Here is a 144179-nt window from a genome sequence, read left to right as displayed (position 1 = left end):
TAGGAAATTACTGAGACCTGAAAATATTCTCATTGTGCTAAGAAAGCAAAAGCTAAGAAGAAGTGATCAAAATGCAAAGTGATGACCAGAAGTTGGGGGGGAAACAGCAATAATAAAGCCTTGTGTTAAGATATTTTGATTAACATGATCTAACTCTGGTGGGCAGGTTAAAATACAGCTCCCCTTTCAGACTACCAGCCAGCATTGCAGAACATATACACACTTCTCTAGAACAAAAGGCACTATTAGCGTTTAAAAATAAAAGAATGAGGAAGAATCTCCCAAACCACCACCTACAGCAGACCACCACTACAGAATTACCACCACCTACAGCAAACCCACTGAGTAAACGTCAAGTTTCTTTGCAGTTTGTTCTTAGCATATGAGTCACTAGGGGTGTAATCAGAGTACTCTGTTCAAATCATTTGAATTTACTCTTTAGGAATTCTTATTTAAGGCACAAATTACTTTTCCATAAAAAGAGAATCCTAATTATGTAACTGAGTAATTGCCTAAGGACACTGAATAGAAAGCACTCCTCTCAAAGGAGATGGCTCCTGTTTCTAATGGACCCCATTAAATGATAACAAGAGCACATTCTAAGAATACACTGACAGTATGACTGATTTGTGTGTCTTCTTGTTCAAATACTGTATTTTACCTTCAATTTTTCCTTGCAGTGTATCTTCTGGAAAGTCTGAAGCTAATGCAGCCAATTTACTCAAGCCAAGAAGGGTTTTTTTCTTTGCAAAGTAACGAGTTTCCATATTTGCCAAACCCAGAAGTGTTGCATGAGCCTACAATAAACAAAATATGAAAACTATGATAAAATCTTGGATACTAATTCAAGTTGCAATAAAGATTAAGTAAAACCCAAACCTGGTTTCCCCCCAAGCTGTATCAATGAAAGATCAAGTCACTGCTAGCAAGCCTAAAAACAGATGAGTACCATACTCTGAGAGTAATTACACATAAAGTATCAGCCACCCACACTAATTACTGGGAAAAGAGACATGTATAAAACATTTGCTCTCAGAAGCAAGAAGGACTACAACTCTGCAGCTTGCAGAATGAAAACCTCAGTCTCAGAAAGACAGACAAAATGAAAAGACAGAAGACTATGTCCCAGATGAAGCAACAAGATAAAACCCCAGAAAAACAACTAAATGAAGTGGAGATAGGCAACCTTCCAGAAAAAGAATTCAGAATAATGATAGTGAAGATGATCCAGGACCTTGGAAAAAGAATGGAGGCAAGGATCAAGAAGATGCGAGAAATGTTTAACAAAGACCTAGAAGAATTAAAGAACAAACAAACAGAGATGAACAATACAATAACTGAAATGAAAACTACACGAGAAGGAATCAATACAGAGTAACTGAGGCAGAAGAACGGATAAGTGACCTGGAAGACAGAACGGTGGGAATCATTGCCATGGAACAGAATAAAGAAAAAAGAATGAAAAGAAATGAAGACAGCCTAACAGACCTCTGGGACAACATTAAACACATCAACATTCGCATTATAGGGGTCTCAGAAGAAGAGAGAGAGAAAGGACCAGAGAAAATATTTGAAGAGATTATAGTCAAAAACTTCCCTAACAGGGGAAAAGAAATAGCCACCCAAGTCCAAGAAGTGCAGAGAGTCCCAGGCAGGATAAATCCAAGGAGAAACACACCAAGACACAGTAATCAAACTGACAAAAACTAAAGACAAAGAAAAATTATTAAAAGCAACAATGGAAAAATGACAAATAACATATAAGGGAACTCCCATAAGGCTAACAGCTAACTACTCAGCAGAAACTCTACAAGCCAGAAGGGAGTGGTATGATATATTTAAAGTGGTGAAAGGGAAGAGCCTACAACCAAGAATACTCTACCCAGCAAGGACCTCATTCAGATTCGATGGAGAAATCACAAGCTTTACGGACAAGCAAAAGGTAAGAGAATTCAGCACCACCAGACCAGCACTACAACAAATGCTAAAGGAACTTCTCTAAGCAGAAAACACAAGAGAAGAAAAGGACCTACACAAACAAACCCAAAACAATTAAGAAAATGGTAATAGGAACATACATATTGATAATTACCTTAAACGTGAATGGACTAAATGCTCCAACCAAAAGACACAGGCTCGCTGAATGGATACAAAAACAAGACCCATATATATGCTGTCTACAAAAGACCCACTTCAGACCTAGGGACACATACAGACTGAAAGTGAGGGGATGGAAAAAGATATTCCATGCAAATGGAAATCAAAAGAAAGCTGGAGTAGCTATACTCGTATCAGATAAAATAGACTTTAAAATAAAGAATGTTACAAGAGACAAGGAAGGACACTACATAATGATCAAGGGATCAATCCAAGAAGAAGGTGTAACAATTATAAATATATATGCACCTAACATAGGAGCACCTCAATACATAAGGCAACTGCTAATAGCTATAAAAAGGAAATCGACAGTAACACAATAATATTGGGGGACGTTAACACCTCACTTACACCAATGGACAGATCACCCAAAATGAAAAAAAATAAGGAAACAGAAGCTTTAAAAGACACAATAGATTTAATTGATATTTACAGGACATTCCATCCAAACACAGCAGATTACACTTTCTTTTCAAGTGCACACGGAACATTCTCCAAGACAGATCACATCTTGGGTCACAAATCAAGCCTTGGTAAATTTAAGGAAATTGAAATCATATCAAACATCTGTCCCAACCACAATGCTATGAGATTAGAAATCGATTACAGGGAAAAAAACGTAAAACACACAAACACATGGAGGCTAAACAATACATTACTAAATAACCAAGAGATTACTGCAGAAATCAAAGAGGAAATCGAGAAATACCTAGAGACAAGTGACTATGAAAACATGACAACCCAAAACCGATGGGATGCAGCAAAAACAGTTCTAAGAGGGAAGTTTATAGCTATACAAGCCTACCTCAAGAAACAAGAAAAATCTCAAATGAACAATCTAACCTTACACCTAAAGGAACTAGAGAAAGAAGAAGAAAAAGAAAAGTTAGTAGAAAGAAAGAAATCATAAAGATCAGAGCAGAAACAAATGAAATAGAAACAAAGAAAACAATACCAAAGTTTAATAAAACTAAAAGCTGGTTCTTTGAGAAGATAAACAAAATTGATAAACCATTTGCTAGACTCATCAAGAAAAAGAGGGAGAGGACTCAAATCAATAAAATTAGAAATGAAAAAGGAGAAGTTAAAACAGACACTGCAGAAATATAAAGCATCCTAAGAGACTACTACAAGCAATGCTATGCCAATAAAAACGACAACCTGGAAGAAATGGACAAATGTTTAGAAAGGTATAAGCTTCCATTCTATTTCTTTCAGGAAGAAATAGAAGATAGGAACAGACCAATCACAAGTAATGAAATTGAAAGTATGATTAAAAATCTTCCAACAAACAAAAGTCCAGGACCAGATGGCTTCACAGGTGAATTCTATCAAACATTTAGAGATGAGCTAACACTCATCCCTCTCAAACTCTTCCCAAAAATTGCAGAGGAAGGAACACTCCCAAACTCATTCTGTAAGGCCACCATCACCCTGATACCAAAACCAGACAAAGATACTACAAAACAAGAAAATTACAGGCCAATATCACTGATGAATATAGATGCAAAAATCCTCAACCAAATACTAGCAAACAGAATCCAACAACACATTAAGAGGATCATATACCATGACCAAGTGGCATTTATCCCAGGGATTCAAGGATTCTTCAATATATGCAAATCAGTGTGATACACCATATTAACAAATTGAAGAATAAAGATCATCTCAGTAGATGCAGAAAAAGCTTTTGACAAAATTCAACACCCATTTATGATAAAAAAAACTCTCCAGAAAGTGGGCATAGAGGGAATCTACCTCAACATAATAAAGGCCATATATGACACACCCACAGCAAACATCATTCTCAATGTGAAAAACTGAAAGCATTTCCTCTAAGATTCAGGAACAAGACAAGGATGTCCACTCTCGCCACTACTATTCAACATAGTTTTGAAAGTCCTAGCCACGGAAGTCAGAGAAAAAAAGAAATAAAAGGAATACAAATTGGAAGAGAAGAAGTAAAACTGTCACTGTTTGCAGATGTCATGATATTATAAATAGAAAATCCTAAAGATGCCACCAGAAAACTACTAGAGCTCATCAATGAATTTGGTAAAGTTTCAGGATACAAAATTAACGCACAGAAATCTCCTGCATTCCTATACGCTAAGTGTGAAAGATCAGAAAGAGAAATTAAGGAAACAATCCCACTGCAGCAAAAAGAATAAAACACCTAGGAATAAACCTACCTAGAGGGTAAAAGATCTATACTCAGAAAACTGTAAGACACTGATGAAAGAAATCAAAGATGACACAAAGAGATGGAGAGATATACATGTTCTTGGATTGGAAGAATCAACATTGTGAAAATGACTATACTACCCAAAGCAATCTACAGATTCAATGCAATCCCTATCAAATTACTAATGGCATTTTTGACAGAACTAGAACTAAAAATCTTAAAATTTGTACGGAGACACAGAAGAGCCCGAATAGCTAAAGCATTCTTGAGGAAAAAAAACAGAGTTGGAGGAATCAGACTCCCTGACTTCAGACTATACTACAAAGCTACAGTAATCAAGACAATACGGTACTGGCACAAAAACAGTAATATAGGTTAATGGAACAGGATAGAAAGCCCAGAGATAAACCCATGCTCCTGTGGTCAACTAATCTATGACAAAGGTGGCAAGGATATACAATGGAGAAAAGACAGTCTCTTCAGTAAGTGGTGCTGGGAAAACTGGATAGCTACATGCAAAGGAATGAAATTAGAACACTCCCTAACACCATACACAAAAATAAACTCAAAATGGACTGAAGGGCTTCCCTGGTGGCGCAGTGGTTGAGAGTCCACCTGCCAATGCAGGAGACATGGGTTCGTGCCCCGGTCCGGGAGGATCCCACATGCCACAGAGCAGCTAGGCCCGTGAGCCATGGCCACTGAGCCTGCGCGTCCGGAGCCTGTGCTCCGCAACGGGAGAGTCCACAACAGTGAGAGGCCCGCGTACCGCAAAAAAAAAAAAAAAATGGATTGAAGACCTAAATGTAATACCAGACACTATAAAAATCTTAGAGGAAAACATAGCAAGAACACTTTTTGACATAAATCACAGCAAGATCTTTTTTGACCCACCTCCTAGAGTCATGGAAATAAAAACAAAAATAAACAAATGGGACCTAGTGAAACTTCAAAGCTTTTGCACAACAAAGGAAACTATAAACAAGACGAAAAGACAAATGTCAGAATGGGAGAAAATATTTGCAAATGAATCAACGGACAAAGGATTAACCTCCAAAATATATAAACAGCTCAATATCAAAAAAACAAACAACCTAATAAAAAAATGGGCAGAAGACCTAAATAGACATTTCTCCGAAGGAGACATACAGATGGCCAAGAGCACATGAAAAGCTGCTCAACATCGTTAACTAGAGAAATGCAAAACTACAATGAGGTATCACCTTACACCGGTTAGAATGGGCATCATCAGAAAATCTAAACAATAAATGCTGGAGAGGGTGTGGAAGAAAAGGCAACCCTCTTGCACTGTTGGTGGGAATGTAAATTGATACAGCCACTATGGAGAACAGTATGGAGGTTCCTTAAAAAACTAAAAATAGAACTACTATATGACCCAGCAATCCCACTACTGCAATCCCACTACTGGGCATATACCCAGAGAAAACCGTAATTCAAAAAGACACATGCACCCCATTGTTCACTGCAGCACTATTTACAATAGCCAGGTCATGGAAGCAACCTAAATGTCCCATCAACAGACGAATGGAAAAAAAAGATAGGGTACATATATACAATGGAATATTACTCAGCCATAAAAAGGAATGAAATTAGGTCTTTTGTAGAGATGTGGATGGACCTAGATATGGTCGTACAGAGTGAAATCAGAAAGAGAAAAACAAATATCATATATTAATGCATATATGTGGAATCTAGAAAAATGGTACAGATGAACCCGTGTGCAAGGCAGAGACAGAGACACAGATGTAGAGAAGAAACGTATGGACACCAAGTGGGGAAAGTGGGGGGTAGGAAGTGGGGGGTGGGATGAACTGGGAGATTAGGATTGACGTATATACACTAACATGTATAAAATAGATAACTAGTAAGAACCTGCTGTATAGCACAGGGAACTCCACTTTGCTGTAAAGTAGAAACTAACACAACGTTGTAAAACAACTATACCCCAATTAAAGAAAAAAAAGGGCTGTAACAGGAGCCTAGCCACAAAAACCCCCAAAAAACCCAACATTTGCTCTCACGTCAATACCCTGTCAAGGACAAACTTTAATTCATGTACTCTTTTTACTGATAATTTGAACATTTTTATTACAAGAAAATACTCATTACAAAAAAAGGCCAATAACTGCTAATTATGTGTTAAAGTTTTTGCGCTTCATTTTACTGTAATAACAGTCAAATCACAATGGTCTTCATTTTTTTTAACTGAGATATAACAAGTAATGGCAGTACCATCATAAATGAAAAATACTTTTATCAAATTATGTGAGAGAATAGGAGATATACATTTTTAAAAAATCCATAAGTAGTATTTAACTACAAAAAACTAAACTAGTTAAAACTAAACAAAAAATTGCCTAAATCTGCTCCATATAACTGAATCCTTCTTACCTTTTCTAATTCTTGGCTGTTAATTTCATGTAACCAGCTGAGATGTTCATGAGCTTGCAAAAAATTGGCCAACTGTCCGTGCTGAGAAATAGGCTGAGATAATAATTTGCCTCGCTTTCCTTTCTCCAGATACCAACGGAAGAGAAAGTCTGAAAAATTCTATAAAGAACAAAGCCAAGAATTCAAGAATATATAGTAATACAGTTTTTAAAACTACATTTCTGGGGCTTCCCTGGTGGCGTAGTGGTTGAGAGTCCGCCTGCCGATGCAGGGGACGCGGGTTCGTGCCCCGGTCCGGGAAGATCCCAAATGCCGCGGAGCGGCTGGGCCCGTGAGCCATGGCCGCTGAGTCTGTGCGTCTGGAGCCTGTGCTCCGCAACGGGAGAGGCCACAACAGTGAGAGGTCCGCGTAGCGCCCAAAAAAAAAAAAAAAAAAAAAAAAAAATTTCTGATAATAAAGTATTAAATTTCTCCCAAAGGTCTTAAGACTCCAGAATAGAAATCCAGTTTTAAACACTCATTTCCTGCACTGTAGGGTCCTCAAATCACCTCATTTAACAAATGAGGCCATTCAGATCCAGAAAGGGGATCTTGCTCAGGGTCACACAGATGTGCGCTGTCCAATAATATGGCAGTCACCGGTCACATGTAGTTGCTTAAACTTAATCTAAAATGTGAAATTCAGTCCCTCAGAGACACCAGTCACATTTCAAGTACTTGAAGGCCATCTGTGGTCAGAGACTCCATTTGGGACAGCACATATGGGCAAGATCTCCATTACCACAGAAAGTTCCACTGGACGGTACTGAGACGCTATCCTTCCAGAATGAAAGATTCTCAGGGGCAGAACTGGGTGCCACGTGTCCATGTGGGCTGGCACAATAAATCAGAATCTAGAGAGGCATATCCAGTTTCCCCACAGGACGTTTGCTGGATGCTGGGGTGGTGTGAGGCTGGGCTGGAAAGGAAGACAAAAGTGTCCTGCAGTCTCACAGTACTTAAGAGATATCTCCACTAAAGGGGGAATTCTGCAAGGAACACACCAGCCCCATAAGACATCTGAAACCAGAAATGAATGAATTTAACGGAAGCTGCAGTCAAGCCCTGACCCACCTCTATTCTTGATGTATTGAGTGATCTGCCTCTCATCTTACCTGTCTCCCAGGGGAAAGAACAGCATTGATTTCCGTCTTTACGGTTCTTTTATACACAATGTCCAAAATACAATTTAAAATATTGCAAGGGACTTCCCTTGTGGTCCAGTGGGTAAGACTCCATGCTCCCAATGCAGGGGGCCCAGGTTCAATCCCTGGTCGGGGAACCAGATCCCACATGCAGGCCACAACTAAGAGTCCGCATGCCGCAACTAAAAAAAGAAAAAAGATCCTGCACACCGCAACGAAGATCCCATGTGCCTCAACTAAGACCCGGCACAGCCAAAATAAAAATAAATAAATATATATTTTTTAAGTTGTAAGACATAAGAAGCAGAAAAATATGAATATGCAGGCAGCAGAAGCAGACCTAAGAATGATCATTTTGGAATCAGCACAAAAGGACTTAAAATAACTAGTAAACATATTAAAGAAAATAAAAGGAACAAAGCACAAAAGGATGGAAAATATCAACGGAGAATAAGAATCCTTGTAAGGAATAAAAGTTATGATGGGCACAAAGTACTTACTTCAGCACTACTGTGAAATACGAGATAAGCCATGTCCAGCAATCAAGTTCTGATCAAATAAGTTACATCCAGTCCATGAATACCGTAACAACATTAAAAATGTGGTTGTGTAATATTTAATGATATGGACAAACGTCTGTTATGTATTAAGTGAAATAAGCAGTTAACGAAACATGTTTGGTAGAGTAAAAAGACTAGAAGAATAAAACCAAATGTTAAGAAGGGTTCTCTCTGGGTGGTAGAATTATGAACGATTTTTTAATCTTCTTCTTTGTTTATAGTGGTTTCCTGAATTTTATACAATGTTACCTTTATAGTAAGAAAAAAAATCAGTTTTTACATAAAGATCAACTGACTGAATAGACTGGCTTTAAGGAACAACTTAAATGTACCTAAATAGTGTCACAATGCGAACTTTAAAAAAAATAGTAAGCGTAAAAAAACAAAAACAGGAAGCATGTCAAAGAAGGAAAACAAGAATCTTAGGTGTATGGAAATCTGAGCTCTCTAAAAGTAGCATCCCATGCTCCCAAGATCTTCTACTCAAACTTTAGAACTCTAGCAATATCCGTATCCCTAAGTACTTTTAATTATAACTGAAAATATAAGAATAGAAATAAAAGTCTTAACATATTTTTCAGAGGTCAAAGAATCCGTCAGTAATATTTATATATAAAGAATTGTCTACCTATTTACAAAGAAACATAATGTACAAATTAGTATCTGGTAATCTGCAAAAAGACTGTATCATCTTCCAAAAACCCCAAGTAAGATTTGAAATGGTAAAGTCTTCTTACAGGGTCCACTGCCTACACCCCCAGGGTTCGTTACCTGGTCAGCAAACTGTGTCATGTAGCGCTGCAGTCTGGCCTGGTTGTCAGTCTGCTCACACATTTGTACTAAGATATCAAAGTCACAGTATTTTTCTGCTAATGAAGCAGCCCATGGGTACTGGCCTAGTGTGACTATGGAAATGAGAACAGATGGAAAAAAACCCTGTTAGCGAAAACTTAATATGCAATAAAAAAAATATTCCTTGAAATTTTACCTTTATTCATATTATATACTAAAGTTAATTAATAGGAACCTTTCCAGTTACTGGCATTTAGTTTCATAATCCATATAAACTCATTAAAGATGTAAATTCAGTCCCTTGCTTCATCACTGCCCACCTAAGATGCTATCCCCTTCCTTCATGTAGCAAGACAAGCTTCTTCTCTGAATCCTGGCTGTGACCGTCTCGTGTCCTCCTCCGAAGAGCCGTAGCACCTCTCCACACCGTGGAACGACCCTTGTCTGCTCTACCCTGCAGTCTAGCTGTTCCTGTGAAGGTCTGAGATGGTAGGCAGTCTCCACATGCTGTTAATTTATTTATTTCTAAATCATCTTTAACACCATCTAGGACACTTGTTACCTGGTAAGTAATGACAACGAGGCTGAGTAAGCGAACACAGAAAGCTGCACACAGGAAAGCTCTGCTTTAGGCTCTGAGCTACAGCGGGGTTAACGGCATTACACTGCATAACACATTGCGTGAATGATTTGGCTCCTGCATCTGTTCTGCAGACTCGAGACCCACAGCCCTCACTAAATATCAGGCACTTACGAAGCGGAGATAAGAGATCTGATCTTTTCTGCAGGTATTCCATTTCCAGATTGTTATATCTTTCTTGATCACTGGATCTGTCCACAGACTTGAGCTGAGAAACATAACCATCCAGGAAGCAATCAATCAGTGCTACCAGCTGCTCTGTCAGAATGTTTCGGAGGTTGCTATCCGCCTGAGGATAAACCATTTTCAGGACAATCCCGTGCTGGCGCACTATTGCTGTTCGAATGCCGGCAGGACCACTCGTTGCTGTAAAATCACACAAAATAATATGACAAGTAAGGATTCCATAATGGCTACGGGAAAGACCAACTGCCTAAAAATTATATCCCGTCAGCCTTGATGGATGGAAAAAGAAATCAAATAGGAGGTCAGCTGATACTTTTCTATGTCCTGCTCAAACCCATCTTCTCCATGAGGACGGCCTCAGCAGAGCCAGGTAAACATGATTCTTCTTCCTTCTAAATTCCTTTAATGCTACTCCACTTATTTTCTTGTATTAAATCAACAAAAAATACAGTCAGTACATCCAGGGCCTGCTGCTATGAATAGCTATACGTACTAAAACCTAGTAGATGCGTGAGTACCAGTTTAAAACATGAGTTACAGAGAGATCTACAAATTATTCCAAGGCAATAAAGTGATTTCCGTAAGAACTACTCATCTTGGAGATGGCACTTATGTTATTTTTCATTTCACTCACAAACTCGCACTAGGAGAACAATACGGCTTCTGAAAGTGACAGACCAGTAGAAATATATTTTCATCAACTGCTAATGAATCAGTATATTTGGGTGCAGTGCTTGCAATCTCACCTGTCCACGGAATATACTCAGGTTCTTTTTCTACTGGCTCTTCTCTTCTATACAAGGAGTTTCTATTTTGTCGATAATGACTAGCAGCTTGCAGCATGTCCTGGAAAATGAAATGTGTTATCACATGCAGGAAGCAAGGGATCCCAGGATCTCTAAGATTATCTGAAACATCAAGTCTATTATTACAAAAAATTACTCGGCACAGACCTGTTGGACTACTTTTTGATTCTTTCTGCATTTGAAATTTGTTTTACTCTAGAGTTTAACTTCAGTTTTAGAGAACTATGGTAACCGAACTAGGAAGACAATTACTATGAAGTCCATGAGCTAAAATTAAATGAAACATTTTAATCAATAATATAAGTAGTGTGCTTTTGTGTAATTAAAAAGCAGACAGTTACAGTAACATTAATACCTTTGCAATGATATACATGTCTTCTCCAAATAAAAGGTTTATTCTACCAAATAGAAACTTCTAACATGCACAAGGCAAACACTCAGATGTGTATTAACTGACTGATAAAATGACTGAGGTTTTCCTAACTTTTTGGAATGAACGAATACCTAAACCATTATGGATCACTGGTGATGCAAAGTAGGAACATGGAGGCCACTTCCTCCTCCATCCACAACCTGGGCTTTGAGTTGCTGGTATCTTCAGCATGCGTGCGTACCTTGAGAATACTGTTCACACTGATCGCCGCCTCCGCCCATTCAACTGGCTCCAAGGCCGTGTCCTTCAAGACTTGCTCCTCGTGCTCCAGTAAGCACTCCCAGACGCTATCTACCTGGGACACCTGAGGAAGGACAGAGACGGTACCTACTAGGAACAGAGGCCATGCCGATGCGCCACGCTTACAGCTGCCTGGAATCGACTCAGCAGGCTTTCCTCACTAAGTCACACCCTCTGCTCAGTAGTCAAAGGGACAGTCAGTGATGAAAACAAATTTAAAAGCCAAGAAAAGTTAGAATCTTCTAACTTTTAAAAGGTGGAGAGCCCAAATAACTGATAAATAAGTCTGATAAACAAGCAATCTGGATTGGTAGCCGGTAGGTTTTTAATTTAAATATCAAGTAACTGAAATATTTGTTTATTATAGCTATGAGGGCTCAATGCCACCTTTAAATAGTACTAGGCTACAAATGATGTCACATAACAATGCGAGACTCCAAAGTAATGAATTAAACGAATGAACTAATGGATTAAAATAGTTATCCAGGGCTTCCCTGGTGGCGCAGTGGTTGGGAGTCCGCCTGCCGATGCGGGGGACGCGGGTTCGTGCCCCGGTCTGGGAGGATCCCGCGTGCCGCGGAGTGGCTGGGCCCGTGAGCCATGGCCGCTGGGCCTGCGCGTCCGGAGCCTGTCCTCCGCAACGGGAGAGGCCACAACAGTGAGAGGCCCGCGTAACGCATAAAAAAAAAAAAAAAAAAAAAAAAAAAAAATAGTTATCCAACCAATGAGGTTGCTAATTTCTTTCTTTGAAGAATTTCTTTTCTTTAGACATAATAGAAATGTTTGTAGAACAGCAGTAGCTACATAGAAACTAACTAAATACGTAACTTGTAACTGTTCTATTTTTTGTCATTAATTAACACATGAAGGTAACTGTGCAAAAATGTCAAGCACTGAAACACTTGTTTCCAGTTTCAGCCCCCAGTTAAGCTTTTCCCCCTTTATTTATCAAGTGGATATTTACTTGGCATTCAGAGTTTGCATAGCATCGGGCGCTCAGAGATAAGGAGAAATGGAAATGAGATTCGCTGCCCTCAAGGACTTACAAACTAGGTGAACGAACGGTTCATAAACACATGCACAACGGAGCCCAAACAAAATCACTCTTCTTCCTTTAGTATTTCTGATGTCAGTCAAAGGCATCCTAACAGCCCTAGCAGGAAACCTCTGGCACGTTGAATTTCTAAGAATTTTTTACACTGTTAATGTGAAAAAGATAATGAAAGCATATGTGATATAAAAGGCACGAAATAATGTAAAAGCAAATAAAATCCCAAGACACTTGCTAGACAGCCTTACCACATGAGTTACATGTTCAGTGGTTTCAGACATTGCTCATAAGCTGTACCAACACCGTTGAGGGCCTGTTCTGAAGCAGTTAACTCATTTTATAGAGCCCCAGGAGGTACGGGGGCTCCTTCCAGACTGGCTACAGGTGGAGGGTCAACCCTCAAGCAGAGTCTGTATTATTTTACCTTCTATCCAGGGTTGTGAGATCACATCTCCCCTACACAGCCCACCAATCAGAGCCTGACTTGGGTTATCCAGCTCTTCTCTTAAAATGCATACCTGTTTGTAATGTAATTTACCACTCCCAAGTAGATGGACAGGTAAAAAGAAAAAAAAAATTGATACATATTTTTTCACTAAACACATGCATACCTCTTCAGCTCTCTCTTTTTATTATGGTTATGCCATGGGGAGGACCTTTAGAACTTCACCCAAAGGAAGCTTAAGACCAGTAAATGTAAAGAGAAATTAAAATAAATGGTGATGTAAACAGTCTTAAACATTACTATCTTCCATATGGAGCATTCTTTTGAGGAACCAATCACATTTTTAGTTTTTTTTTTCCTGTCATATTCCTACGGGGCTACTCATGAATTATGTATTCATCCAATTGATAACTTCCAGACCCTATTTTTTTTCCAGTTAATTGGAAAAATGTACTTATACATAATTAACTAGTATGCTTTGCACTTTGATCCCAAAGCAGAAAAAGCAACCAGGCTCTTGCTCAACTCAATTTGTCATTAATAATTAAATAAGAAAACCAAAAACTTTATCATGTAAAATTATGTACGAACAGACAAAAAAGGACACAAAAATGACAACAGTTTGGTTAGATCATGAAATTTGAGGTGAACTGTCTTTCTTTTTTTTCATTCAGATTTCAGGTATACTTGATTAAAAAACAAAATAAAACAGAAAAGTGCTTTGCCTTACATTCCCTAGAAAAAAAAGCCCAAATGTATAAAAATGAGGCCTTCTTCAAACTAAATACATTTATGGAGTCAACAGAACTGAACATAGTTCAGTGTCTTATTTTTGGTTGCAGTACATCAAATATTCAGAGTAGAAGAGACCCTTGGCACAGGCTGTTAGATGCTAGATGACAGCCGGACTGCACGAGGAAGGAGATAAAATTAGAGGCACCAAACAGAAAAACTTCCCAAATGCAAAAAACAATTCCAAATTCCACAGAGCTGGGGGAAGAGCTAGCACTGTTTCTAAACTCAGATAACGCCACAAAGGGAGAAGGAACAGCCCTAGTGAAGGACTACAAACTCCTGAAGCAACTGACTAGCACACCCAAAACAGCCTGCTGAATGGTGGCTCAGAGCCAGGGTCTGTGGTCTCAGCTGAGTCAACCGGCCCCTGGGTCTTGGCGTCAACACCTGTAAAGGGAGACGGGAAAGTCAGCCCTGCCTTTCATGAGGTTGCGAGGTATCACTCAGGTACCAGAGCTGTGTGCTCTGACCAGTGCCCAGCTGCCACCAGCTGGCCAGCACCTTCATCTTTTCTCCCTCCCAAGTTTACAGCAGGTTTTTCTTTTCCCCTAAATCTGACTTTAAAAGTGAGGTGTAGAGCAGGATCCCAGCAGGCAGCTGAGGAGAGTTTAGTGAAGGGACTGTTTACAAAGATGTGGGCAGGAGTCAGGGGACCAAGGCGGGATGGTGCAGCCCCGGGCTAGCAAGATGGGGAGCCACAGTTAGGTCCAGGCCTGAAGGGGAACTGCGACAGAGCAGTCGCTGGAGGGGCGGAGAGGGCGGCCTGAGAGGAGCCTGGTCTGACAGCAGGCACAGCAAACAGGTGGAAGCAGCAAGGAAGGAAGCTGGGGACGACAGCTCCAAGCTCTGACCTGATGGTGCTGCACCTTCATCAAAACAACAGAAGCCGGGGGACAGGGGAGCCCACCATGGAGACGCCCTCTGGGGCAGAGTCAAGACGTGGTGTGGAGAAACACGAGGAAAACATCCAGACGTGACAGGGAAGACTCTGTAGTCATCTTTACAAGCCCTAACTTACAGGGAAAGCGATAAATGAGTGATACTTTTGAGGGATAATTTACCCAGAAAACACGGAGTCCAATTTAAAACTTCAATGACATCTTTTGTTCTCAATCCTTTCCTCACCGGGGGCCCGTTCTGTAAATGGCACAGCGCTCCAGAGCCGCACTAAGGGGAGGACAGGTCTTGTCTCACCTCTCTGAAGAAGACGTCTGCGGGAGTCAGGTTGCACGGGATGTCGCAGTCCCTCTTGTTTAAGGCCATCAGTATTGCTGTGTTGACAAGGTCGGAAAGCCTTGAGTGGTGGTTCTTGAGGACGATGGCGGCGGCCAGCTTCTCAGCGTGTTCACAGAGCAGCAGCCGTGTGGCCATCGGCAGCCCTCTCACTGGAAAAGTGCCGAGACGTCCAAACAAGCCGACCTTGAGACAAGACGAACACATATTCTTACAAAGCATTCACAGTAACATACAGAACGCAGTCACATTTCCACCAGCAGCTCACTGGGTACAGAGATGCTGGCCCCATCCTCCCCCAGAAAGACCTCCGTCTATTGGTCTTTGGGGCTGTTCCTAACTCTAACTCTCTCTCTCTCTCTCTCTCTCTCTCTCTTCAGCCAGGGCCATTTACACCTGTAAGAAAGTACAGACATTCCTGTTCTAAGATTAGGGTCAACTACTGTTGTCTCTACCTACCTTATTCCTCAAATGATTGTTTATGGTTATCAAAATCATAAAATTGTTCTTTTCTAGCTACATTGATCAACTCCCCTAGACTCCAGACCTTCAGAACTAGAAACTCAGCAGCCTCCACCTTCCAGAACCCTAAAGCCATGGGGAGGGTATGGGGGGGGGGTGTCTCTGACCCTTTGCATCAGCTGCCTCTGATTTGCTTGATGCCCATTTCTGGCTTGAGGAGGAGAGTTTTATATTCAGAATTATTTTCTTAGATACAAGTATCCAGTTGTACATTTTTCCTGATTATTAATGTAAATCTTTCAATGAAATGAGCTCTAAATATTAAAGGAAATATAAAGGCACAGGCAGACTGGGATTTTTAGGTCTGGCTAGACATTCCCTTGCAACGGATGCCGCTGCCAACAGCTGTGTGACTCCACGAGGGTCTGAGGCCCAGGGAGGCTGTACCAAGAGATGCCACAACAGCTCCAGACCCATGGCTCTCCCCCTTCGCACCCCCCCCCAATAACTTAGCATCCCCGCAGTGTGGCTTGTGAGGGCCACGGACTCCTCCCACCCCAGCCTTCTGCAACGTGACCTTGCCACTCCTCCCATCAAGAGGCACAATCAAGTTCCCAATCCCTTTTATCTGGCCTGGCCTTGTGACTTGCTTCGACCAACGTCGCTTTGGTGGAAGTGATAATATGTGACGTCTGAAGCCTACAGCTTCTAAGTTCATCCCCTTGAAGCGCCGCCTGGAGACCACAGGAGGCCAGTCCAGCCTAGAGGAGGATAAGACTAAGTGGGGGGAGAACCAGGAGGCCCCAGCGGACGGTGGCACCGACTGCCAGTCTGACAAGAGACGCCTGGGGACCTGCCAGCTCAGCCCACCCCAAATGCAGTTCAAGGAGAGGGCCCAGGGGAAATCAGCAAAGAACCGCCCTGCTAACCCACAGTTGTTTTAACCCACCACATCCGGGGGTATTTGTTATGTATTAAGAGTTAACTGATAACACCTGACAATTACATCAGAAGAAAACATGTTTTTTCCCCATTGATCTGCAGCCCACCTAAAACACTAAGAAAAGACTCAATGAACAAATAAAGTTCTCTTGCCCAGACAGTAAGAGCAGACTGGAGCCAGACTGTGCATTAAAATTGAAGCAGAGGGCTTCCCTGGTGGCGCAGTGGTTGAGAGTCCGCCTGCCGATGCAGGGGACGCGGGTTCGTGCCCCGGTCCGGGAAGATCCCACATGCCGCGGAGCGGCTGGGCCCGTAAGCCATGGCCACTGAGCCTGCGCTTCCGGAGCCTGTGCTCCGCAACGGGAGAGGCCACAGCAGTGAGAGGCCCACGTACCGCAAAAAAATAAAAATAAAAAACTGAAGCAGAGTGAGGTATTAGAAACCAAGGTATTTCTGGAATCCTCTAGAACCACACTGTCCAATAAGGTAGCCACTACCCAGCAAAGTGGTGACTTTAAGTTAACTAAATTTAAGTTTAGAAAAGTTCAGCTCCTCAGCTGCAGCAGTAATGTCAAGTGTTCAGTAGGCACACAGGACTGAGGCTGCCATGCTGGGCGGCACAGCCACAGGGCGCTCCCGCCACCACAGAAGGTGCTATTAGGTGGCACTGACTTCAGTCTCCTTAACGGGGAGGCATACTGCTTCTGGGAGAAAGTGTGCAAAACTGGATTTAAATTAATTCTTTTGGATTATGCCTGGGAGCCACAACTGATCAACAAGGTAAGGATGGGTGATTTTGTGTAACAACTCTGTCTAGCAGCAAAAACATTTTCTATTATTAGGTTCAATATAAATGGGAATTCCCTTACCGCTTAAAAAAAAGAATACTTTATGTGAGTATTTGATGCTAACGGCACCTCGAAATTAAACATCCACATAGGAAAACATGTCACCGCCTTCAGATTCTTCACTGTCTTTCTAATAATACAAAATCAACTCGGGAAAACCTAAGTTTTATATAAAAGCACACAGGAAATCCGAATGAAAAGCAGGGTATCATAGGATGTAACAAGAAAAGCTGAAATAACATTTCTGCTGAAATACACTATTTTTCTTCTTTTTATCCTATTTTCAATGCAGCTTTGCTTCTTGTAGTAACAGGCCTCCACACAGCCCTGGAATGATTTACTTAAGTCAGCAAAGAAAATGGACAACACTAGTCATGTCCCACCCAATGAAACACCTCAGAATTAGTGAGAAAGGGTCTCCCACTGTCCTGGAGAGAGCCACAAAGGGCACAGTAAAGCCAGGTGTCCGGCCATCCCTGTTCACAGCGACTGGGTTGCCTACTTGGTGAATGAAGTCCATAAGGAAAGAATGGGCTTTCATCTTATCTTCGAGTTGGTGGAGAATAATCAAAGATGTATTGCTGAACCCAGGTGCTTCTGGTGAAACACAATAACAAGACAAAAACATAATACACTGGCTTGACAGAAAGTACCGCTATTAAAAGTTAAGAAAAATCTATACAAAAGGAAAGTACTAACCTTTCAATGCAATTATTAATTACATTACCCAAGAGGTTAAAAATTTAGACGAAACTTTGGGGGGTTTGATACAATTCATACCGTATTTATTCAAAACACAAATGTGTTATTATTAGTTTAATCACTTGTATCATTCTAAGCTTGACAGCTCAAAATAGTCAAAGAAAGAAGGTGAGCACTGATGTTTTCTTCCTAAGACTCTAATGAGAATTACTTGCTAGGCAGGAAATTAGGGATTGAAAGGATGTTTGTGACAGTTGCATGGTCCTTGGGGACCCGAGTGCCCCGATGCTGCATGGAGGGACAGTCACCCAGGCTGAACAAGAGGACATATGCCCACTTCTACAGGCTGAGATCTGACCACTGCTGCTCTTAGAGAAGCACATAATTTCCATTAGCCAAATTCAGTAGTTATGCTAAACTTATCATTTAATTTGGGGCAAGTGTCAAATGCCTACCTATGCCACCAATTTCCTTTTAGAAATAACATGCTGAGAAAGCTAAGTAGGGCTGATTAACCTGTTCAGACAGAACATGTAGGATTTGCTCCAATGTTTCCTCAGTTTCTATTCTACTATGTAGACCTGTTCTGAGCCCTTTATGTATGCATGCATGTATGTATGTAAAATAGATGAGGTGTTTTTTTCTTTTTTTATTATTTTGGCCATGACGCACAGCTTGCGGGATCTCTGTTCCCCGACCAGGGACTAAACCCGGGCCATGGCAGTGAAAGCTCCAAATCCTAACCACTAAGACCAACCAGGAGCTCCCTGTTCTGAGCCCTTTTAAAAATCTACTATGGGCTTCCCTGGTGGCGCAGTGGTTGAGAGTCCACCTGCTGATGCAGGGGACATGGGTTCGTGCCCCAGTCCAGGAAGATCCCACATGCCGCGGAGCAGCTGGGCCCGTGAGCCATGGCCACTGAGCCTGCGCGTCCGCAGCCTGTGCTCCGCAACAGGTGAGGCCACAACAGTGAGAGGCCCGCGTACCGCAAAAAAAAAAAAATCTACTATAAGGAAAGTTACAACTTTTATAAAATACTGAATTAATATTAAATTGTTTCAGAAGATAAAAAATATGCACTGAGAAACGCTTGAACAAAAGAACCAGAATGTTCTTCTCCATAACATTAACATTAGGATGCTCTTACCCTCGGGGACAGACTCAGCCCACCGTGGATCAGAAGCAGGGTAGTCGTCCACCAGGTCCACGCTGATTTGGGTAACAGCTCTGTCTAGTTCACAATTGGAATCCGAATCAGAGTGAGAGGAAAACAGCTCATCAACTATCATTTGAGCATGACCTAAATCTTTTCTGAAATAAAATCAGAAAACAAAAGTAAAAGTATTAGGAGATACGGGGATATATGTATATGTATAGCTGATTCACTTTGTTACAAAGCAGAAACGAACACACCATTGTAAAGCAATTATACCCCAATAAAAATTTTTTTTAAAAAAGTGAAAGTATTAAACTCATCATGAAAAAGTTAATTGTGAAATTAAAAGTCCCATATGTTAGCCCAAAGTTTATTACTTCTAATAACATTTATTTAAAAGGGAGACAATTATGCATTCATTAATTCAACAAATATGTGTTGAACACTGATAATATGCAGGCTCTGGAGACAGAACAATAAACAAGACATCAGAACACAGTCCTGAGACTTCACAAAGTATACAGTGGCGTGAGGAGTCAGATAATCAAAGAAGCAGTGACACACACACTAGACAGGGAAAGCACAGAGGCCACAGAGCACACAGAGGGAAAACCAAAACCCCCGACAGGCAGGGAACACTTCCTGGAGGAAGAGGTGCAGGGAGGTGGGGGCGAGTGTGGGAGGGGCACACAGCGGCAGAGAGAGCACAAGGCACACCTCTAAGAAGTACGCCTGCATCCCAGCAGAGAACGGAAGCCCTGGGGGAGAGAAGATCATCCAGTGAGGAGAGAGGGAAGAAGGGTCCAAGGCAGACCTCTTAGAAACAAAGGACAGAGCACAGAAGGTCTCGTAAAGCATGTGACGGAGTTTGAGCTTAGAAGGAAATGTTGCAATCTGTTCTATTTTTAAAAGATCATTCTAACTACGCTATGGAGATGAGGGATCAGACAGGAGGGAGAAAAATCCAGTGAGGAAGTTACTGCAGAAATCTATCCAGGCAAGAGAGGATGGGAGTTTCCACCAGCAGCAGCTGCAGCAGCTAGGAGACAGGCAGACAGCTTTGAGAAAGAGACACAGGAGGGAAATTCTGGCCATCGGCTGGCTCTGATGCACAAGGATGACTGAACAACTGACTGTGGCTGCTAGGACCTGCCACTGGAACAGGGGCTAGGAAAGAAAGAATAAGCTCTGGAGAAGACAAGCACAGTTTCACATGTGTTACAACTAGGTTCCTGTGGAACACACAACTGCTTCTGAACATTCTTCATTTGTATGTAATGGCCCAGAGCAAGGTAGGGCTGTGCTTCTTCAGCAAATGAAGCCAAGGAAGGAGGAAAGATGGCGCAGGGAGTAGAAAGAGAAAAATATGGAAGACGGTAACAACTGGAGACGACGTCTCAGGCAGTTTAGCTGTAAACAGGAACAAACAGAAGAGGTGCTAGCTCAAAGGGGGACAACAAATCAAAGACTGGTCTTTTTTTTTTTTTTTTTTTTGCGGTACGCAGGCCTCTCACTATTGGGGCCTCTCCCGTCGCGGAGTACAGGCTCTGGACGCGCAGGCTCAGCGGCCATGGCTCACGGGCCCAGCCGCTCCGCGGCATGTGGGACCTTCCCAGACCGGGGCACGAACCCGTGTCCCCTGCATCGGCAGGCGGACTCTCAACCACTGCCCCACCAGGGAAGCCCAGACTGGTCTTTTTTAAAAGTGGCAGATTAAATATGATTAACAGCTGATGAGAAGAGGCCAGCACAAGGTCAAAGATGTAGAAGGGGAGTAACTGAGAGAGTACAGCCTCAAGGGAAACAGGACACAATGGCACTCAGAACAGAGAGACTGGCCTTAGGAAGAAGAACACCTCTTCCTACTCCGCAGGGAGGGAAAGGGAAGAGGAGTCGGGATGCAGGTAAGTTTGTGGGCGCTAAGTACAGGGAGTTGTCCTCTGATGGCTTCTACTACCTCTGTGCAACAGGAGCCTGAGTCAGCTGCTTGGGGGGGAAAGGGGCAGAGAAATGGGAAGGTAGCGAGGCGAGGAAAGGGTTGAAATGCTCTCTGCAGAAGAGGAGACAGAGCTGACCAGAGAAACACAGAAAAACTGCCGCGAAGTGTTAAAGGCAAGGTTGAAGCCGGAAACCTAGTTATGCTAGAGGTCATGGGAATACAAAGTGGACCATAGCATGATCACTCAATAATGAACTATTTTAATCAAAAGACTAAGTTTCTTAAACCTCTCACAAACAAAAGATTTTATATTAAGTAAAATGAAAACCAAAATAATATAAAAATTAATTTCAAAGAAACCATGCTATAAAAATAGTAATATTACCTTAGCAAAAAACTGAATGGATAATAGTTTAGAGTTCTATCCACCAGCTTTGACCCCCTGAAAATAATTCTGGTTGTCACGGGTTGGGGGGAAGGATGCTACTGGCATCAAATGGGAAGAGGCCAGAGATGGTGCTAAACACCCTACAGTGCACAGGACGGCCCCACAACAAAGACCATCTGGCCTCAAATGTCAGTAGTGAGAAGGCTGAGAAATGCTGCTTTAAAGGTTCCATGATCCCATTTGTGAAGAGGCTAATTTTTTTAGACCATTGGCTGATACCACCCCAGAAATGACTTCTTGTTAACCTCATGGTACTTTATGCTGAACAGGATAACACAGTTGTGTCAGAAGTCCAATAACACCGGTCCTAAGGTTACTACGCTCTGAGCACTTGAGGTCAGGGACCCCTTTTCGTACTTAATCATCTTCCCCAGTAAAACATTTAGAAATGACTATACTGGGTTGAATAATGTCCCCCCAAATCCAAGTCCACCCAGAACCTCAGCACGTGATCTTATTTGGACATAAGGTTTTTGAAGATACGATCAGCTAAGTTCACGCTGAGGTCCTACTGGATTAGGGTGGGCCCTAAACCCAATGACTGGTGTCATCATCAGGACACGTGAAGACAGATGCACAGGGAAGAAGGCCATATGCCAATACAGACAGCTGGAGGGATGCGTATGTGGCCAAGGAAAGCCAACAACTGCCCGCAATCACCAGGAGCTAAGGGAGAGGCTAGCGAAGACCCTTTCCCAGAGCCTTCAGAGGGTACACGGCCCTGCTGCCACCGTTCTCTTGGACGTCTGGCCTCCAGAACTGTGACAGAATAAATTTCTATTGTTTTAAGCCACCCAGTTTGTGGCAATTCACTACAGCAGGCACAGGAAACTAGTACAGGGACTCCATTACCATTTAAATGTTGAGATGCCACGAGTCTGACAGAACTGTCAATTAAAGGATAAATTTATACAAGATAAAATCAGAGTATTAATCCAAATCTTGGCAGTCAGACTGGACACCATGCAACAGAACAAGACTTAAAAGAATACTATTTAAAAACAGAAACAAAACACTGGTGCCCTCTTCTGGACAGGAAATTAAGCTCAGTAGACCATCAGTACGATGGCACAGAATTTTCAAACTGTAAATGCACTGCAAAGTCTCAAGTATGTCCCTTCTGTGAGAGGGAGCCTCCACGCACCAGACGCCACTAGGAGTGGAATTACGGGACTGTGAGCTGAGAGCGGCAAAAATGGAGGCAGTAAAGTCTGACTATTTCTTCAAAACAAAGATCTGCTAAACTCCAGTTCCGGAGACATTAAGCAATGTGTCCAAAGTCTCACACAGTTAATCGGGACAGAGCAAGGGCTGGATCACAATTTTCCCGAGCATTCATTCCAATATAAATGGAAGGTACCAGATACAGAACACGCAGAACGTGTGTGCAGGACAAACTGAAACGACTGTATAGGGTCAGCAAGTGTGACAGAGCGAGTGCGGTTGTTTGCTCCACCCCGCACACACCCTCCTGCGAGCAGCCTTCCACGGGGCCTCACCCCGGGACTCGCTGGGGCCAACGGGATATTAGCAAATGTGACCAAGCAGGAACTCGAAGAGCACTTGTGCAGCGAGGCTTCCTCCCTTCCACTTCCAGAACCCTGAGGTTTGTGAGCAGGCCAGGGTAGCCTGCTAGAGGAAGAGATGCCGCATGAGGCAGACAGAGCTGACCAGCCAGGGTCCCCAGATGGGAGCAAGTGTAACCAGATAGCTGGCTGCTGACCACAGACCATGCGCGAGCCCAGGCAGGACGAGGAAAACTGCCACCCCAGCACAGCCCCGAACAGCCAGACGCAGGGCCAGAAGCTGTATTAAATAAGCCACTGAGTTCTATGGTGATTTCTACACAGCAGAACTCAACCAACAGGCCAAGACTAATTCCTTTACAACAGCGATGATAACCCTTTGTATGCAACTTCACTGCCTTCACATTATACATAAAGCATGCTTGCAAGCTGCCTTCATGACCACCATTTCTAGTGGGACATTGTTTCCATCGAGTGGAGAGGCTGTGTTACACCAGGTTTCTGCCAGCCTAGCTGGAACCCTCCCGCGGCTACCAAGTTCCGAACAAGAGTTTGTTAAAGTGCTAAAGCTCAGAAAAACATCTTCTCCTGGATGGCTTCACTCCTCCAACTCATTCCCACTAGTCAACAAATAAGCAGCATATGTCAGTAACATGTGTCCTCAAACATTAAAAGGGCAGTAATTTTAAAGACTTGTCATACCTGCAGTATTGCAGAAAAGCAGCTTTTAGCAATTTGGTTTTATCTTCCCGGGCAATAGTTTCATTCTTGGTAGAGGTGTCAAAAACCACACTCTGTAAAAAAACAAACTATAATTTAGAGGTGAAGGTATAAGAATATTCTTAGTTATTGGACTAAACACTGGACCCACCTATGAGAGCAACAGTACAGACACACAGCTGTTTGCCGTACTCTCCATACCAACGGTTTATATATTGATACTTAAGACATTTATTGAAACAAGATAAAACACACCAAATGATCAACTAAAGTCCTATAGAGAATGTATATATAATTCAGGAATTCTATTGTGAGTAAAATCATCTGCAGATTTCATCACAACACAACCTTCTTATAGGCGTACCCTTATACAACTCATCACAAAGTGTATTTCTAAGCATGATGGTTGATTTCAATCTTAACATACAGCAGTATTATGAAAACCACATGATTACAAAAGAAAAAACGTAAAAAAAAAAGTTACTTTCTGTTGAACCTGTATCAAATCATTTTCATTTTGAATTACACAGTCTATATATTTTACATACTATTCAAATGGAAATTACCCCAAAGAGTGTTAATTTTTAGCCTCCTGTAAAAGAATGATAAAAATCGTTTTTACGGATCAGGGTATTTCAGAATTCAAGATGACAGGAAAAAAAAATGATGTTTTTTTCCCCCACTCTCCCCTCAAAAATCATCCCAGAAGAAAAAGAAACACAACCACCACACATCTGTGGTTCCAACTGCAACAGACAAAGATGGAAACCAGAAGGGAGGAGCAGCAAGTGACAGAGCAGGGAGGAGGCCAGGCAAACCGGTGCAGTGCGGGGACAGGCCCTGAGGACAAGAAATAGGGAAGTTCCAGGCAGACAGCAGGTAAGGGGCTTCTCTAGAGACGTGACCCTGGGCAAAGCTTTACAGAAAGGCGCCTACGCAGCTGCTGGAGGGTGTGGGAAGATTAAGCCATATATCAAAGAAAAGTAAGCAAATATGAAATTAGTCCACTCCAAGAATCGCACAAAGTTGTACACTAAAGGAAATGGAATCAGCACACTGCTTCACTCTGGACTATAAACAACATTCACATAGCCCTTATAATGGAAAAAATGTACACTGGGGTGATAAAGGCAGAGAGGAATGTAGGTTACCCAAGTCCTCATCCTCCGACAGGAGATCTACAGATGACGAGAATTAGTGAATGAGAGACAGCAATACACGCATATTACTTAGAAATGTGGAGGCAAACGCCAAAAAAAACAGCTGAAGGACTTACAAGTAGTCGCTTCTGAATATGAGGACAAAAAAGATGAGAGAGATAAAAGAACTAATGTCTTCATCACAACTCTTTTAAAAGTGTCTGACTTTTAAACATTTGTGGGAAACACCCTGATAAAAATCGTTAAATCCTTCGCAAATCAGCTACACTTTAAATCAACTATACTTTAAAGAAAAAAAAAATCTTATGGAACCACGTTACTTCATTGCCTGGTCCAGCAACTGAAGATGCCAGGGAATCTTCAAGGTCTTCTGCCAATACGGACACATTTTCCCTTGAAGTAATCGACACCAATCCACTGTTTCTGGAAAAAAGGATAGGAACGCCCCCACAGGAACCAGCTCCTAAAATACTATCTCCTAAGAGAAAGAAAAATACACGATCAGATAGACATAACCAAAAAGTACTTTCCTAAATCCACCTCCCAGCAGAAAATCCTGGTGATATCCTTTGCCGCGTTACTCCTACTCTGTAATCCCGCGTCAAAAGTCAAGGCTCCCCACTATCTGGAGTGGTAGGCTGTGTCCTTCACTGTGCCTTGCAAGAGTAGTGGGTACAGAGCACCAAACGAGAAAATCATCCCTTCTGCAAGACTCAGAGTACAGCTTGCCAACCCTACCTTGACTTACTGAGAAAGCCAGTGCGGAAGGAAAAGGTTTAAGCTCTCTTGTAGTCTTAACAGCATCCCACTCACCCAGTCAAGGCTCTGGTGCTGGGACTAGAGAATTGAGGTTCCATCCTGCTGCCTCACATGGATTTTGCCCTTTGCCCCTTAAGATAAAGACCCTAATGAGACTGTCTGCTTGGTGTTTTTCACTCCTGGCTGGCTCCCCCCATCACCCACACCTCCCCCCCCAATTCCAGCACCCTTGCATGAGTCCAGCACCTGGGATTCTTCTTACCCAGGGGTCTGGACAAACATTTAAAGAACATCAGCTCAGAATAAGTCACTCTTACTGACCAGGAACAAGCAATTACTTCTGTTAGCATCAGTTCTTTTCTTCTTGGCCTCTTCTGGGAAAAACGTTACTAGTTTTTGCCCATAAATGTATCAGTTTGGGAACTCTACCACCCTTCCAGTTTTTCAGCTACTGTAGGCGTGGGATTGAATGTCACAGGCATCATGCTTGAAGCAAAGTTTATGGAAAGAGAACAAAAACTGCTCAGAATGACTAATGAGTTCCCTAATCCTGTTTTCTAAAACCACTACCCTACCTTGTGTATTGAAGACGATTTTCTCCCGAGGAAGAGAAAACTTCCCAGTTCCTGTGGAGCACACGTAGACAGCACTTTCAGTATACAGATAGGCAGTCTGGTTTGAAAAGTTTGGGACCATCAACTGACATATAATCAAGTCTTCAGACTGAAAATTAAATTTAAGATTACATTTAATCAGAATTGAAACAAAAATACTTGTTTGTATGATTTTGTAATTCACACTTTTGTATGCTCATAAAAATGATAAAATAATTTGTTGATTATCCTTGTGAAAACCTAAACACTATCCATCAGATGACTTACAAAACATGACAGAATAAGTTTGTAAACATCAATTAGAGACCATTTGCTGAGTTGCAAATAATTAGCAAAGTTTGAAAACGTTTCCATGGTGATAAGATTTTAACTAACCGCCTGTAACAAATGTGAGGAAGAAAATAAAAGGATTAGTTCATTACTTATTTTAGAATTGACAAATTTATTTATAAACGACCCCTGATAAATATTGTCTTTTTCTTCACTGTCCAGATATCAAGCACAAGAAAACTGAGTTAATTTGATCATATATGAAATTAAAAATAGAAATAAGACCTAATTAAATCATAAAATTAGCAAAAGCTAAAAAGGATATTCCGTTTATTAAAAGAATTTTACAAACATAACATAAACATGGAATTTTTTTATTCTCAAATTGTCTTCTTTATACCCTTTCCCACTGTCTGAAAAATTTTAACACTGAGCATATTTTTCTTGTATAATCAGAACACATAAGGTTTATTTCTGTTTGAAATAAAAGACCAAACTAAAAGATTTCCTTATAGCACTCAGCTACACAAATCATATTAAGAGTGAGAGTTCAACAGAATTAGATACTATACAAGATTAAATGAAATGAATTTACAGCAGTTAAGGCCTTTCCTCAAAAACATCATACTTATTCAACAATGTTCGATTGCTATTAAGAAGCTTAAAATTAGAGAGCTTGCCTTTTAATCGTTCACATGAAATTTGACAAGTATATAATGTGGTTACCTACAAATATAATCCTACTTTGAGGAAAAATGGGATTTTTCTGTAGTATATAGGGCTCAAAACCAAAGCCCAGCTCATGTCAGGTCTCTTCCTTATTTTTCACTCTGCAGTTCATCATCAATGTTTTCCTTCTCAGCGATACTGAAATGAAGACCCCTTCACAGAGCTATGGCAGGAGAGGCATGCCCCTCGCTGTGAGGGGCTCCCACTCTCACTCCTCTTTAGCTAAGGCTGAACAAAGGACTGAATATGAGATGGCAAACAATGCAATGCCTAAAAACTAGCTATTTAAAATGTATTTCCAGGAACTCCTTGGCAGTTCAGTGGTTAGGACTCTGCACTTTGTCTGCCAAGGGCCCAAGTTCAATCTCTGGTCAGGGAACTAAAATTCCGCAAGCTGCCAAAAATAATAACAATAAAGAGATTTTAAAAAAATAAAATAAAATGTACTTCCAAGCTCTGCAGATGAATTTCTCAAAGAATCTGACCCTGCAATGGTTAGGAAAAGAACTCCGCATGTTACTGTCACTTTGTACCTTACCTGAAAAGGTGGGTTATACTGAGTGACTTCCACAGTCACTTCATCTGACATTTGGTAGCCGTTATCTTCTACTGTTACCAGCGAGTAATAGACGAGACAGGGCTTGTCTGCCAGGTGCCATGCCGCTGACAAAATCAGGAGACCATCGCTAATTAGTGAGAAAGAAAGATCTATTGTATCTTGGGAAAACAGTCCAGCAATGTCTTGAAGAGTTAAACACACATTTCCCATATGACCTAGCAAGCCCAGTCCCAGAGACTGGGACCTTATAGTGGCTTTGCTCATGATTGCCTAAAACTGGAAACAACCCAACATCCTTCAACTGCTGAACAGATAAACAAATCCTGGTAAGTCTATACAATGAACTACTACTCAGCAGTAAAAAGGAAGAAACCACTGAATGAATATCAAATGCATTATGCTAAGTGAAAGAAGCCAGACTCAAAAGGCTTTATACCCTATGATTCCATTTATACTCTAAGGACAGAAAATACATCAATGGTTGCCAGGAGCTGCAGGTGGAGAGAGGGGTTGACAAAAGAGTACCAAGGAAATTTTGGAGTGATAGAACTGTTCTGTATCTTGATTGCGGTTCTAGTTAAATGACTATGCGTTTGTCAAAACTCACCAAATTATACATTGAAAAGGGTGCAAGGTATTTTCTATATGTAAAATATAACTCAATAAATCTGACTTAAAAAGACCAACAAATCACCAATTACAGGGATTGGCAAAGTGCAGCTCTCAGACTAAACTGAGTCCAGGTTGAGGTTTTGTAAATGAAGCTTTCCTGCCATGCAGCCACGCCACTTGTTATGTGTTGTCTATGGATGCTTTAATGCTACCACTGACAGAGTAAAAGAGCTGCAGTGAAGACCACATGGTCCCCAAAGCCTGAAAATATAAAACAGTTTTGGAACCTTCACAGGAAAGGTTGCCAACCCCTGATCTAATCTGTTCTTTAAAGCTTACTTTTGTACAGAGGAAAAAAAATTTGTTTTTAATTTTAATAACCAATCATAGAACTGCTGCTGTATATTCAAGCTGCTGTATATGTGAAAAACAAACCTTTTTCCATCTTAAAGTGTATATGGTCCTCTCAAGTCTATCAAAGTTGTTGCCCCCAACCAATTAAATGGTCTCTAATCTCAACCCTTCTAAAATATTTAGTAGCATTTTTAGCAACTCTCGGTTCAAGTCTCAGAAATATTAACAGGGTGGCAAGCACCCTCTACTGACAACTAAAAATAATAAACCGAGCTAGTGGCTGGACAACATGCACTTCAAACCAAGCAGTCCTAACGTGGCTCTCATTTCCCTTCTCCACTGTGTTCTCTTCCTCCAGCTCCCCAGCCCTTATCACTTCTACCTGAATTCCCGAGAAGAATTCAAGGACACTGGCCCACATCCAAACATACTGGCAGTGACCTAAAGAGCTACTGATGACACGTTAAGAAGGAAGCGAGTGAGGCCGCAGAGAATGCAGTCTCTTGCCCTCTGCACCAGGTAGGGAGGGAGAGACGGCCACGTCCAGATGAGGCTCGACACTGAAGTCACTCCAAAGACTGGACCGCTGTGGGGTAATGGGTGCCCCCTGAGGCCCAGAGACACAGCTAACATAGGATTCCTCAGGGAGTGGTGCTTGGACCAGTTTCATTTGACATCTTTATAAAAAAAAATCTTCCTGATTAAAAAAACATGAAGGTATTTTAGGTAGCAAAGATGATAGGAAGATAACCAATTCTGCAAATCAGTAAAAATTTGACAGGGACTTCGCTGGTGGTCCAGTGGTAAAGAATCCACCTTCCAATGCAGGAGACGCAGGTTCGATCCCTGGTTGGGGAACTAAGATCCCACACGCCGCGGGGCAGCTAAGCCCACGCGCCACAACTACTGAGCTCACATACCTCAGCTAGAGAGCCTGCATGCCACAAACTACAGAGCCCACACACTCTGGAGCCTGTGCGCCACAACTAGAGAAGAGAAAACCCGCGTGCTACAACTAGAGAGAAGCACATGTGCCGCAACAGAAGACCCACATGCCTCAATGAAGATCCCGTGTGCTGCAACCAAGACCCGGCGCAGCCTAAATAAATAAATAAATAAACAGAATTTTTTTTTTTAAATTGACAAATTTTTATGCAAGTATATACAGGGCAATACATTTATGATTTCAAAAAATCCAGAATGAAGCTACCTGAGCTTTGCGTCAGTAATCATCTGGTAAAAGAACTCATGAGGCTGTTCACTGCAAATAGGAGCCGAGGTTGCAGCTCTGGCCAAAAGGAGCAATCGACCGAGGAAGAGCAATAAGCATCAGGGAGACACACACGCTCCTTAAACAGAAGAGGCCCACCCAGATGCGGTGCACGGATCACCGGAACAAGAGTATTCAAAAGAGCGATGACCGCATCATTTGGAGCTATGGTGGGGAGGGGCCCAGAAGGAGGGTGAGAGCTGCATCTCACAGGCCCCATGAGAATCGAGCTGCGTTAGCATGACAGCACCGGGGGAGGTGCCCAGGGTCTGTCTTGGCACAGCCAGTCCTAAGCAGGTTTCTCTGTTCTCAACCTGTGTCTCCGTTCTGAAAACTACACATGAGGAAACGTCTGCATCCCCGCATCCTACACCCACAGTGGGCTGTGTCCTGGTAGCAGTTCTAAATTTATGAAGGTCTGGTAAAGCTAAATGAAAACAAGATACACTGTATCTAATGCAACTGTTTTGGGAAATTAAATATATACTATTATTTTTACTTCTTTGATAGTTTACATATGTGGTTTTCAGAAACTATAAAGGGTCCTGATAGTCCCAATAGCCCAAGAGAGAAGAATTAAACAGTACAACTTCAAGCCAAGAAACAAGTAGAATTTGTTCTACTAAACTAAATTACTCTAGAACACATAAAAATACTCCTTAACTTCTGGTAAGTTGCGTTTTGAAAAATTACAAGTCATGTATTTGCACTCATTATGAGCTCTGCCACAGAAGCCATATTACAAATGGTTTTTAAGTTCCATATGGCCTCTGGTATTAAAGCTAAACAATAACATGGGATTAAGTAGCTTTATCAGACTAACCTGGGATCTTAAGCACCATTTAGAGCACCATTTCTAAGGAAATTCACTCTGAGTATAAACCATGACTGAATTCTAACTTGTACCACCACGACAAAACCTCACCCCATCCTTCCTTTATTCAATACAGCGACAAACACAGGCTAAAGCTCCTTCAGCAACAGAAAAAGGGCTGGAGAAGAGCGCCTGGCATCTCCACTGAGTCAGGAAAAATGACAGCATGGAGCAGCCCCAGCAGCGGGGTAGGCAGCTCTTAGAGGCTCCGGCTGTGACAGCAGAACAGACGGATCCCTACTGAGGGCAGACAGCTAATGGAACACACAGTGGAAGGCTGACAACTGCCTGTATTTCTCAAATGAATTAGCATCGCCAGACAACACCAAACGATTTAGTTAAGACATCATAGTATAAGATTAGCATTAGAGGCATTCGAGAAACAGCAAGACTGCTCATCATTTTATAACAAACATCAGTTTGTTTTTCCAAACAACTCCTATGTTCTTCAGGACAAATTAATTACTTACCAGTTCTGCTTCAAATCCAAATACCGAATGTTGACCCCTTCTTTAACAGCTTCATAGTTACTTTCAGATCCCTACATGAAAATATCAATAACGTAAGCTCGAGTTTAGGAATCGTTTCTTTTCACCTTTATATCCCCAGCACCTACTAAAGTGCCTCATCCACAGTAAGTCAAACATTTATTGAATGAATGTATGCATTTAAAAAGTTAAGTAAATCAGTGCTTTCCAATACTTCTAAAGATTGACTACTCCATTTCAGCCTATCTGATGGCTGAAACTTTGTGTATTACACTGAAATGTGTTCTAATAAATACAACAACTAAAGGAACTAGCAGTCTCACATAAATGAAAATTACAGAGAGGAATGTTACTGTTCCTTACCCAGATAGCATCAATAATGTTTTCCTTCAGGACTCTATTTATATCCCAACTATGTGCTTGTTTTTCTGAAGAATCATCTAATTCCCATTTACTGATGTTTGCACTTGTCAAGCTATAAAAGCTTGATCGCTCTCTATCCCAAAGGACACTTGAAAGCTGTATGGAGAGGAGAAAAAAGTTTATAGATTATTACGTTCTAATGTTAATGAACTATTTTTCTGAAATTCAAAATTAGTACATTTTATAACTATTTGATTAGTAATCCTAGCAGAATTCTTCATTTAGGACTCGAAGGAAGGAGTGATCCTGAAACAGACCTTGAGTAAGGAGGGTTTCCACAGGCACAAATATAAAGGCAGAAGGCCCAGGAAGAGCAGAGTTGGGAGGTGGGAAAGTCACAGGATCTTCAGAGAACAAGACACAGTCCTGCTTAATTGGAATGCGGATTACAACCAGGAAAGAAGCAAAATTAAGGTTCACACACAGCACAGTCTTAAATGTGAGCTTGTAAACCTAGTAAGCAAGGGAGATAGTCTCAATGGCTTGTGAGCACAAGAGCTGTGTTACAGGAGAAGGAATCTGGTAGGGCTGTGTGTAGTTCCACGTGGGTATGTTAACGTCTTTCTTGCTTCTGAAGAACAGATGTGTTTTTTAAGTTGCGTATACAGAACTGTTGAGTGAAAACCCTAACTGTCTCCACTTCTCCTGTCACCATGACTCTAGTCACTAATGGGACCGGAGGAGCCAACAGTGAGTAAAGCGGACTGGCACCAAGAATTAGGGGAAATTAACCAAGAGTGCATATTAGGGCCTTACAATGGAAGCAGGAAGATGGGGATGGCAGTGAGACATGAAAGAAGCCAAACCTATAGAACCTGGTAAGGAGAGAGAGAGACACACACACACACACACACACACACACACACACACACACACACACCAGGGTTTTATACCTGGGTCTCTGAAAAAAGTGACAGTGCCATTAGAAATAGGTCAAAAGAGAAATGAGTTTTGTAAGTCAACAGGAGAGAAGAGAATATCAGCAATTTGCCTCCAGACATGTCACGTTTTAGGTTCAAAGACCAGTTATGGAAGCAGATAATAATAGCAACCTGAAATTAGAGGGAATAGCATAGTTTAAAAAAAAAGGTGTGCTCTCAATGCAAACAGACGTGGGTATGAATCTGCTGCCGAGTGATTCTGTAACCTTGGGCATTTAGCCTCACTGAGGCCAGTTCCTCATCTACAAATTGGAAATGAAGCTCTCTGCGTTACAGGTCATCTAATAATTACAGGAGGTAACAAACATGGAGCACCTAGCAAAGAGCAGATGCCCCCCACACATTAGTTCCCATCAGCCTCCCTTCACTATTCCAGAGACTGAGGCAGAAGCCCAGCGGACATAGATTTGAGTCATCCACACAGATAGCTGGAGTCATGGGGGTGGAGAACACACTTTTGGTTATGTCTAGAAAGCAAAATTAATCCTTAAACACGTTTATAATTTTACATCATAGTTTTAGTTCAAAGAATTTACTTATAAGATAATCTGTGTGACTTAAGAATATTAACGTTACAGGGCATGAACTCATTTGACCATCATAATAAAAATGCTTCACTGAAAGATCAAAGCTTTCAGCTCATGTTCATACAGAGGCAATACCAACTTCACAGGGAACTGCCAACTTATTGATTTCACTAAGAGAAGCTTGTAAAACAAAGTTATTTTATCAACTTACTATGAGATCACTGCTAGAAGATAAAATTCCCAAAAGAGAAGAAACCTTCCGACCAATTCCCGAAAGCACACCTTGCCCTTGAGGCAGGATATGCTGATGAATTTTTCCTACACTTTCAGGTATCAGGCGAATCAGCTGGCCTCCCGATGAGGATAAAATAAAACTTCCTCCCTGTGAACAAACATAGCAAAGTTAGTTAAGCAGTTAAGACTAAGAAAAGCAAATTAACACAAATCACTTTGATACAGAAGGAGATCATCTGTACCTTAAAACAAAGCTAAAAGAATAAAAAAGAACAGTGCTATTTTATTAAAGTCACTTATGAATCCATTCACTTAATATTAATTCTACACAGAATAACTGTTGCAATTTTTTTAACTGCATGTATTTTTTAATTCTGATTTTTAAGTGATAGGTTCACCATCATGCAGGTTCAACAAATCAAGTATCAGATTTCTTCAGTAAACCTGCAGAGTATATATTAGCAAACCATTCCTCCTACTGTCTAAGAGTTTCTACGTCATTTTATGAAGATCTTTCTGACAGAAATGAATAACATCGGCTACTATGCACTACTGATATTGCAGAGTCCTATGAGAAGGGTTTCCCTCTGTCTAAGTGTTCAAATCCTAGATCCTGACATTCTTTTCTTGCCTCTTTTTGATTCCCCCCACCCCCTGCCTGTATGATGTGCTCAAAACCCCAAATTTTTAGTCATTTAAATCCCACTTCCAAGCCAAATCACAGCTTTCCAATAAATATAAAAGAATATCATATACCTGCACTGTTGTTAGGAAACTGCAAGTCTTATCACCTCCCAGATCTACAGACGTCTCTGTGTAAGTGTCTTCACTTGCAAGGCTTGGCCAATAGCGGATGGATCCTTCTCTGGTGGCAACCATGACAGCAACAGCCTCAAAACAAGACCATAACACTCAGTAACCACAATAAAAGAAGGAGCCCAAGTTGGGAGTTTGTTGACACTGATATAAAGAAACCAGGGCAATGTACTATTGATTAAAAGAAATCAGAAATAAAAATTCCTTTTTTTCATATTAAAAAAATTATCATACAGTAAAACTGACATTTTCCCCCTTTTGTTTTACAGTTCTATGAATTTTTATACTCTGGTTTCTCTTCAGACCGCATAAAATCTTTTGCTTTTTACAGTTCTGTGAATTTTAAAACATGTGTAGACTCATGTAACTACCACCACGATAAGGATACAGTACAGTTCCATCTGCACCCAAAACTCCCTAACGCTTTCCCTTTACTGTCACACCCTTCCCTACCCTAACCCCTGGCAATCTAATTCCATCATTATAGCTCTGTCTTTCTGAGAATGCCAAACAAATGAAATCATATAGAATATAACCTTTTGACTCTGGTTATATTTGACACTGAATAGAACCTTTATCTCACTTAGAATGACGTCTTTGAGATTCATCCAGGTTGTTGTTGCATGTATCAGTAGCTCATACCTTTCTACTGCTGAGTAGTATTCCATCCTATGGATAAATCAGTTTAAAGGACATTCGTATTGTTTCTGCCGTTGGCTATCACAAATAAAGCTGCTATGACATTAGTGTACTGCTTTTTTGTGTGAACATAAGCATTACTTTCTCTAAAGTAAATAGGCAGGAATGAAATTGCTGGGTCATAGGGCAAGGGTACTTTAACTTTATGAGAAGTGAAAATCAAGTGGCTGTACCACCAGCAGGCCCACCAGCAATGTATGAGGTTCCGGTTGCTCCACATCCTCGTCAGCACTTGGTAGTGTCAGTGCTTTTCATTTCAGCCACTGTAATAGGGGTGTAGTGGTATCTCACTTATTTTATTTGCATTTTCCTAATGGCTAATGATGTGAACACCTCTTCATGTGCTTATTTGACATCCTTATATCCTCTTTGGTAAAGCATTCAAGTCCTATTCTAAATTGGGTTGTCTGTTTTCTTACTAAGCTTTGAGGGTTCATTTTATGTTCTACATACAAATCCTTTGTTGGATATATAAATCGTATATAATATTTATATAATATACTATTTCCTACCAGTCTGTAGTTCTCTCTTCATTTTCTTTTCAGTGCCTTTGGCAGAGCCAAGTTTTAAATTTTGATTAAGTCCAATTTATCTATTTTTTTTTTTTATGAATCATGTTTTTGGTAATTTCTAAGAACTCTTCACCTGATCCCAGGTCATGATGATTTTTTTTCCTGCTTTCTTCCAAAAGTTTTTAGTTTTACATTTAGATCTCTGATCCATTTTGGGTTCATCCTTACATAAAGAATGAGGTTTAGGAGGAATGCTTCTTTTTTCCATAAAGACAGCCAATGATTCCAACACCAGTTACTGAAAAGACCATCCTTGATCCACTGAATTTCTTTTGCGCCTTTGTCAAAGATCAAAGGGCCATCCTTGAGTGAGTCTATATCTCTACTCTCTATTCTGTTCCACTGCCCTGTGTGTCCATCTCTTTGCCATCACCTCTCCGTCTTGATTCCTGTAGCTTTATAGCTACGTTTCAGAACTGGGCTGGAGGATTCCTCCAACTTTAGAACTCCCTTATTTTAAAAAATGTACTTCAATAAGCATTTAAGTCACCTACCTGAGTAGAATGTGCTTCACCTGAGGTAGCAGAGTAAGACAGAGCCACCAAGTTGGCACTCCAGTGGAAATCAGTAGGTGGCAGCTGAAGTTCTTTGCAAACAGATAACTATAGAACAAATCCAAACAAAACATCTTTCATGTCAAATCCAAGTTTTTGAATATGCATCTGGCTTCACTATTTCCCTTCTCTGCATATTTTAGATTCTAATTCATTGCTGGAAATACCATTCTACAAATACTCTTTCTTCTCATATCTTTTTGATCAGGCTTTCATCATCATTTTCAGTAATTTTAAAACAAAATATTTTAAGAGATATAGAATCAGGAAAATGTAGCAGCTAGACCAGACCCTTAATATAAACTACTCCAATCTCTTCCCAGACCAAAAGGTCTATTGGTTGAAAGAAGTGTGTAGGCTTCCTATGGAATTTTCCCAGTCTAATCTTGATTTGTTTAGTTGACATTTAAAATCTGCATGACCACAGAGTTAGTATTCCGAGTCACCTAGAAAACATTTCTTAGACTCAGCCAAGTATCAGCGTTCCTCTGCTAACTCAGGATGCCCACCCCAGGCCCTCTCCCTCACCTATGCTCCTAAAACTACAAACACGGTTTTCTAGGTAGCAGCAGTACAGAGGCCAGTAGACGTGAAGAGTTTAGGTAAGTGGGAGCCCAAATCCCAGTGGAACAATGGCCCAGTGAACACAAGTGGTACAGGAGAGTATGCCTGATCTGGAGCGGAAAGAAGAAGAGGCTGCTGAGGGTACAGGAGTGGATGTACAAATGAAAACCCCCGTGTGAGAAGTTGACAATTGGAAGTTAAATTAGCGTTATAAAAACTGGTATCATTTTTTCCTATTTTATTATGCATCATCCAGTAGATTCAGTGAAATACATTCCTATCTTCTAAGAAACTCAGTTCAGAGTTACGGCAGAGAGCACGGTGAGAAGCGGATGGCGGCCTTCTAGCCCGAGGCCCTCCAGGCCCTCCAGGCCCTCCGGCCTCTGGTCGGCAGGTGAACTGGGGGGCCCCCGGGACAAGCTCAGGCTGTGTCTTACCGAGCCCCAGAGCCCTCGCCGCAGCCACCCACTGGCAGGGCCCGAGCCTGGAAGCAGCAACGAACTGCCCCCACACCCCGACCTCCGCGACCTAATGGCGGCGGCCCCTCGGAGCCCAGATCCCACCCACCGCCGGGTCTCTTGACCCCACGCTGCAGGGGTTAGGCGAAGCCTCCGGCAGCTCACCGAGAACGTGGCGCCTTTGAGCGCCGGGCGTGGCAGGGCGAGAAGAATGGCGGCCACTGGAACGCTGCGGAAGGCCGTTAGAGCCTCGAGGGCCCAGGAAGGGGGCTCTACGTGGACGCCAGCTCAGCCACCCTTAGGCCTTGGAGCCCGCACGTATCCGGGACCTGAGGTGACCTCTCCGCCCCAGTTGGACCAGACCTCACCTCGTCCGGACAACAACGGACAAAGGCCTTAACGGGCCCGGAAGGTGAGCGGAGCCCCGGTCGACGACGGGTGGAACGTTATCGGGTCATCGGGTGGTTGGTCGTCGTTCTACCAAGACCTCGATGTCGTTAAGATAGAAATGGTAGAATAACGCACCACATGCGGCCAATAGGAAGTGCCAGCCACCCTTTGGGAAGATTTACTGGCCGGTTATAGAAGGCCTGTGTATATAATATGAAAAAGCTGCTCTCAACTTTCCCCCCAACCTTTCGAAAGAAAACTTCGCTACATATAGGCCTTCTAGATGTGAAGACGTTGCCGACGTATGATAGAGTTAAAGTCACATGTCTTGTAAATGCCTATTTGTTTCTTAAAAAAAACCGTAGAAAAGAAATGTCTTCTAGAAATGACTTTTCGAAATGGAGTTGTTTGACCGCCTCTAGAGGCGACATCAGGAGCCACAGAGGTCCACGTTTGTTCCGTGGGTTAGAGGACATGGAATGGAAGACGTTGAGGAGGAAGAAAAGAAGGTTCTGTGCCAGACTGGTCACAGAAGACATTTGCATATTAGAACCATTGGTTTGTGTGTGCGTTTTACTCCTTACTACTGTATGTGTAGTTGACAATAAGTACTTTTTTGAAATATCTAGTCTTTCTAGATCTTCTAAAGTGCCTGATACATGTTCAAAGTAGAGGTAGTAAACAGACATTTTGTAAATATCTTTTTGTTAAAATTCGTATGAAATGTTGTTTTGGGGGGGGAGGGGTGGCCAAACCACCTTTTTGAACAGTACACAGTATGCACTGTTTGTCTGTGCACTGGTTCAAGGTCACGGGGAGGAGAAGGAAGTGCAAAGAGCTCTGTGCCAGTGTGTTTATAGTGAAGCAAGATTAACCATTGTCTTTTTTATGTTCCTGCATTTTGTTTCACTTTGCTGTGTATATAATGGACAAATGAGTCCTAATTTACAACATCTAGTCTTTCTAGATGTTAAAGAGGTTGCCAGTGTATGACAAAAATAGTTAGTAAATAATACATTTTGTACATTTTGTGTTAAAATTTATGGGAAAGATTGTCTTCTGAAAATCTGAGCATGATAGCCCTCTGGGTTGGTGGAGGGGGGAGAGAGAGAAGGGGGTTGGTCTTAGAATGGCTAGAATGCTGGTATTTTGAAGACAGTTTCAGATTACAACTGTAACATGTGTGCAGTTCCTTCAGCACTGCTCTGTATATAGTGGACAGATTAAGTCCTTATTTGAACCATCTAGTCCATCTAGATGTTTAGAAGTGCTCAACGTGTGTTAGATGTAGAGGTAGTAAACATCTTTTTGTTAAAATTCACAGGAAGTACTGTCTTTGGGAATGTTAAATGTTAAACCACCTCTCTGAGCAGTATACTATTGTCTATACTTGTTCAGTGGTTTGGAGGAGGGAGGGAAAGAATTGCAAAAGGTAATATGCTAGTGTGTTCATATGTGGACATTTTCAGACAAAACTATTTTTTGTATGTTTTGTTTTGCTGTGTATATCGTGTATATAATGGACAAATTGAGTCCTAGTTTTGCAACATCTAGTCTCTAGATGTTAAAGGGGTTGCCAGTGTATGACAAAGTAGTAAAATGAGCACGTTTTGCATACTTTATTGAAATTCATAGGAAAGCTTGTCTTCTGTAAATGACTTTTGGATATGAATTTGTTCAACCACCTCTGAGCATTACACATGCATGTACTTGTCCACGGGATTGGCGGTGGAGAGAAGGAAGTGAGGGAGGAAATGGTTCAGGCCAAAATGGTCATATTTAGAAGATACCTCAGATTATAACCATTGGTACGTGTGTGCAATTGCATTTAACAGTGCCGTGTACATAGTGGACAAGTAAGTTCTTATATGAAATATCTATTCTTTCTAGATGTTTAGAAGTGCTTGATGTATTTAAAAGTAGTTTTAGTAGAATAATGCTTCTTGTAAATAGCTTTTAAAAACGGATGGGAAATACTGTCTTTGGAAATGGAATTGTTAAACCTCCTCTCTGAACAGTATACTCTGTGCTTGTTCATTGGGTTTAGGGAGGTGGGAGGGAAGATTGCAAAAGATGTTTTGCTAGCAGGTACTAGAACATTTCAACTTATCCATTGCTCTATATGTTACACGCATTTTGTTTAACTTTACTGTATATATTTTGTATATACTGGACCAATGGGTCCCAATTTTATAATATCTAATCTCTAGATATTAAAGAGGTTGCCAATGTATGACAAAAGTAGAGTTAGTAAACTAACACATTTTGTACACTTTGTGTTAAAATTCATTGAAAGGCCGTCTTCTGAAAAGGGCCTTTGGAAGTGAAATTGTAAATCACATCTAAGTGACACCTGTGCCTGTACTTGCCCAATGTTGGATGGATGGCAGAAAGGAGGTACTGGGAGAAATGAAGTGTTCTAGATTAGAATGTTCCTATGTAGAAGACACTTTCAGATCTAACCATTGTTACATGTGTGTAGTTTATTCAACACTACTGTGTATATAGTGGACAAACTTTAGTCCTTATTTGAAACATCTAGTCTTTCTAGATGTTTAGAAGTGCACCAAGTATGTTAAAAGTAGAGGTAATGAAGTAACATATTTTGTAGATATATCCTTTTGTTAAAATTCATATGAAATACTGTCTTTTAGAAATGGAGTGATCAAAATGATCAAACCACCTCTCTGAGCAGTACACATTATTTTATTTGTGCTGGTTCAGGGAGAAAGAAGAAAGTGTAAAGGGCTTTATACCAAGACTAACCATTGTCTGGTGTGTCTCTGCGTTTTGTTTTACTTGGCTGTGTACATAGTGTACATAAAGGACAGAGGGTCCAAATTGACAACATCTAGTCTTCCTAGATGTTAAAGAGGTTGCCAGTGTATGACAAAAATAGCCGATAAATACATTGTGTACACTTTGTGTTAAAATTCATAGGAAAGACTTCTGAAAACAACTGGAGGAAGTAAAATTGTTAAAATCCCCTCTAAGCATTACAGATGCTTATTATTCTTATCCACTGGGTTGATAGAGATGAGAAGGGGAAGCTTCTAGGCCAGAGTGTTCCTGTTTAGGAGACACTTTGTGACTATAGCCTTTGTGTGCAGTTTCTTCAGTGCTACTACGTGTATACATAGTGGACAAACTTAAATCTGTATTTGAAACATCTAATCTTTCTAGATGTGTAAAAGTACACAACATATGTTGAAAATAGAGAGTTAAAAGTAACACCTTTTAAGTATTTTTTTTTCTGTTAATTAATAGGAATGGTTGTATTGGGGGAGTGGAAATTGTTAAACTTGAGTCTTGGAGAGTAAGCTGACTATTCACTGGGTGGTGGGGAGGCGGGGAGTGGACAGGGAAGGAAGTACAGAGAAGGGATCTGTGCCCATGAGTCTTTAGACAAGTTCAGATTGTCTAACCATTGTTCTATTTGTGTGTTTTAGTTAATATTGCTGTGTATTAAAGAATAAGCAAGTCCTAATGCCCAAAGTATATTAAAAGTAGAGGTAGTAAAATAACCCCTTAATAAATGCCCTTTTGTTGATTTTTAGGAAGGGCTGTGTCTTCTGGGAGCATCTACGTTAATCCACCTCTTGGAGCTAGATATAGTCCTGTACTTAGTCACTGATATGCTGGAGGAGGGGTAAGAGGAAGGGTGAAGGGAAGGGCTCTTAGCTAGTATCTCCACATCTAGAAGACAGTTTTAGGTTATAACCATAGGTCTAAATGTGCATTTTTGTAAAGTACCAATGCTTACTATGGACAAGGTTCATTCATTATTTTGCAACATCTAGGCTTTTTAGGAGTCCTAAAGTGACAATGTATGATTAAACAGTAGAGCTAGTGAATTAACCAATTTGTAAATATCTTTGTTATAACTGGTAAAAAAGTAGCATCTTGGACACGGAATTGTTAAACCATCTGAGAAATGTACACCAGGACTTGTTCATTAGGTTGGCAGCAGAGGGGCTGAAGGAAGTATAAAAGGGAGGGCAGTATGTGGATGTGTTCCTTTTTATACTTTGATGATAACCATTGATGTGTGTGCATCTCTTAGCTGTACTATAGGAATACACTGTTAAGTAACTCAGCGGAAACATACCTCCTTGCTAATACTTCAATAGTTTAGATCAGATAATGAATCCTCTTAAAAGCATTACACTTTGGGTACGCTGTTGCTTTATGTCTCATTTTTAATTGAACGTTAAGGGAATGTAGTATTTTAATCATAACTCTGCCAATATCTTTATCTAGAGGCCTGTTGCCATTTTTGTCTTTTCTGAAGTTTTTGTCGCCAAGAAAGGATTACATTATTTTCCCTTCCAGATTAAGTTGGTGTAGTGTATTTTTGGTTATCAAAATACTCATAGCTTTGGGATTTTGAAATGGTAAATATTAATGATGTGTGAAAAAGCATGATACATAACTGTATGATCTTAATTACATAAAAATGGATGCTTAGTTGTGTTTAAATACACAAACGAGACCTAGAAGGACACATCAAATGGTAAACTGCTTGTGATGATGGATGACTTTGTATTTCGCTTCTTGTGTTCTTTGGTGTCCTATTATGCACATGTTAACTTTTAAGAAATAAATGTTATTTTGAAAACCTTAAAAAAAAAAAAAAACTTAGTTCCTCAGCTTATGTGGATGGATTTTAGTCTTAGACTTCATTAGACAGAGTGACTAGCATGACATTCATTAAAAACGTCCATGTCTCTAATTTTATTAAATGTAAATAAGATGGATCTTGCTTAAACTCATGATAAGGGGAGAAACTTTTTTGAAATGATATGCTCAGTATTTCATATTGCTATGAAAATGCAAATCTATAATGCTTGAGTAGATTCAAATTATGGTCCTCCAACAACTCTAAAAATTTAGGGTAAAAATTCAGAGCCAATTAGGAATCCTCTCCTCTCTTTCCAGCTCTCTAAAGAACCATTACCTTGGTAATAGGTGACAGAGCAATCTTCCAAATAATGAGATTCTCTTTGCAGACCAGACAAGCCCATCCACCTTCATCTATGTGAACAGTCAGCTGATCGTCAACTGAAGAAAAAAAATGAGGTACGTAATTAATCTTAAAGTATGAATAAGTAAAACTTCCTCACACCAAGATCTTCTTCATTGGCACCATCTTCACCTAAAAAAGTAATCAGCACACACACGAGGTTAACTCACAACAAAACATACTCTTGAATAATTCAAGTTATTAATATCCGAAACAAGAGATCCATTTAACTTTGACAACTACTTTTAGAAATATATCTAAAGGCAAAAAGTATATTTTGGGCCTAGGTTTAATATTTCTTAAGTTTTGTTATAGACAGATATCTTACTTTTTATAATATTATATTTAGTAACATTCATAATTTTGATAAAGAACACAAATAATAAACCTCATTAAATATATAAAATATTTCAAGGAAAAATCACGTTCCTTCAAAAGAACAAGATTTTCAAATAAGAGCTCTCTGAAAGTATGATAAATTACTTAATTATATGGTGACCTAAAGGGTTACATTCCGTATTAAGTGACAAAACTAAATTAGTATACAGTAGTCACTCCTCATCCTCAGTTTCCGTGGTATCAGTTACCCGTGGTCAACTGCAGTCCAAAATATTAAATGGAAAATTCCAGAAATAACACTTCTTAAGTTTGTGATGAAATCTTACACTGTCCCGATGTCCTGATGGGGAGGTGAATCATTCCTTTGCCACCCGCCCATTAGCCACTTATAGTCATAGTGCAGGTTATCAGAGTCACTGTCGCGGTATCGCGGTCCCTGTGTTGAAGTAACCCTGTTTTACTTACACATGGCTGAAAGCACAGAGAAGTGACGCTGGCAGCTTGGACATTCTCTTACTGTGCCTAATTTATAAATTACACTTTACCACAGGTATGTACGTCCAGAAAAAAATACAGTACACACAGGGTCCGGTGCATCCCCTGGGGGTCTTGGAACATATGCCTGTGGATAAGGGTGACTGGTCTATTGCTGTTGTACATGTTGGTGGTAAACCTGAGTAAATGTATTAGCGGCCCTAGAAATTTGATTAATGTGAGCTTTGCTCTTCGTTTAGAGTCAGGGTAGGGCTTCCCTGGTGGCGCAGTGGTTGAGTCCGCCTGCCGATGCAGGGGACATGGGTTCGTGCCCCGGTCCGGGAAGATCCCACATGCCGCGGAGCAACTGGGCCCGTGAGCCATGGCCGCTGGGCCTGTGCGTCCAGAGCCTGTGCTCCGCAACAGGAGAGGCCACAACGGTGAGAGGCCCGCGTACCGCAAAAAAAATAAATAAATAAAACTAAAGTCAGGGTAGAGGGGCAAAATAAAAGGCATCAATAATGTACAAGCTAAAATATCACATCATACCTAGGTTAAGGGTGGGCTTTTTGCTAAACTGGAGTATCTGCTCCGTATTTTCTTTTCCTGAAAGCACTACAGCAGCTCCAAATCCTCCACTGGTGAACCCTCGAGGACGCTAACACAGCACACCAACTGACTAGTACTTGGAAGTTTCTACGTGAGGACGAGTTCCTCTCAAGTTTATACACTCTTCAATTTACACATCCTGATTTCTAGAGACTCTCTCCTCTGAGGCTGTGTACTATTTGTTATTAACATGATCTGGTGGCAGGAACCAGGAATGTGTCAAAAGGTTTAAATGCAATTTAAGCTGAAATTTTTAGACGGGAAAAGAAAATATATATTTAAAATAGGAACAATTAATGACAGAGGTTCATGGAAGTTTAGCTGCCTGAAAATAATTGGACCTGAAGCTCCCATGGACTTACTGGCAAGATGTGCCGGTTCAAGTTGATGAGAAATATTCCTTCTTGTTGAACGGAGTACTTTAAACTTTTGTGACTGTCATTCACAGTATGAAATCCATTTTACATCATGATGCATTCATACACAATTTTAATAAAACGAAATGAGAAGCACTCTGATATTTTGCAATCTGTTTTACTTCATTTTTAAAAAAAATGCTGGTCATGAACCACTAAACTGATTTCAGTCACTACCTGCAGTCTCAAAAACACTGTTCCAGGAAATCACAGGGTGCTCTGAACTTTGCTCTTCTAGTCACCCCAACTCATCCTTAACAGTGTCTTTCTAAAGCTTGTGTTGGCTGCACCGTCCACACTTCCACTCTAATTGTCTGCCAGGAGAATCTTCTAATGGTGCACCAAATTGATAACATAAATTAGTGCATACAGCCTCTAGGGTACTACATAGGATCCAGAAAAGGAGGTAAGACTTGATTCTACTGAATTATTAAACCCAGTAATGTGAGGCAGTAGTTTTTTGGATTTTGTTTAAAAAGCATATACTCAATCAACTTTTGAAATTGGACTAACTTTTGCATATAGAGTATGTACAACCATAAACACTTATTTTGATTGTGCTAAAAAGAACTCATTCTGCTTCCCAAATTTATATTTCTCAATTACAATGAAAAACCAAATAAGCCACCTATTTCTCTCCACTGAAGTGAAGGTATACCAGAGAAAGCACAAATTTCAATCTCCATGCCAGACCTAGGCTTCATTTTGCATTGCTAACAGAAGCAAATGAAAATGATACCCACCGTCAGCCAATGTTAAGGCTTCCATGACTTTAACAGGGAGAGAAGATCCAAATGTTTTCACATCATAGTTCACAGACTCAGTTATGGAGTGGTGCGGGAATATTCGTGTCGGTGTTCCTCTAAAGAAACGAGACCATATTATTTCACTCATAACTTAAAAATTTCCATTATTCATTATAATTTTTATGTATATATTTTCACAATAAAGAGAAAATCTCTGATAAACAAGAAGAAAGATGAAGTATAACAGTGAAAAAACTCTGGCTCATATATACTGTGTTATTAAATTTATTTTTCATTTAAAAAAAAAAAGACTGACAGGATTTAGGAAAACTTGGCTTCAGACTTTCATGCTCTTAGATGCATGATCTATTCACTTAAACTCTTTATAACTCTGCCTCCTTAGCTGTGAAATAAGCAGGCTGGACTAGATCAGTGTTTTTCAAATTATGGGTCTCAATCAACATTTTTAAAAAACGAAATAGAATATAGAGTTTATCATACTCTGTGGTCAAAAAAGTTTTACAAACATTGGGTTAGATTATCTTTAAGCTCTCATCAGATACAGAATTATAAGAATCTACCAGATTTATACAATCAAAATCAAGAAATTAAATAGGGTTGTGAGTATCTGCTGCTACCTGGTCTTCGATAACAGATACAGCAGTAGAAATTATATTTCCTTCTCCCCTTCTTCTTAACATTCAGAAAACCAGTGTAAATTTATTAGTATAAAAGTTATTCTACCTCTTATCACAGGATTAACTGAGGAGATGCAGAGTGACTGAGAGCATTGTTTCTGACAAAGTATTATAACAAAGGTTTTTCCTTTCAATGATTACCGAAAGGTAAGAAGAAATTAAAAAAAAAAAAGAAAACCAAGTATGACTTTTATTCACTGACTTTTCTCAAAAGGAGTAGAAAACAATCACAAGATTACCATTTGAAGAGCACATTACAAAACGCAAAAGGATACAAGGTATTCTTTAAAAATCATTTCTCCTTTAAAGTACTGCAAACTTCTGTAGATAAATTTTAACTAAAAGTTCAAGATCCAGTATCACCGTCTTTTTGCAGGGGAAAATTCATTTTTGATAGACGAATTCAAAAGAAACCACTCAAGACACGTTAGCTTCTTCTTAAATTCTAGTTTAATTATGAAAGGGGAGATGCAGACCACGGTTTCACGAGTGACGTGAACTGGTGTGCCACGCTTTTATTTGGTAACAAAACTACTAGTCTTATCTCATTGCTTATGGAAAGCCTTTTCCCTATTAATTTGGCTACAAAGCTAACTTCTGTAGCTAAAATCCCTTTAATTATCCTCCAGCGGATATTAAGGGCAGTTAGTATGTTAAGCACATATAATGATTTTCCAGGGTTTGAGGTCCTCACTCTCCACTTTATATCTGCATCGTGGCATTTCATACTGACTCCTCGCAGGCTCTGGTCAGGTATCATTATCGCCATTTCGCAGACGAAGAGATCATGAGTGACCTACACCAGATCACAGGGGTACTAAGAGTGAGGCGGGTAACCACTGATTCTAATCCAATGTGTTCTTCACCTCTACACAAAGGTAATTCCATGCAAAGTGCATGATGCGAAGACTCAATTGATGAATTAAAGCGAGACTGAAATAACAACACACAAGGATGCAAGGGTGACAGAGGTCTCTTCTCCCAATACTCTGGCGTCCCGCGCCTCCCCGGTTCCGGTGGCTTCTGGTGGCCCGTGAGCCTGTGACTCGCCAAACCCAACCCGGGACGATCACTCACCGCGAGCTCAGCGAGCTACGACGGCCGGCCGGCGAGAAGAGCACCGGAGAGCTGACCGAAGACCCCAGGGCCAGACCCTTCCTGCCGGTCGCCCGGGGCGTGGAGCCCGGCCCGACTCCGCCCAGCGGGCCCCTTCGGGTCCCGGGCCCCGGTGTCCGCGGAGAGGAGACGGCCGGGAACATGACGCAAGGCTACAGAGAGCGCACGTTCAACCGTGGAGCTGAGGCTCGGCCAGCGCGCGAAGGTTGAACACCTGAGGGGAAGGAGAGAGCGCGATGAAGACGTCAAACCGCAGCGCCAGGCCACACGGGCGCGCTGTGATGACGTCAAAGCGCCTTGCCGAGGCGTGGGGCGTGGTCAGGAAGTCAGGAAAAACCGGAAAGGAGGGGGTGGGGTGGTGACGTACCGGGTAGCGTTGAGCCACGGGGCGTGGTCAAGGCGGCGGCCCCTAGAGGAGGCGAGGGACTGTGTGCTCGTGGCCCCGTCCTGGAGCGGCGAGAATCCGGAGTTTCCAGGGATGTGAAGCAGCAAAAGCAGGTGCCCTTCTCCAGTCCGGCGGGTGGAGGTGGCCCTCCAGCAACTGGAACGCAAAGCCTCTGCACGCTGGTCCTTCCTGAGCCTCTTGGGAAATGAGTTCTTCCCTGGTCCAAGCTGAGAAGGGAGGGAAAGTGTTAAACCTGACACTGGTTTCACACTCAGTGTTTTAGATGTTATTCTTTAGGTTTGTCATTTCCCATTCACGTTGGTGACGCCACAAGTCCGTATCGCTAACCAGATCCTGCTCAAAAACCACAGGCTTCTGACAGCCTCCTAGTGGACGCTTTCACCTGGAAGTCCTGCAGACCCCTCACAATTCAATCGTTAAAAGCTGGTTTCACGCTTTCATTAGGACCCCTATCTTACTACCACCTCTGCCCCATTTGGTAAAACTGGGCAGTTGGCCAAGGCAAAAGGAAGAGCTCTGGGCTTCCCTGGTGGCGCAGTGGTTGAGTCCGCCTGCCGATGCAGGGGACACGGGTTCGTGTCCCGGTCCGGGAAGATCCCACATGCTATGGAGCGGCTGGGCCCGTGAGCCATGGCCGCTGAGCCTGCGCGTCTGGAGCCTGTGCTCTGCAACGGGCGAGGCCACAACAGTGAGAGGCCCGCGTACCGCAAAAAAAAAAGAAAATAGCTCATGTTGAAAAGGCTGTGGAGAAAGACGTCCTACTGTATAGCCTCCCCGGTGGGATGATGAATTAGTAGTCTTTTATTAGGACAGTCTATCAAAAAGCCTTATAATTTGTATATGCTCTTTAAACTTGGCCATTTCACTTTTAGAAATTTGTCTGAAAAAATCAAAGGAATCAAAACAAAGATATATAGGTAATGTTGTTTATGACAGCAAACAATACAGCAAGTAAGATAAACGTCCAACAATAGATTTCTAGTATATTCACATTATAGAATGATATATGGTTAAAAAATACATGTGGATGTGTGTAATGAATACTTGCAGATGCAGGAAGATATTATCAAATAAAAAAAGCAGTTTGGCTGGTGGCGCGGTGGTTGAGAGTCCGCCTGCCGATGGAGGGGACACGGGTTCGTACCCCGGTCCGGGAGGATCCCACATGCCGCGGAGCGGCTGGGTCCGTGAGCCATGGCCGCTGAGCTTGTGCGTCCGGAGCCTGTGCTCTGCAACGGGAGAGGCCACAACAGTGAGAGGCCCGCATACCGGTTAAAAAAAAAAAAAAAAGTTTGGTTAAAAATTAGTATGTCCAATATAAGCCCATTTTTGTTTCATTAAGATAAAAAGAAAAATACCCCACAAGTGCAGCATGTGTGTAAGATTCTCAGCCTAGGTGTGCCTCCCTCTGTCCAACCTTCCTAAAACTCAGCCCATTCTGTTAAGACCACACTGATTGATGTGGGACTCATCCCTGCGGTCAACAACAGGGAAGCAGCCAGGATTATTTCCTGCAGATGTGGTAGAACTATCAGAATTCCATTCTCAGCAACACAGTAATTATGATCCTCTTCAAATGGAAAGGCAGGGGTGCGATGAAGAACTCATCATGGAAATTATCCAGGCCCAGTCATTTCCAAGGCCCCCATCTAGTGGCAATGGAACTTCTTGAGATAACTCTAAATTTCAGCATAGTTTAAACATCCTTCAAGCAGTGAGAATGTGTGTTGTTTTCCCCAGTGCTGGAGGCTGCAAACTTTTTCTGTCAAGGGCCAGAGAGGACGAATCTCCAGCTTGCTGTCTGTTGCCCTGAGTATGGCTGTGTTCCAATAAAATTCTACTTATGGACACTGAAATTTGGATTTCATATACCTTTCACATATTATGAATTTTTTTTAACCATTTAAAACTGTAAAAACCATCCTTAGCTTTGCAGGCCATACAAAACAGGTAGCAGGTCACAGCTTGTGGACCCCTGTGCCAGCCTCATGAAGGAGGTGCAGCCAGCACCTAGCACAGGACCTAACAAATAGAAGATGCTCCATAAATGTTTATTGAATGAGTTGAATGGGGATTACCAGCTAAGCTCCATGATGCCTCAGATGTAAAAACGTAGAAAAACAAACACCCTCAAACGAACATTTACAATGCAGTTTCCATATACTTCTTTCATTAATATACTTAATGTTTTACAACATTTACATTTCTTTTCATTTATTTTCTAACAGCTTTGGCACTTTTATGGAATACAATGGATTTCCCTAAGTGGAGCCCTACTTTATAAAAGTACATATACAGGGTACGGCCTATAATGGTTTAATTTGTGATTATTTCCCGGGAACCAGTCAGGTCCAAGGTCAGAGACCTTACACAGAGAGGAGCCTGGGAGAGCAGACAACAGAACACTAAGCTCACTGATGTGACATTTTATCTTCACGTGGAGACTTCCATGTGATTTAAACTTCTTTTTGCTTATCTTCTAGATCAGGGGTCCCCAACCCCAGGCCACGGACCGCTAGCAGTCCGTGGCCTGTTAGGAACCAGGCCGCACAGCAGGAGGTGAAGGGTGGGTGAGCGAGCGAAGCTTCATCTGTATTCACAGCCGCTCCCCATCGCTCGCATTACCACCTGAGCTCCGCCTCCTGTCAGATCAGCGGCGGCATTAGATTCCCACAGGAGCGCGAACCCTACTGCGCATGCGAGGCATCTAGGTTGCGCGCTCCTTATGAGAATCTAATGCTTGGTGATCTGAGGTGGAGCTGAGGCGGTGATGCTAGCGCTGGGGAGCGGCTGCAGATACAGATTATCCTTAGCAGAGAGGTTTGACTGCATAATAAATCAACTGCTTGCAGACTCATATCAAAACCCTATCAGTGAGTGGCAAGTGAAAACAAGCTCAGGGCTCCCACTGATTCTGCATTATGGTGAGCTGTATAATTATTTCATTGTATATTACAGTGTAATAATAATAAAGTGCACAATTAATGTAATGTGCTTGAATTTTAATCCATGACATCAAATGTTACCCAAGACACAGTTAACACATTGTGTAAGAAAATAAAATGTAATGATCAAATTCAATTTTGTAAATATTTCCATGGCACAAAGAGATTTCCCTCAGATCCAACCTTGTGATTGTATCTTTCTGAGAACTATACCATAGTAGTAAACCAGGAAGAAAACAAGTAAAGCTTAAAATTACTGTCACAGATGTACTGTTTACTAACTCAAAGAACACTGAGTTCATTCATTCACTGGATTCATTTTACTCACTAATAAATTCCCTTAGGTAGAATAAATGCAATACTCCATGCTTGTGAAATAGTGGTTTCTTCCAGTATAATCAGGAAACGGATCAATACTTAGGACACGAGGAAACTTCCATTTTAATCACATCAACATTGCTACTTCTTAGGTTCTGGCATTATCCATGTAGAAAAGTACTTTTTCTTGAGGCAACAGCAAATTAATGGTGCCGATATGAAATATGACAAATCCAATGGCGTCAGCATTGCTTGAGGAATTTTCAGAAATTTAGGTGAATAAAACTATAACCACAAATAAAAGATGGTTAGTTATGTCCTCTTTTCAGAAGAGTGAAAAGCTCTTAAGCTTTCTTGATCTTCTGCAGAATAGCAAGAACATATAAGCTTCCTTCAAATGTTTTAAGGTTGAACATTACAGTTATATTAATAATTTTGGAATTTAGCCTCATTGAATGAAATTTCAAAACTAAGTAACTGATAAAAAGCTGTAAAATTTGGCTAGGAATTATAAACTCTTAAAAGATAATTCTCAAGATACATGCCTCAGACAACGTAAGTGTAAAATTCATTTTTACATCCTTCTTGATAATACCTGGCTTCCCAAATTCACAGAAACAAATATGTAAATAATGAAATCAGAAGTTCTCATATTCAAAGGATGGGGCCTCTTCCCTTTTCACAACTCATCAGGTTCTCATGTGCCAAAAATGTTGAAAATGCACACATCCAAACACAGTCTCAGCCCAGAGGAACACATGTCCCTGAACTTTCACACCTCTGAAGAGAGGAGATGGGGAACATACATGATCCCTCCTTGCCATGTGATGTTAACTATTTGTGTGTGTGTGTGTGTGTATATATATATACACACACACACACACATATATATATATACACACATATATATACATATATATATAGATACACACATATATATAGATACACACACACACATATATATATATATATATATATATATATATATGTCAGGTTTGCTTTATGAGATTATCAGGATAAAATAAAGGGTTAGATTTTCACCTTCTATTATGCTACCTGGTACAATGATACCCAAAGTAGGTAGAGTACTACCAAGAGATTACACAGTGATTGGTAAGATGGCCTAAAATAATTAGGCTCTTTATTTATAATTCCCTTTTAAAAGTTGTCATTTGACAATAGCTTCAATTTATAACAGCAGAAAAAAGAAAGTGAGGTGCCAGGCTATATTAATCAAAATAGTCCAAGATAAAAGTACAAAACCTGAAAATAACTTCAGTGAACTAGACATTTAGAAAGTTACAATTATTAAAACTCTGAATAAAAAGGTCTTGAGAACAGGTCGATCTCAAAACAATATTTTACAATCTTTGGAAAAAATTGGCAGATTTCAAATAACTTGAAGTATGATTTACAGATTTCATACAGCCTGGGTTTTTAAAAACTGTTTTTCCTGCAGTGCTGCTTTGATTTAAAGTGTCTCATATTAAATTTACCAATAATTGCTTCTTTATGCTGAAATAAAACTCTGTTTATTCATTAATTTCCTGTATATCCCATCTGGTTTCGAAAGCAGTTCTTCGTGTTTCCCACACTCGGTGATCTTCCCCCGGTCAAGGACAGCTACCATATTGGCATTCTTAATGGTGGACAGACGATGGGCGATGATGAACACCGTCCTTCCTTCCATCAGTCGATCCAAAGCTTGCTGAACGAGGTACTCGTTTTCAGCATCCAGTGCACTGAATAGGGGAGCCCACAGGAAAGCAAAGACGTCAGGGCCACGCACACTGTTCACGTGTGTATTTCCTGGTACACGTACACTGGCCCCTCATTAGCAGCCAATTTTCACTATGATCAAAATTGCAACTTCTTGGGTCAACTATATTTTATATTACAAAGTTACTATAAAAAAAAGAAGCTTTGGACCCTTGATCTCCATAGAACTACTGCCATGTAAGTTAAAAGCATTTTGCACAGTTGCTGATTGGTGATCAGGGATTCATCACAAATGTCTGAATTGAAACTAGAACCCTCAACTCGTGACTCGGCCTGCTCACTGCCTCCCAACTGTCACGATTAATTCAGACCCCGTGACTTTACAGTGTAAGGCATTCTCAGCCGTATCACTTGAAGTACAGAATAAAAGTTTGTGATAGTGATAGAGGAAGAATTTGGTTTAATCCAATTACACATTAAGAGAGCCTCACCTGGTTGCTTCATCTAGGAGAAGAATTCTGGGATTCTGAAGAAGGAAAAACATTAAAAGGAAAAGAAAACATAATTTTATTAGAAAAACACAAACTCTCAGTAATAAAACGCAATAAAGTGCTGATACGTGATACAACATGGACGACCCTTGAAAACACTCTGCTGAGCGAGAGGAACCAGACACGGAAGTCCACCTCGTGTGCGATTCCACTTAGAGGAAATGTCCACAACAGGCAGCTCTGCAGGGGCAGAGCCGTTACCTGGGACTGGGGTCAATGGGGAGATAGGCAGGGTGGTGTGTGGATGCTATTTTGGGGGTGATGAAAATGTTCTAAAACTGATAATGGCGATGGATGTACAACTCTGAGTACACTGAACTGTACGCTTTCCATGGGTGAACTGCAGAGTGTGTGAATTCTATCACAATAAAGCTGCTACAAAAGAAGAAAAACAAACTCATAAGTGTCTGAGATCACATGATCTCACACAAAAACCATGACCACAGTGATCAATGAATCGGATATTCTTCATAGTGCAGCTTTAACCTGCTGGTGAATCAACCAACGGTATGAAGCGGGGCTCTAAAGTGAGTCAGATGGAGTCTAGACTCTCAAGGTCCTGCTTGTAGTTTAGCTAGGAGTAGTACACACAGAACGGAGAAACACATGAATTCTAGCTTTGTCTAGGAATCCATCCGTAAGAAATGAAAACACGCCCACACAAAAGCTCCCACACGGTTCATTCGGAGCAGTGCTATTCACAACAGCCCTAAACCACAAGCAATCCAGAAGTTCATTAACACTTGGGTGATAAACAAATTGTGGTCTGTCCATACAAAGGAATGGAAAGGAATAAAGTACTGATATAGGCTACAACATGGAGGAGCCTCAAAAACTATACTACTGAAAGAGGCTGGAAGCAGAAGACTGTATCTTGTCTGATTCCATTTATCTGAAATGTCCAGAAAGGCAAATCTAGACAAACAGAAAGTAGATTAGTGGCAGGCTGGGGCTGGGAAGGCAGAAAGGCTGCAAAAGGGTATCAGGGTGATAGAAATGTTCTAAAATTGGATTGTGTGATGGGTGCACAACTCTGTAAATTTACTAAAAGTCACTGAAAAGTACATTTAAAACTGGTCAATTTTATGATATGTAAATCATGCTTCAATAAAGCTGTTTTTTTAAAAAAAATCACCTATAAATCTGAGGAGAATAGTTATATAACAAAGGAGAAGGCCATCATTTCCTAAAAAAATACAGTGTCTATGACTTTCAGCTTTTCCCTCTCCTCTTAGGAGCCTTGTATAAGTATTTCAAATCTGTACTATTCAGTTCAGCAGGTGATTACAGATTATACAAGTAAGCATACTTGTATTATTTTGGTATTTTGATATAATCACTACTCTACCAGTTAGACTGTGTGCTTAATTTTATTATTTTTTTGTACTGCAGTGTAGTTGATGGACCATGCTGCACAGCAAAGCGACTCAGTTACACACACAGGGACATTCTTCTTTTAAATATTCTGTATGCTTCTTGATGGAAGATCCATGTGTTAAACTGTTCTCCCTCTGGCTCCTAATACTCAGGAAACACTTGCTGAATTTGGACCACAGGTACTCAGTGGAATTCCCAACTCATCTTTCACCACAACTGTCGACCATATACCCACCCGCCCCTTCCCAAGAAAAAGGAAGAAGAAGAAAAGTTGCACATTACAAATTACAAGGTCCCTGATTAAGAACAATGCCAACCCCCGCTGAGAGGCTTCCGGCTTACCTTAAGCAGAGCACGGGCAATTGCAATTCGCTGTTTCTGCCCACCTGACAATGACAATATATACATTTTAAAATTGAACGCCTTAACAAAAATTCTTGGTAATAGGCGTTTCTGATGAGCCATGTGGCAATTTGAAGGTAGTTTCTCCCAGTCATAGTTGAGACAGATGTGAGAACAGAAACCTACGTTTTAAATATTATAATGTTTCCTCATCTATCTCAAGATTAATAATAACAATAATTATTATCATGGCTAACACTGAGGAATTCCTACGTCCCAGGCATTTCCTAAATGCATTACATGTATTATTTCATTTCATCTCAAAAACAAGCCTTTGAAGTAGATCCTATAATGATTCTCTTTTCACAGGTGAAGAGCTGAGGCACAAATACCCTGTGAGAGGCCTCACAGCTGGTCAGTGGCAGAGCCGAGGTCTGAACAGTGTTGTGTGCTTTTAACCACACACGTGCCGTGCCCCGCCAGGGGGCACCTCTTGGAGCAGGAAACGAACAGGAAACTCGAGGAAGTTAGAGGTTTCAGAGCAGTACGTGAGATGGACAGGAGCGACAAGGAGCTGGGACTGGTAACTCCACTGTCCGCCCAGAACACCACTCCATACTTCCACTCTCACGCTGTTTTCTTTTTCCTGCCCCAGGGAACAACCGACACACGCGGTACTTTGTGCGTGTATGAAAATGGGGGCAACAGACAGACTATACCATGCTAGCCAGCCCCCTTTGTAAAACTCAAATTCGACTAAACGCCAGGGGGTGGTGTGGGGGAAGGGGGAGGGACGGACAGATGATACTTCCCCTCCTCGCCCCTGTTGCACCCCACCCTCTCCTTCCCCCCAGGGACGCTCTCCTAAGTTATAACTGGTGAAGTCTCAGCGCAGGACTCAACTCACTCCTCCCAACTTAGTTCATGTTAGGAAACTCAATTCCACTTTTGGTGACGAAAACATTCCTTTTTGGTTGATGTTACTGGCTGAACCTACTCATTATTTCATCTGAGACAAGTTAATCATTTAAACTGAAATGGGTGGTGCTGCTAAACGCTGCCCTCAACCAGGCAACCCCACCCTCACGAGGAGGGAAGGAGGAAAAACCCTTCCTTTCCCAGTTCTCTGGTTGGTGGGGGTCTGAGTGCTTGGTGTGGGTCAGCAGAGCGGCCAGCAAGGGCTCTGGTCAGCTCTGAAAACCCCAGTGCCAATGAGCACACGGGGGGGGGGGCCTTCCTCCAGGGTAGACTGTGACCTTTGGTTATTTCACTGGAGATGGAGCTTGAGCATCCTGGTCAAAGGGAAGGACATGCAGCACCTGTTCCAAGCGAGCAGGTGCTGTGCTCATGGGACAGAGCACAGGTAGCTCCCAACCCCACCCCTCCATCTCGGTAATTTCACCACCAGCAGCTTACACTGGAGTCCTGTCCAAGGACACGTCTGTTCCAGCGACACAGTAGTGGTTCTACTCCCGGAACTTCTCCAATCTATCAAAACCCCGGAACTTCCCCAATCTATCAAAAAACATTTTTTCATCTACTGCCTATCATTGAAACAAATCATACACAACAAACTTAAAACGTTTTTGTGTTAAACTGTCTGCAGTCTAGGTTCAAGCAAACGGTTTAGCACTGGAAGGACTCCTGCCCCCACCCAACCCGGCAGCTTCACTCTGACGTGGAGGCCTCTACCCCCTGCTCGCACACATCCCGTGACAGAGCTCGTCGTGAAAGGAAGTACAGTTGAATATTTGTAATAAAAAAAAAAAAAATCGGTGTTTCACCAAAGATTTACTCCTCTATCCATTGGTCCCACTTCTGTACTTGAAAGCAATAGAACTGTTTTCTCTTTCCCTCCTGGAAACACCGCCCCCAAAGGCGATCTGACCTGCGGGGTGAGCCGATACCATGGGCCAGATGGTGCCACAGCCCTGCGAGCCCCCATTCGTCCAGGACGGGGCAGAGCGGACTCCACCTGGGCCAGGTCTGGACCAGGGCCTGTCTGTGCACAGCCTCACGCTGAGAATGCTTTTTATGTTTTAAAGGAGTCGTTAAAAAATAATAAGAAGACTGTGCCAGAGACCACGTGTGACGCACAAACCTAAATCATCTACCCTCTGGTCCTTTACAGAAAAGTTTGTAAGTCCTGGGTCTACACGTAACCTACGGAGTGAGGGATAAGGAGCCCCTTCAGCTGCATGTCTGCCCTGATGCAGTCTCTGCCTCGCTGGACAAATCATCCTGCCATCCGCCGTATCTGTCTTATTTTGTACAATTTTCAAGGATCTCGAGTTACAAAACGTATCTTTTCTGGGACGAGAGAAAGCTGCTGTGGCTGAGTACTACCCAGTGGGACACCAGTGGGAATCTGGAAACATCTCTGGGGTAGAAAGTGAAAGGAACTGGGGAGTTGTCCACATACAAAAGAGATGTGAGAAAACGAAAAAGGTTAATTTCATAAACTCTAAGGACAAGAGCCTAATTAGAAAATAACACTGCGACAGGAAGTGTTTAGAGAGTGTTTGCTGCAAAGGGGTAACAAAAAGGTACCTGAGAGGAGAACGCCCTTTTCTCCAACCACAGTGTTGAACCCTTGAGGGAAATGTCGGATGAAAGCAGCTGCATTGGCTACACCAGCCACTTTCTCTACCTGCTCGGCCGTCACCGAGGAAGGGTCGTCTGCACCATAGGCAATGTTCTCCGCAATTGAGCAAGAAAACAAAATTGGTTCCTGCACATTGGAAATAAAACGTATTTACTGCAAATTGCAACAGTCTAGTAAATACAGTGGAGCTTAGTACAATACTTACAGCTAAGACACTAAACGGTTCCCAGAGAATATATACTGTTTTTCTGGTTCATTCTCCATAAATATACCCCATGGGCGATTAAAAAATTCATGCATTAGCACAAGCAGGACTGCCTTTATCACCTGTAGGTCCCCCACTGCAGGACACAGGGTCCCACAGTAGCCACCTGCAAGCGTCCGGCATACAGCAGGCGCTCTGTAAATGCAAGTTCCCCTCCCCGAGGAGGACCCTGAGCCCGTCTGCATTCTCCAGCTGCCTGCCTTCCAAGGGCAATGGGAGAATCCATTTATATCACTTTTTGATATACACACAGAGCAGAAGGGAACGTGGCATTTGGACAGAGCTATTCTGTGGAATAATGCTAAAAAGCAAATGATCTCCCAGCTTCTTTCTCCCTCCCTAATAAGGCTGTGGCACTGCCGTTACCCTTGCACCACCGAGCCAAGCCCCCCGTCGCTGCCCCCCACCAATGGAGTGGTGCTGAGGGAAGGCTCATTAGAGGAAGAGGCTCAGCAGTCGGGGTGCTTGGGTTTGCCTGCAGTGCACGAAGCTTGGTGATAAAAATACCAATAGCTGTGTCAAAACTCCCCTGCACCGAGTGGTCCTGTGAAAACAGCCTCATCAAAGACACCGCATTCCATCAAGGTTCTTGAAATCTGCAGCCTCTTTGCAAGGAGACCCTGGCTCTGGCTACAACCTTTGCTTGCTTGTCTCAGAAACCCATTATGCAAAACAGTAGACCGGCTAGCAATGAAAATGAGAATTGAGGAAGAGCCAGAAGCAGCTAAACAGTTGTATCTTTTTTTTCTCCCCAATCTTCTAGACTATCTGCATTACAAAGTAATGCCAGTTCCCAGCTTCTGATAAAGTCAACGCTTTGAGTGGTTAAAATGTTTAAAGTCTTCAGGAAACAGCACTATTTACAAACCTAAACAACCTGCCCTGGAGACTGGTTTCATACATCTAGAAAACTTCCATTCCTTTTCTTTTGAAAGGTTCAAGACCAAGAAAAAAGCAAATGACAAAAGCAATTTTAAAAGAAAATGTAATAAAAATGGAGCCCTCTCCTCCTACCTGACTCACTGTCCCAATCCTGGATCTCAGCCAGACTGGATTTAGCTGACGGATGTCACGGCCATCAAGACTGATCGTTCCTTGCAGAGAAGAAGGAAAGAGTCACTGAGTGTCATGGGGCCAATGACTCATGTAAACACAGAAAGGCTCTGGTGTGAAAATTCTAGACTCAGTTTTTTAAAGATCAGATACTCAAAATCTCCAAACAGAATCTAAAACCAACGTATTTTAGGGAATTTCAGAGCTAAAAGGGACTTTTCTGGATTGTCCATGCCTACTATCTCCCTGCAGTGGTTAGATGACTAAGCCCACCTAGCTCATCCATCCGGCTCGCCTTCCCGAGTAAGCACAGCTGGAGAGTCTGCTGTCTGCAGCTAACGCTCTGACACGGTGGCAGGGTGTTTCAACAGTCAGATGTAACGCTGTGACCTCAGCTGACAGAATTACCTCTACACCTTGAGGGAACGCAATCATGCTTCCCGATGACAATGACAGTGACCAACACAAGAAATCCCATTCCTTCTCAGTTAGGTGAGTGGCATTATACAAGCCAGCTGTAAACTTTCACAAACCTACAAAAACCTGAGGTCTTGACTTAAAAAGTGTAAGTGTTCTATAGGCTACACAAGGCAGGAATGTAAGTGTAGTTGCTTTTCTCCTTGATTTATTCACCGTGATGAAGAAACCAGAGACTTATTATTTTGACTTGATTTGTATCCCACTCACCAGGATTTTTCTAAACTCAGAATTTTACAGCAAGTAGAAGGTAAACCAAGGCAGTGATTCCAGAGGCAAACAGTGTAGTAATACCCATTTTAATGCACCTGGTGGTTCTGTGGGTCAGGATCTGTGAGTCAGATAATTACCTGGCACATAACCAGCTCTCACACTGTTGTAGCCAAAAAGACCATAAGACATACTCTTCAAATTCACGGTTTTATTTTATACGGACAATTGTTTTCTTGCTGAGAAATACCATTCTTTTTTTTTTTTTAATATTTATTTAATTTTACTTTGGCTGCGTTGGGTCTTAGTTGCGGCATGCGGACTCTCAGTTGCGGCATGCATGTGCGATCTAGTTCCCTGACCAGGGATCGAACCTGGGCCCTCTGCATTGGGAGCGCAGAGTCTTAGCCACTGGACCACCAGGGAAGTCCCCATCATTGTTTTCTTAATCCAAAAACAGACTATCTTCTCCGAGCTCTGATACAAAGTGTGTGGTGATGGATGTTAACTCGACACGCTGTGGTGATCATTTCACAGTATATACACATACGGAATCATTACGCTCTACACCTGAAACTAATATGTTGTAGGTCAACTGTATATTTTAAAAAGATATAAAGAAGTAAAATAATGTGTTCTTTGCTCTGAAAGCTGCTATAATCCAGTTAAAAATTTAAAAAAAAACCTGAATGAGAAAAATCCGTAAGAAAATCTCTACTACCGCAAGCAAGCTTCAATGGAGCAGTGGCCCAGAAGTGAATCAGTGACGGCCACGTGCCGTGTCTGCACACCAGCCCCAGGCAGGAGGACCGCAGGGCTTCAGGGAGAGCCCGGGCTCCTGCACAAGCTCAGGGCCGGCACAGAGTGGCATGTACTCATGGTGCTGCCGTGGCCGGTGGTGCTCAGCAGCCCCGAGGCACCTTCTCGGAGCCCCTCTCCCGGTGGAGGAAGCACCACACGGGAGATGAGGAGGTGGGGTTCAGGAAGTCACTCTGGACCTGAGTGGCGAACACAAGATATACAACGTGCCTGATGGGCCCTCTGTGTGAGCTGCCATAGCCCGAAAGTGAATCCTCTGTTTGGGACTTCCTTGCTGGGAACAAACCCTCTGTGTTCAGAACTCACGCACTGCACGGCCCCTGTGTAACCTGACCCTCTCTGGGGGCTCAGGAGAGGCCTCCCGTCCTACAATGTGCTCAGCCACTCACCAGCGCTGGCGTCGTACAACCTCAGCAGGAGAGAAATCACTGTTGATTTGCCAGAACCACTTGGGCCAACCAGCGCTGTGATGGATCCTGCTGGGATAGAAAGGCTGAAATCCTGGAATATGGGCACCTCTGGGCGAGCTGGATAGGCGAAATGCACGTTCTTGAACTCCAAAGCGCCCTGGAAGCTCTTCTCGTTTAAAATGGCCCCCTCTGCAAGGGAAGATGGAGCTCCAATCACTCAGGGCAAAGCTCAGGCTCACAGCGGAGCCCAGTCCCCGCCTGTCTGACTGCAGACGCGGCCCAGCATGGCGAGTCCTGGAGTCTGGGCTCTTCCCGGGCAAGTCAGGAGGCCTCCGACCAGCGCTTCCCTGAACCCGCTCTGCATCGGCAGTACAACCATACGCCCGCCACCTTGCTGGAGCCTCGCAGCCCTGAGAGGTAGAAGTCCCCATCCCAGTCTTACTGACGGGACGCAGAGGTGAAGAGGGGCCAGCCTGCCCGTGCCAACCGAGCCGCGGATGGAGCTCCCAGCCCGGGAGCCATCCGGGCGAGCCCAGTGGCCTTCTCCCTGTATGCCGCCTCTGCGGCTCCCTTGTCTAGGGTTTACCTCACCTTCTCTAAATCAATGTTTTCAGAGGATGATGATGAACGGGCGGGCGCTGCACAACAGCCCCGGAGCTAGAGGGGGGTCAGAGGTCTGCTCTGTCCTGTGTAACCTTGCTCCTGACTTGGGAGAAGGGGCTCAGTCTCTCCCAGCCTGTCACAGTGGAGAATACTGGGCGTTCACTGCTGACCTGGGGCCAACTGCCAGTACCTAGGGATCAGCGAGCAGCTGGCAGTGGCTGCCGCTCCCAGCCCCGTCCCCCGACCCCTTGGCTGGCTGGCCCAGGCTTCCCGGGAAGCAGCTGATGAAGGAGACAGCTCCAGCCAATCAGCACCAGCACCCTCCACCCCACCCCGAAGCCAGGCAACTCAGAGGCTTTTATACGTGTGATCCCTCTTCCTGCCTCCCTCCCCCTGCCTACACGAACGTCAAAAGCACCAAGGGAGACGAGCCTGGGCACTGGCCGGGCCCTCCCTATCTGCACCCCTGAGCTGTACTCACTTCTACCCTGCTGTCGGTGATAGCAAGTCGCCTGCAGGGAGCTAAACAGTGGCTGCCCGCCTTGTGGTCAGTCCCCACGCCTCCAGGGACGCCCTGGGGCCCCAGGACAGCGCCCAGCAGCTGTGCTTCCTCACCGCCCACCCCGCTGACGGCCCTGTCCCTGCCCCATGCAAGGGACAGCGTCCCGCTCCAGCTCGTCCATCCCAAGTGGGGCAGGCAGCTGGTGTCACGGTCCGAAACCACATTTGTTTAATCCCAGCCAAGAGGAGCAAACCCATTTCAGACCCACCATTGAAAGGAAGCTCCGGCTCTCTCTCGAGGAGCTCCCAGAGGCGGCCCCCGGCACCCAGGCCCTTCATCAGCTCTGAGTAGAAGGAGCTCAGACCTGGGCGAGAAGCAAAGGCACACGTCTATCACTGGTACCAGGAAACGGCCCTCTGCTACTCCCGCACCTCTGGGAACAGTGACCACAACCTGCTGTTAATACAGAATCTGATTTGAAGCAGCTACCTGGGAATCCATCAGAGTTCCCTCAGTCTCATACCCTTGTGTTCCTTCAGTTTCTCCTCCTCCAATTTCATTATTTCTAATAAGAATTTAATGTTTGGTCAGATCTGGGAATTTATAAATACATATAGTCATACTAATCAACCACTGAATTAAAATCACAATGTTAGGGCTTCCCTGGTGGCGCAGTGGTTGAGAGTCCGCCTGCCGATAGCCGGGGACACGGGTTCGTGCCCCGGTCCGGGAAGATCCCACATGCCGCGGAGCGGCTGGGCCCGTGAGCCATGGCCTCTGAGCCTGCGTGTCCAGAGCCTGTGCTCCGCAACAGGAGAGGCCACAGCAGTGAGAGGTCCGCGTACCGCAAAAAAAAAAACAAAAAACAAATCACAATGTTACATAAAAGTCTACCTACTCAAAAACATAGCAATATAAATAAAATATAATGCTTATCCCATACTTATAAGGAACTTAAGGTACCTCAATATTCATTTAAAAGACATATCCACATAATCAAACCCTCCTTTCAGACACTCAACAAATACAACTTTGACCAGGCTAAAAACTGAAAAGAAATTTGGCAATGTTAAATACTCCAACCTCTTCTTTTTTTTTTTTTTTTGCGGTACGCGGGCCTCTCACTGTTGTCCCCTCCCCCATTGCAGAGCACAGGCTCTGGACGCGCAGGCTCAGCAGCCATGGCTCAGGGGCCCAGCCGCTCCGCGGCATGTGGGATCCTCCCGGACCAGGGTACGAACCCGTGTCCCCTGCATCGGCAGGCGGACTCTCAACCACTGCGCCACCAGGGAAGCCTCCAACCTCTTCTTAAAGCCACCTTTGAACTATGATTTAACTAATGATTTAAACTCCAAGTACACTCCATGTCAACTGCCAGAACATATACTTGTAACACTTTCCCTCAGTAATGATGCTGAAAAAATGCAATTCAAATATTCTGTCTAAGGTATACGGTTATTTATACAAGATACGGTGGATTAAAACCTTCAGGTTAAATTAAGAATGCATTGGTCAGAAACAGAGCCACATACATATAGTCAGTTGATCTTTGACAAATGAGCAAATGCAATTCAATGAAGAAAGGGTAGACTTTTCAACAAATGGTGCTGGAACAACCAGACATCCATGTGCAAAAAAAGATTCAGGACACAGACCTTACACCTTTCACAAAAATTAACTCAAAGTGGTCTAAACGTAAAACGCCAAACTATAAAACTCTGAGAAGATAACATAAGAGAAAAACATATATGACCTTGTGTTCAGCAATGACTTTTTAAGTATCATATCAAAAGCACAATCCACAAAAGAAAAAAATACGGAAGTTAGAGTTCATTAAAATTAAAAACTTCTGCTCTGTGAAGGACACTGTCAAGAGAATGAGAAGATGGGCCACAGTCTGGGAGAAATTATTTGCAAAAGACACATCTGACAAAGGACTGGTATCCAAAATACAGTAGTTCCCCCTTATCCGTGGGGGATACGTTCCAAAACCCCCGTGGATGCCTGAAACCGTGGTGCCCCATATATACTACAGCTGACCCTTGAGCAACACAGGGGTTAGGGGCGCCAACCCCCTCGCATGTGAAAATCCATGTATAACTTTGTAGCAGGCCCTCTGTAACTGCATCCGTGGATTGTGTAGTACTACAGTACATACTTATTGAAAAAAAATCTGTATAAGTGGACCCTCACAGTTCAAACCCGTGTTGTTCAAGGGTCAACTGTATTTTTTTCCTACATACACATACTTAAAGTTTAATTTATAAAGTAAGAGAGTAACATTAATAATAAAATAGAATTATAACAATATACTGTAACAAGTCATGTGAACATGGTCTCTCTCAAAGTATCTTGTACAAATTAAATGTCTTTTCCAACTTAACTAAGCAGTGTGGTGTAACTTTTGCAGTTTGAGGTGGGACAGCAACACCAGCATGAATTTCTTTTCCCTTCTTCACAATTTCATGACCAGAAGACTCATTCTTACCATAGATCTCAGTAACCTCAGCATATGATTTTTTCTCTTTCTTTAAGAAATCAAGAACTTTCACCCTTTCACTTAAAGGAAGCACTTCATGGCTTCTCTTTGGCATATCTGAATTGCCAGCATCACCACTCTTGCAATTTGGGGCCATTATTAAGTGAAACAAGAGTCACGTCAATACAAGCACTGCAGTACTACACAGTGCATCTGATCACTGAGACGGCTACCAAAAGACTAACGGGTGGGATGCGCTGGACAAGGGGATGGCCCGTGTCCCAGGCAGGAGGCAGGACAACGTGAGATTTCATCATGCTACTCAGAATGGTGTGCAATTTAACATTTATGACTTATTTCTGGAATTTTCCATTTAATATTTTCAGACTGCAGTGGACCACAAGTAACTGAAACTACAGAAAGTGAAACCGAGGATAAGGGGAGCCTATTGTATACAAAGAATTCTTAAAACTCAACAATAACAAGCAGCCAATTAAAAAATGGACAAACAGACATCTCACCAAAGAAGATACACCCATGGCAGATAAATATATAAAAGGATACTCTGCATCACGTCACCAGGGAAAAAAGCAAATTATGACAACAACGAATCTATCAGAACAGCAAATATCCGAAATCCTAACACCACCAAATGCTGGTGAGGACGTGGAGCAACAGGAACTCCCATTCTGGGCTGGTGGGAGCGCACAGTGGTGCAGCCACTTTGGAAGAATGTCTGGCGATTTCTCACAACACTAAACATACTGTTACCGCATGCAATCTAGCAATCGTGCTCCTTCGTGTTTACCCAAAGGAGAAGAAAACTTGTATCCACACAAAAACCTGCACACAAATGTCTACAGCAGCTTTATTCATAATTGCCAAAACTTGGAAGCAACAAAGATGTCCTTTCAATGGATAAACTGTGGTCCATCCAGACAACATTAAAAAGAAAAGAGCTATTGAGCCATGAGAAGACATGGAGGGACCTTCAATGCCTACTACTAAGTGAAGGAAGCTAAGGTGCAAAGGCTCCACACTGCATGATTTCAACAACACGACATCTGGAAAAGGCAAAACTGTGGAGACAGTAAAAAAATCAGTGGTTGCCAGGGGCTGGCAGGAAGGAAGGATGAATAGGCAGAGCACAGAGGATTTTTAGGGTAGTGACACTGCTCTGTATGATACTACAGTGGTGGATCCATGCCCTTGTACATTTGTCCAGACCCACAGAACGTACAACACTACGAGAGACCCCCTAAGGTAGACTCTGGACTTCGGTGATAACGTGTCGGTGTATGTTCATCGATTATAACAAATGCACCATCTGGTGGGGGATGCTGATAAATAGGGGAGTCTGTGCATGGGGGGCAGGGGGTCTATGGGACTCTCTGTACTTTCGGCTCAACTTTGTTGTGAACCTAAAACTCCTCCTCTTTTTTTGGCTGCGTTGGGTCTTCGTTGCTGCACGCAGGCTTTCTCTAGTTGCAGCGAGCGGGGGCTACTCTTGGTTGTGGTGCGCAGGCTTCTCATTGCAGTGGCTTCTCTTGTTGCAGAGCACGGGCTCTAGAGCTCAGGCTCAGTAGCTGTGGCACGTGGGCTCAGTAGTTGTGGCTCACAGGCTCTAGAGCACAGGCTCAGGAGTTGTGGCACACGGGCTTAGCTGCTCTGTGGCATGTGGCATCTTCCCGGACCAGGGCTCAAACCAGTGTCCCCTGCATTGGCAGGCGGATTCTTAACCACTGTGCCACCAGGGAAGCCCCTAAAACTGCTCTTTTAAGAAGTCTATTAATTGGAAAGAAGGAAGGAAGGAAGGAAAAGTCAAGGGAAAGAGTTGGAAGTAGTTCACAACATAGTAAAGAGTTTAGACTCTGGAAAACAGAAACAAAGACAAAATGGCCCTGGATAAACAAAATGTGGTCTATCCATACAATCGAATATTATTCAACCACAAAAAGGAATGAAGTACATGCTACAATGTGGGTGAACTTTGAAAACATGCGAAGGGAAAGAAGCCAAACACACAAGGCCACAAACCATATAATTCCATTCACGTGAAATATCCGGAATAAGTAAATACATACAGATAGGAAGCAAACTGGTTGCTAGGGGCTGGGGAGGGGGGTATAGACTGCTTGATGAGTATGGGCTTTTCTTCGAGGTGAGGAAAATACTTTGGAACTAAACAGAGGTAGGGGTTGCACAACACTGTGAGTGTACTAAATACCACTGAGCTGTACATTCAAAAATGAGTAAGTCTGTGTTACGTGAATTTCACCTCAATAAAAATGTAAGAAAAAAGATATTGGGTTTGATAAGAAGATGTAAGAGCCTTCTCTGGTATAAAAGAAACAAGCATGTTTTCCTTCAAATAGCACCTCTGACCCTCTCGCAACAGAAAATAAATGTAGAATTTACTGTGGGTTTTTTTTCTTTTCAGTAAAATCTATTCTAAGCAGGAACCAACATATAAAAATTCTGATTTATTTAATAAATAAAACAGGATTTCTTGATTGCAGATTCATTACGGAATCACGCTAAACAGTGAGCGTCACAAAAACATTTAAAACCCAACTCAACCTGTAACAGGTCCCTACAGTCCCGCCCACACTTCACTCCTCTCTCCACCTCCACATAGCAGGAACCATCAACCAGAGCCGTGGGGTGGCCTGTGGCTCAGGAGGCCGAGCCCCCCGAAATCTCAAGCACAGACAAAGCCTCAGCAGCACGTCTGTGACCAGGGGAGGTAACTGACTCCCAGGGGACGGGAACTGTGTTTCCAACCAATTTCTGTGCAAGACACAGCTATGAACCTGGGACAAAAGATAGGGCAGCAGAACACCCCAAAACAGAGGTAGTGTCTATCAGGTCAAGTACTATGGAAAAAAGGAGGTGTCAGCAGAGGGACTAAGAAAGATCAAGACAAATGTGGCAGAAAACGCAAGACTGGGGGGGGGCAGGAGGAAAGCTGACAGTGGTCAAGCGTGGACCGTGCACAGGAAGGCCACAGAGAGGGAAGGTGGCGGCAGACAAGTCCGCTCTGAGGTGGGACAAAAGGCTGAAAGGAACCCACCCACACGGGTGTGCGAGCCTACAGCCCGACAGGCCCAACCCAAGAGACGGAGAAAAAAGAGAAACACTGTCATTGCTCTGTCCTCCTGAACTGGCCCTCTCGCATCCCAAGTCACTCAGCACCCGGAAGTGTCTTGATCAGGTTTGTCTTCAAGACCAGCCAGAGGAACTAAAATGCTATTTTTAAAGGGGTCTCTGGAAATCTCGGTCCAGAAAACATCCTCACTTGCCTGCAGATGTCTAAGGAAAAGCCTATACCTTTAACCAGTAGAAAACCCTGAAACCCTGAAAACAAGAGTGTTGGGCTGAGGTGACCCCTATGGGATACCTGAGCTCCTTGAACCAGACTTCAGTGTTTATCTAACCTTTCCATCTCTTTTCAAAGAGAAGAAGGAAAACAAAAAGCAGGAAATCATCTGCTCCCAGTTGGCTAGGGCCTCAGGAAAGCTACGGAAAAGAAAACCTCGCAGACTCCATGGATCTTGCTTCCCTTCACTCAGAAGTGGACGATGAAAGCTCATCGGAGAGACTCTTGACAAAAGCAAGCAACTGTGCTTCATGTACTTTATCGCTTATATTTGTGATTGTTCACTAGTTTTGAACATGGCTGACTTTGTACAGAAGGAACTTTACTCCCCACCAGTGACTTGCCCATCATGGAAGCATCACCACCAGAGGACGGGGGTTCCTGTACATGCCTGTTCACACCACCCTACGTCCCCAGCATCCATCCTACGGTGAAAGGGAACAGGCTGCCCTACATGCAGCTGGAAAGAGCTCCAGTGAGACCCGGAGCTCCACCAGCTACGGGGGGCCTGCAAAACCCTGGAAATTCCAGACCCCAGGGAGGATCCCACTTGTATCTTTGCTCTTTCTTTCAAAGTCAAGTTGAAGTAACATTCTAGGAGAGGTTTTTGCAGTTAGTTAATTGATGAGAGGTGGAGTAATGGGAAAGTTAAGTTTTCATTTCAGAAACTATAACCCTATTTTTGATTTGTAAACCCCCAAGCCTATTTAAATTATATACCTCCAATGCTTAATCCAACCCAGAAAGCATACATTAGGAAGGAAGAGAGTTCACCCACTGTCATGTGGGCACTGCCCATCAGCAGTCCTCCTTTGTACAGGACGGAAAGCACGATCAGGTTCCCAGAGAGCCCGGTCTGTTAAGGGAAGAAAACACAGAAGTCAGGTGGGAACCAAAGTCGCCAAATGCAAAAAGCATTTACATGGCCTATAATTCCCTTTATGCATTTCACCATCAAGCAAGATTTTTCCAAAATACTAAATAAGTTTTAATCTGAATTTAAAAATACTTTTGAAATATCACAATATTGAAGGAAATAATCTCATTAACACAGAAACCTAAACACTAAGTCACCCGTCAGATTCCTATTTTACTCAGTCTAATCAATTTGCAAAGGAGAAAAATGATAGTAAGGAGGCCTTCCCTAACTGGAGGAAATCAGTACACTGTACCGTGATGGGCTGGGCAGGCTGCACTGAGAAGCTAGAGCCCTGCATCTTGCTCACCTGCCCTGACCTGCGTTAGGTGTGTGGTCTCTGTAAGTGCTGCCTCCTTGGGCCTTCCTATCCGTTAAGTCACGGCTGTTACTGAATCACCTCTAACGTTCTAATATGTTTGAACATATTATGCATTTGCCATCATGGTGATTTTCTAGTTCGGTGTCCTACCCGAGTTCATTGTGATCAACGTGATCAATTTTCTTATACTTCCTTCTTGAAATACACCGAGATTATTTTGGTTAATCCTCAGTGGGTCTCAAACTGCCTGCATCAGAATGACCTGGGGCTAAATCACGGATTGCCAGCCCCACCCCAGGAGTTTCCAATTCAGGACATCCTGAGTGGAGCTGAGAATCTGCGTGCCTAACCAGTTCCCAGGTGAAGCTGACATGCCTGGTCTGAACCACACTCAGAACCAGTGCCCAATCCCACCCTGTCTGGGTCTCACCACCTTTCCTTTAATTACATTTACTTGTTTTCCTCCTCCTTCACAAAAATATTTTAAGGATGGTAATTCTTACTCTTGAGGGAGAAGCATTTTCTATGTATGGCAAGATTCACAGAATAAAAACCCCTCCCAATCATAACGTCTACCCTTTCCACTCTTTCCAAAGTGATCTACTTACTGCTCCAAAGAAACCAGCCCGAGCAAGTGCCTCTTTCCTTGCTAACTGCATCACATGGTCCACTTTGCTGGTGTATTTCTCTATCTCAGTCATTTCTTTCCCAAAAGCTCGAACAGTTCTTATATTTCCAATACGTTCCTCAGCTAGCTGGGAGAAATAATACATATATTTCGAGGGAGGCAAAATTAAAATGTGGTTCTCATTTTTAAGATACTATCAATAGAAAGCTGCTCATGATATGCAACTAAGTCAAAAATAGATTACAAAGCAGAGTATATGATAAACAATCCTGTTTTTGGAAACAAATATATATCTATACATAGACACATATATACAGGTAGATAAAGAGATAAATGGGAAGGTAGGTAGATAGATAAAGAAATATATTTTACGTAGTGCAAAAGACAGATGAAAAGGATAGACTCCAAAATGTTAATAACATTCATTCTGAGAGCTAGAATTATGCATGTTATTTTTTCTCTTTATATTCTCAAAATTTTAGTTTCAAAATATGCATGGTTTTGTGACATGAAAATATAAGTTATTTTTAATTTTTAAAAAAGACAATACTGGATAGCATTACAAAGCTACCTTTATCAATTAATGAAGGACAGAGTATCATCCAGAAACTATTTTCAGAATATAATTAGCTTTTTCGTCCTATAAGAAATAGTGACAGTAAGAAGTTCACACAATGTACAGTCAAGTGGGCCCAACGCTGAGGTGTGGGTACTAATCTAGTCTAGAAGGCAGAGTACTTTGTGTTGCTAAGATCCGGGGGGCTAATGTAAGGAAAAGGAAGTACTTTTTTGAAAAGCTTCAGCACATCCCTTAGGGTCTGCCCACCGATACCCTGGCTCTGAGTTCATTCAAGTGGAGACCACACCAGGGAGGGGCCTTTACCTGAGTGGCTTGTGCCAGGGAGTCCTGAGTGACTTTGGTCAGTTTCCGTAGGTATCGGCCATAAAGCACAGCAAGGACGGATATTGGAGGCACCACACTCAAAACAAAAGTGGCCAGATTAGGGGAGACAAAAAACTGTCAAAAACAAAAGCCAAAAGGTATTGTGTTACACAGAGTAGCAAGACATTCTCACTGCCCGCTCTAAGTGTGTGTGTGTGTTGAAATTAACAGGCAGGCTCAAAGGTGCTGTCTCAAAATCGTACGTCCAGTTTTGGTAGAACTTTTCAAACATTTTCAATCTTCACAAAGCCCCATGAATATTCAGCCTGCCACACAGGAGTGACCGACAGAGAGCTGCTGAAGCAAGGGAGGGGCTCTTTTACCCTCCACTGCTGCACCACTACTGGCACAACGCAGGACCAGTGCTGCGTAAATCAGGCCACGCTGTTCACCGACAGAGAAGGGCGGCAGGATGTGAGCAGAGGAAGGAGGCCGCCTTCTGCTCCACGCTGGCCAGATCACACCAGGAGTTCTGCATTCAGGTCCAGATCAAGGGCTCTGAACAACCTGAGCAGTATCTCACTGAAATGACTCAGGTGGCAGCAAGACCAAAAATACCCACATCATATGACAGAGTTGACAGAGGACTTGGCAGGGGGTGTAACAACCAAGTTAGAGCTGTTTCCGCGGCTCAGAGGACTGCAATCGCAGTCGGATGGATCTAGACTCAACAAAAGGCGGAGTCTCCTAACAACTGGAGTTGCTCGAAGGGGAAGTAACACAGTGGGGTTTTCCCGTAGCCAAGCCTGCAATTAGGTGATTGTATTTTAAATGGTACTAGCATCTCTTCGACAAATTATTAATTATAAAACAGTATCATCAGTACAAGGCTCTCCTAAAATGCTGAGGAAAAGCTGCAGACTGAAATGTAAAGTAAAGGACGAAGCATGCAATCATTCACTTATTTACTCATTGGTTGCCTAATGCTGTCATGCAGTGAACACTATTCTAGGCACCTGGGATATAACTGACCCACGTGGAGCTTCATCCAAGGGGACAGCAAAGGTGAGAGTCGGAGAGCAAACAGGAGAGAGAGAGAGAGTGAGAGAGAGAGAGAGAGAGAGAGAGACAGACCACAGGGTCATGTGGTCTTGGAAGAGCAAGTACACAGAGGCCCCGAGGCAGCAATGAGCTCAGCACCTTGATCCATGGGACGACCCACCCTGAGCAGACAAGCAGACGCTGGGATGGCAGTGGCCACAGGACACATGCAGGGGCAGCGAGGCACCCAGGCAGGTCTCAGCACAGCCCAAGCAAGCCCTCTGCACGGGGGGCAGGAGCATCCCTTGGTGCCCCCCAGGCCCTGGGGACGGGCTCAGAACCCTCCCTCCCTGTGCTCCGGTTCCACGCTTAGAAATAACCTTCTGAAGGATATCGCAGGGTGCTGTCATACAAGGAGCGCTGGAGTATCAGGACACACATCTTAATGGTGGGAGGGAGACCCCCGAACGTAAATTACCAAACTGGCAGTATGGTACAGACATCACTAGGTTCTTGGGAGCAGGCTTACCATAGTCGGGTCCAGGGAGCCCATGAGAAACAAAGCACACAGGTCCCAGGGGATGCCCCCTTATGAGGCCCTGCTATGAGCTGAGTGTTTGTGTCCCCCCAAAATTCATATGCCTTTAGCCCCTATGGGGCTGGACTTGGAGATGGAGCCTCTAAGGAAGGAGTTAAGGTAAAATGAGGTTATAAGGGCGGGGGCCCTGATCTGATAGGATTCGGGTCCTTAAGAGAGGAGACACCAGCGAGTCAGCTCTCTCCCCACAGGCACGGAGGAAAGGCCTTGTGAATGAAGCTCACAGCGAGAGCATGGCTGCCCACAAGCCAAGAGAAGAGGCCTCAGAATGAACCTACGTTGTCAGCACCTTGATCTGGGATTCCCAGACTCCAGAACCATGGGAAATAAACTTCTGTTGTTTGAGCCCCCAGATGTGGTACTTTGCTATGCAGCTCAAGGTACTAAGGCTCCCTCCCTCTGATGAGCCACCTGCCCTACACTGGGACTCTCTTCACCTGCTACAAAAAGAGGTTCCCAGCTCTTCCTGAGCCCTGGACTATTAATATCTGGAAATGGTGCTTTAGTTCAGGAGGGCCCTTCTCCCAGAGTTTTGCTTCTCTCTTGGCTGGGCATACATAAGATTTCAAAGCTGTCTTCCATTCTGTATGTCAGATCTTACAGGCTCAACATATCCCTCTGCTCTGGACTGAATGCCCTGTGGGACACAGGACAGAAACCCAAGCTTTCCCACCTGTGAGAAAAGATCAGTCACCGTCCTCATTCTAGGGGTCTAGAACTGTGCTAAGATGACAGACAGCCTCTCACAGCTACTGAGCACCTGAAATGTGGCCAGTGTGCTGGGGAACTAAATCTTACATTTTATTTAGTTTTAATTAAAATTTAAATTTAAAAACTGATACTCCATTTCTATTTAGTTATTGGTAAAGTTTTAAGAATGTCTGGGAATTTGGGTATGTTAATATACTTTTTCAACCACAAATTTTATGAAATCTAAATACAGATCAGGTATTCCCAATGAAAATTTAGCATCCAGATTTAGATGTTCCGTAAGTATAAAATACACACTATATTTTGGGGGCTTCCCTGGTGGCGCAGTGGTTAAGAATCCGCCTGCCAATGCAGGGGACAAGGGTCTGAGCCCTGGTCCGGGGAAGATCCCACATGCCGTGGAGCAGCTAAGCCCGTGTGCCACAACTACTGAGCCTGCGCTCTAGAGCCTGCGAGCCACAACTGCTGAGCCCGCGAGCCACAACTACTGAAGCCCGCGCGTCTAGAGCCCATGCTCCGCAACAAGAGAAGCCACCGCCATGAGAAGCCCGTGCACCGCAACAAAGAGTAGCCCCCGCTCGCCACAACTACCTGCACTAAGCAACTAAGACCCCAAAATAAATAAATTTATAAAAGAAAACACTATATTTTGAAATCTTAATATGAAAAAATAATTTGAAATATCTAACAATTTTTATATTAAACACATGTTGAATTGATAATGTTTATATTAAGTAAAATTATTAAGATTAATCTCATCTCACCTTTCTTTTCGCTTTTTTTTTTTTTTTAATTTTTTTTGGCCACACCACGCAGCTTGTGAGATTTTAGTACCAGTTCCCTGACCAGGGATTGAACCCGGGCCCACAGCAGTGAAAGTGCCGAGTCTTAACCCCTGGACCGCCAGGTAATTCCCTCTTTTTGCTTTTTAAAACGTGGCTACTAGAAAATGTACACTGGCACACGTGGCCTGCACTACATTCCTACCGGGCAGCCACGCAGGTCTGAAGAGACCACTGGTGTGAAGAAGGGAGCTGGGCTCAAGCCCCCAGCTAAGGAAGGGACACGGGCCTGGGTGGAGCGGGCTTCCCTAAGGGAGGGCAGAGCTGCCTGCGTGCAGGAGGGGACCTGCTCCTGATAGGAGGAGGAGAGGAAACGAGGCCTCCGTCCCATCCAGACGGCAGTGGCAGCTTCCTGCCTTAGGGGAAGGAACTGACACCCCTCCTCTGACCCACGCTCAGGACCTGAAGGCCCTCCCACCACTTTCACACGTTCTCGGAAAACCCAGGCAACAAGGTAAGTTTTTCTAAATGCCAACGGTCCGTTCTCCAGACAGGAATTCATGGCAGAGAAGTGAAGGCGCAGGTGCCACCAAGGAAGCAGATGCTCCAGGTCCCCGCGGCCTCTGCGACAGCGATGAGAACAGCTCAACGGAGCGCACCTCATGCCTGAGAAGAGGGCGCGGGCCGAGCCCCAGCCGCAGGGCGCCCCGTCAGCCGGGCCGACATACCATCATGCCAACGCCAATGGAAGCCTGGGCTCCGGCCCTGAGCCCGTCCGAGAGGTTCTCGGTCACCGACCGCCCCAGCAGGGCCGCGTCCGAGGACAGGCGGTTGATCAGCTCTCCGGTGCGCGTCTTGTCAAAGAAAGCGACCTCCTGCTTCAGAACCGAGGAAAAGAGCGAAGCTCTCAACCTATTCACGATGCGCTGACCTGCAAGGCAAAGAGCAGTGGCATCGGCTTGGGCTCAGTCGCTAACATGCAGCCGCGCGGCCTGAGGTTGGCGCCTCTTCTGAGCCGCAGCCCCGGAGGCCTGTCTGCACCCGCTCGGGTGCGGTGGGAGCCCGGGCGCACTGAACGGCACGTGCTGGCGACCAGCACCGATCTCCTCTCGGTGCCCACAGCCCGAGGATGCCGAGGACAGGATACAGCGGTAAACGGAATGTGACCAAGAGACTTTCGTAAAGTATAACTTACAGAGAAGTTTTACGACCTTAACTTCTCAAAAGCTAATTTTGCTTCTCCTTCGCAATCCTTTCCTGGATTTAACTTCGAATGGCAAGAACTGGTTACTTATCTACAGAGTATTTCATCAGCTAAATGGCCAGCAACCGACTCGGAGTCGGGTGTCCGGGCTCTAGCGTCACTGTGGTGTCACCGCCTACTAACAAGCAGGCCTCACAGTTAACACCGACCACTATCAGCCGGCTCCGCCTGCAGGGGCGGCACAGCGCGGGGCACGTCCCGGCTTCTGCGGCCGCCTCACTCAAACCTCCCGGAAGGCACACAGGCGACTGCGCTCCAATTCACGGGAGAGGCAGGTTGAGCACAGAGCACATGATCTACAACAATCCCCAGCCCAGTGTTGGCCCTGCCCCCCACGCGGTGGAGGAAGAGAGGACAACATGGGGGCCGGAGCACAGGGAACCCACGAGATCCGCCCCCCCAACCCCCACCCCATGTGGCCCAGGAGGTGGGTCGTGGCACCTGACGTCTGCATGAGGTAGACGCGGACGGCGTTGGCCGCGGCGCCGCACAGGAACACGCCGCCGAGCGCCAGGGAGAGGCGGGTCAGGCTGGAGCTGTAGTCCGCAGAGGGGTTTGTGTAAATGACGTCGATTATCTTCCCCAGGAAGAAGGGGGCGGACATGGTGATGACACTGGACACCGTCAGAAACCCAACTGCAGCTGCAAAACACAAGCAACTCTCCGGTTCATCGGTGCCTCGGCCAAGGGGCAGGGTGCTGAGTTCATCACGCTTTTTCCCGAATAAACTTTTCAGAGCGTGTGATGCTCTCAGATGATGGGAGTCTCCTCCCTTTAGCTCCTGGACCCCTGACTAAAGGGAAGAACCGAGTAGTTTCTGGGGCCAGATCAGGCAGGATGACTGTAAGGGCACTGATCGTCCCCAAGTACCCAGACAAGACGGCTTTTGCTTTACCCTGGTCTGCTGCTCTCTTCTTCCCCAGGAGTAACTGACAGCTAACCACAAAAATCCGTTCCGGCCTCCCTCCCGAGGTGATATTTTTCCTACATTCGTGCTACACACTGTTATTTCCTGGCATCTAACTGTATCTTAGCTTGAAGATCAAACTATGCAGGTAAAGCTCTTGATTATGTCTAATATTTCAAAACACTCGAACCTTTGGAAAGCAGTTATGGGCAGCCATTACACATGTGATACGTTCCTTCTTAATATTATTGCTCTGGGAAATAAAGTACCAGAGTATGAGCATGATAATAAAACATGTAAGAACACAACTGTTCACACGCCTTAAAAACAAAAAAGACACAGGGCACAGTATCTTTTCAGAAAAGAAAATATCGAGAAAATCCAATTAGGAACAACATGTATCAGGTAACAACATTCCTAACAAGAGGAATGCAAATTTACACTACTACACTTTCATCTAATGACTGGCAAAGATCAAAGAGTTTGACAGCATGGTATTGGTAAAGCTGTGGGAAAAGAAGCATTTACACTGTTAGTGGGTGTGCAAACTGGTACAGTTGCAATGGCAGAGCGATGTGATCTTATCAGTCAAAACATAAATGCAGGGCTTCCCTGGTGGCGCAGTGGTTGAGAGTCCGCCTGCCGATGCAGGGGACACGGGTTCGCTCCCCAGTCCGGGAAGATCCCACATGCCGCAGAGTGGCTGGGCCTGTGAGCCATGGCCGCTGAGCCTGCACGTCCGGAGCCTGTGCTCTGCAGCGGGAGAGGCCACAACAGTGAGAGGCCCGCGTACCACAAAAAAAAAAAAAAAAAAAAAACATAAATGCACATTCCCTTTCATCCACCAATTCTACCTCTAAGATTCTAACTTACAGGTACACTCCCATATGTGTATGCAAAAAATGTACACTCAAGGGTGTTCATTATGACATTGCTTATCCCAGCAAAAGATTCAAAATATCCTAAACGTTCATTAATGGAGAAAAGTTAAATCAATTATGGAGCATTTATTTTATAAATATTATGCAGTCGTTAAAAAGAACGAGGTGAGTCTATACGAAGCGACATGAAGCCATCCACCAAGATACACTGTTAGTGAAAAAGCCCAGGACACAGATGTTAACATCTGTGGCACTTTTTTGCTTGTTGATTTTCAAGTTCATGAGTGCACAGAATATCTCCAGGAGAGTAACAAGAAACAAGTAACAGAGGTTCCTTCTGAAGAGTGGCATCGAGTGACTGGGGCAGGGCACGTCCCACTGTGCACCTTCTGAGTTTGGTCCCGCTTGGGGCCCAGCTAGCTCCATCACTGGAGAATCAATGTGGGTTGAGCCCTGGGGAATGGGCGCTGCCAACACCCTGCAAACAGCTTCTCTATCTGTGTCTTGCCTAATGCTCACACTTCAGTGAAAGGCTTTACTTTCACGAAACCTTAATAAAAAGAGTAGAGAATGAACGCAGTGTGAACCGGTTGTTCAGTTGGCAAACAGAGCTCTAGGAGGAATGTGAGCCTGACTTAAGTTGGGAACATTGCACACACTCTCTCCCCTCCTGGGGGTCTTCTAATGGCCTCCCCTCAAGGAGGCCTGCTCTGCAGTCCTATCTGTTAATACAGACCCAAACACAGCAGCCTCGCCCTCCATTCTCCTCCCAGCACTTCCCAACGCTTCACTTGTCTACTGTCTCTCTCCAGTAGCATAAAAGATTTCTGTCTGTTTTGTTCACTGTTGTATCCCCACTGCCTACAGGGACAGGTATATAGGAAAAGCTCAATAAATATTTGTTGGATGAATGAACAAATAAACTGAACTTTGGCAAAGGAGGCATGAAAGCGTTATCAGAGTTCGACAACAGCCTAAAGAGAATCTTAAGATCTGGTGGCTCAGGAAGTCCGTGTGTGGCAATGACTCCTTTACCAGAGCCAGAAAGCCCATGTGACTAGCTGAAAACCCCTTTTATCACAACCGAACTGCATAACGTGAACCTAGCCAAGGGCCATTTCCTTCTGCTTTAAGACCCGGGGTCTTGTTTCAAATCGCCGTGTTCCTGATGACAGTGCTCAGAGGGACTGGAAGCCCGAAGGGTGTAGGAGGCAAGTGTAGCTCGGGTTCTGCAGGGCACGGTCGTGGCAAACGGGCTGCTCCAGAAAGCAGTGGCCTGGCGAGCCGGGGGTTAACCCGAAAGGCCTGTTTCATCTGTCATCACCAGCCAGCTTCTCTGGTCTGTTTCTTCCCTTTGGCAAATACTTCAGTAAGTGTACTGTATGCAGAGTGCCATCAAGGTCCATCTCTCCCTCCCGCCTCTAGTTTTCAAACTCAAAGTTACAACTCCAAAATAAGAACCTGTATATCATGAACACACACTAGTTCTTACACAGTAATGATAATGATTACAAAGAGAAAGGAATTGGGCTGAATCAAAATTCGTTCCAGGATCTCCCCTCTTTCCTTTTAATTAAAAAAACAAAAACAAAGAACGATTGACAGCTTGTCTTATTGCCATTTGCCTCTTTCTTCTACAAGTTGAATGTATACAAAAGTTAAATTTTTTTTTTCAGCGTTGGGTTAGCTGGATTCCTGTTAATTAAGGTTTTACTACATAGCACCATCTCGGACATTCATGAATCATGTAGATTTGCGCCACAACTATCATCTCTGATTCCTCCCCAAACCTGACAAGCCAAGTATACCATAATCCTTCTAGAAACTCTTCTCCACCTTTTCTCCATGGTTAAACATCTTGCTTGTTCCTATCCTTGCTTGACGGGTCCCAAGCAACTGTCATCTGTCTCTTGACAGGTATCTTCAAGTATCTTTCCGTTACCCTCATTCTACTGCATCACAGCGTTCAAAGAATAAGAGAAATCTCCTCCAAAAGAAAGGGGATGGAAAACCTGAAACAGAGGCTGTTGGGAGAAGGGCTGTGGCCGGTAGACAGCTCCTGGATGGACAGGTCTGGGGGGCGGAGGAGGCTCTCAAGCATGTCTATCACCACTGGATACGGGACAGATCTTTTAATGACTCGTCTGCTCACTGTGCTGGGCAGGTGCAGCTACCCCCATGTCACTCAAGTACTAAGGCACCAACCACCCACCACTCTCTGAAGCATTTGATATGCACTCTCTCCAACAATGCTTTTATCACCCTCATTTTTGTTTCCAGAGAGGAAACTCAAGCACAGAGAGGTGAGGGAGCTTGCCCAAGGTCACCCAGTTCATACACTGAAGAACCACATTCTGAGACAAAGCTTGTCTTCTCCGTCTTCTCACATTCCAAGCCAAGAACACAGCAGGGGCCTCGCCTGGGGGTGAGGGCAGCCAGGGAGCAGGAAGGCTGCAGGATAAAGCTGGAACAGAGACTCTGGTGCAGAGAAGTACTGAGAAATAAAGTGGAGGCATACTAGGCTCCGGGTTCAAAAGTAGAACTGGGACTCTGCAGCAAGGCAGGCCTAAAAGGGCCTCGGGCTGGGGAGTGAGACAGTCAGATTTGCCTTTTACATGATCCACTCTGGCAGCAGAGTGAAAAGAAAGGACCTGAGGCTCCCCTGATCCAGGCGAGAGGGGAACTGGGGTGAAACGGGGAGGGGCAGAGGGGATACGGACGGTGACAAGGACTGCAGATATTTTTAAGAACTAGATTCTACAGGACCTGAGAATTTCAGATTTGGGAAGCATGTTGGGAAGGTCAGTTCTGAAGTTGGGACTGACAGGGTCAGTGCCCTACCTCTGCCATCTAGCTGTTTCACCTTGAGTGGGTCACTCAAACTCTCTGTGCCTCAGTTTCTTCATCTGTCAAATAGCAGTAAAAAGAACCCCTCCCTCACAGAAATGTTGTGAGGAGAAATTACACACACACACACACACACACACACACACACACACACACGTAAAGCCTCTGGCCCAGTGCCCAGTACCTAGTAAACAGTAAGTATCCGCTATTATCTATATTTCAGCTGTCACCGCAAGGCGTCAGGAATGACCTGTGTCCCTGCCAGCAGCTCCACTCTCTGACGGGTGGGACAGAGGAGGAAAGGAGCTTTCTGTGTCTACAGGGAACAAAGGAGTAGAGGCCCGGTGCAGGCTGGAGGCTGAGCTAGCCTGGCATCTAGCTAAGCTGGCCAGGGCAGGAGGTGAAGGGGGCTGACAGCCAGCAGGAAGAGGACGGTGAGGAAGCCTCGCGGGCTCGTGGAGTGACCTGGAGAACAAAGGTCTGGGCAAGGCCAGAGCATCGGGTGCTCCTGTCCACAGAACTTAAAATCTTCCAGCTGCCACATTTCAAAGAAACTGGTAAAATTAATTTTAATGCTGTATTTTATTTGTATATTTGGATCCAATATATCCAAAATATTAATCAACATGCGATGAACATCAAAAAGTAAAGAAAGTTCACCATTTTTTTTCCATACTAAGTCCTTTCAAAATCTGGCGTGTATTTCCGTCTTGAATCACCTCTGACTAGCACATTTCGCAGCACAGATACAGAATGTTCATGTTTTCTCTGCAACAGGGCACTTCCGTAGGGCTTTCTGGAGCAGTCTCCATTGCGGAGGCTCAGCCTCACCGTCCCACCAGTGCTGTCCTTGTCAGACCCTCTGTCCCAACTTGGGCTGCAGGAAACATGCTTCGCCCTCTCCTTGCTTACCGGACCCACTGGTTTCACCACTCTGTTCATTTTGGTCACGTCACGGTCTATCTCCATAAAATGTAACTACAAATGCAGCAAAAGCTCCTGGCGGGCATCAGGTTCCGAGACCTGTCCTCTTCTCAAACCACACAGGCCCTTATCCGTGTTTAAGTGAACACTCTGGGGTGGAGGGCTGGACATGCACCTGCCACATCTGACCAGGGGCCTGCCTGCAAAGCGTGAGCAAGACAAGCTCCCCTGCACCGGGCCCGCCGCACAGAGACCCTCCATCGGCATCTCACGGCCGCCCCTCCCAACTCTCAACCCCACGCACGGTGCAGCCTGCCTCTAACTCCCTGGGAGCCCCAGCAGCCGCTTCTATCTGCCAGGCCCAGCAGGACGGCTCTGACCAGTTACCTCTTATCCCATCAGCCCACAGGGGCTCCGCAGTGAGCTCCTCCATCTTTTAAGACTCCTGTGACCAAGGTGATAAGACGAAGAATTATCAATGAAAAAAGACTGCAGAGCAACCTTGTAGGCCACAGCTGTTGGAAGATATCTGCAAGTTCCTACATAAAGTGAGACACAGGGAGGAGGGGCCGCGGAGAGCAACGAGGACTGTGGTTCCTTTAGAAGAGAAATGGAAATGACTGTTCTCAGCAGATACCTATAAACATTTCAAATGATGGACCCTGTTTTTAAAGTTTCTGACACAAATCACTTAAGACCAAAGTTTTCTGGTCACACAGTTCAGGCAGCATGCTCACCAAACTACTGAACACAGATGAAAACACTGTTATTCAAACGTACAGCGGAATTTTTGAAAAAGGATTTTTGTATTCCTTTTCCTAAAAATTAACAAATTAACATTGGAATTCCTTCTCTTCAACTCAGCTGCTTTTGGCCTCTTGATTTAAAAGTACACACACACACACACACACACACACACACACACACACAGGCTAAGGACTAGACACAGAAAGATGAGGCAGACAAAGCCCCTTTCCCAAGCAGCTCACAGGCCAGTGAGAGCTCCTAGCCTCAAAATTTTCTTTTAAAAGAGGAAAAAGGAAAAAAACTTTATTTCCATAAAAATACACGCACAACCAACTGAGCGATGAGATAGTTCTCTTTATACCTCAGTAATACCAAGAAGCCCCCTAAACTATAACAGTCAGTGAGAGGTATAAATGTTCCCACTCTACTGCCCTCCTCCACGGCACCAACCCGCCCTACATCACAAATAGCTCTCTAGGACTATCCTTCCTAAAGCAATGGACTTGTAACAAAAAAAGGTGGGATTCTCTCCTCTTTCAGGCCTAAGAACCTCACAAGCCCTCTTTGCAAGCCCTCATCACATGTGCAGTTTTATCTCCAGTCACATATCTTTTCATCAATGTTTCTCCCCCACTAAGCTGCAAGCCCCAGCAGGAGCGGGAACCATGCTTCTTCCTGCTCATCAGTGGAACCCAAGGGCCTAGCACACAATGAGACTCAATATTTATTAAAGAAACGAAGACTTGGAGAAGTCTCAAAACCTTTGAGATCTTACAAGGCCCTTGCATTTAAACATTTCTCCATTTATGGCTAAAATGACAAGCTATACAAAAATCTGTTTATCTGGATTTTGTTTCTAAAGATATTCTTTTTTTTTTTTTTTGCGGTACGCGGGCCTCTCACTGTTGTGGCCTCTCGCGTTGCGGAGCACAGGCTCTGGACGCGCAGGCTCAGCGGCCATGGCTCACGGGCCCAGCCGCTCCGCGGCATGTGGGATCTTCCCGGACCGGGGCACGAACCCGTGTCCCCTGCATCGGCAGGCGGACTCCCAACCACTGCGCCACCAGGGAAGCCCTAAAAATATTCCTTTTGATTTCTTTTTAAAAATTACTTAATTATGATTTAGTTGGGTTATGAGTCACAGTTTCTCAACACTTCTGGAGTTTACAGATCACTGATCACGACCAGTGTTGACTCTTCTGATAAGAACTTAGTAACTTCCTGCCTACCACCCAGGAGACAAAAGCAGGGGAAAAACCTGAAAACTTTACACTGCTTTGCTTCACAGAATAAAAATATTGTTGGCTGCTTAATAAACTTGCCTGAAGCACGCACATATGACAACACTGGTTTATTTGGGGCTAGGATTAATTTTACAAAGATACGGGGAAAAAACCCAGGTCATTCTGAGAACGCCAGCAAAGTAAAAATGGAACAGACCCGAAAACTGCAACACTGAGATGCTGCCCCATTTGTATAATATGTACCAAGATAAGAAAACAAACATTAGCTCTGGGAGCAGATTCCCGGCGGGCCTGCCGGCTCCACACCGCTACAGCAGGCGCGCTCTGTCCGCGCTCCAGGTGGGGACGCCCAGGTAGAGGCACCCCGTCCTCCGCACCGTTTCCAGTGGCCCCGGGTCCCCCTGCCGCCACCGCAGTGACCCTCTCGGCGGCCCCGGACCTCGCGTGTGTAAGGTCGCGGTGACCGAGGGGAGGGACGGGGCCCTACCTGCCAGCCTCCGGCGCTCGGGCTGCGCCAGCCTTAGGAGCTTCTGGGCCTCCGAGCGCCCGGCAGCCACGGGCCGCTGCAGCGGGTCGTGTCCGGGGGTCGCCGCGGCCGCAGGCAAGGGCGGCTCGCGCAGCCAAGCCTCGCCCCCGGCCCGCGCGACCGCCGCTGGGCCACCGGGGAGCGCGGCGCGCGGGAGCCGGGGGACGCCGGGCCCGGCGAGCGCCCCGCACCTGGAGGGCCCGGAGGGCCGCGTCCACAGCGCCAGGAGCCGCGCCAGGCCCGCGCCGCCCGCGGGGCTGCCGGGACCCCCGCCCGGGCAGCGTCCCGCCCGGCACCGCGGGGCTCGCGCGGCTTCGCCACCCTCGAGGAGCGATGGCCCCGAGTCCCCAAGCCGCGCCGGCGCCAGGAGCGTCGGCGGCGGCCGGGTCCCGGGGGCGCGGGCGGCTGGGCCCCGCCTCAGGAGCAGCCGCAGCGGCCAGGCCGGGGGGCCGCGCATGGCGCCGTGTCCAAACCTTGCGCCTCGGTCCGCAGCCTCTCCTGTGCTCGCCGCCGCCGCTCGCCGGCTTGGACCACCGCCCCGACGCCCGCCCCATCCCGGCCCGCGCGGCCCCGCCCCGGGGCGGCGAGCCCGGCCCCGACCACCCCCGGGCGCCCCGGCCCGCAGCGCCCCCCACCGGGCAGCCCAGCGACTGGCGCGCCGCCGGAGCCGCGGTGGCTGAGGCGGAAGAAAGCGCCGCGCGCCGCTACGCCTGCGCACTGCCGCGCGGGGAGCAGTTTCGCCCTCCTCTGCCCCTCCGGAAGAACCTGGGAGCGGCGCGGGCCCTTTCTCACGCCCGCGCACGGCGGAGCGCGCAGGCGCGATCACACGGGCCCGGCGCCTGAAAGAGGCGGGCGGACAGCGCGCTGCGGCAGTGCGCGGGCCTGGGGACCGCTGTGCGGGACGGGCTTGGCGGTGAGTGAAACTTGGGTCTCTGAGAAGGAAGGGGTCATCTCATAACGTGGACAGACGTGCGGGAGCGGACGTGGCCCGGGCGCGCCGGCCGCTCCGAGTAAGGCCGGGCAGAACGCGCAGTGTTTTAATACCCGAGCGCGGAAAGGAGGAGGGGAGGGTCTAAACCCACTGGGACGCGGAGACTTCACGGCAGGGTGTCTGTACCCCGGAGCCTGGTCCTTATCTAAGAGTCGTGGTTCGGGAAGATGGATAGCTTTTTGTTGACTCGTCAGTATTTTAAAGGCCGGGACTCGGGTGAGGCCAGTGAGAGGCAATTGCCTCAGTTGCAGTATTTATGGATTCGAAAAAAAAAGTCAATAATCAAGATAAGTATTTTAGTTAAAAATTTTTTAAAGGCCAAAATTAATGCAAAAAACCCCATAATGAACAATATATCAAAATATCAAATGCAGGATCTGCCCCCGCACTTGTACGAGCCCACCTCTCTGTCCTCACCTTGATCCCAGCCCTGGAAGCTTTATTTCCAAAATCAAGCAGTTATAGGCTTTGTTTGCCAATTTGTTTGTTTAATTTTTTTTTGCGTTAAAATACCGTTGATCTTGATTACTGGGGCTATTTAGGGTTCCCCTAAGTTTTGCCCCTAGGAGAGTGCCTCACTTACCGCCCCCTACTTGGGGCCCTGGTAGATAAGGACTGTAGGACTTTTGAGGAGAAGTACCCATAATGGAAAGATAATGCGGGATTAAATCGCACTCTAAATGCCCCTGTGAAGACAGCAGGAAGCATGCCATCCTCTAAATTCCAACCTCTGAGAGCCAGGGGGTCATGGAGTCCTCCCAGGTTACCTTAGGTCAGCCTCTCCCTGGTGTCTGCATTCTAGAATGCAAGCTGTGATTGAAGCTGACACTGCTGATTTATGAGTAGGTATGTCCTACTGGGAAAGATTTTGTTAGGTGACTTCTGCAAACAAGAGAGATACAGTGCCTCATACCCCACGTCATGTCAGAGAATGACCTTCCCAGTTGGAGAGAAAGTGACAATTTTAACTCAAATCTAATCTTCCTCTTCTTTTCTGTTTCCTACTTTCCAGAAAACTGCTGCTGCTGATCGCTGGGGAAGGCAGGACTGGCCTTTGCTTTCTGCCTTCCCTGGAATGAAGTCTGCCAGGCCTTTTCAACCAGCAATCTCTGGGGCCTGGAGTCAAAAGAAAAATACCTCAAGTGTAGCTGATGAAAAAACCAAAACTCTCTGTGTTGCTTGCATTTCTAACAGTCAGCTGATAATATGAAAATTATCCCTGACAAAACTGTCATGCTTAAAAAAAAAAAAAAACCCCACCCAGCTATCATATGATATTCAAGGCAAGAATTTTTTTATTTACTAGCAAAGAATCTAAAGAAAACGTCCATGGCTCTTTAAAAAAAATACAATGGGGGAATGGAGCAGGGAATAATAATTGGCTGAAGGCTCATCTGGACTTATATAGTCATCACACCAAAAAAAAAAAAAACTATGGCCTGCTCTAAATATATATATTCAATATATATTGGCAATTTTATATATATGTGTATGTGTGTATGTGTGTGTATTCCCATTTTAAAATAAGGATAACTTCTCACTGCCTTTTTAGAAGTTAGGATGAAATTCCTTGGCCACTGAAAAGGGCAAGAAATGCTCTAAGGTGAGTTTGGGAAAGAAGGAATAAAACCACTTAGATGTGAGTGGATTAGTAGTACAAAATTCCTCAGGAAAGCAAGGAAAGGCTGCACATTAATTCTGAGACAACAAGCAGAAGTTCAGATGCTACCCACAGTGAGACAGAAAGGGCTCTCTGCAGAGGGGTGACTGAACCAAGTAGTAAAATCTGGCCCTTGGTGAATAGATACTTAATAGGTTAGGCGGCCAATAGGTGTCGAATTCAAAAAGGATGTCTTTTGGCTGAAACTTGAGATCAGTTGAGACTACTTCAGGAACAGCTCCACGTGTGGGTCCTTGTCGCTCTCAAAGGGCGACAAGGTGGACAACAGGAGGGGGGCCCCCCTCAGAGCACAATAGCACGGGAAGCAGACAGAAGTCTCCCCGGCCTGCAGTCTGATCTGTGATCTAATGGGGGATCATTTGACCCTTCTTAGTTCATTTCTTTTTCTCTGCAGCTTGCAGCTCATCCTGTCAGGGACAGAGTGGCAGGGTGATGGCTGAAGGTGGAGCATGCAGTTCAGTGAATCACAAACGAAAGGACTAGGATCCACGTGGGGCAGAAGTGCTTTGTAAGTTCCTCTGAAATTAAGCTTTTGGTAAGTCATCCACCCTGTGCTTACAGCAAATGCCGATATGGCTCAGGCAGGCTAATGCAATGTATGTAGAAGGTGTCAGCCTCTTTGGCTTTTACCTTGTCTCTCTCACCTTCTCCCAAAAGATTCTAGAGAAAGGTTGTTATGGGTTAAATTGTGTCCCTCCAAAAAAGGTATGTTGAAATCCTAAACCCCAGTACTTCAGAATGGGATCTTACTTGGAAATAGAGTTATTGCAGATATAGTTCAGATGAGGTCATTTTGGAGATGGAGTAGGGTGTCCTTGTAAGAAGGTGGCCATGTGAAGACAGAGACACACGGGGAAAATGCCACGTGATGACAAAGGCAGAGATGGCAGTTATACAGCTGCAAGCCAAGGAACACCAAAGATGGCCAACAAATCACCAGAAACTGCCAACAGGCAAGGAGGGATTCCCTACAGGTTTCAAAGGGAGCGTGGCCCTCCAAAACCTTGATTTCAGAATTCTACCCTCTAGAGCCATGAGACAATAAATTTGATTTAACACCCGGTTTGTTTTTGTTTTATTAAGGTAGCTCTAGGAAAGTAGTACAAAGGTCAGTATCTCGTCTGATACTGCAACACATGCTCACTGTTTGTCCACTTACTTATGTTTGGCCAAAAAAGCAACTGAGTTATTCAGGCTACTTTATTTATTTATTTTTTAAAAATATTTATCTATTTATTTATTTGGTTGCACTGGGTCTTAGTTGTGGCACGTGGGCTCCTTAGTTGTGGCATGCAAACTCTTAGTTGCGGCATGCATGTGGGATCTAGTTCCCTGACAATGGATGGAACCCGGGCCCCCCCGCACTGGGAGAACAGAGTCCTAGCCACTGCGCCACCAGGGAAGTCCTTATTCAGGCTACTTTAAATAGTCAATTTGCAGATCACATCTGGTACAATGCTTAACTTTATTTTACCAAAAAGTATGTTCAGCAGCTGTCCAGATTTCAGGCTACACAAAGAACCTTGCATGATCTAATGAAATGTAGCTCGGGACTGTTCCACAAAAGACAGCATAAATGAAACTAGACGGTGCACCTGATTCTATGCTCTTTATAACATTTAGGTATGGCATTTTTTCTTATGTTAAGAGGCTGAGGTTGTACCCAGATATACAGAAAAAGTACCCATACCCTATTACTTTTCTCATTCAGTTCTAGTTTCACCTCATGCTTAAAGATGCAAGGTTGACTGCAGGGTATGTGATAACTGTATTTTTCGATCCAAAATATAAGATCTTAAAACCATTGTTCCCATTCCAATTTGTAGATTTCTAACTATAAAATTAGGTTCAGACCTAATAGAAAAATGGGCAAAGAAAATGAACAGGCACTTCACCCAAAAGGAAATTCAAATGGCTCAGACATATTAAAAAAAAGAAAAAAAAGGTGCTCTATCTAATTTATAATGAGACACGAAAATTAAAATGGCAAGCAGATACCCTATTCCTTTAACAATTTAGTGACGATCAAAAAGTTCAACTATATTGTATTGATGAGAGTGAGGTATAAAAATAGGCAAGGCTGATGTAAATTGCCACAGTAGTTCTGGAAAGCTCTTATATCTATTAAAAATTTAAATGCATATATCCTTTGATCCTGCAGATGCCCCCAGGATTTAAAAAAATAGACTTTTATTTTCCTGGAGCAGTTTTATGTTCACAGCAAAATTGAGTGGAAAGTACAGAGAGTTCCCATGGACCCCTTTTTCCTACACACAGCACAGCCCCCTAACCACCACACCCCCACCAGACGGGACATTTGTTACAATGGATGAACCTACATTGATGCATCATCATCACCCAGAGTCCATAGCAAACATTAGGGTTCGCTCTTGCTGCTGTACATGCTATGGATTTTAACAAGTGTATAATGACATGTATCCACCGTAATAGTATCATAGAGAGTATTTTCAGTGCTCTGAAAATCCCCTGTGCTTTGCCTATTCATCCCTCCCTCCCTCCAACCCCCTACAACCACTGATCTTTTTACTGTCTCCATAGTTTTGCCTTTTCCAGAATTCCATATAATATAGTTGGAATCATACAGCATGTAGCATTTCAGATTATCTTCTTTCACTTATAATGTACATTTAAGTTTCCTCCATGACTTTTCATGGCTTGATAGTTCATTTCTTTTTATTATTGACTAATATTCCATTGCCTGGATGTACCACAGTTTATTAACCTATTCACCTAGTGAAGGACATCTTGGTTGCTTCCTAATTTTGACAATTATGAATAAAGCTGCTATAAACATCTGTGGGCAGTTTTCTGTGTGGATGTAAGTTTTCAACTCCTTTGGGTAAACACAAAGGAGCACCACTGTTGGATCTTAGTTTTGTAAGAAACTGCCAAACTTCCTCCCAAAGTGTCTGTATATTTTGCGTTCCCACCAGCAATGAATGGGAGTTCCTGTTGCTCCACATCCTCGTCAGCATTTGGTGTTTTGGATTTTAGTCAGTGTTTTGGATTTTAGCCATTCTAATAGGTGTGTCACTTCTAGGAATTTAGGCTATATATATACTCCCACATGTGTGGAATGATAAATATGTACCAAATATTTATTACAGTATTGTTTATAATAGCAAGACTGTAAATTACAGTCCAGCATTAGGGCATTAGTTAAATAAATTGAGGTACATTCATGCAATGGAAGACCATGCAGTCTTCAAAAAAATGAGGCAGCTCTACATGCACCAGTTTGGAACCATACCCTAGATGTACAATGAAAATAGCAAGGTGCAGGGCTGCATGTATAATATAGTGTATTTGTGTAAAAATATATACATATAAATACACTGACAAAAAATATAAATACACTAATATTCATATATTCATAGAATATATTTGGAAGGATACACAAGTAACAGTGGTTGCCTCTGGGGAGAAGTGAATGGGGTATAAGGGTAGGTGTCCTGTAACTTGGATTTTTCACCATTATTCAAAAATCAGTTAAAACTATTGACTAAGAAAACAAAGATAAGAAAAAAAAGGAAGAAGAAATTTTTTAAAATAGCAAAAGATTACCTAAAAGCAAAATATGGGGGAGTTCCCTGGTGGTCTGGTGGTTAGGATTTGGTGCTTTCACTGCCGTGGCCAGGGTTCAGTCCCTGGTTGAGGAACTGAGATCCCGCAAGCCATGCAGTGTGGCCATAAATAAATAAATAAATAAATAAAAATAAAAAAACAATCTCCATCATTGTCTATAAAAATACATAAAGAACCCGCAGCCACTTGAGAAAATTAACGGAGAATGGTCAATTCTGAGACATTGTGGTAGATTAGACCTTAAAGATAGAGAAAAAATTCTTGGGCTTCCCTGGTGGCGCAGTGGTTGAGAGTCTGCCTGCCGATGCAGGGGACGCGGGTTCGTGCCCCGGTCCGGGAAGATCCCACGTGCCGCGGAGCGGCTGGGCCCGTGAGCCATGGCATGGCCGCTGAGCCTGCGCGTCTGGAGCCTGTGCTCCGCAATGGGAGAGGCCACAACAGTGAGAGGCCCGCATACTGCAGAAAAAAAATAATAATAAAAAAAAAAATTCTCAAAGCCTCCAGGCAAAAGGGTTAAATACCTTGCAAGGGCAAGAGAACTAGACAGACTTCAGACTTCTCCAAAGTAACACACAAAGTAAGGCAACCATGGAGCAGCACAGAAAAGAAAAGTATGAACTAAAGATTTTAGTCTGTATTAGTTGCCTAGGGCTATCATAACAAATTACCAAACTTGGTGGCTTAAAACAATGGACATTTATTCTCTCAGAGTTCTGGAGGCCAGAAGTCTGAAATCAAGGTGTTGGCAGGATTGGTTTCTTCTGGTGGCTCCGAGGGACAATCTGTTGTTCCATGCCTCACTCCTAGCTGCCAGTGGGTGCCAGCAACTCTCGACATTCTTGGCTTGTAGCTGCATAACTACAGTCTGTCTCTGTCTTCACATGGTCTTCCCCTCTGTGTCTCTGTTTAAAATCTCACCCTCTTTTCTCTAGAAGAACACCAGCCATTGCATTTCAGGTCCATCCTAAATCAAGGATACTCTCATCCCAAGATTTGCAGATAATTATATCTGCAAAAACCCAATTTCCAAATAAGTTGATGCACAGGTACCAGGGGTTAGCACTTGAATATCTCTTTCTCTCTCTTTTTTTTTTGTTTTTTGGCGGTACGTGGGCCTCTCACTGTTGTGGCCTCTCCCGTTGCGGAGCACAGGCTCCGGACGCGCAGGCTTAGCGGCCATGGCTCACAGGCCCAGCCGCTCTGTGGCATGTGGGATCTTCCCGGACCGGGGCACGAACCCGCGTCCCCTGCATTGGCAGGCGGACTCTCAACCACTGCGCCACCAGGGAAGCCCTCTCTCTTTTTTTTTGATGTTAATTTATTTATTCGGCTGTACCGGGTCTTAGTTGCAGCACGCGGGATCTTTATTTGTGGCATGTGAACTCTTAGTTGCTGTATATGGGATCTAGTTCCCTGGCCAGGGGTCAAACCTGGGCCCCCTGCATTGGGAGGGCGGAGTCTTAGACACTGGACCACCAGGGAAGTCCCTTGAACATCTCTCTTTGTGGGACACTATTCAACCCACTATATTCTCCTTCAAGTATCAAGACTATAGAAAAATTGATTTGAACGTGCAAAAGCTTGGGAAAAACAGAGTTTATGAGCCCCACTTGAAGAGTCTGTTAGAGGATGAACTTCAACTAAGTGATGTTGGGGAAAACTTTTATAAAGCCAGTATAATGTTGATACTGATTCCTGATTAAAATAATACAGAAACAATTACAGACTGATGTCACTTACGATTATCAAGGCTAAGATACTTTATTATTTGTTAGGGCTGCCTGAACAAAATATTATAGACTGGGTGGCTTAAACAGCAGACATTTATTTTCTCACAGTCCTGGAGGCTGAAAGTCCAAGATAAGGTGAGAGCAGGTTTTGTTTCTTCTGAGGCCTCTCTCCTTGGCTTGCAGATGGCCACCTTCTCCTTGAGTCTGCACACGGCCTTTCTTTTGTATGCATGCCTGTCTTGGTCCAAATGTCTTCTTCTTATAAGAAAACCAGTCACATTGGATTGAGACCCACCCTAAAGACCTCATTTTAACTTAATTACCTCTTTAAAGACCCTATCTCCAAACACAGTCACATTCTGAGGTACTGTAGCTTAGGACTTCAACATTTTAGGTAGACACAATTCAGCAGACAGATACTAAACAAAATATTAGTAAACAGAATGTACCACCACATTAAGGAAATAATGCATCATGTCCAAATACAATTTAATCCTAAATACAAGGTTGGTTCAATATTTGGAAATTCATTAATACAGTACAATTGACCCTTGAATAACATGCAGGTTAGGGGCACCAACCCTCTGTACAGTTAAAAAATCTAAGAATAATTTATAGTTGGCCCTTGGTATACATAGTTTATCCATTATCTGAAGATCCTCTGTATCCCCAGCTCTACATTTGAGGATTCAACCGATCGTGGATTGTGCAGTACTATAGTATTTACTATTGAAAACAATTTGAGTATAAGTGGACCCACACAGTTCAAACCCATGTTGTTCAAGGGTCAACTGTATATACCATAGTAACAGATTTAAGGAGAAAAATAATATCATCTCTCTAGATTTTGAAAAATCATTGACAAAATTCAACTCCTATTCCTACTCATATATATGTCGTATATCATAGCTCTAAACTACCATCTACTTAGAGGGGAAATACTAGAGGCATTTCTATTAAGATCAGGAACAGGAAAAGGATGCCCATTATGTACATTACTACTTAACATTGTATTGATACTAGAGGTATTAACCAATGCTAATTATAAAAGGAGACAGGAGAATTGGTAAAAAAAAAAAAAATGCAAATGATATGATAGTAACCCTAAATAGCCTCAGAGAATCAAAATTAAAGCTGACTCAACAAAAAGTTTCATTAAGATAGCAAAATATTGTACAATATCAGCATACAAAAAATAAGAGGGGCTTCCCTGGTGGCGCAGTGGTTAAGAATCCACCTGCCAATGCAGGAAACACGGGTTCGAGCCCTGGTCCAGGAAGATCCCACATGCTGCAGAACAACTAAGCCTGTGCGCCACAACTACTAAGCCTGCTCTCTAAAGCCTGTGAGCCACAACCACTGAGCCCTTGTGCCACAACTACTGAAGCCTGCGTGCCTAGACCCCGCGCTCTGCAACAAGAGAAGCCACCGCAATGAGAAGCATATGCATGCAACAAAGAGTAGCCCCCGCTCGCCACAACTGGAGAAAGCCCGTGTGCAGCAACGAAGACCCAATGCAGCCAAGAATAAATAAATAAAAGAAATAAATTTCTTAAAAGAAAAAGAGGCTTCAGATACACAATTGCCATTTAGAAAATATAATATAGAAAATGTATTTAGGAATAAACATAAAAACGTGCAAAATTTATATGGGGATACTTTGAAACACTTCTAAAAGATACAACAGTGAATTTTAAACAAATGGAAAAATATCCAGTGTTCTTAGATGGAACATCTCAGTATCATAAACACATTAGTTTTCTATAAGTTAATTTATGAATTTAACATGACCTCAATAAAAATACCACTAAATCTTTTCTAGGACCCAATCAATTTGATACTGAAGTTCATGTAGAAAAATAAACATACAACTAGGAAAACATGGCCAAAATATATGAAAAAGTACTGACCTTACCTAGTAATTAAGTGCGAATTAAAGCCATGAGATACCAGTCTCTCCCTACTAAATAAACCAGTTGCATTAACCAATATATTAAATGAACCAAGATATTTAAAACAACAAGTATTTACTTTATAGCACAGGGAACTATATTCAGTATCTTGTAACAACCTATAATGGAAAAGAATCTGAAAAACAACATTTACATATATAATGTTTTAATGTTTTTTGTTTGTTTGGTTGGTTTTTTTTGCGGTATGCGGCCCTCTCACTGTTGTGGCCTCTCCCGTTGCGGAGCACAGGCTCCGGACGCACAGGCTCAGCGTCCATGGCTCACGGGCCTAGCCGCTCCGCGGCATCTGGGATCTTCCCGGACCAGGGCACGAACCCATGTCCCCTGCATTGGCAGGCGGACTCTCAACCACTGCGCCACCAGGGAAGCCCTAATGCTTTAAATTTTTAATCTTTTAAAATTTTAGAATTAAAAAAATTTTTTTAATTTAAATTTTTTTTCTTTTCTTTTTATAAACATCTTTATTGGAGTATAAGTGCTTTACAATGGTGTGTTAGTTTCTGCTTTATAACAAAGTGAATCAGTTATACATATACATATGTTCCCATATCTCTTCCCACTTGCGTCTCCCTCCCTCCCACCCTCCCTATCCCACCCCTCTAGGTGGTCACAAAGCACCGAGCTGATCTCCCTGTAGTATGCGGCTGATTCCCACTAGCTATCTATTTTACGTTTGGTAGTGTATATATGTCCATGCCACTCTCTCACATTGTCACAGCTTACCCTTCCCCCTCCCCGTATCCTCAAGTCTGTTCTCTAGGAGGTCTGCATCTTTATTCCCGTCTTGCCCCTAGGTTCTTCATGACTACTTTTTTAGATTCCATATATATGTGTTAGCATACGGTATTTGTTTTTCTCTTTCTGACTTACTTCACTCTGTATGACAGTCTCTAGGTCCATCCACCTCATTACAAATAACTCAGTTTTGTTCCTTTTTGTGGCTGAGAAATACTCCATTATATATATGTGCTACACCTTCTTTATCCATTCATCTGTTGATGGACACTTCGGTTGCTTCCATGTCCTGGCTATTGTAAATAGAGCTGCAATGAACATTTTGGTACGTGACTCTTTTTGAATTATGGTTTTCTCAGGGTATATGCCCAGTAGTGGGATTGCTGGGTCGTATGGTAGTTCTATTTTTAGTTTTTTAAGAAACCTCCATACCATTCTCCATAGTGGCTGTATCAATTTACATTCCCACCAACAGTGCAAGAGGGTTCCTTTTTCTCCACACCCTCTCTAGTATTTATTATTTGTAGATGTCTTGATGATGGCCATTCTGACTGGTGTGAGGTGATACCTCATTGTAGCTTTGATTTGTATTTCTCTAATGATTAGTGATGTTGAGCATCTTTTACTGTGTTTGTTGGCCATCTTTACGTCTTCTTTGGAGAAATTTCTATTTAGGTCTTCTGCCCATTTTTGGATTGGGTTTTTGTTCTTTTGATATTGAGCTGCATGAGCTGCTTTTATATTTTGGAGATTAATCCTTAGTCAGTTGCTTCATTTGCAAATATTTTCTCCCATTTGAGGGTTGTCTTTTCATCTTGTTTATAGTTTCCTTTGCTGTGCAAAAGCTTTTAAGTTTCATTAGGTCCCACTTGTTAATTTTTGTTTTTATTTCCATTTCTCTAGGAGGTGGGTCAAAAAGGATCTCGCTGTGATTTATGTCTTAGAGTGTTCTGCCTATGTTTTCCTCTAAGAGTTTGATGGTGTCTGGCCTTACATTTAGGTCTTTAATCCATTTTGAGTTTATTTTTGTGTATGGTGTTAGGGAGTGTTCTAATTTCATTCTTTTACATGTAGCTGTCCAGTTTTCCCAGCACCACTAATTGAAGAGGTTGTCTTTTCTCCACTGTATATTCTTGTCTCCTTTATCAAACATAAGGTGACCATATGTGCGTGGGTTTATCTCTGGGTTTTCTATCCTGTTCCATTTATCTATCTTTCTGTTTCTGTGCCAGTTCCATACTGTCTTGATTACTGTAGCTTTGTAGTATAGCCTGAAGTCAGGAAGCCTGATTCCTCCAGCTCCGTTTTTCTTTCTCAAGATTGCTTTGGCTATTTGGGGTCTTTTCTGTTTCCATGCAAATTGTGAAATTTTTTGTTCTAGTTCTGTGAAAAATGCCAGTGGTAGTTTGATAGGGATTGCATTGAATCTGTAGATTGCTTTGGGTAGTAGAGTCATTTTCATAATGTTGATTCTTCCAATCCAAGAACATGGTATAGCTCTCCATCTATTTGTATCATCTTTAATTTCTTTTGTCAGTATCTTATAATTTTCTGCATACAAGTCTTTTGTCTCCTTAAGTAGGTTTATTCCTAGATATTTTATTCTCTTTGCTGCAATGGTAAATGGGAGTGTTTTCTTAATTTCACTTTCAGATTTTTCATCATTAGTGTATAGGAATACAAGAGATTTCTGTGCATTAGTTTTGTATCCTGCTACATTACCAAATTCATTGATTAGCTCTAGTAGTTTTCTGGTAGTATCTTTAGGATTCTCTATGTATAGTATCATGTCATCTGCAAACAGTGACAGCTTTACTTCTTCTTTTCCGATTTGGATTCCTTTTATTTCCTTTTCTTCTCTGATTGCTGTAGCTAAAACTTCCAAAACTATGTTGAATAAGAGTGGTGAGAGTGGGCAACCTTGTCTTGTTCCTGATCTTAGTGGAAATGCTTTCAGTTTTTCATCATTGAGGACGATGTTGGCTGTGGGTTTGTCATATATGGCCTTTATTATGTTGGGGAAAGTTCCCTCTATGCCTAATTTCTGGAGGGTTTTTATCATAAATGGGTGTTGAATTTTGTCAAAAGCTTTCTCTGCATCTATTGAGATGATCATATGGTTTTTCTCCTTCAGTTTGTTAGTGTGGTGGATCACATTGATTGTTTTGCGTATATTGAAGAACTCTGCATTCCTGGGATAAACCCCACTTGATTATAGTTTATGATCCTTTTAATGTGCTGTTGGATTCTGTTTGCTAGTATTTTCTTGAGGATTTTTGCATCTATGTTCATCAGTGATATTGGCCTGTAGTTTTCTTTCTTTGTGACATCTTTGTCTGGTTTTGGTATCAGAGTGATGGTGGCCTCGTAGAATGAGTTTGGGAGTGTTCCTCCCTCTGCTATATTTTGGAAGAGTTTGAGAAGGATAGGTTTTAGCTGTTCTCTAAATGTTTCATAGAATTCACCTGTGAAGCCAAATGGTCCTGGGCTTTTGTTTGTTGGAAGATTTTTAATCACAGTTTCGATTTCAGGGCTTGTGATTGGTCTGGTCATATTTTCTGTTTCTTGCTGGTTCAGTCTCGGAAGGTTGTGCATTTCTAATAATTTGTCCATTTCTTCCAGGTTGTCCATTTTATTAGCATATAGCTGCTTGTAGTAATCTCTCATGATCCTTTGCATTTCTGCAGTCTCAGTTGTTACTTCTCCTTTTTCATTTCTAATTCTATTGATATGAGTCTTCTCCCTTTTTTTCTTGATGAGTCTGGCTAATGGTTTATCAATTTTTTTTATCTTCTCAAGGATCCAGCTTTTAGGGTTATTGATCTTTGCTATCGTTTCCTTCATTTCTTTTTCATTTATTTCTGCTCTGATCTTTATGATTTCTTTCCTTCTGCTAACTTTGGGTTTTTTTTGTTCTTCTTTCTCTAATTGCTTTAGGTGTTAGGTTAGGTTCTTTTTTTGAGATGTTTCTAGTTTATTAAGGTAGGATTGTATTGCTATAAACTTCCCTCTTAGAACTGCTTTTTCTGCATCCCATAGGTTTTGGGTCATTGTGTTTTCATTGTCATTTGTTTCTAGGTATTTTTTTATTTCCTCTTTGATTTCTTCAGTGATCTCTTGGTTATTAAGTAGTGTGTTGTTTAGCCTCCATGTGTTTGTGTTTCTTACAGATTTTTTCCTGTAATTGATATCTAGTCTCATAGCGTTGTGGTCGGAAAAGATACTTGATACGATTTCGGTTTTCTTAAATTTACCAAGGCTTGATTTGTGACCCAAGATATGATCTATCCTGGAGAATGTTCCATGAGCACTTGAGAAGAATGTGTATTCTGTTGTTTTGGATGGAATATCCTATAAATATCAGTTAAGTCCATCTTGTTTAATGTATCCTTTAAAGCTTGTGTTTCCTTATTTATTTTCATTTTGGATGATCTGTCCATTGGTGAAAGTGGGGTGTTAAAGTCCCCTACTATGATTGTGTTACTATCGATTTCCCCTTTTATGGCTGTTAGTGTTTGCCTTATGTATTGAGGTGCTCCTATGTTGGGTGCATAAATATTTACAATTGTTACATCTTCTTGGATTGATCCCTTGATCATTATGTAGTGTCCTTCTTTGTCTCTTGTAATAGTCTTTGTTTTAAAGTCTATTTTGTCTGATATGAGAATTGCTACTCCAGCTTTCTTTTGATTTCCATTTGCATGAAATATCTTTTTCCATCCCCTCACTTCCAGTCTGTATGTGTCCCTAGGTATGAAGTGGGTGTCTTGTAGACAGCATATATACGGGTCTTGTTTTTGTATCCATTCAGCCAGTCTATGTCTTTTGGTTGGAGCATTTAATCCATTTACATTTAAGGTAATTATCGATATGTATGTTCCTAGTACCATTTTCTTAATTGTTTTGGGTTTATTATTGTAGGTCTTTCCCTTCTATTGTGTTTCCTGCCTAGAGAAGTTCCTTTAGCATTTGTTGTAAATCTGGTTTGGTGGTGCTGAATTCTCTTAGCTTTTGCTTGTCTGTAAAGGTTTTAATTTCTCCATCATCTCTGAATGAGATCCTTCCAGGTAGAGTAATCTTGGTAGTAGGATTTTCTCCTTCGCCACTTTAAATATGTCCTGCCAGTCCCTTCTGGCTTGCAGAGTTTCTGCTGAAACATCAGCTGTTATCCTATGGGGATTCCCTTATGTGTTGTTTTTCCCTTGTTGCTTTTAATATTCTTTGTATTTAATTTTTGATAGTTTGATTAGTATGTGTCTTGTGTTTCTCCTTGGATTTATCCTGTATGGGACTCTCTGCGCTTCCTGGACTTGATTAACTATTTCCTTTCCCATATTAGGGAAGTTTTCAACTATAATCTCTTCAAATATTTTCTCAGTCCCTTTCTTTTTCTCTTCGTCTTCTGTGACCCCTATAATTTGAACGTTCATGCATTTAATGTTGTCCCAGAGGTCTCTGAGACTGTCCTCAGTTCTTTTCATTCTTTTTTCTTTATTCTGCTCTGCAGTAGTTATTTCCACTATTTTATCTTCCAGGTCCCTTATCCATTCTTTTGCCTCAGTTATTCTGCTATTGATCCCTTCTAGAGAATTTTTAATTTCATTTATTGTGTGGTTCATCACTGTTTGCTCTTTAGTTCTTCTAGGTCCTTGTTAAATGTTTCTTGTATTTTCTCCATTCTATTTCCACGATTATGGATCATCTTTACTATCATTATTCTGAATTCCTTTTCAGGTAGACTGCCTATTTGCTCTTCATTTGTTAGGTCTGGTGGCTTTTTATCTTGCTCCTTCATCTGCGGTGTGTTTTTCTGTCTTCTCATTTTGATCAACTTAATGTGTTTGGGGTCTCCTTTTTGCAGGCTGCAGGTTCGTAGTACCCGTTGTTTTTGGTGTCTGCCCCCAGTGGTAAGGTTGGTTCAGCGGGTTGTTTAGGCTTACTGGTGGAGGGGACTAGTGCCTGTGTTCTGCTGGATGAGGCTGGATCTTGTCTTTCTGGCGGGCAGGTCCACGTCTGGTGGTGTATTTGGGGGTGTCTGTGGCCTTATTATGATTTTAGGCAGCCTCTGTGCTAATGGGTGGGGTTGTGTTCCTGTCTTGCTAGTTGTTTGGCATAGGGTGTCCTGCACTGTAGCTTGCTGGTCATTGAGTGGAACTGGGTCTTGGCATTGAGATGGAGATCTGTGGGAGATTTTCGCCGTTTGATATCACATGGAGCTGGGACGTCTCTTGTGGACCAGTGTCCTGAACTTGGCTCTCCCACCTCAGAGGCACAGCACTGACGCCTGGCTGGAGCACCAAGAGCCTGTCCTCCATACGGGTAAGAATAAAAGGGAGAAAAAATAGGAAGAGAGAAAGAGGATAAAATAAAATAAAGATAAAATAAAATAAAGTTATTAAAATAAAAAATAATTATTAAGAAAAAATTTTTTTAAATTAAAAAAAAAAACCGGACGGACAGATCCTAGGACAAATGGTGAAAGCAAAGCTATACAGACAAAATCTCACACAGAAGCATACACATACACACTCACAAAAAGAGGAAAAGGGGAAAAAATAAACTATCTTGCTCCCAAAGTCCACCTCCTTAATTTGGGAGGATTCGTTGTCTATTCAGGTATTCCACAGATGCAGGTACATCAAGTTGATTATAGAGATTTAATCCGCTGCTCCTGAGGCTGCTGGGAGGGATTTCCCTTTCTCTTCTTTGTTCGCACAGCTCCCAGGGCTCAGCTTTGGATTTGGCCCCACCTGTGCGTGTAGGTCTCCGGAGGGCGTCTGTTCTTTGCTCAGACAGGACGGGGTTAAAGGAGCCGCTGATTTAGGGGCTCTGGCTCACTCAGGCCGGGGGGATGGAGGGGCACGGAGTGCGGGGCGAGTCTGCAGCGGCAGAGGCCAGCATGACGTTGCATCAGCCTGAGGTACGCTGTGCGTTCTCCTGGGGAAGTTGTCCCTGGATCCCGGGACCCTGGCAGTGGCGGGCCGCACAGGCTCCCCGGAAGGGAGGTGTGGATAGTGACCTGTGCTCGCACACAGGCTTCTTGGTGGCGGCAGCAGCCTTAGCGTCTCATGCCCGTCTCTGAGGTCCGTGCTGATTGCCACGGCTCACGCCCGTCTCTGGAGCTCCTTTAAGCAGCGCTCTTAATCCTCTCTTCTCGCGCACCAGGAAACAAAGAGGGAAGAAAAAGTCTCTTGTCTCTTCGGCAGGTCCAGACTTTTCTCCGTACTCCCTCCCGGCCAGCCGTGGAGCACTAACCCCCTGCAGGCTGTGCTCATGCCGCCACCCCAGTCCTCTCCCTGCGCTTCGACCAAAGCCCAAGCCTCAGCTCCCAGCCCTGCCCGCCCCGGCGGGGGAGCAGACAAGCCTCTCGGGCTGGTGAATGCTGGTCGGCCCTGATCCTCTGTGTGGGAATCTCCCCGCTTTGCCCTCCGCACCCCTGTTGCTACTCTCTCCCCCGCGGCACCGAAGCTTTCGCCCTCCACCACCCACAGTCTCCGCCCGCGAAGGGGCTCCTAGTGTGTGGAAACCTTTCCTCCTTCGTGGCTCCCTCCCCCTGGTGCAGGTCCCATCCCTATCCTTTTGTCTCTGTTTATTCTTTTTTCTTTTTCCCTACCCAGGTACGTGGGGAGTTTCTTGCCTTTTGGGAGGTCTGAGGTCTTCTGCCAGCGTTCAGTAGGTGTTCTGTAGGAGTTGTTCCACGTGTAGATGCATTTCTGGTGTATTTGTGGGGAGGAAGGTGGTCTTACTCTTTTGCCATCTTGAAGCTCCTCCCCCTAAAATTTTTAAGATTTAAAATTTTTTAATGAAAAAAAAATTTTTAATTAAAAAAATTTCTAATTATAATTTTAAAAATTTTAAATTAAATTTTTTTAAATATAATTTTAGAATTTAAAAAATTTTATAATGTTAAAAGAACATTTATATATATATAATGTTTATATATATATAACTGAATCACTTTGTTGTACACTGAAAACTAGCACAATATTGTCAATCAACTATAATTCAATTTTAAAAATTCAGCAAAATATTTAAAGGTACCATACCCAGTATTGTGGAGAATGTATGGAAACAGCACACTCATACACCGATTGGTGGAATTCTTAATTGTACAATCTTTTGGGAGGACTATTTGGCACCATGTTAAAAAAAACCTCGACAAATACACTTCATTTTAATGTTCCACTTCTAGGAACTTAACCTAAAGAAATTGTTAGGAATTTGTAGCAAACTGAATGGTCCACAGTTCAAGATTCATAAAATAAATTTTGGTACCTCCCTACAATGGACAACTTCGAGGCCATTAAAAATCATGCAGAACAATATTTAATGACAATATTTATGACATTGTTAAATGAAGAAAGGAGATGACATTAATAGCATCTTAGGTTTCATCCTGATTCTGCAAATGCCAACAGTTGATTAAACAGCTGAACATGGCTCAATTCTCTCTGAAGGTGTAGTTACCTGTAATTCTAATATTTACTTTAGTGATTATTGGTCTTTTCCAAGTAGCCTTCAATAAAAAAGAACTCTTGGGCTTCCCTGGTGGCGCAGTGGTTGAGAGTCCACCTGCCGATGTAGGGGACGCAGGTTCGTTCCCCCGTCCGGGAGGATCCCACATGCCGCGGAGCGGCTGGGCCTGTGAGCCATGGCCGCTGAGCCTGCGCGTCCGGAGCCTGTGTCCCACAATGGGAGAGGCCACAACAGTGAGAGGCCCGCGTAATGCAAAAAAAAAAAACCACAAAAAAACCCTCTCTTTTAATTAGAAAACAACCTCATATGTTCCTACATGTATCTACACCAAAGTTCAAATACCTAATTAAATATTTGACATGAGGATGTTTATGCTAGTTGCATTTTCCTAAACAGCAATACCTCACTTTACTCTCAGGGATGATTAGGGGATGAGAGGAGTGTGTGAATTGGGACGCTGTCTCAATTTTTAGTCTTTTTTGGATGGCCTGAAATCTTCCTTTGGCTTAATCAACAAGGGTCATCATGCCTATTTACAAACCAGGCACTTCCTTTGTTCTCCTGGCTGACAGACTGCCTTTGTGGCAATTTCCAAATCAGATTCCTTGAGATCTGGTCCCCAGGGATGTCAGTGGGCTTAATGAGATTAGGGGAAAAAGCTAGTAGTGTTTTGGCAGCTAAGTAAGTTTTGGAAACAGTTGTAAAGTTTAATTTTCAAAAAGTTACAAAGCATGAATATCTCATACAAATATAAAATCAAAATGTGTCAAGGGTTGATTAAAGTCATTTACCAACAGGATGGTAAAGCCTCAAGGAGCATGTGAGGAACAAGAGTCCATTTGTTAATCAGGAAAGATTTTATTTTTTTTATTTATTTATTTTTGCGGTACGCGGGCCTCTCACTGTTGTGGCCTCTCCCGTTGCGGAGCACAGGCTCCGGACGCGCAGGCTCAGCGGCCATGGCTCACGGGCCCAGCCGCTCCGTGGCATGTGGGATCTTCCCGGACCGGGGCACGAACCCGTGTCCCCGGCTATCGGCAGGCGTACTCTCAACCACTGCGCCACCAGGGAAGCCCAGGAAAGACTTTATTTTTAAATGTAGAATGAGATTACTGCATTACTACAAACATGGCTAATTTCCCACAGGGCAATAAATGATACTTTTGGGCGTGAGCTCTGCTCTAAGACAAATATCAGTTGCTGTGCTATCAGTTTTCTTCAAGTTAATCTCCTTTAGAACTTTAAAACATCCTAACCAATACTAAGTAGCAAGTCAGAAGAAGGTTTTTCTAGCAAGCTTGTTAGAAAGTGAGCGAGACACTGAAACAACAACTCATAATCCCTTTTTTCCTCTTTCCAAAATTTGGATGAATTTTCTTAATAAACACATTAAGCCCAAGCTAAACAGGTTTCCTTCCTACTGGGCGTTAATATACATATAGCTGGTATGTGAAACAAGCGGTATTTGTAACACACTGGAAATTCAGTTTTACTTTTGTCTCCTACAGTCCGTACAAAGGTTATTGAGCAGAGGTAATCTTCCCTTGTTCCTGGAAGAAACTCAGGCAGGCACAAGGATGTCCTGCTATTCTGAGGTAACAGTCAGTTCTAGCTCTGCACCAGATCTCCTTCCCTTCCGCAGTGCGGGTGGGGCAGGTGGCTGGCTTCTCCACTCTCTCCCCGTCTTGCCCTCAGAGCCTCTTCTTTGCTCCCCGTCTTCCTGCTCCTGCATCCCGTCCAGTTCCTTGGACGCACTCCAGTGTTGGAAAAGGGTCGGGGCAGAGCGGCGTATAGAGTAGGAAAGCCCCTCTTTGAACTGGCATGGTCCAGGATGCTCTCCGGGCAGGGTAGATGTTTGAAACTGACTAATGAGTCAGTTGCCTTCTGCAGGTGATACCACAGGATCCCAGGAGAGTCCTGCTGTTGGGGACCCTTGTTCCCCTGATCCAGGCTGATGCGTCACTATTCGGGATGCTCATTTGGTCCTCCTTCCTCAGCCCCTAAGAATTTAGCCTTGGCCTCCAGCATCTTGCTATTGGGTCCCCTTGGGCTTTGCAGAGTATCTGTAGGGCACAAGATGACCACATGATAGCACTCTCTGGCATGACCCACATCCGGTCTTCAGGAAGCGTTTGTGTATCCCGTCCTGACAAATGGTGGGAGTGTAGGCTGATCCCAGCGCAGCCACCCTCGTCCTGTGCACACAGCCCACTTGAGCATCTTAGGTTGAATCAAGCACTGGTCTTCTGTGTCTCCAATTCAGGGTATGCTTTCCAGGCTTGATAACTGCCACACCACATACTCACAGACTGAGAAGGTGTTAGGGGAATATGTTACCCTTGTGTTAAAGAAACATGATTGAAATGTAAGACCGTATACTATAAAACTCCTAGAGGAAAACATAGGCACAACACTCTTCCACATAAATCACAACAATATCTTTTTGGATCCGTCTCCTAGAGTAATGAAAATAAAAACAAAAATAAGCAAATGGGACCTAATTAAACTTAAAAGTTTTGCAGAGCCAAGGAAACCATTAAAAAAAAAAAGCCCACAGAATGGGAGAAAATATTTGCACATTATGCGACTGACGAGGGATTAATTCCCAAAATATATAAACAGCTCATACAACTCAATATCAAAAAAAACCAAACAACCCAATCAAAAAACGGGCAGAAGATCTAAATAGACATTTCTCCAAAGAAGACATACAGACGTCCAACAGGCACATGCAAAAGTGCTCAACATTGCTAATGATTAGAAAAACGCACATCAAAACCACAGTGAGGTGTCACCTCACTCCCTTCAGGTGGCCGTCATGGAAAAGTCTACACATAATAAATGCTGGAGAGGGGGTGGAGAAGAGGGAACCCTCCGACACCATTGGTGGGAATGCAAATTGGTGCAGCCACTATGGAGAACAGTATGGAGGCTCCTTAAAAAAACTAAAAACAGAATTACTATATGATCCTGCATTCTCACTCCTGGGCATATATCTGGAGAAAACTCTAATTCGAAAAGACACATGCACCCCAGTGTTCATAGCAGCACTATTTACAATAGCCAAGACATGGAAGCAACCTAAATGTCCATCGAGAGATAAATAGATAAGGAAGATGTGGTACATATATACAATTTAATATTACCCAGCCATAAAAAAGAATGAAATAATGCCATTTGCAGCAACATGGATGGACCTAGAGATTATCATATTAAGTGAAGTAAGTTACACAGAGAAAGACAAGTATCATATGATATCACTTGTATATGGAATCTAAAAAAAATGATGAACTTATTTACAAAATAGAAATAGACTCACAGACATAGAAAAGTAATTTATGGTTACCGAAGGGGAAAGGGGGTGGGGGGAGGCTGGGATCAACATATACACACTACTGTATATAAAATAGATAATCAGCAAGGATCTACTGTACGGCACAGGGAACTCTACTCGATATTTTGTAATAATCTAAAAGGGAAAAGAATCTGTAAAAGAATATATATATATACATATATATATATATATATATATACATATATATATACACACACACACACACACTGTGCTATATACCTGAAACTAACATGACATTGTAAATGAAGTATACTTCAACATAAAAAAAAAAAAGAAAGAATAAACATGATTCACTTTAGAGTTTGGATTCACTTTTGAGTTTGTAATGATTTGTATTGTGCTAAGATACAGAGAAATGATGGGGGTATTTACTTTAGAAATTCCTGGTAGATGTCCCATTATTTTCTGTGTGTGCATAATTATTAATAGATTCACACGTATTTAGGTAAAACACATGTGATGTAACCTTTAGGAAGAGAACCCTCTTCAGCAGTTTAGACGTGAGGAAGGCTGGTGTAGAGGCTGGAAATGTGGACTTGACTTCCTGCAGTGCCTGAGATGGACCGATTGCTTACTTTCCTTTGAGACTCAGTTTTCTCATCTGTAAAAATGTGTGTAATGTCGCTCATAGTGAGGTTTGAATTAGGTAGCAGAGCCCTATCAAACTGTCGGCAGTGCGTTATTCTAGCATGCAAAATCTGAATTTGAACAGCTCTGTAAATGGCCTTCTTCAATTTCCTATTCGTCACCAACTTCATAGATTTATCAGGTGATGAAATGCAATGAAAATTTGTCACCTTTGAGCATTAAGCATTTATGGTGTCAAGATTATGGGCTCGTGGTTTTTCTGCAAGGCTGGCCCACAGAAATTTGTTCTTTCAGGGTGGGTTGCCCACGGCTCCCGGGAGGCGGGATGCAGGGGGTGAGTTCATGGTCCCAGGGAGGTCCAAGGTGCTGTAAAGCACAATGTCAACAAGTTTGCAGTGTGACTCTCAAATATGTACGAAAGGAACACCTGTCAAAGATTTTATTCAACTTGTAATTAATGGGGGAACCAGTAAGATAACAAGTCTGGTTTAAAAGGGAATTTGAGGAACAGAGATTTATATAGTCAGTCCCGGGAACACTGAAACGAATTGGCTAGTAGAGACAAAATGGGTTAATGTCCTACAGGGCAGTAACCTCTGGGCTGACCTTTTCCATCTGATAGAAATCCACACATCACAGTAGGCTTCACAGTAGCTGGGCTTTAAGGAAATGACCAATAAAGTCAAACTTGGTGCATTCCACTAAATGGCTGAATAATCCATTCTCTATGTAAACTGAATTGACCTGTCAATCACCTTTTTACCTCTTGTGTCAGTTGGGGCCTCTGGAAGCAGACAGTGAATGCGAGTGGGCTGGTGGGGGCGTGTGGGTTGAATCGGGTCCTGCCCCCAAGAAAAAAAGATACGTTGGAATCCTAACCCCTGGTGGCCGTGAACGTGACTTTATTTAGAAAGAGGATCCTTGCAGATGTGATCAAAATGTAAGCTGTGAGGCGGTCACCCTGGAGCAGGCTGGGCCTTTAGTCCGACACGACTAAAGAGAAGCAGACACACAGGACAGAGTGCCACGTTCAGGACGGAGGTGGAGACGGGTGACATGGCTACGAGCCGAGGGGCACCCCAAGAGCTAGGGGCCCCCGGAAGCTGGGACCGATTCCTCCCTCGGTCCTCAGGGGGAGCGCGGCTCTACTGACACCTCGATTTCGGACTTCTAGCCCCCAGAACTGTAAGACAACGAACTGCTATCGTGTGCAGCCACCGGGTTTGTGGTAACACGTTCTGGCAGTGATAGGAGACGCATGGGGCGGGGGAAAGCTTGCGAAAGACCCAAGGAGAGGAAGCAAAACTGAGCGGGAAAAGCTCGCAGGTCACAATGTGGGCCTGACGCACGCGTGTGGAAGGCACAGAGGAAAGCCGCAGGGCTGGGCAGGGAGGGCCCTCGCCTAGGCTGGCAATCTGGCGAAGCTTTGGTCAGCTCAACGGGAGGGCCAGGGTCAAGGCTGTCCCTTAAAGGAGTCCCACTTTGGGCAAACACGGTCCTGGCCAGTCCTTGGCTGGGGGCTGCCTGGAAGGGCATGGCCGCGATTGAAGGCTGGATGGAGCCCCCAGACGCTGTGGCTACAGTGTCACTGGCAGTGGGCTCTGTCTTGGAGGGAGATTCAAGCGCACCCACCCTGGCAGCCCCGCTACCGCCTGCCACAGGCCTCCGCTCAGGTGCTCCAGGGCTCCTGGGCAGTGGGGCTAACTACGGTCTGTTGCTTCTCGAGGACTCAGGGCCATGACGATGCGCGCTGGCCCCTCCGCCACCGTCCGTTCAATTCCTCCTGCCCTCCTCTATCTGTCCTGCTAGTCCTGGTGGCTGGCTTGGTGGTGTGACCCCAGCCCTCGTCTCTGAGGATCCGATCCTCTTCTCGGGTTGGTGTTGCTGCACTTGACCGTTCCTGGTCACAGTGGTCCCAAGTGGATCACCGCGGTGACTGCTGCCCTTGCTGTGGGGCGGCAGCTCTACCCCTAGTGGTGCTCAGAGCCAATTACCCCTGCCAAGGTGGGGCTTGTCCCCTTACCTCTGGGTCTCTGGACACATGGGCACAAAGCAGCCATATCCTGTAGCTCGGTGGGCACTTCGTTGTGTCCCCTGGCTTTCCAGAGTGCAGAGGGGGAGGGATGGCCAGCAGGAAGGCCCCCAGTGGGCCCTGGAGAAGGATGGGAAGCAGGACACTCCCACTCCTGCCCTTTGGTTCTCGGACCCTTGCGTCCTCTCTACTGGAGATGCCGCCGCTGAGGCCTCCGGCTCAGAGCACACGACCTGGAAGATGGTATCTCAGCCTGGCGGCAGAGGGCTGTTTCCAAACGAGCCCCTCCGCTGTGCTGGGGGCAGGACCTCGAGTGCTGGGTCCCGCCGGGGCTGGGATGTGCAGGATGCTGAAGTGGGTCTCTAGGGTGAACGCTAGGTGGGTCAGAAACTTCACAGCCCCCAAGTGTGGTGCTGGCTGAGGTTCTGTGGACAGGAAGGGCAATCCAGCCTGGAATAAGTGCTTATTCCTGTAGGACAAGTTGTACACCTTCCCAGGATGCTGTAAACTTGCCGCTAAGTGGCTGATTGGTTCTATCAGAAAATAGTGCCACTGCAGGGTCTCTGGGATGGTTTCAGTCGCTGGGAGGTTGGACGTTCAGAGGCAGAGGTATCTAGATCAGCCTTGGCAAGTAGGAGTCCACGCCATGGGGCTCACGTCGGCTGTCCATCTCTGGCACTACCGCCACTCCAGTTCTGTGACCTTCTTTCCAGTGCTGGGGTGGCTGATGACAAAGGCTGGCTGATGTCCACAGGCTGAGTCCGTCTGTCGATGTAGCTGACTGGCGGGCGCCTCTTGTGTGGTGGATGCTTTCTGCTCGGCGTGGTGTGCGCTCTCCAGGTCTTCCCACCCTGAGCCCACACCCTGATGTCCATCCACATAGGCGTCCTCCATCCCAGACCTCCTCATCCTTGGTCTTTCAGGTGCCCAAAATAGCCAGCCAGGTCATTCACCACTGCCCGTGAGTCCATATATATTTTTATCCTGGGCTGCTTTTCCTTTGACTCAGCACGTGCAGTCAGGTACACTGCCCATCGGGAAGGCTCCCCCATACCGCTGTCTTTCAAGGTAACTGCTGAGTGTGGCTACAACGGAGTTGCCATCCATTTTCTGGCTTGAATTCTCTCACCGAGCCAACCCCTCATCATCAAGTGTGGACACTTGCTTCCTGCTGCATCTGGTTTGACGGGACCGCCGCCACCACGTGGCTATTCGTGTCAGTTGAGGTGGGGAGAGGTGTGACAGGTGCAGCCGTGGTGGGGGCAGGGGTCTGGCTCCTGCTCACACGGCTCACGTGTGCCCTCTTGTCCTGCTGGGGCTCAGCCTGGAGGCACCGTCTTGGTATGGATTGCCTCTGGGCTCCCCTGGTCCTATGAGTCTGACAGAACCCAGGTCATGACGGGCAGTGCTGCTGTGTGGCCACTTGGTGTCCATGGTCAGACATTCAGTCCCTTCCAGAGCCCTGTAGCATAATCAGGGGCTGTTTTCCAAGGAGCAGACCTGGGTCTGCGTGCGCCTCTCCCTTGAGCTGGCCGATGGCTCCTCACAGCATCACCTGCACCAGCTTCAGGCCCGTAGGATCATGTGGCCCGAGCAGAACTGCTTTGCCTGTAGCCTGGGCCCAGTGAAGACTTCCTTCCTGCTCCAGGCCCCATGCGAAGGGCTGCCTTTGGGTCACCTGGTATATGGACTGGATGGGTTGTCCTGAGCGTGGGATGCATCACCAGAATCCAAAGAGGCTTCTTCCTCTGTGGTGAGGGATGCCAGGAGTTGCAGTCAGTCTTTCACTCAGTACGTGTGTCCCAGCACACCCCTGACCGTCATACCCCGAGGCACCAGGCTGGCGGGGGGGCTTGCAAGCCTCTGAATCTTTGTGCGGATTATCTCTGTGTCTTATCAAAGCCTCCGGTGTGCTTGCTTGTCCAGTTGGACCAGCTTGACGCCAGCACTGTATGTTGTACGTACCTGGAAAGTTTGACTACTTTCTCATGGGTTGGGTCAGGCACATAAATTGGTAGAAAAACATGACACACATCTCCAATATAGAAATATGTGCTCCTAAAGCAGGACAAGAAAGATTAAGGAGGAATTCCCTGGTGGTCCAGTGGTTAGGATTCTGCGCTTCCACTTGCCGGGGAAACCGGTTCAATCCCTGGTTGGGGAACTAAGATCCCGCTTGCTACAAGGCCAGGGGAAAAAAAAAAAAAAAGAATGATTAAGGCAAATAGTTTGCCAATTTTCTGCTTTTTTGGGGATCGAATCATCAGGTCAGATAACATGTAATGTGACAAAAATGAGTTAAGTTTTACAGTGTTGCAATTTGCCATCAAACCTGATTTTGAGCACTGCTTTAAATCAATTGACTTTAAGAAAGAAGAAATTTGTTTTTCCTTAATAGGCTAGATCTAGGGCATTCATGTTCATAGGAATTTCTTGAACGGTTGGGTACACTTACAAGGAAAAAAAAAGACAACTTACTGGGCAAGCTTAGCAAACGTTGTTAGTGTTCGACCTACATGCGAACATTTCAGGTGTCTGAGTACCTACTAGTCACGAGGCTGACCTCTCTGTTCACCGAAAAATGGAGATACCAGTTGAGCAAATCTGGAAGCGCGAAATATTCACCCTACGTCACACAGTCTCGATAACTTTGTCTAGAAGTGGGTGCCACCTACAAATATTTAAAGGGCTTAGTTGATGTAGTTCTAAGTGTAATAAATTTCTTACGTAATCCTCAAATTCCCAGACACACGTAGCATCACCCTCTTTGAACTTGCAGGATACCGCATCAGTAGACAGAGCCCTGTGCTGCATTACCCCCGCTGACCAGCTGGAAGTATTCTAGGTGTTTGTTTTTGTTAATAGACCAGATCCATGAAATCACTGCTCACAGGAATTTCTTGAACTGTTGTACGCACTTACAGGAAGCAGATAGATCTTAAGCTGCTGACCCTCAAACATTTCAGTTCAGTGATGTCTGAGTAGCTGCTGAGACAAGGCCTCTCTGGTAACTGGAAGGTGGAGGTGCCATCTGATTTATCACAGAGTCTCTGGCATCTAGCACGATGCCTGGCACACAGCGTATAGTCTATAAGTGGTAGTTTTTTTAAAAAAATAAATTTATTTATGTATTCATTTATTTATTTCTGGCTGCGTTAGGTCTTCGTTGCTGCGCACGGGCTTTCTCTAGTTGCGGCGAGTGGGGGCTACTCTTCGTTGTGGTGCACGGGCTTCTCAGTGCGGTGGCTTCTCTTGTTGGGGAGCACGGGACCTAGGGCATGCGGGCTTCAGTAGTTGCAGCACTTGGGCTCAGTAGTTGTGGCACACAGGCTTAGTTGCTCTGTGGCATGTGGGATCCTCCCGGACCAGGGCTCGAACCCGTGTCCCCTGCATTGGCAGGTGGATTCTTAACCACTGCGCCACCAGGGAAGTCCCCTAAGTGGTAGTTTTTATTATGATCCCCTGCTCCTTTGTAAAAATCTACTCCCCTCCCTCCTCCCCCCACAAATGTCCCAGTTACCAAAAGACATTGCCCCCGAGTCTCTTATTATTTACCATAGCTTTGTTTCGGCTTAACATGGATTACAACCTAAGTGCCAGTCGTACTGCTTCACTGGGGGCCCCGCAGAGAAGAACCGCCTTCCACTTCCTCAAGGGGTTCACCCCTCTTATCTCACCAAGAAGGTGAAAGGATGGGGGGAGTGAGGGAAGCTCTCCAGGACCTTCAAAAAGGAACGTGCTAACCACTGGCTCTAAGAACTATGTTATCAGAACACAAGGCCCTGGGAGAATAAGTCCAAAAACAGAGAAGCTGTTTTTGAACTGTTTTTTTGTTGCTGTTGTTAGTGCTGGGTGACTAAATCAAAGCCTCTTTCTTCCCCACTTGATGTGCTGGGAAGGGGCCAATGATTTCTTAAGCTGACAACTGTTTTCTAGAGCAGGGGGCTCTAAAGTCTCGGGTAGTAGAAGACTATGGTCCAAACCAGGCCAAAAGAAACAGGCTGGGGCAGGGAAGTATGGTAACTGCCCTGCAGAAAAGGCAAAGTCAGGGCCCCAAGAGGAAAAGGGCATTCTTTGCACCTCAGAGACACTGCAGAACCAGTGTAACGCTAAGTGATGTTGTTAAAAGGGGAAAAAACAAAACCCCGGAAGAACCTTTCAATCGCACTCAACTTGGATTAGAGGTGAGTCCACCCTTACAGAGGCGGGAAACATCGAGCCCCAGAGTGGCACTGAGTCAGGCCCTCCCACCTCCTCCTCCGCAGCTCCTTTTGGCAGCTGGGCCAGGTTTCCGCTGAGGCCATACAGACCCCGGAAAGACCAGAGAAGTCTCTCTGGATGGCCAAGGTGGGAAGGACACTTCTCAGAATACAGATACTTTTACTATGGAAGGAGCCAGGACAGTTCTAGGGGCATTTGCATGCCCAAATCTTCCCCACTTTCTCCCCAGCTCAGGACCTAGGCTCACAGAGACTTGGCAAGCACAGTCTCTACACCTGACCTTCCTCCCCTGAAAGAAAATCTGGAAGTGTGCCCCTTCTTGCCCACAGGTGTTCTCCTCAGGGCCTCCTGCGGGGGTGGTTCCGTGGCAGGGCCTGGTCTCATCTGGCTCCCGCCCGAGCCGTGAGGTCTTCCAAAGCATTGTCCTGGTCACTGTTGTGTAATAGCAGAGCTTCCTTAATATCTTTCAGTCTGAAGCCACTGGCCGGCTTCCAGCTCATCCCACTGTAGCTCGGAGCACAGCAGAGCAGGGTAAGGCCGGGCAGGGATGCACTGCGGCTGCCAGGGCATCTCAGGGCTCCTCAGAAAGGCGCTGCTTTGGACCGCGGCTTGGATGGACTCTGACACAACAGAAGGCCACCTCGAGCTCCCCGGCTGCGGGAGGGAAGCTGTGGGAGTGCTATCCTCCCTGGTAGAAGAGCTGCCTCGGGAGCCTGCGCCCCAGTGCTCTATGTTCAGACGGGCGGATCCCCCCCATCATAGAGTCACAGATGCTAAGCTCCATCACGGCTTGAACTCTTAGCAAGGAGAGAAGAGGCAGGAGGCTCAAAAACGATGCGGGAACTGGCTGAGAAAAGCACCAGGAAGATGAGAAATGAAGAGGGCTCTTCAAAGAGGGGGCTAAATTTTGGGGGTGACGGATTCTCAATAGCAGTGGAATCTAGGGATCTCGCTCTTTTTTCTTTTTAATTTTTAAAAAAACTTTATAAATTTATTTATTTATTTACGGCTGCATTGAGTCTTCTTTGCTGTGCACAGGCTTTCTCTAGTTGTGGTGAATGGGGGCTACTCTTTGCTGCAGTGCATGGGCTTCTCATTGTGGTGGCTTCTCTTGCTGTGGAGCACAGGCTGTAGGCACATGGGCTTCAGTAATTGTGGCACACAGGCTCAGTAGTTGTGGCACACGGGCTTAGTTGCTCCGCGGCATGTGGGATCTTCCCGGTCCAGGGCTCGAACCCATGTCCCCTGCATTGGCAGGCGGATTCTTAACCACTGCACCACCAGGGAAGTCCCGGGATCTCACTCTTATTTGAGGATTAAAATGTTTAAAGTTAAAGAGAAGTATTTCTAATTAAGGAGACATTCACTTTCTGTCCTTTAAGAGGTAGGCTTTTGACTTCTCAGTTTTTTATAACTAGCCCTTAACAAAGATGACAGTTGTGAAGGAGGTTAATCCAAGGGCTCCCTGTGGTGCCTTCCTGGGCCTTGAAGTATAGCTTGATGGCACCCGGATTGCTGTCTTTTATTCTTCTTCACTCCAGTAGAAGGAGCTGTATTTTATTCTTCTTCACTTCTGGTCCCTTGTTGGACATACCTGTGGTTTCATTCTGAGAGGCCAAAGGATTTTACCAACAAACTCAATGAGCCATCAGATCAACTTGCGGGTTAAGTCAAGTTTGAACTTTATCTATAAATAGAGGGAAACTTAGAAACATTGGTAAACCCAGGAATGTTGGCTTAAACAAGAAATGCATTTTAAAAAAAATTGAGAGACACTGTTAGGAAGCATAAATCCCATTTTAAAAAAAATAGCAGAAGAGGGAGTTCCCGGGTGGTCCAGTGGTTAAGACTCTGTGCTTCCACTGCAGGGGGCGCAGGTTCGATCTCTGGTCAGGGAACTAAGGTCCCACATGCTGCGCGGTGTGACCAAAAGGCTAAAAAAAAAACAAACAGAAGAAACTAGAATGATTCACCACACAAAACTCGAGGCCTTGAGTTAATATTTCCAGCGGAGAGGTCAGCCCTTGGTGTCCTGCAGGAAGTGGAGCTGAAATCTTCTCAAAGTCAAGGGCCTGCCTGCTGTCTCCCCGGACCTTGCCGTGAGGCATCCTCTCCTACTTCAGGAAACCTCTGTGTGCGGACTACAGGGCACTTACATCATCTGGAGGCAGGATCTTCCTTCTGAATTTTTTGGGTAACAGCTTTATTGATATTTAATTCACCCCTTTAAAGTGTACAACCTGATGGTGTTTTGTATATTCAGAGTAGCACACCACAGTTTTCATCATCTCATGTTACCTTCTGAGTTGAACTTCGATTTCTCTAGGCACGCCTGTTGGCATTTTCATACGTTGGTAAGAGATATGCTAGATTTTTCACTCAATATTTCTGAGAACATATTATGGCATCCTTTGACTGTTAAAATTTGTGTCTTCACTGCTACTTCAGTTCCTTTTTTCCGCAGAGATGAGTCAACAGGCTCAGAGAAGCCAAGTGACAGCCCCAGAGCCATAGCACAGTGTTGGCCCCGTGTTCAGCGCACACTTGTCTTTTCAGGCCTCAGCGTTCCTTCTGCAAAGAGACCCCGGGCCCCAGCCCTGCACCAGCTCAAACCAAGCAGGCTGATTAAATACCCTTCTCCCTACAACCCCCCTAAAGCCCAGATTTCCTTCTTACAGGTACGTGCATTTCAAAGCATCTGAATTTCGGTCCGCACTGCCGCAGGGGGGTAGACTGTGCATCCTGCCCCTTCTCCTGGAAACCAGAGGAAAGCAGTGTGATGGGGCTTTGGGAGGCTCAAGTCCAGGCTGAAGGCGCCACCATCACTGGGACTGTACCCAGACAAGACCGCCAGCGTTACGGCAACTCTCTAGGTTTTTTTTGTTTGTTGTTTTCCTTTGTGTTTTGAGAAACAATCTCAAGTTCAGAGAGGCTAAGCTGCTTGCTCCGGGCAGTGTATCTGTCATCAAAGCTGAGTGATGTGAACAAAACCTCATGCAGAAATAATCCCAGTGATCCAACATATGTGGGTTCAGAAGCTCATTCTTTTATTTACAACGCCCCTCCCTCTCCCCTTCCTTTCCTTGTCCCGCCTGTGCGCCCCGACCCCAGCCCTCCCACCTTCTCCTCTCCTGCCCGCCCTTCCCTACCCTGGGCTCCTCTTGCCAGATTTTGGGGAGTCCAGGGCAGCACCCTCCCATCTGCCTGTGATGGCCTGGCTTGTGGGTCATGAACTTTTCTTTTCTTTTTCTTTTTGGCCATGCTGCACAGCAGGCGGGATTTTAGTTCCCCGACCAGGGATCCAACCAGTGTCACCTGCAGTGGAAGCTCGGAGTCCCAACCACTGGCCCGCCAGGGATGTCCCTCGTGGGCCATGAACTTAATGTGTGGGTTGTGACCAGTATTAAATGTTGTATCTCACAGTACATCACACATGGAAATGGTTTTCTATGTGTTGTACTCTGTGGAGTCCAAGACACATTTTTGAACATTTCTGGACTCAGGAGAGAATGGGCCTCACAACTGGATGGCACCTTACCTACCCTCGGCCAGGTGATGGTTTTGACACATAGAGTGGGTGGTTAGTCCGGTTGCCAAGCCCACATCACTGCAGCCACTCATTTCTGTCAGCAAAATACTTAAGGACGATTTAGGAAGGAATAAGAAGGCTGGTCGTTTTCTGAAAGCTTCTGTTGATGCCAGGATAATGAAGGTGCTGACATCAAGCCTTGCAGGATGGGTGTCAATGGCCTGGAATGAAATCCTGGGGACAACAGGCTGCCTTCTCCTAAGATGCTCCAACCATGGTGTATTTGAGGGCACAGAGGGGAAAACTTAGATACTGAGGACAGACTCAAAAAGTTGGACTCTGGGTGAGGAAGTTTTAGGAACACCCATACTAATGTATTTCACTTATAAGACTATGTAAGTCTGAAAGTGCTTTAAATAAACATAAAATGAGGACTTCCCTGGTGGCACAGTGGTTAAGAATCCACCTGCCAATGCAGGGGACATGGGTTTGAGCCCTGGTCCGGGAAGATCCCACATGCTGCGGAGCAGATAAGCCCGTGAGCCACAGCTACTGAGCCTGCGTGCCACAACTACTGAGCCCACGTGCCTACAGCCCATGCTCCACCACGAGAAAAGCCACTGCAATAAGAAGCCTGCACACCGCAACGAAGAGTAGCCCCCGCTCGCCGCAATTAGAGAAAGCCCGTGTGCAGGAAGAAAAACCCAGCACAGCCAAAAATAAATAAATAAATAAATAAAGTTTTTAAAAACCTCATTAAAAAAAAAAAAAGAATAAAATCCCATGAAATAAAACAAAACTTATAAGCAATAAGAAAGCGTTGTTCATCATTTGATGACAGCTTAAAAAAATACCTCTTATAATCAACGGAGCCTTAGGTTCAATGAAACTCTGTATATATGTGCACTAGGTCACAGTATAAAATATATTTTTTCCTGTAGGTTGAGGTCTAAAAGTTTGAAAGCCCCTGCTTTAGGAATTTTCATTAAAACCAACAAAAACAAACAAGCAGGCAAACAAAACCATTCTTTCCGCTTCCACATGGCTCAGTCTCTGCCCCCTTTAAGGAGCCGCTTGCACCAGCTCCACCTGCCACTCCCTCCTCAACTTTTTACTCTTTTGGAAACATTTTAAACATAATGAAATAAAACTTCCCTGCACCACATATGGATAGTTCTCAAGTGTCCACTGGGGACACCATGACCTAAGTCATCCCTGGCATGCTAGCAGCCCCTCCTGATCAGGACCCTGGCCCCCTTACAGTTTGGTTGTCTTTCTTTTTAATATATAAGTTTAGTTATTTTTGGCTGCGTTGGGTCTTCATTGCTGCGTGCGGGCTTTCTCTAGTTGCAGAGAGCGGGGGCTGCTCTTTGTTGAGGTGCGTGGGCTTCTCACTGCGGTGGCTTCTCTTGTTGTGGAGCACGGGCTCTAGGCGTGCGGGCCCAGTAGTTGTGACTCGCGGGCTCTAGAGCTCAGGTTCAGTAGTTGTGGCACAGGGGCTTAGTTGCTCTGCGGCATGAGGGATCCTCCCGGACCAGGGCTCGAACCCTTGTCCCCTGCATTGGCAGGCGGATTCTTAACCACTGCGCCACCAGGGAAGCCCAGTTCAGTTGTCTTTGAACACATACTACAAAATACACAGTTAGTTTTGTGGGACTTGAACTCTGTGTAAATGGAAGCATTCTGTGGAAGTAATTTGTCTTTCTTCCTCTTCACTCAACACTGTGAGATACAAACATGTTGTTGCTTATAGCTCTGCCCTGTCCGTTTTTCTTGTTGTATTTTATCACCATGTGACTACTCACTAATGTATATATCCTTTCACCTCATGGGCAGTTAGTTTGTTTCCAGCTTTGGGAAATGGTGAACACTGTTGCCCTGGACTTTATTGTGTCTCTTCCTGAGCGGTGTAAGCATGCATCCCAGACAGCCGGTGGGACGGCTGGGATGACAGAGTCTGCCTTTCTTCAGCTTCCTTCTGTAATTCCAGACTGTGTCTCAAAGACATAAGGCACCTCCATTCCCGCCTGTGTTACAAGGGTCCCAACACACCAAACTTAGCACTGACAGGCTTTGACAAAGTTCTTAGTCTGATGTGGCCATGCTGGAATCGAATGTTTCAAATTTGCATTTCCCTGAGTAATACAAGGATGGGTAATTTTGAATTTGTTCTTGGCCATTTGAGTTTCTTTTGTGAAGTGTTTCCTGTTAAGACTTTTGCTTTTCTTCCCCACTGACTATAGGCTTTTTTTTCTCACTAACATGTAGGATTTCTTCATAATATAGAATTCTGCAGACTAATATGGTAGTGAGTAGCCTCATGAGGTTAAAATCATTAAATTAAAAAAAATCAGTTCCTCAGTTTTACTATCCATATTTCAACTGCTCAATAGCCTACACGTGGCTTCCAGCTACCTTACTGGAAAGCAGAGAACTAGAGAACATTCCTGCCCTCACAGAACATTCCACAGGACAAGACCTGAGAACATTCCCTCCTCAAAGAACATTCCAGAGGACAGGACACTACTAGAGAATATTCCCCTCCTCACAGAACGTTCCATAGGACAGGACAGGACTAGAGAGCATTCCCCCCATCACAGAATATTCCACAGGACAGAACTAGAGAACATTCCCCTCCTCACAGAAAGTTCCACAGGACAGAGTAGAGAACATTCCTCTCCAAATAGAATGTTCCACACACAGGTCTAGAGGACATTCCCCTCCTCAGAGAACATTCCACAGGACAGGACTAGAGAACATTCCCCTCTTCACAGAACTTTCCACAGGACAAAACCCGAGATCATTCCCCTCCTCACAGAACATTCCACAGCACAGGACTAGAGGACATCGCCTCCTTACAGTATATTCCACAGGACAGGACTAGAGAACATTCCCCTACTCACAGATGGTCCACAGGACAGGACAGGACTAGAGAATATTCGTCTCTCAAAGAACATTCCACAGGAGAGGATAGGACTAGGGAACACTCTTCTCCTCATAGAATGTTCCACAAGGAGCACTAGAGGATATTCACTCCAGTCAGAACTTTCTACAGGACAGGAAAGGACTAGAGAACATTCCCCTCCTCACAGAATACTGCACAGGACAGAACCAGAGAACATTCCTCTCCTCACAGAATATTCACAGGACAGAACTACAGAACATTCCCGCCCTTCACAGAACATTCCACAGGACAGAATCAGAGAACATTCTCCTTGTCTCAGGACGTTCTACAGGACTGGACAGGACTAGAGAACATTTTCCTCTTCAAAGAACATTCCAAAGGATAGGGTAGGACTAGAGAACATTACGCTCCTGACAGTATGTTCCACAGGACAGAACCAGAGAACATTCCCCACCTCTCAGAACATTCTACAGGACAGGACTAGAGAACATTCCCCTCATCACAGAACGTTCCACAGGACAAAACCAGAGAACCTTCCCCTCCTCACAGAACATTCACAGGACAGAAGTAGCGGACATTCCCCTCCTCACAGAACGTTCCATGGGACGAAACCTGAGAACATTCTCCTCCTCTAAGAAAGTTCTACTGGACAACACAGGGTGGACTAGAGGACATTCCCCTGCTCACAGAATGTTCCACCGGACAGAACCTGAGAACATTCCCCTCCTCTCAGAACGTTCCACAGAACAGAAGCTGAGAACATTCGCCTCTTCTCAGAACGTTGTACATGTAGCACAGGACTATACTAGAGAACATTCCCCTCCTCACAGAACGTTCCACAGGACAGAACCTGAAAACATTCCCATCATCAGAGAACATTCCACAGGACAGAACCAGAGCACATCCCCTCTTCACAGAACGTTCCACAGGACAGGACTGGAGTACACTCGCCTCCTCACAGAACGTTCCACAGGAAGCACCTGAGAACATTCCCCTCCTCACAGAAGGTTCCACAGGACAGAACCTGAGAACATTCCCCCCATCTCAAAATATTTTACAGGACAGGACAGGCCTAGAGAACATTCCGCTCCTCACAGAACGTTCCACAGGACACAAACAGAGAACATTCCCCTCCTCACAGAACATTCCAGAGGACAGAACTTGAGGACATTACCCTCCTCTCAGAACGTTCCACAGGACAGAGACTGAGAACATTCCCCTCCTCTCCAAACGTTCTACAGGACAGGACAGGAGTAGAGAACATTCCCCTCCTAACAGAACGTTCCACAGGACGGAACCTGAGAACATTCCCCTCCTCACAGATGTTCCACAGGACAGGACAGGACTAGAGAAATTCCTCTCTCAAGAACATTCCATAGGAGAGGACAGAACTAGGGAACACTCCCCTCCTCAAAGAATGTTCCACGCAGAGCACTAGAGGATATTTCCCTCCTCTCAAAACGATCTACAGGAAAGGTCTAGAGAACATTCCCCTCCCCAGAGAACATTCTACAGGACAGGACGGGAATAGAGAATATTCCCCTCCTCATAAAATATCCCACACACAGGACTAGAGAACATTCCCCTCCTCACAGAACGCTCCACAGGACAGAACCAGAGAACATTCCCCTCCTTATAGAACATTCCACATGAGAGAACCAGAGAACATTCCCCTCCACAAGAACCTTCCGGAGGACAGTACCATAGAAAAATCCCCTCACCTGAGAATGTTCTACATGACAGGAGAGGACTGGAGAACATTCCCATTCTAACAGAATCTTCCACACAACAGAACCTGAGAACATTCCCCTGCTCTCAGAACGTTCTAAGGAAAAGGCAGGACTAGAGACATTCCCCCCCTCAGAGAACTTACCACAGGGAAGAACCAGAGAACATTCCCCTCCTCAGAGAACATTCTACAGGACAAAACCAGAGAACATTCCCTTCCTCTCAGAACGTTCTACAGGACAGGTCTAGAGAACATTCCCTGCTCACATAACATTCCACAGGAAAGAAACAGACAACATTCCCCTCCTCTCAGAATGTTCTAAAGGACAGGACAGGACAGGAGTAGAGAACATTCCCCTCCTAATACAATGTTCCACAGGAGAGAACCAGAGAAGATTCCCCTCCTCGCAGAACTTTCTACAGGACAGGACTAGAGAACATTCATCTCCTGACAAAACGTTCCTTAGGACAGAACTTGAGAACATCCCTCTGCTCTCAAAACGTAATACAGGACAGGTCAGGACTAGAGAACATTCGCCTCCTCACAGAACGTTCCATGGGACAGAACCAGAGAACATTCCCCTCCTCACAGAATATTCCACACAACAGCACTAGAGAACACTCCCCTCCTCACAAAAACATTCCACAGGATTGAACCAGAGAACATTCCCCTCCTCACAGAATATTCCACACAACAGCACTAGAGAACACTCCCCTCCTCACAAAACATTCCACAGGATTGAACCAGAGAACACTCCCTCACAGAGCGTTCTATAGGACAGGACAGGCCCAGACTAGAGGACATTCCCCTGCTCACGGAACGTTCCACTGGACAGAACCTGAGAACATTCCCTTCCTCTGAGAACATTCCACAGGACAGAAGCTGAGAACATTCCCCTCTTCTCAGAACGTTGTACAAGGTAGCACAGGACTATACTAGAGAACATTCCCCTCCTCACAGAATGTTCCACAGGACAGGACAAGACAACATTCCCTCCTCAAAAAGCTTCCACAGGACAGAACGTGAGAACATTCCCCTCCTCACAGAACATTCCAGAGGACAGAACCAGAGGACATTCCCCTTCTCTCAGAACGTTCCACAGGACAGAACCTGAGAACATTCCCCTCCTCTCCAAACATTGTACAGGACAGGACAGGACTAGAGAACATTCCCCTCCTCACAGAACGTTCCACAGGACAGAACCTGAGAACATTCCCCTCCTCACAGAACGTTCACAGGACAGGAGTAGAAGACATTCCCCACCTCACAACGTTCCAAAGGACAGGACTAGAGGAATTCCCCTCCTTAAAGTCTACTCCACAGGACACCACTAGAGAATATTCCCCTACTCACAGATGTTCCACAGGACAGGACAGGACTAGAGAAATTCATCTCTCAGGAACGTTCCATAGGAGAGGAGAGGATAGAGAATATTCCCCTCCTCAAAGAATGTTCCACACAGAGCACTACAGGATATTCCCATCCTCTCAAAACGTTCTACAGGACAGGAAAGTTATAGAGAATATTCCCCTCCCCCAATTACATTCTACAGAACAGGATGGGAATAGACAATATTCCCGTCCTCATAGAATGTTCCACATACAGGACTAGAGAACACTCCCCCCCTCACAGAACGTTCCACAGGACAGAACCAGAGAACATTCCCCTCATCTCAGAATGTTGTACAGAACAGGACAGGACTGGATAACATTCCCCTCCTCAAAGAACATTCCACAGGATAGGACAGGACTGGAGAACACTCACCAGAGAACATTCCCCTCCTCACAGAACATTCCACAGGATAGACCCAGAGAACACTCCCCTCCTCACAGAACGTTCCACAGGACATAACCAGAGAAGAGTCCCATCCCCTCAGAACATTCTACAGGAGTAGACAACATTCCCCTCCTCACAGAATGTTCCACACGACAGAACGTGAGAATATTCCCCTTCTCTCAGAACGTCCTACAGGACAGGAGAGGACTAGAGAACATTCCCCCCTTCAGAGAACTTATCACAGGGCAGAACCATAGAACATTCCCCTCCTCACAACGTTCCACAGGACAGGACAGCAATAGGGAACATTCCCCTCCTCCTAGAATATTCCACACGAAGGACAAGAAGACATTCCCCTCCTCATAGAATGTTACACAGAACGGAACCAGAGAATATTCCCCTCATCACAGAGCACTCCTTAGCACAGGACTAGGGAACATTCCCCTCTTCACAGAACATTCTACAGGAAAGGACATTCGACAATATATAACCTGAGGACATTCACCTCCTCCCAGAATGTTTCACAGGACAGAACCTTAGAACATTCCCCTCCTCACACACCATTCATAGGACAGGACTGGAGAACATTCCCCTCCTCACAGAAAGTTCCACAGGACAGAACCTGAGAACATTCCCCTCCTCTCACAACGTTCTATAGGACAGGACAGGGCAAGCGAAAATTCCCATCCTCACAGAACGTTCATAGGACAGGACTAGAGGACATTTCCCTCCTCACAGAATGTTTCAAAGCACGGAACATGAGAATATTCTCCTCCTCTCAGAAACTTCTATAAGACAGGACAGGACTGGACTAGAGGACACGCCCCTGCTCAGAGAACGTTCCACCGGACAGAAGCTGAGAACATTCCCCTCTTCTCAGAACGTTTTACAGGTTAGCACAGGACTATACTGGAGAACATTCCCCTCCTCAAGATCGTTCCTCAGGACAGAATATGAGGAAATTCCAATACTCGTAGAACGTTCTACAGAACAGGGCAAGTCTAGAGAACATTCCCGTCCTCACAGAACATCCTACAAGACAGAACGAGATAACATTCCCCTCCACTCAGAATGTTCTACAGGACAGGACTAGAGAACATTCCCCTCCTCACATAACAATCCACAGGAGAGAACCAGAGAAAACTCCCCTCCTCTCAGAACATTCTAGAGGATAGGACTAGAGAAAAATCAATCACCTCCTCACAGAACTTTCCTCACGACAGAACCAGAGAACATTCGTCTCCTCTCAAAACGTAATACAGGACAGAACAGCACTAGAGAACATTCGCCTCCTAACAGAATGTTCCACAGGACAGAACCAGAGAACATTCCCCTCCTCAGACAACATTCCACACGACAGCACTAGAGAACACTCTCCTTCTCACAAAACGTTCCAAAGGACGGAACCTGAGAACATTCCCTTCCTCTCAGAATGTTCTACAGGACAGTACAGGACTAGAGAATATTCTCCTCCTCACAGCACTTTCCACAAGACAGAACTAGAGAACATTCCCTCCTTGCAGAACGTTCCACCGGACAGAACCTGAGTACTTTCCCCTCCTCAAACAACGTTCCACAGGACAGAACCTGAGAACAGTCCACTCCTCTCAGAACGTTCTACAGGACAGGAAAGGCCTACCAAACATCAACATCCTCACAGAACGTTCCACAGGACAGGACCAGAGAACATTCTGCTTCTCACAAAACGTTCCACAGGACAAAACCCGAGAACATTCCCCCACTCAAAGAACATTCTACAGGACAGGACAGAACTAGAGATCATTCCCCTCCTCAAAGAATGTTCTACAGGAAAGGACAGGACAGGATTAGAGAACATTCCGTTCCTCACAAAACGTTTGAGAGGACAAAACCTGAGAACGTTCAGCTCCTCTAAGAAAGTTCCAAAGTACAGAAACTGAAAATATTCCATTCCTCACAGAACATTCACAGGAAAGGAATTGAGAACGTTCCCATGCTCTCAAAACATTCTACAGGACAGGACATGACTAGAGAACATTCCCCTCCTCACAGAACCTTCCATAGGACAGAACCAGAGAATATTCCCCTCCTCACAGAGCATTCCACAGGACAGGACAGGAATAGAGAACATTCCCTTCCTCATAGAATGTTCCACACACAGGACTAGAGGACATTCCCCTCTTCACAGAATGTTACACAGGACAGAACTAGAAATCATTCCCCTCTTCACAGAACTTTCCATAGGACAGAACCAGAGAATATTCCCCTCCTCACAGAGCATTCCACAGGACAGGACAGGAATAGAGAACATTCCCTTCCTCATAGAATGTTCCACACACAGGACTAGAGGACATTCCCCTCTTCGCAGAATGTTACACAGGACAGAACTAGAAATCATTCCCCTCTTCACAGAACTTTCCATAGGACAGAACCAGAGAATATTCCCCTCCTCACAGAGCATTCCACAGGACAGGACAGGAATAGAGAACATTCCCTTCCTCATAGAATGTTCCACACACAGGACTAGAGGACATTCCCCTCCTCACAGAATGTTACACAGGACAGAACTAGAAATCATTCCCCTCTTCACAGAACTTTCCACAGGACAAAACCCGAGAACATTCCCCTCTTCACAGAACGTTCTACAGGACAGGACAGAACTAGAGAACATTACCCTCCTCACAGCACGTTCCACAAGAAAGAACGTGAGAACATTCCCCTCGTCTCATAAACTTCTACAGGAGAGAACTAGAGAACATTCCCCTCCTAACACAATGTTCCACACGACAGACCCTGAGAACATTCCCCTGCTCTCAGAACGTTCCACAGGACAGGATAGGACTAGAGAATCGTCTCTCACAGAACTTTCCATAGGAAAGTACAGGGCCAGGGAACATTCCCCTCCTCATACAATTTTCCACACACAGCACGAGAGGACATTCCCCTCCTCTAAGAAAGTTCTACAGGACAGGAAAGGACCAGAAAACATTCCCTTCCTCTCAGAACGTTCTACAGGAGAGGAAAGAACTATACTAGAGAACATTCCCCTCCTCACAGAACGTTCCACAGCACAGAACCTGAGAAAATTCCAATCCTCTCGGAACGTTCTACAGAACAGGACAGGTCTAGAGAACATTTCCTTCCTCACAGAATGTTCCGTAAAACAGAACCAGATAACATTCGCCTCCTGTCATAACGTTCTACAGGACAGGACTAGAGAATATTCCACTCCTCCCAGACGTTCCATAGGAAAAAACCTGAGTACCTTACCCTTCTCTCAGAACGTTCCACAAGACAGGAAAGGACTAGAGACATTCCCCTTCTCAGAGAACGTTCCACAGGACAGAACCAGAGAATATTCCCCTCCTCACAGAACATTGCAAGGACAGCACTAGAAAATATTCCCCTCCTCACATAATGTTCAACAGGACAGAACCTGAGAACGTTCCCCTCCTCACAGAACGTTCCACAGGACAGAACTTGAGAACATTTCCCTCTTCTCAGAATGTTCTACAGGAGAGGACAGGACAGGACAGGACAGGAGTAGAGAACATTCCCCTCCTCATAGAACGTTCCACAGCAGAGAAGTAAAGGACAATCCCCTCCTCTCAGAATGTTCTATAGGACAGGGCTGGAGAACATACCCCTCCTCACAAATTGTTCCTTACGACAGAACCTGAATATGTTCCCCTGCTCTCACAACGTTCTACAGGACAGGACAGGAGTAGAGAACATTCCGCTCCTCACAAAACGTTCCACAGGATAGAAGCAGAGAACATTTCCCTCCTCACAGAAGGTTCCACCGAACAGAACCTGAGTAGTTTCCCCTCCTCACAGAACGTTCACAGGACGGGGCTAGAGAGCATTCCCCTCCTGACAGAACGTTAAACAGGATACAACATGAGAACATTCCCCTCCTCTCAGAACGATCTACAGGACAGAACAAACTAGTGAACATTCACCTCCTCACAGAGCATTCCATAAGAGAGAACCAAAGAACATTCCCCTCCTCAGAGAACGTTCCACACGACAGAACGTGAGAACATTCTCCTGCTCTCAGAACGTTCTAGAGGACAGGAGAGGACTAGAGAACATTCAACTCCTCACACAACGTTCCACAGGAGAGAACCAGAGTACATTCCCCTCCTCTCAGATCTTTCTACAGGACAGGACCAGAGAACATTCCTCTGCTCTCAAAATGAACTACAGGACAGGACAGCACTAGGGAATATTCGCCTCCTAAGAGAAAGTTCCACAGGACAGAACCAGAGAACATTCCCCTCCTCAGTGAACATTCTACACGACAGCACTAGAGAACATTCCCCTTCTCACAGAACGTTCACAGGAGAAGGCTAGAGATCATTCCCCTCCTGACAGAACGTTAAACAGGATACAACATGAGAACATTCCCCTCCTCTCAGAATGTTCTAGAGGACAGGACAGGACTAGAGCATATTCCCCTCCTCACAGAACATTCCATAGGGCAGGACAGGTATAGAGGATATTCCCATTCTCATAGAATATTCCACACACAGGACTAGAGGGCATAACCCTCCTCACAGAATGTTACAGAGTACAGACCCAGAGATTATTCCTCTCCTCACAGAACATTCAACTGACAGGATTATAGAACATTTCCCTCCACACAGAACATTCCACAGGACAGGAAAGCAATAGAGAACACTCTCCTCTTCATGGACTATTCCACACACAGGTCTAGAGGAAATTCCCCTACACACCTAATGTTCCACAGGACAGAAGCTGAGAACATTCCCCTCCTCTCAGAAAGTTGTATAGGATAGGACAGGACAGGACTAGAGGACATTCCCCTCCTCACAGATTGTTCCACTGGAGAGAACATGTGACCATAGCCCTCCTCTCAGAACGCTCAACAAACAAGACACAACCTGAGAACATTCCCCTCTTCTCAGAATGTTCTACAGTACAGGACAGAGAATATTACCCTCCTCACAGAACATTCCACGGGACAGAACCAAAGGACATTCCCCTCCTCACAGAATGTTCCACAGAGAGAACCTGAGAACATTCCCCTGCTCTCAAAACGTTCTACAGGACAGAACCAGAGAACATTTCCCTCCTCAAAGAGCATTCCACAGGACAAGACAGGAATAGGGAACATTCCCTTCCTCAAAGACTGTTCCACATACCGAACCAGCGGACATTCCACTCCTCACAGAATGTTAATGTTACATAGGACAGAAGTAGAGATCATTCCCCTCTGCACAGAACATTCCACAGGACAGGACTAGAGAACATTCCCCTCCTCACAGAACGTTCCACAGGACAGGACTAGAAGACATTCAACCCCTTTCAGTCCATTCCACAGGACAGGAGTAGAGTACATTCCACTACTCACAGATGTTCCACAGGACAGGCCAGGACTAAAAAACATTCGTCTCTCACAGAACGTTCCATAGGACAGGACGGGACTGGAGAGCTTTTCCCTCCTCATACAATGTTCCACACACAGCACGAGAGAATATTCCCCTCCTCTCAGAACGTTTTACCAGACAGGAAACGAGTAGAGAACATTCCTCTCTGCACAGAACATTCCACAGGACAGAACCTGAGAAAATTCCCCTCCTTACAGAACATTCCTCAAGTCAGGACTAGAGAACATTTTGCTCCTCACAGAACGTTCCATGGGACAGAACCTGAGAACATTCCCCTCTTCACAGAATGTTCACAGGATAGGACAGGACAGGAGAACACTCCCCGTATCATAAGAAAGAGCCAGAGAACATTCCCCTCCTCAAAGAACGTTCCACAGGACAGTACCAGAGAACATTCTCCTTCTCTCAGAACGTTGTACAGCACAGGACAGGACTAGAGACCATTCACCTCCTCACAGAACGTTCCACAGGAGAGAACCAGAGAACATTCCCCTTCTCCCAGAACGTTCCGTAGAAAAGAACGTGAGTATCTTGCCCTTCTCTCAGAACATTCTACAAGACAGGACAGGAGTAGAGACATTCCCCTCCTCACAGAACGTTCCACAGGACAAAACCTGAGAACATTCTGCTCTCCCAGAACATTCTACAGGACAGGACAGGAATAGCAAACATTTCCTTCTACACATAACATTCCACGGGACAGGACCAGAGAAAAGTCCCCTCCTCACAGAACGTCCCACACGACAGATCCTGAGAAGCTTCCCCTGCTACAGAACGTTCTACAGGACAGGACACGACTAGAGACTATTCCCCTCCTCAGAAAACATATTATAGGACAGAACCAGAGAAAATTCCCCTCCTCACAGAACGTTCCAAAAGACAGGACCAGATAACTTTCCCCTCCTCTCAGAAGGTTCTACAGGAGAGGACTGGAGAACATTCCCCTCCTAAAAGAATGTTCCACATGACACAAACTGAGAACATAGCCCTGCTCTAGAGGACGTTCTAGAGGACAGAACAGGACTAGAGAACATTCCCCTCCTCACACAACGATCCACAGGAGAGAACCAGAGAACATTCACCTCCTCTCAGAACTTTCTAGAGGACAGGACTAGAGAACAATCAATCACCTCCTCACAGAACGTTCCACAGGACAGAACCAGAGATCATTTCCCTCCTTAGAGAACATTCCACATGACAGCACTAGAGATCATTATCCTTCTCACAAAACGTTCCAAAGGACGGAACCTGAGGACATTCCCTTCCTCTCAGAATGTTCTACAGGACAGTACAGGACTAGAGAATATTCTCTTCCTCACAGAACTTTCCACAGGACAGAACCTGAGTACTTTCCCCTCCTCAAACAACGTTCCACAGGACAGAACCTGAGAACATTTGACTCCTCTCAGGACGATCTACAGGACAGGACAGGACTACCGAACATTAACCTCCTCACAGAACATTTCACAGGACAGGACTAGAGAACATTCCGTTCCTCAAAAAACGTTCTACAGGACAAAACCCGAGAACACTCCCCCCTTCACAGAACGTTCTACAGGACAGGACAGAACTAGCGATCATTCCCCTCCTCACAGAAAGTTCTACAGGAAAGGACAGGACAGGATTAGAGAACATTCCCTTCCTCACAAAACGTTCGAGAGTACATAACCTGAGAACATTCACCTCCTCTGAGAACGTTCCCAAGGACAGAACCTGAGAACATTTTCCTGTTCTCAGAACGTTCTAGAGGACAGGACTATAGTAGAAAAAATTCCCCTCCTCAAAGAACGTTCCACAGGACAGAACATGAGAAAATTCCAATCCCCTCAGAACGTTCTACAGAACAGGAGAGGTCTAGAGAATATTCGCGTGCTCACAGAAGCTTCCACAAGACTGAACCAGGTAACATTCCCCGCCTCTCAGAGCGTTCTACAGGACAGGAATAGAGAACATTCCCATCCTCCCAGAACGTTCCATAGGACAGAACCAGAAAACATTCCCCTACTAACAGAACATTCCACCAGAGAGAACCAGAGAACATTCCCCTCCTCAAAGAAGGTTCCACAGGACAGAATGTGAGAACATTACCCTCCTCTCAGAACGTTCTTCCAGACAGGACAGGACAAGAGCAGAAAAAATTCCCCTCCACACAGGACACTCCACAGGACAGAACCAGACAACATTCCCCTTCTCACAGAACTTTCCAAAGGACAGAACCAGAGAACATTCACCTCCTCTCAGAACGTTCTACAGGACAGGATTAGAGAACATTCCCCTCCTAACAGAATGTACCACATGACAGGACTTGAGAACAATCCCCTGCTCTCAGAACGTTCTACAGGACAGGACAGGACTAGAGAACATTCCCCTCCTCACAGAACATTCCACTGGAGACAGCAATAGAGAACATACCACTTTCATGGAATCTTCCACACACAGGTCTAGAGGACATTCCCTTCCACACAGAATGTTCCACAGGACAGAACCTGAGCACATTCTCCTCCTCTCAGAAAGTTATATAGGACAGGACAGGACAAGAGAACATTACCCTCCTCTCAGAATGTTCCACATGACAGGACAGGACTAGTGAACATTCACCTCCTCACAGAACATTCTACAGGAGAGAACCAGACAACATTCCCGTCCTCAAAGAACATTCCACACGACAGAACCTGAGAACATTCCCCACTCTCAGAACGTTCTACAGGATAGGACAGGACTAGAGACCATTCACCTCCTCATACAATGGTCCACACACAGCATGAGAGGACATTCCCCTCCTCTCAGAATGTTCTACAGGACAGGAAAGGACTAGAGAACATTCCCCTCCTCACAGAACATTACACAGGGGAGGACAGGTATAGAGAACATTACCATCCTCATAGAATGTTCCACACAAAGGACTAGAGAACATTCCCCTCCTCACAGGATGTTACAGCGTAGAGACCCAAAGATTATGCCCCTCCTCATGGAACCCACATGAAAGGATTCGAGAACATATCCCTCCTCACAGAACGTTCCACAGGACAGAACCTGAGAATATTCCTCTGCTCTCAGAACGTTCTACAGGACAGGACAGGACTAGGGACCATTCCCTTCCTCACACAATGTTCCACACACAGTACGAGAGTACATTCCCCTCCTCTCAAAACGTTCTACAGGAAACGAAAGGACTAGAGAACATTCCCCTCCTCACAGAACATTCCACATGACAGGATAAGAGAACATTTGCCGGGCTTCCCTGGTGGCGCAGTGGTTGAGAGTCCGCCTGCCGATGCAGGGGACACGGGTTCGTGCCCTGGTCTGGGAAGATCCCACGTGCCGCGGAGCGGCTGGGCCCGTGAGCCATGGCCGCTGAGTCTGCGCGTCCGGAGCCTGTGCTCCGCAACAGGAGGGGCCACAACAGTGAGAGGCCTGTGTACCGGAAAAAAAAAAGAAAGCTGAGAGGAGAACATTTGCCTCCTCACAGAACGTTCCACAGGATAGAACCTGAAAATATTCCCCTCCTAACAGAACGTTCTACAGGACAGGACAGGACACGAGAATATTCCCCTCCTAACAGAACGTTCCACAGGACAGAACCAGAGAACACTCCCATCCTCACAAAACATTTCCGAGGCCAGACCTAGAGGACATTCCCCTCCTTACATTCCATTCTACAGGACAGGTGTAGAGTACATTCCACGACTCACAGATGTTCCACAGGACAGGACAGGACTAGAGAACATTCCAATAATCATACAATGCTCCTCTCACAGCACGAGAGGACATTCCCCTCCTCATGGAACATTCCACAGGACATGAGAGCAATAGAGAACATTTACTTCCTCATGGAATCTTCCACACACAGGCCTAGAGGACATTCCCCTCCACACAGAGTGTTCCACAGGACAGAACCTGAGAACATTCCCCTCCTCTCAGAATGTTCTATAGGACAGGACAGGATAGGACTAGAGAATATTCCCCTCCTCACAGAAAGTTCCACTGGAGAGAACTTGTGAATATACCCCTCCGCTCAGAACGTTCCTAAAGACACAACCTGAGAATACTCCTTTTCTCTCAGAAAGTTCTATAGGACAGGACAGGACAGGACAGGACAGAGAACATTAACCTCCTCATATAACATTCCATGGGACAGAACCAAAGAACGTGCCCTCCTCACAGAACGTTCCATAGGACAGAACCTGAGAACATTCCCCTCCTCACAGAACGTTTTACATGACAGGACAGAACAGGACTAGAGAATATTCCCTTCCTCACAGAACGTTCGCAAGTACATAACCTGAGAGCATTCCCCTCCTCTCACAACATTCTTCAGGACAGGACAGGACTAGAGAACATTCCCGTCCTCACAGAACATTCCACAAGACATAACCAGATAACATTCCCCTCCTATCAGAACGTTCTACAGGACAGGACTAGAGAACATTCCCCTCCTCTCAGAACGTTCCATAGGAAAGAACCTGAGTACCTTGCCCTTCTCTGAGAACGTTCTACAAGACAGGACAGGGCTAGAGACATTCCCCTCCTCACAGAACGTTCCACAGGACATAACCAGAGAACATTTCCCTCCTCACAGAATATTCCACAGGACAGGACTAGAGAACATTCCGCTCCTCACATATCATTCCACAGTACAGAACCTGAGAACATACCCTCTTGTCAGCACGTTCTACAGGACAGGACAGGAGTAGAGAAAACTCCCCTCCTCACAGACCGTTCCACAGGAGAGAAGTAGAGATCAATCCCCTCCTCACAGAACATTCCACCGGTCAGTACCTGAGTACTTTCCCCACCTCACAGGGCATTCACAGGACAGAACTTAACAACATACCCCAGCTCTCAAAACGTTCTACAAGACAGAACAGGACTACAGAATATTCCCCTCCTCACAGAACGTTTCCCGGGACAGAAGAAGAGAACATTCCCTTCTTCACAGAACATTCCACAGGACAGGATAGGAATAGAGAACATTCCCTTCCTCATAGAATGCTCCACACACAGGAGTAGAGAACATTCTCCTCCTTATACAACGTTCCAGAGGACAAAACCCGAGAACATTCTCCTCCTCACGGAACGTTCTACAGGACAGGACAGAACTAGAGATCCTTCCCCTCCTCACAGAACATTCCACAGGACAGGAGTAGAGAACATTCTCCTCCTCACAGAACGTTCTACAGGAAGGACAGGACAGGACTAGAGAACATTCCCCTCCTCACAGAACATTCCACAGGGCAGGACAGGTATAGAGGACATTCCCATCCTGATAGAATATTCCACCCACTGGATTAAGGGACATTCCCCTCCTCACAGAATGTTACAGAGTGCAGACCCAGAGATTATTCCCCTCGTCACAGTACATTCCACATGACAGGATTAGAGAATATTCCCCTCCTCACAGAACGTTCTATGGGACAGGACAGGACTAGACAACATTCCCTTCCTCAGAGAACATTCCACAGGACAGAACTTGAGAACATTCCCTTCCTCGCAGAACATTCCACAGGACAGAACTTGAGAACATTCCCCTCCTCACAGAACGTTCCAAAGGACAGAACCAGAGAACATTCCCCTCCTCTCAGAATGTTCTACAGGACAGGACTACAGAACATTCCACTCCTAACAGAATGTTCCACACGACAAAACCTGAGGTCATTCCCCTGCTCTCAGAACGTTCTACAGGACAGGACAGGACTAGAGAACATTCTCCTCCTCAGAGAATTGATCACAGGACAAAACCAGAGAATTTTCCCCTCCTCACAAAAAATTCCACAGGACAGAACCAGAGAACATTCCCATCCTCACATGACGTTCCACAGGCCAGGACTAGAGGACTTTCCCCTCCTTGCAGTCCATTCTACAGGACAGAAGTAGAGTACATTCACCACTCACAGTTGTTCCATAGGACAGGACTAGAGAAAATTCATCTATCACAGAACGTTCCATAGGACAGGACAGGACTAGAGAACATTCCCCTAATCATACAATGTTCCACACACAGCACGAGAGGATATTCCCCCCCTCACAGGCATTCCACAGGACAGGACAGCAATAGAAAACATTCCCCTTTTCATGGAATCTTCCACACACAGGTATGGAGGGCATTCCCCTCCACACAGAGTGTTCCACAAGACAGAAGCTGAGAACATTCCCCTCCTCTCAGAAAGTTCTATAGGTTAGGACACGACAGGACCAGATGATATACCCCTCCTCACAGAACGTTCCACTGGAGAGAACCTGAGAACATACCCTTCCTCTCAGAATGTTCCACAAGACACAACCTGAGAACATTCCCCTCTTCTCAAAATGTACGACAGGGCAGGACAGGACGGAGAACATTACCCTCCTCACAGAACATTCTACGGGACAGAACCAAAGAACATTCCCTACTCACAGACGTTCACAGGACAGGACTAGAAAACATTTCCCTCCTCATAGAATGTTCCACACGACAGAAATTGAAAACATTCCCCTGCTCTCAAAACGTTCCACAGAACAGGACAGGACAGGACTAGAGAATATTCCCCTCCTCACAGAACGTCCCACCGGAAAGAACCAGAGAACTTTCCCCTCCTCACAGAACATTCCACAGGACAGGACAGGAATAAGGAACATTCACTTCCTCATAGAATGTTCCACACACAAGACTAAAGGACATTCCCCTCCTCACAGAATGTTACACAGGACAGAACTAGAGAACATTCCTCTCCTCAGAGAAAGTTCCACAGGACAGAGTAGAGAACATTCCCCTCCAAATAGAATGTTTCACACACAGGTCTAGAGAACATTCCCCTCCTCAGAGAACATTCCACAGGACTGGACTAGAGAACATTCCCCTCCTCACAGCACATTCCACAAGAAAGAACGTGAGAACATTCCCCTCTTCTGAGAACGTTCTACAGGACAGAACAGAACTAGAGACATTTCCGTCCTCACCGAACGTTCCACAGGACAGGACAGGACTAGAGAACATTTGCCTCTCACAGAATGTTCTGAAGGACAGGACAAGACTAGAGAACGTTCCCCTCCTCACAAAACATTCACAGGACAGGAATAGAAAACATTCCCCTCCTCACAGAATGTTCCACAGGACAGAACCTTAGAACAGTCCCCTCCTCTCAGAACGTTCTACAGGAGAGGACAGGACAGTAGAGAACATTCCCCTCCTCATAGAACGTTCCACAGGACAGAATGAGAGAACATTCCCCTCCTCACAGAACATTCCAGAGGACAGGACTAGAGAACATTCCCCTCCTCACATAACGTTCCACAGGACAGAACGAGAGAACATTCCCCTCGTCACAGAACTTTCTACAGGACATGACAGGAGGAGAGAACATTCCTCTCCTCACAGAACGTCCCACAGTACAGAACCTGAGACCATTCCCCTCTTCACAGAACGTTACACAGGCCAGAACAAGGGAACATTCCACTCTTCACAGAGCGTACAGAAATTAAGGACATTACCCTCCTCTCAGAACGTTCTACAGGACAGGAAAGGGCAGAAGTAGAGGACAATCCCCTCCTCACACAATGTTCCACAGGAGACAACTAGAGAACATTCCCGTCCTCTCAGAACTTTCTAAGGACAGGACTAGAGAACATTAATCTCCTTAGAAAACGTTCCTTAGGTCAGAACCTGAGAACATTCCTCTGCTCTCAAAACGTACTACAGGACAGGACAGGGCCACAGAGCTTTCCCCTCCTCACAGAACATTCCGTAAGACAGCCCTAGATAACATTCCCCTCCAACAGAAGGTTCCACAGGACAGAACCAGTGAACATTCCCCTCCTCAGAGAATAATCCACATGACAGCACTAGAAAACATTCTCCTCCTCACAGACACTCCACAGGGCAGATCCTGAGAACATTCCCCTCCTCTCTGAACGTTCTACAGGACAGGACAGGAGTAGAAAACATTCCCTCCTCACAGAACGTTCCACAGGACAGAATCAGAGAACAATCACCTCCTCACAGAACATTCCGCAGGACAGGAACACAGAACACTCCCCTCGCCTCAGAACGTTCTACAGGACAGGACTAGAGAACATTCCCCTCCTCACAGAACATTCCACAGGACAGAACTAGACAAAAATCCCTCCTTACAGAACATTCTCCAGGACAGGACAGGACAGAACTAGAGATCATTCTCCTCCTAACAGATCATTCCACAGGACAGGACTAGAGAACATTCCCTTCCTCACAGAAAGTTCCACAGGACAGAACCGGAGAACATTCCCCTCCTCTCAGAAAGATCCACCGGACAGGAGTAGAGAACATTCCCCTCCTCACACAACGTTCCACAGGACAGAAAAAGACAACATGCCCCTCCTCTCAGAAAGTTCTACAGGACCTCACTAGAGAACATTCCCCTCCTCACAGAACATTCCACAGGACAGACTCTTAGAACACTCCCTTTTTCTCAAAACGTTCTACAGGACAGGAGATGACTAGAGAACATTCCCCTCCTCACAGAACGTTCCACAGGAGAGAACCAGAGAACATTCCCCTACTCTAAGAACTTTCTACAGGACAGGACAGGACAGGAGTAGAGAACATTCCCTTCCTCATAGAACGTTCCACAGGACAGAACCTGAGAATATTCCCCTCCTCACAGACCGTTTACAGGACAGGACTGGAGAACAATCTCCTCCTCACAGAACGTTCCACAGGATAGAAACTGAGAACATTCCCCTCCTCTCTGAACTTTCTACAGGACAGGACAGGACTAGAGAACATTCCCCTCCTCATAGAACGTTACACAGGACAGAACCACAGAACATTCCACTCTTCTTAGAACGTTCTACAGGACTGGGCAGGACTAGAGAACATTCCCCTCCTCACCGAATGTTCTACAGGACAGGAGAGGACTAGAGAACATTCTCCTCCTCACAGAATGTTCCATAGGAAAGAACCTGAGAACATTCCCCTTCTCTCAGAACGTTCTACAAGACAGGACAGGACTAGAGACTTTCCCTCCTCACAGAACATTCCACAGGACAGGACTAGAGAACATTCCCCTCCTCGCAGAACGTTCTAGAGGACAGGACAGGATAGGACTAGAGAACATTCCCCTCCTCACAGAACATTCTACAGGACAGAACCTGAGAACATTCCCCTCCTCTCAGAACGTTCTACAGGACGGGAAAGGACTGGAGAACATTCCTCTCCGCACAGAACCTTCCACAGGACAGGACCTGAGAACATTCCCCTCTTCTTAGAACGTTCTACGGGACTGGGCAGGACTAGAGAACATTCCCCTCCTCACCGAATGTTCTACAGGACAGAACCTGAGAACATTCCCCTCCTCACAGAACTTTCCACAGGACAGAACCTGAGAACATTCCCCTCATCTCAGAACGTTCACAGGACAGGACTAGATAATATTCCCCTCCTCAAGGAACGTTCCACAAGACAGAACCAGAGAACATTCGCCTCCTCAGAGAACATTCCACAGGATGGGACAGGACTAGAGAACATTCCCCTCCTCACAGAACATTCCACAGGACAGGACAGGAATAAGGAACATTCACTTCCTCATAGAATGTTCCACACACAAGACTAAAGGACATTCCCCTCCTCACAGAATGTTACACAGGACAGAACTAGAGAACATTCCTCTCCTCAGAGAAAGTTCCACAGGACAGAGTAGAGAACATTCCCCTCCAAATAGAATGTTTCACACACAGGTCTAGAGAACATTCCCCTCCTCAGAGAACATTCCACAGGACTGGACTAGAGAACATTCCCCTCCTCACAGCACATTCCACAAGAAAGAACGTGAGAACATTCCCCTCTTCTGAGAACGTTCTACAGGACAGAACAGAACTAGAGACATTTCCGTCCTCACCGAACGTTCCACAGGACAGGACAGGACTAGAGAACATTTGCCTCTCACAGAATGTTCTGAAGGACAGGACAAGACTAGAGAACGTTCCCCTCCTCACAAAACATTCACAGGACAGGAATAGAAAACATTCCCCTCCTCACAGAATGTTCCACAGGACAGAACCTTAGAACAGTCCCCTCCTCTCAGAACGTTCTACAGGAGAGGACAGGACAGTAGAGAACATTCCCCTCCTCATAGAACGTTCCACAGGACAGAATGAGAGAACATTCCCCTCCTCACAGAACATTCCAGAGGACAGGACTAGAGAACATTCCCCTCCTCACATAACGTTCCACAGGACAGAACGAGAGAACATTCCCCTCGTCACAGAACTTTCTACAGGACATGACAGGAGGAGAGAACATTCCTCTCCTCACAGAACGTCCCACAGTACAGAACCTGAGACCATTCCCCTCTTCACAGAACGTTACACAGGCCAGAACAAGGGAACATTCCACTCTTCACAGAGCGTACAGAAATTAAGGACATTACCCTCCTCTCAGAACGTTCTACAGGACAGGAAAGGGCAGAAGTAGAGGACAATCCCCTCCTCACACAATGTTCCACAGGAGACAACTAGAGAACATTCCCGTCCTCTCAGAACTTTCTAAGGACAGGACTAGAGAACATTAATCTCCTTAGAAAACGTTCCTTAGGTCAGAACCTGAGAACATTCCTCTGCTCTCAAAACGTACTACAGGACAGGACAGGGCCACAGAGCTTTCCCCTCCTCACAGAACATTCCGTAAGACAGCCCTAGATAACATTCCCCTCCAACAGAAGGTTCCACAGGACAGAACCAGTGAACATTCCCCTCCTCAGAGAATAATCCACATGACAGCACTAGAAAACATTCTCCTCCTCACAGACACTCCACAGGGCAGATCCTGAGAACATTCCCCTCCTCTCTGAACGTTCTACAGGACAGGACAGGAGTAGAAAACATTCCCTCCTCACAGAACGTTCCACAGGACAGAATCAGAGAACAATCACCTCCTCACAGAACATTCCGCAGGACAGGAACACAGAACACTCCCCTCGCCTCAGAACGTTCTACAGGACAGGACTAGAGAACATTCCCCTCCTCACAGAACATTCCACAGGACAGAACTAGACAAAAATCCCTCCTTACAGAACATTCTCCAGGACAGGACAGGACAGAACTAGAGATCATTCTCCTCCTAACAGATCATTCCACAGGACAGGACTAGAGAACATTCCCTTCCTCACAGAAAGTTCCACAGGACAGAACCGGAGAACATTCCCCTCCTCTCAGAAAGATCCACCGGACAGGAGTAGAGAACATTCCCCTCCTCACACAACGTTCCACAGGACAGAAAAAGACAACATGCCCCTCCTCTCAGAAAGTTCTACAGGACCTCACTAGAGAACATTCCCCTCCTCACAGAACATTCCACAGGACAGACTCTTAGAACACTCCCTTTTTCTCAAAACGTTCTACAGGACAGGAGATGACTAGAGAACATTCCCCTCCTCACAGAACGTTCCACAGGAGAGAACCAGAGAACATTCCCCTACTCTAAGAACTTTCTACAGGACAGGACAGGACAGGAGTAGAGAACATTCCCTTCCTCATAGAACGTTCCACAGGACAGAACCTGAGAATATTCCCCTCCTCACAGACCGTTTACAGGACAGGACTGGAGAACAATCTCCTCCTCACAGAACGTTCCACAGGATAGAAACTGAGAACATTCCCCTCCTCTCTGAACTTTCTACAGGACAGGACAGGACTAGAGAACATTCCCCTCCTCATAGAACGTTACACAGGACAGAACCACAGAACATTCCACTCTTCTTAGAACGTTCTACAGGACTGGGCAGGACTAGAGAACATTCCCCTCCTCACCGAATGTTCTACAGGACAGGAGAGGACTAGAGAACATTCTCCTCCTCACAGAATGTTCCATAGGAAAGAACCTGAGAACATTCCCCTTCTCTCAGAACGTTCTACAAGACAGGACAGGACTAGAGACTTTCCCTCCTCACAGAACATTCCACAGGACAGGACTAGAGAACATTCCCCTCCTCGCAGAACGTTCTAGAGGACAGGACAGGATAGGACTAGAGAACATTCCCCTCCTCACAGAACATTCTACAGGACAGAACCTGAGAACATTCCCCTCCTCTCAGAACGTTCTACAGGACGGGAAAGGACTGGAGAACATTCCTCTCCGCACAGAACCTTCCACAGGACAGGACCTGAGAACATTCCCCTCTTCTTAGAACGTTCTACGGGACTGGGCAGGACTAGAGAACATTCCCCTCCTCACCGAATGTTCTACAGGACAGAACCTGAGAACATTCCCCTCCTCACAGAACTTTCCACAGGACAGAACCTGAGAACATTCCCCTCATCTCAGAACGTTCACAGGACAGGACTAGATAATATTCCCCTCCTCAAGGAACGTTCCACAAGACAGAACCAGAGAACATTCGCCTCCTCAGAGAACATTCCACAGGATGGGACAGGACTAGAGAACATTCCCCTCCTCACAGAACATTCCACAGGACAGAACCTGAGAAAATTCCCCTCCTCACAGAACATTCCACAGGACAGAACCAGAGAATATTCTCCTACTTACAGAACGTTCACAGGACAGAACCTGAGAACATTCCCCTCCTCAAGGAACGTTCCACAGGAGAGAACGTTCTACAGGACTCAACTAGAGAACATTCCCCTCCTCACAGCTGATTCTACTATCCAGTGCGGTTCCAGATGTTTGTCTATGTCCATCACATGTTACTAGTTCGTCCTTCTATTTATATAGCCCATTCACTTTTTCTTTTTTGGTTCTTTTGATGAATGGATGTTTTTGAATTTAATCAATCTTCTCTTTTTTTTTATTGAGGGCCTTTTGTGTCTTTAGAAATTTCTTCCTATTTCTAGGTCATGAAGATATTCTTTTAAATGCTTTAGATTTCTGCCTTTCACATTTAGGCTTTATTTTACTTGGAGTTGATTTTCATGCATAGTGAGTTATGGGTCTAATTTTTTTTTTTTCCCTGTCGATTGCCAGTTGTCTTAGCAGGGTTGTACAAAATCTCTCCTTCCTCCCTTGCTGTGTGTGTCACCTTCACAGTTTCATATTTGTTTCCTATTATCTTTCCTCTTTTCAATCAGTTTCAACGGTCTTTCAATGCTCATTACTCAACCATAACTTCTAGTGCTCAGATTGTGAGTCCCCACCACCCCTCCCCACCATATCTAATGGATAATTTTGAATCCTTATCTTTTGTGAATTCTCAGTAGCACAGCTGACCATTACTGATTTTGAAGTATTTTCTCCCCTAGGCTTCTGGAACGGCACCCTCTCCTGTTTTTCTTCCTTTGTTGGCTGTAACTCCTTCCTGACCTTTAAATGTCAGGGAACATCAAGACGTAGTCCTAACCCCTGATCTCCTGGTTATCCTTGGTCATCTCATCTACAATTCCAACTATATGCCAAGGATTCTTGCCCTGTCAGGGACTGATTCAGTGATTAGCAGGCCTAATCCAAATCGGAGAGGTTTGTTGGTGCTTCCAGAAATTTTTTCCCTTGTTCTTAAGAGCATGGAATGGAAAGTAAGGTCACATTCCCACTGGACATGAATATCTGGCCCTCGTTGCTGTTGGTAGCGCTCTGCACAGGAGACACACCTAACCTTTAGACTTTGTTATGTGAACCAATAAGATTCGTTATTTTTAAAGCCACTTGGAGTCCTATTTCTGTCCCACGTGGCAGAAAGCACTGTAATGAAGACAACTCCCGAATTAGCAGGTCGAGGCCCGATGTCTCCTGAGCGCCAGGCGTCTGTCCCTGTCTAAAGGCATCTGACGTCTTCACTTGGTTCTCTCATAATCACCTCAAACTTAAGAGGCCCAAAAGTGAACTCTTTATCTCTTCCCCAACCTCCTCTTCCTCTAGTATTTTCATCACAGTAAGTGGCAACACCAGCTATGAAATCGCTCTTGCCAGAAACATTGTGGTCATCCATTATTCCTTTCTTCTTTTCTCCCATCCAACCCAGGATAAAGTCCAGCCAAATTCAGCTCTGAAATACTCACTGGATTTGTCCCCTTCTCTCCTTGCCCACTGTAGCCACTCTGGCCCATGTCGCCCGCCTATCTCCCCTGCACAACTGCAATGACCCTAACTGCCCACCACCCTGCCCCCACTCTGTGTTCCTTCCAGCTGCCAGTGATTTCTTTTTAAATCAGTAATTCTTTCACCCCAGTATGAGCTGGGCATCTGGGCACTTACTGAATGCCTCTGCTTCCAGGTTGGTCAGGAGCGGTCTTATCTGAGGCTCAGCCAGGCAGGATCTGCACCCAAGCTCAGCCGCATGGCCTTTGGCAGAATTAGGTCCTCACCGGTTCTGGGTTGGAGGCTGCTCTCAGTTCACTGCCCGGGGGGCCACTCGGCAGGGCAGCTGGCTTCCACCACTCAGCTGTGCCCTGCAGTGCCTGACAGCCTGGGTTCAGTAATCGATGCCTAGTTATCCTGACGTTGAAGTGAGTTCCAGTTGTAAACAAGTGTCTGTATGCCTTCCTGTTGCCAGCAATATTAAGGTGGAAACCGGGCTGCATCCTTTCCCTGTTCTACACCCTTCAGTGGCTTCCATCCCAAACTCCTGTTGGTGCCTGACGCCATGCCAGTTACCCAAGCTCATGTCACGCTGTGGCATTCCTTACCTGCCCCATTGGACTTCCCTGAGTGTGCCCAGTTCTCTCCTGACTCTGCCTGGATAACTCTCACCTATCCTACAGGCCTCGGCTTAATTACTACTTCTCCAGATCCCTTAATTACTACTTCTCCGCATCTCCGGGTTTCTTCTTCCACCGCAGCCAGTACAGCACGCGCTACAGACTGAAATCATATATGTATATATTTATGGCATCATTTGATCAATATCTGCCTCCCTCTCTAAAGTCAAGCCAGGGACTGTGTCAGTTTTGCTTACCACTGTATTTCCACCCACTAACATGATATCTGATTGTAACAGACACTCACATATTAACATAAAAAAATTGTTTTTGAATTTCAATCATAGGAGAGTATTTAAGTGTCCTTCAACGCGTGAAATTGACAGGGAACATTTGCATTCCTTAAGCTCCTCAGTGAAGATTTTCTGCTCCCCACAAAGCAGTTTGAGTCACTTGGCTACTATGCGACAATAATATGAAGTTTTGGTGTGGGCCGGGCATAGATATAATGGACATTTCTCTAAAACATGCAACTGAAAGACAAGTTGAAGTACAGACTAATCTTTTAACCCATGTACTTAATACCAATCTGGGCGATAGCAAAACCAGAAGCCTACATATGCAACAGGTCTTTTTTTTTTTTTTTTTTAATACAACCAAGACATTTTAAATACGGGAATAAAATGAAAAACTAGGAATCATGGATATCCTTAGAAGCTGGATCTTGAACATAAAAGCTTTAAATTGGTTCCTGTTTTATGTCTTACATTACTTTCCTTTATCCTAATTTTCTCTTTTGGCTAGTCTATATTGCTAAATTACAGTCAGATTTTCTGAGCCTGTCAAAGAAATTTCAGCTGTTCCCCCGTCCCCCACCTTAAACACATTGCAGAGATTTACCATTGTGCTTCAAAATAAGTGAATATTCTGCGGTTTCTTTTAGCTATATATTAAGTTTTTTCTTACTAGCAGTTCCTGATCCTGCTGTTTCTACTGATTTATCTGGCAAAGGGAAGCATGAGTCTTGTAACTACTGCCAGGAACACTGTTACTAGAGACCTCAGGTCACTCTTTACCTGGTTCTGTGGGAATGAAGGGAGACAACAGTATGGATGAAGCATGGACCCTGAGCCAGACTGCCCACTTCAAACTCTGGCTTCATCAGTTACTAGCTGTAATTGATGACGCTTGGCAAGTGACTTAATCCATCAGTGCCTCAGATTCCTCGCCTGTAAAATGGGGATTAAAAACAGCACTTAACCCACAGCGTTGTTATGGAGATAAGTTACTTTTCATAAAACCCTTGGAGCAGTTTCTGGTAGAGAGTAAGCGCTATATACATATGCTTGTTAAATAACTTATTTATACTCCTATTTCCTTTTTGGAGAGTTTTAAAAAAATAAGTTCATCTATCTTCAGGACTATACCCTCTAGCTAGAACTTGAGGGTTTGGAATATAGATCGTCTACATAACACACTTGAGACATGTTGACTATTCCGTGCTGGGTACAGATACTACAGCTTTTCTGGGTATTTTAGGTATTTCACCTACGAAATGGTAATATCTCCAGTCCTGTCTGCCTCACAGGATTGCTCTGAAGATAAGATAAAATAAAGCAGTACAAGAAAGCGACCTGAAGAGTGTGACCGTGTTCTCATGCACCGTTGTGGACACAGGACACATACACACCCTTATAATATTTCTAAGATTTGGGGGAAGTAGTGTGGGGTAATTTAACTGTATCCCACATCAAGATTAGTTCACAAAAGGCCAACTATGCAGATCACTGAGCCTGAACTGAAATCACAAGGTGTGTATGTCATTGGTAGTGTGGTGGCCGACCAACCTAATGCACTTGTGTTAATCAGAGAAGTTCTGCATCAAAACACAAAAATGAAACCGAAAATCGGTGGTCCTTTCACTTCTGAGAAAGATTCAGCCCAATTTAGGCATTTCATTGTTTCTAGCAATGTACCACACAATCCAACTTAAGAGCTCACTTATTACGAATGAGAACGTGCTTGAATTCTAGGCTCTACCAGCAGACCACGTGAAAGGTGATGCTGCCTGGGTATGCCGCCAAATATTCTTTCTTACAATATCTCAAATATATGGATTTTTATGAATAAGAAACATTTCCTGTTAATTAGGATCTTAGGCTCAAGTAAAAAAATTTTTTTGGCCTAGAATTCTAGTCTTCCCATTTAATTTCGTGATACATCTTGGTGTCCTTGCCAGAAAATTATGTTTTAAAGTACATTTAAAAAATTCTTGCATCATTTAAATCTTTGAATGAGTCCTTTATCTGGAATGGTTCAATAAATGGTCTGAATTAATTAAATGACACCGTCCTTATGCCCCTTAGAGATTTTACAATGGGGTCTTTAGAGAAAACTGAAGTAGGATCTCACCAAAAAACTCTAGAGAGAAAAATGTACGTTGTCTCTGGCGAGCCACTGGCAAGTTTGGATATATAAAAAGTACTGTAAGCTATCAATAATCCACGTGAATGCAAAGAGGAATGACTTGAAGCAAGCTGGACAGAATACAAGAGACAGGAAAGCAGCTCCCCGGGGAGTCCGGGCTACGTAACTGGCTGCCACCATGCAGAAAGCTGAGCTGTGTCCCCAGAACAGCCCACACCCCCGCCTGTCCTCAGTTTAAAAGAGATGCCAACGCTTTTTGTTTTTTGAAACTAAATACATTTTAATAGAAAACAAAATACAAAATAACTCTTTTCAGAAAACAGAAATATTTAATCCTTTTTCCACAAATTAGAAGTTGCTTCATCCTCAGAGCGTAGTTTTCGACGTGTGTGTTCGTACTTAAGTTTTGTTTCACAGACTGTTCATTAAACTGCTATTGCAAAGCAGGAGGTGGGAGGGATGATCTCAGGGGGAAAAGACGCTGGAAAAGCCACACCTCAGAATCATTTGGAAATTCAACATTTTCTAATTCTATCTTTTGACTTCTCACTTCCAATTATTTTCATTTCTTTACCACAATCTGTCCTTTCAGGGGAGAGAACT

At 44.5% G+C, this 144179-nt stretch overlaps 2 protein-coding genes and 1 non-coding gene across 3 annotated transcripts in view; all 3 read right to left on the bottom strand.

The window, feature by feature from the left end:
- The window catches only part of NUP133 (nucleoporin 133), a 57394-nt gene extending 10032 nt beyond the window's left edge, over window positions 1-47362 (bottom strand). Inside the window, exons 1-21 of the mRNA XM_065894043.1 lie at window positions 47112-47362; window positions 45334-45452; window positions 42687-42790; window positions 36258-36365; window positions 34433-34567; window positions 33654-33824; window positions 31915-32070; window positions 31534-31604; window positions 27933-28080; window positions 26357-26504; window positions 25343-25500; window positions 23845-23936; window positions 19221-19384; window positions 17874-17968; window positions 15081-15305; window positions 11537-11659; window positions 10863-10962; window positions 10045-10296; window positions 9270-9403; window positions 6755-6913; window positions 662-797 (exon numbers count right to left, since the gene is read on the bottom strand). Coding sequence (XP_065750115.1) covers window positions 662-797; window positions 6755-6913; window positions 9270-9403; window positions 10045-10296; window positions 10863-10962; window positions 11537-11659; window positions 15081-15305; window positions 17874-17968; window positions 19221-19384; window positions 23845-23936; window positions 25343-25500; window positions 26357-26504; window positions 27933-28080; window positions 31534-31604; window positions 31915-32070; window positions 33654-33824; window positions 34433-34567; window positions 36258-36365; window positions 42687-42790; window positions 45334-45452; window positions 47112-47293 — 2980 coding nt within the window. The 5' untranslated portion in view covers window positions 47294-47362. The remainder of the gene's footprint in view (window positions 1-661; window positions 798-6754; window positions 6914-9269; window positions 9404-10044; window positions 10297-10862; window positions 10963-11536; window positions 11660-15080; window positions 15306-17873; window positions 17969-19220; window positions 19385-23844; window positions 23937-25342; window positions 25501-26356; window positions 26505-27932; window positions 28081-31533; window positions 31605-31914; window positions 32071-33653; window positions 33825-34432; window positions 34568-36257; window positions 36366-42686; window positions 42791-45333; window positions 45453-47111) is intronic.
- A 4967-nt stretch (window positions 47363-52329) lies between these two features.
- On the bottom strand, window positions 52330-107907 carry ABCB10 (ATP binding cassette subfamily B member 10). Its single transcript, XM_065893940.1, has 14 exons — window positions 107681-107907; window positions 82793-83670; window positions 75197-75397; window positions 74220-74422; window positions 70360-70494; window positions 69457-69603; window positions 68331-68466; window positions 62021-62116; window positions 60627-60836; window positions 58693-58772; window positions 57359-57539; window positions 54809-54852; window positions 53030-53064; window positions 52330-52561 (listed from the first exon to the last, which is right to left on the bottom strand). Exons 1-14 carry the CDS (start codon window positions 107905-107907, stop codon window positions 52330-52332), a joined length of 2805 nt encoding a protein of 934 aa, XP_065750012.1.
- Window positions 59772-59844, bottom strand: TRNAG-CCC (transfer RNA glycine (anticodon CCC)). Its single transcript has one exon. It is a non-coding gene; the product is annotated as a tRNA-Gly (tRNA).
- Window positions 107908-144179: the final 36272 nt, after the last annotated feature.

The sequence above is a fragment of the Phocoena phocoena genome, chromosome 16, assembly GCF_963924675.1.
Source record: "Phocoena phocoena chromosome 16, mPhoPho1.1, whole genome shotgun sequence".
Lineage (NCBI taxonomy): Eukaryota > Metazoa > Chordata > Mammalia > Artiodactyla > Phocoenidae > Phocoena > Phocoena phocoena.
This window is presented reverse-complemented; position numbering and strand designations above follow the sequence as displayed.

Excerpts from the sequence above, each read along its gene's own strand:
- ABCB10 (XM_065893940.1), bottom strand. The coding sequence starts at position 107,907 with ATGAGGAGGTCTGGGATGGAGGACGCCTATGTGGATGGACATCAGGGT. Across the intron at positions 74,423-75,196 it reads CTACCTCATGCAGACGTCAG|GTCAGCGCATCGTGAATAGG; the intron begins GTGCCACGACCC and ends TTTGCCTTGCAG. Across the intron at positions 54,853-57,358 it reads AAAGGGCGTTCTCCTCTCAG|GTGGGCAGAAACAGCGAATT; the intron begins GTACCTTTTTGT and ends TGTCATTGTCAG.